At 44.8% G+C, this 144,179-nt stretch overlaps 4 protein-coding genes across 8 annotated transcripts in view; all 4 read right to left on the bottom strand.

Moving 5' to 3' along the window:
- LOC112241148 (glycogen synthase kinase-3 beta) overlaps positions 1 to 3,581 on the bottom strand; it is a 65,151-nt gene extending 61,570 nt beyond the window's left edge. For 2 of the 4 annotated variants that reach the window (XM_042319817.1, XM_042319818.1), the window contains exon 1: positions 2,650 to 3,581. In XM_042319817.1, coding sequence (XP_042175751.1) covers positions 2,650 to 2,737 — 88 coding nt within the window. In that variant the 5' untranslated portion in view covers positions 2,738 to 3,581. The remainder of the gene's footprint in view (positions 1 to 2,649) is intronic. The other 2 variants (XM_042319815.1, XM_042319816.1) reach the window with 1 other exon arrangement.
- Positions 3,582 to 16,613: 13,032 nt separating this feature from the next.
- LOC112262757 (probable G-protein coupled receptor 156) lies at positions 16,614 to 53,996 on the bottom strand. 2 transcript variants are annotated; one of them, XM_042319814.1, is made up of 9 exons: positions 53,284 to 53,996; positions 37,372 to 37,524; positions 23,924 to 24,051; positions 23,662 to 23,797; positions 23,321 to 23,431; positions 21,493 to 21,714; positions 21,105 to 21,341; positions 19,230 to 19,391; positions 16,614 to 18,898 (listed from the first exon to the last, which is right to left on the bottom strand). In XM_042319814.1, the coding sequence occupies exons 2-9, from the start codon at positions 37,486 to 37,488 to the stop codon at positions 17,408 to 17,410; spliced, it is 2,604 nt and encodes an 867-aa protein (XP_042175748.1). In that variant the 5' UTR covers positions 37,489 to 37,524; positions 53,284 to 53,996; the 3' UTR covers positions 16,614 to 17,407. The 2 variants fall into 2 exon arrangements, with proteins under 2 accessions (XP_042175748.1, XP_024294271.1); XM_024438503.2 differs by having other exon boundaries at positions 19,233 to 19,391; positions 53,284 to 53,994.
- A 14,169-nt stretch (positions 53,997 to 68,165) lies between these two features.
- On the bottom strand, positions 68,166 to 75,624 carry lrrc58b (leucine rich repeat containing 58b). Its single transcript, XM_024405634.2, has 4 exons — positions 74,886 to 75,624; positions 70,072 to 70,200; positions 69,549 to 69,826; positions 68,166 to 69,411 (listed from the first exon to the last, which is right to left on the bottom strand). The coding sequence occupies exons 1-4, from the start codon at positions 75,344 to 75,346 to the stop codon at positions 69,218 to 69,220; spliced, it is 1,062 nt and encodes a 353-aa protein (XP_024261402.1). The 5' UTR covers positions 75,347 to 75,624; the 3' UTR covers positions 68,166 to 69,217.
- Positions 75,625 to 79,061: 3,437 nt separating this feature from the next.
- Positions 79,062 to 120,063, bottom strand: LOC112237012 (follistatin-related protein 1). Its single transcript, XM_042319813.1, has 11 exons — positions 119,910 to 120,063; positions 119,712 to 119,768; positions 96,212 to 96,313; positions 94,999 to 95,128; positions 94,412 to 94,444; positions 93,474 to 93,604; positions 87,147 to 87,265; positions 82,142 to 82,254; positions 81,303 to 81,413; positions 81,059 to 81,153; positions 79,062 to 80,473 (listed from the first exon to the last, which is right to left on the bottom strand). The coding sequence occupies exons 2-11, from the start codon at positions 119,766 to 119,768 to the stop codon at positions 80,432 to 80,434; spliced, it is 933 nt and encodes a 310-aa protein (XP_042175747.1). The 5' UTR covers positions 119,910 to 120,063; the 3' UTR covers positions 79,062 to 80,431.
- Between the last annotated feature and the right edge of the window lie 24,116 nt (positions 120,064 to 144,179).

Below are 144,179 nucleotides of genomic sequence, written 5' to 3'. Positions count from 1 at the left end.
AAGGTGGCGCTACAAAGTATTAACTGAATAACTGGGGCTGAATAATTTTGCACACCCAATTTTTCAGTTTTTGATTTGTTAAAAAAGTTTGAAATATCCAATAAATGTCGTTCCACTTCATGATTGTGTCCCACTTGTTGTTGATTCTTCACAAAAAAATACAGTTTTATATCTTTATGTTTGAAGCCTGAAATGTGGCAAAAGGTCACAAAGTTCAAGGGGGCCGAATACTTTCGCAAGGCACTGTATATTACTTCCCAAAATTCACAATGAAAATGTCTACACATTTTCCAAAACAATCAAACAAAGATAAAATTTGTATATTTTTGGTGGGAAAGGTATGTTGTGATAGATTTGGCCTCATAATAAGTCACAGCTTGTTAAAAGTTAAGGGAGGAAACATAAAATGTTTAAAAAGTTCTATTGTAGAAAAATATATATATATATAATTATATTGTACTATTTTATTATAATGATTGCATATAGACAATATAAATACCACCAATATAATATTTTTGTATTTATGGATTAGATTCTGAACGTTGACCATTATTACATTTTTGTATTAGATATTTATTTGTTTTATATACAGTACCAGTCAAAAGTTAGGACACACCTATTCATTCAAAGGTTTTTCTTGGTTATTACTGTTTTCTACATTGTAGAATAATAGTGAAGACATCAAAACTATGAAATAACACATATGGAATCATGTAATAACCAAAAAAGTGTTAAACAAATTTCAATATATTTGAGATTTGAGATTTTTCAAAGTAGCCACCCTTTGTCTTGATGACAGCTTTTGAATGAGTAGGTGTGTCCAAACCTTTGACTGGTACTGTATATATATATGAATTGTTGTTGTATTATAGCTACTAGAGAGATGAGGGTGTGGGAGAGAAAGGCATTCTACTGCAATGTTCGAAGCACTAAATGCACCATTGCCATACTGCTTCCTACTCCTAACTCCCATCTGCACACACATACCACACAGACACACACACTCAACTATACAATCTCCATACACTGTTTAGTGTCCATTTCAGTATGCTTAGGTCTAGTCAGTGAAAGGGACAATTGCATTGTGAAAGAGTATCTGAGATTCCTTACCACAACTCTCTCTCTCTCTTGCTCTCTGTAGCCCACACACAGAGACTTACAGTAAAGCAGAAGGTGATAGGCCTAATGGTACTGTATGTAAAGCAAGGCTGGGGTTGAAGTATGTCAACATCTGAACTCTGAGGAGCAGGTGTGTAAATGTCTGATGCATGTGTATGTGCAGGGATGCAACTTTCACTGAGGACTGTTTATCCGGCTGGATTTTAAAAAAATATATACAAAAGAAAATGTATATTCACCCCTACTTCTAAAACCAAAGTTGCACCACTGTCTATGTGTAATAGGAATAGGCTAAATACAATTACAGGCTATTTATATACTATAGGCTGAGCAATCAGAAGGATAGGCTTTTTTATTTTATTTTCACAACAGTTTAAAACACCATTAAAGTTGTCAGGAGCATATATCCTGGCCCAGGAGCACCTTGAGGATGGCAATACTGTAGCAACTTCAGTCACATACAGGTGTTTAGCAGATGTTATTGCAGGTGTAGTGAAGTGCTTGTGCTTCTAGTTGTGGCACATAGATGTCTTGACAGTGGAGTAGGCGATCTGGCTTGTGTGCTGGTGCTCGTTTTTACATTTTGGAGCATTCAGTTGAACAGAAACGTTGCTGTATTGAACGATACGTTGAAAAACTGGGAGGGGTTGGGTTGTGTGTTCAAAATGCACCGATGCACTTTAAATACGTCACTCATTGCTTCAAGCCACATCCTGGCACACCCACCCAAATGGAACAAACCTATCTCAAAGTCTGTTCAATAACGTTTAAGGAAAACATGTCATTCAGTACAAACCGTTCCGCAATGTAGCAAACGTTCACGCGAACTGAACGCACCTCAAATTCCACGACAACTCAGTTTACACTAACGAGAAACCCGCCCCTTTATCCTGAAAGATCAAGTCCCCCCCAGTCAAATTCTGCACGGGCGCACCTTCTTGTTGACAGTTGTGTAATAGACCGATCCTGTCACTTGCTGCATCTGGCTGGTAAGAAATTAATACTATCTGAGAAAACTGCTCGCAAAGAAAGCAAAATTACATATAGATAAGTAATATATACAAAATATCCCCATGAAATAATAATATAACAGTGTATGCCTAGTCATGACCCTAAACCAGGCGCTCCATTCGACTAGAGATCAGTAATCGGTTGAAATACATGTTGTGATCTAATGGAATGGACACCTAGAAGAATCTGTAAATGATGAGGCACATCAGATCGTGGCACTCGGCACGATGTTGGTTTGGGTGGCTGCCAGCCCTGCCCCTCTCTCCCCCGGCGCGGCCCTCTACCTCTGTCCGCTGACCAGCCTAGAGTCGGACGTCACAGCGGTCCCTCCCGCAGAAACCAGGGTGACACTACGCCTGAGAATCTCAGCCAGTGACACAGAATGACAAGCATGCCTGTGCTATCAGACCTGGCGTCGAGTCAACGTGCTTAACAAGGACAAAACTAGTTTCATTGATTTCATTCGCAAGGCAGGTAATTGGGCAAACTTTGTTTGATTATAAAAAATGGTAGACTTACTGCTGACTTTCATAGAGCCAAAAGCCGAGGGCTGCGGCACTGGTTTGCAGCTCTCCGCGAAGGAGGTGGTTCTGGGCCGCCCCGACATGATCCAATCCTCGAATCAAATACTATATGCTACGTGACTGGCTTGGTAGATTTCTTTCTAAACCTTTGCATTCAAAGAATGACAGTTCCTTAATCTGAATGTTAGATTATTTACAATATGATTTTTTTCTATCAACTCCTCTCCACGAGCCTTCACAGTCGATATTTTGACCTAATCAATCTACCCTTTCTCGTCCCCCAATAGTCGTTCAAAGCATCCTTTCTTCCTTTGGTTCCTCGTTTTCCTTCAGTTGATAATAGGCCTTGGAGACGTGTCTTCGACTAAATAGTCATGAATCTGGCCCTGTGGCCCCCAAATGAACCCACTGCTGGTTTGATTTCCTTAATTTGGTCACAGTTGAGCACAAAATTACACAAGTGAAACTATCAGATAATGCGTTAATGGGGAATGGTTGCTGTGTATTCCTATAGATCCAGGACCATGCAGATCCTCTTCATATTCCGATGGAGACTCAACGATCCGTCCGCCATGCCGGCTCCCTCGCTCTTCTACCCTACCGACGATTCAAACGGAAAAATCTGTCAGTTGCCCAATTTTTACATTAACGATTTCCACGGCCCTGCAAACTCGTCCCAACTCCACACACGGCGACCGTCAAATCCGGTTATTCCAGTTGGCTATCGGGTCTTGTACACTTCGTTCCTCTGGAAAGGGCAGTTCCAGTCAGACCCGACGATTCTTGAATTATTTTTTATTCCTTCACAATCGGTTTCGGGCTCGCTGTTTTATTCACTACGAACCTTTGTAACGCTATTTGCGTAAATGTTGAGGCTTGGTTCTATGGGCAGATGCGCGTGGAGACGGGGTTACGCCAATAAACCACTGTCGAGAATCGGAGAAAAGTGCACGCGCAATGGTATATGGGGGGGTAGCCGATTCAACCAATCCGAAGCGTATCCCTTGGCGATGGGCCGAGAGCCCCGTACTGTAGACCAATAAGGACGCTGTTCTTGTAGAACACATGGCATAGTTTGCTTGACACCGCCCCTGGTGTTCGGAAGCTCGTGTCCGTGCGTTATTGCGACTGGGGTAATGGGCGTTAACGGGGGGGGGGGTTCGTCAGAAAGATTGATAGCAGTCTCAGCCAATCCAACTGAGAAAAGTGGTACTTGCACCAATGGCTGAAAAGCTGCAACCGGTAATCTACCCAATAGCATTAGGCACGCAATTAATGCTACTTTTTACTGGCGATCCGTGACAGTCAAATTAACAGATCAATGGGCTTGTTTGAGTAGTAAGGCTGAAGCAACCGACTGCAGACGAAAATCGAGGAGTGAAGTTGGGGGAGGTGCAATCTGGGACAGCTGAAATTCGTACATTTATGTTGTTTTCCAACAGCAAAGCTCAGTGCAACATGGCAGTGTTGCCATGTTTGTATTTTTTTATTCTTTGTAATGTCGAAATGAACATATCTCCAACCCCTTTATCACACACTCTCAAATTGTAGCCTAAATACTACTGAACAAAAATATAAACGCAACATGCAACAATTTCTAAGATTTTACAGAGTTAGCATTCATATAAGAAATCAGTCAGTTGAAATAAAATAGGTCCTAATGACTGGGCAGTGGTGCAGCCATGGGGGGAATAGGCCCATGTGCGTTTATATATTTGTTCAGTATATATACACACTGAGTGTACAAAACATTAAGAACACCAGCTCTTACCATGACATAGACTGATCAAGTGAATCCAGGTGAAAGCTATGATCCCTTATTGATGTCACTTGTTAAATCCACTTAAATCAGTGTAGATGAAGGGGAGGAGACAGGTTAAAGTAGGATTTTTAAGCCCTGAGACAATTGAGACATGGGTTGTGTATGTGTGCCAGATGCACCATTTTCTGTCAAGAACTGCAACACTGTTGGGCTTTTCACACTCAACAGTTTTGCGTGTGTATCAAGAATGGTCCACCACCCAAAGAACATCCAGCCAACTTTACACAACTGTGGGAAGCATTGGAGTCAACATGGGCCAGCATCCCCGTGCAACGCTTTCAACACCTTGTAGAGTCCGTGCCCGACAAATTAAAGCTGTTCTGAGGGCAAAATGGAGAAGGTGTTCTTAATGTTTTGTACACTCGTTGTATATTCCTCCTAATAGTGTACAATCTGTGTCTCTCTTCATAGCCTGGGCTATTGTTTGCATTCAAGACCAAGTTGTTTTTATTGCTTTCAGTTTGTCAGAGTAACAACTCATTTCGGTCATTTGTGTGGTATTAAATAAATATTCTGTTAATATCTTCACTCCTTGGAAATGAGACACTTGGTAGATTTCATTAAAAGTCTGAGTACAAATTGGATCCCTATTATTTAAAAATAAAAATAAAAATAATAATGTTTTGCATAGAATTGCATGAAATGTGTTTATAATATAAAAGGCACATTTTAGGCCTCCCGTGTGGCGCAGCAGTCTAAGACACTGCATCACAGTGCTTTAGGTGTCACTACAGAACTGGGTTCAAACCCAGGAGGCGGTACACATGGAGACCCATGAGGTGGTGCACAATTGGCCCAGCGTCGTCTGGGTTAGGGGAGGCTCTGGCCGGCTGGGATTTCCTTGTCCCATTGCACTCTAGCCTTGTGGCAGGCCTACAAGCTGACTTTGGTCACCAACTGATCAGACACATTGGTGCTTCTGGGTTAAGCGAGCAGTGTGGTTTGGCAGTTTCGTGGGACACATGGCTCTTGACCTTCCCCTTTCCTGAGTCTGTTGGGGAGTTGCAGCGATGGGACGAGATATCACAAAATTGGGGTGAAAATAAATGTAAAAATTAATAAAAGGCTAATTTCCTGCAAAATGTTTTTCCCCATGTGTAGAAATCCTGAAAACACCCCTGCTCAACTGTATGCAAATACAATTATGGATGCAGGGCCCCCCATTGCTTTTGTTTGTCACTCTCACTCTCAACAGCAGTGGCAGTCGGTGCCATTTAAAATGAGGGAGGACAATGTATTTATTTATTAGCATGGCTTTACTTCTATTACAGCATATTGGATGACTGTCATTCATATTCCATTCACCCGGCTCAATGTAACATTGATAGGCGTAGGCTACTTACTACATGATACTCACATTTTTCTTATACACATCATGAATTAAAATGTACAAAGTAGGTGCACAGGTCGAGATACATTTTTGTTATCAAAGTGACAGACATTGACACATTCAATACTCCTTGCACAATTCCTTCTCACATCTACGCACTCTCCTCCTCTCACCTTTTCCCTTCGCTTGCGGACTTCAGTGCACAACACATCAGCTGTCTGCGACCAGGCAAAAAAACCTTTCTAAGCCAAACCTTCATATCATAACCACTAACCGCTACACACAGCCTACATTGTTGTTACCCAATTAGCTAACGTCAAGTCAACAAAATAGCTACTAGAACTAACATGTTAGTAAGCCCACTACAATCATACAGTACAGTGTACAGTTAGCAAGAAGTTTAGCAGTTACACCGGCGGGCCCGGGTGCCAATAAATTAATAAAACCAAACGCTTACCTTGACTTGGAAGAGTTCCAGTGTTGGATAGCCAAAGCCAGCTAGGTCACACAGCTTCCCTCTCTGTTTGAGCTGATTGTTTGAGTAGGCTAAACTAGCTAGCTGCATTCGCTAGCTAATTAAGTGAAAAGGAAAGTGAAGAAAAATATGAAATATAGCTAGCTCTCTCTCTCTCTTGCTTTTCCTTCATTTTTGAAGAAATTCATTTGTTAAAAGTTATTCAACTATTGTCTGTCTCTCTCCTTGAGTCTACTCACCACATTTGATCTACTCACTTCAACTGCTCACCACATTTTATGCACTGCAGTGCTAGCTAGCTGTAGCTCATGCCTTCATTACTAGATCCATTCTCGGATTCCTTTGATTGGGTGGATACAATATGTTCATGCTGCAAAAGCTCTTATGGGTTGGAGGACGTCCTCCAGAAGATGTCATAATTACTGTGTAAGTCTATAGAAGTGGGTGAGAACCACGAGCCTCCAAGGTTTTGTATTGAAGTCAATGTACCCAGAGGAGGATGGAAACATAGCTGTCCTAATAGCTGTCCTTCAGCTACTCCATGGTGCTACCCTACAGAGCGCTGTTGAGGCTACTGTAGATCTTCATTGCAAAACAGTGTGTTTCAATCAATTATTTGGTGAGGTGGATATATTTAGTATAGTTTTATAAAAAATATATATACATTTCTGAGGAGGATGGTCCTCCCCTTCCTCCTCTGAGGAGTTTCCACTGATGGCATAAGCCATGGCAAATGTGTAGAATTGCAGGAAATTAGCTGTAAAACTTAAAAACATTTCTCCCTGCACATGGCAAAATTAGTAGAATTGCATGACATTTGTTACAACATTGCTAAATGTTCTCTCTGCCCCATGGCAAAAGGTGTAGAATTGCAGTAAATTAACTTAAAAATGTACATTTCTCTCTCAACAGTCAAGAGGGGGGCCATTAAAATGTTTTGCCCACGATGACCCCCCCAACCAAATCTCACTCAGGCTGTGGTTGGAGGGTAGGCCTAATGATCATTGCCTATTCTTATGTCACTTACAATGACATTACATTTGTAGGCCTACAGTATGAGAAGCCACAACCTCACATACACACACACACCCAAGTCATTATGCTTATGCTCATTACTAAGGCAGCAGAGCCCAGTTCACCGTGATTAGTTGGTACACTATTATAGGCCTACACAATAGACTCAAATGCTCTCCAAAACTTCTGTTTGAAGCCACATCATGCTTATTGTGTTCAAACACTCTGAATGCATTGGTATTAACATTACATTTCCTACACAGATTTGTAAGGGTAAATTGAGGACAAAAGTTATGTTTTTATGTTTTTTGATGATGGTAGAAGTTGGGTAAAATGGGTAATTTCACAAATTATCCAGATGTCAGAAATGTGAATTTGTAATAGCCTGACTTGAACTGATTTTAAAGATTTCCTTTCTCCACCACTTTTCCACCTCTCTTTCTTTTACCTCTCCCTCTCCCCTCCCTGCCGCCAGCTCTGTAATAATCAGCCTCTCTCTGGTCTGAGTTGGTCACATTGGAGATTATTGATTGGGGAGGATGCAGACACTGACACTTTCACTGCCAAAATGGCAGCCTGGCAGAAGGATGAGTAAAGATTCCAGAATGTAGTGTGTGTGTGTGTGTGTGTGTGTGTGTGTGTGTGTGTGTGTGTGTGTGTGTGTGTGTGTGTGTGTGTGTGTGTGTGTGTGTGTGTGTGTGTGTGTGTGTGTGTGTGTGTGTGCATACAAAACAATATTAACACATTCGTGCCAGGTGAATAAACACAATGTTATTCATACTGTATATGTGGGGAAAAGACTGACACCACTAAAGACTGACACCACTATCACACACAATGTACATTAATGATCTTGAAAATAAAACCATCTTAAAGAATAGAAATGAGTCAACCTTGCTGGTTGCTCTACTCAAGTCATCTGCAGTCTAAGAAGTTAATGGTTCTTTTATGCTGTTTATTTGGACTCTTATGTATTTTATGTTGATCTGAGGATGCCGTATCAAAGTGGTCTTTCAGTGGTGATGACGGATGCAGGATAAAAAGGAGTTGCTGTTTTCTCTTTAAGCACTTAACACTTCCCACTGTACACACACACACACACACACACACACACACACACACACACACACACACACACACACACACACACACACACACACACACACAGAGGGTTCAGTGTATTCTTAGCAAGAAAAACTGTGGGTAGAAAGAGCCTTGAGGAGAGATGAGTGCATACGAGAGAAAGAGAACGTAACATTATGAATATAACTACCGTTTTCTGAAGGAGGCAAACGAGGCACAACATACTATGGGGAGTCGCACTCTCGTGACTTTGGTTGAAGGATCCAATATCATGCCTCACAAGGCCAATAAGATCCACGACTTGATGGAAGCCCCGCCTTCCACAGGGGATAAGCGTGAGGCTCGGATTCATTACTTCAATGGAAAACTGCTCTTCACCAAGCCCAGGAATGGGTGGTGCAGGGCCAAACAGGTGTTGTACCTTGTTTCCCTCCATAGAACAGTAGTTATAGTCATAACGTTAAATTCCCTTCAATCAGTCAACTTCTGTACAACATACTATGGGGAAATATAATCACGCTCAAACCAACCCCAACAGATACGAAATGAAACAGCATGTTGCAGACCACCCAGACCTGGCCCTGCCAGATGCAGCAGTCTGGGTATTACATTGTGTGCTGTACTGGGAGCAGTGACATCCAAGTGATAAAACCTCACAAAAATGTGTTGTGATTCCCAACTCTCCGCAGCACAAATATCTCCTATAGTCAACCCATTAAACAAAGGCCAAGATGCTGCCAGACTCCTGGTGGAGTGGGCGCATACACCTCTATGTAACCCTTGCCCTTTGCTGCTATATGCCAGTGAGATAAAGCCATGTCCAGGAAGGTTTTGTAGGAGAGGATCTTCAGATCCACCAACTCCAGAGGCTCAAAGGGGGCCACACACAATGGTCCCAAAACCAACGCCGAGTCCCATGTGGGCGCAATGGGTTTAGAGACTGGTATGTGACGACGTACACCTTTCAGGAACCGCACCACCAGGGGGTGAGCCCCGGGTGAGGTTCCGTCAATTCCCACACCATGAGAGCGGCCATCATGTACACTTTTAAGGTGGATAATGCTTTAAAAGCTCCTGTAGGAACATAATCTTGGCATCAGAGCTCAAACGCTTGCCACTGATACGCATACAGCCCTCTCGTGGAGGGCACCCTTGCAGACTGAATGGTAGTAATAACACTTGTAGGTAAACCTCTATCCATCAGATTAGCCCTCTTAGGGGCCAGGTCCATCAAATCAAATCAAATTCTATTGGTCACATACACATGGTTAGCAGGTGTTAATGTGAGTGTAGCGAAATGCTTGTGCTTCTAGTTCCGACAGTGCAGTAATATCTAATAAGTAATCTAACAATTTCCCAACAACTACCTAATACACACAAAACTAAAAGGGGTGAATGAGAATATATACATATAAATACATGGATGAGCGATGGCCGAGCGGCATAGGCAAGGTGCAATAGATGGTATAGAATACAGTATGTACATATGATATGAGTAATGTAAGATATGTAAATATTATTAAATTGGCATTATTTACCAAATCTCTGGCCTTGTTCCCAAACCTACACCTGAGCCTGAGATAACAGGTCCCTGTGCAACAGCAGTTTCCATGGGTCCTGGCGTAAAGGCAAATGATCTCGGTGAACCAAGGCTGCCTGGGCCAACGAGGAGCCACAAGAATCAATGGTAAGCCCTCGCGCCGCACCCACTCCAATGTGGGCTGAATAAGAACCGCTGGCAGGAAACACGTAAAGGAGGATCCGAGAACACTGGTGTGCCAGAGCAGCACTTGGGTCCATCATCAAGGGAAATAGACGACACTGCACGTTTTCTTATAATGCGTAAAGATCTACATCAGCCCTGCCGAAGTAACATTGAGAGAGTGTCCCACCTGGATAAAAGAGTCTCTCCCCATCTATTGATGCATGCCACCAATGACATATTGTTGTTTCTGTCCAGTACAAGCCGGCCCAATAAAAACAGGGAAAAGCGCCTGAGTGCCAGATACTCTGGCTAATTGACATGCAGTGCGCTCTGCACCACATTCCATACTTTCCGAATTGAGTTGCCTTCATACAGCACACCCCACCCTTGGAGGGATACATCTGTCGTGATCACCTTGCGGGACACAACTCAGCCCATGGGAGCCCCCTGATAATAGCAGAGGGTCCTTACACTGGACCAAGGCCCATAGGCCTGACAGGGACACCCGAAGCAACCGGATTTGGTTGCGAGATGTGTCCAGGTGAGTGGCTAGCCCCACGGGATAGACTTCCATCACAGAAGCCATCATCCCAGGTACGAATAGGCATGGGTAAAAAAGCAATGTGTGACACAATCCGAAATGTGGCTAAGCAGAGCCGGAACCTGGACACCTACGTGGGGATAGAAAATCATGATACAGGAGTCTAGCGTGAGACCCAGAAACAGATTGTGCTGAGATGGAGTCAGTCAGCTCATTTTCTGGTTTCTTATGAAGCCTAGAGACTGAATACGGGACAGTAGCATGGATGTGTGTAATAGTGCATGCCCCCTCGACTCCATTAGCATGGATGTGTGTAATAGTGCATGCCCCCTCGACTCCATTAGCATGGATGTGTGTAATAGTGCATGCCCCCTCGCATGCCCCCTCGACTCCATTAGCATGGATGTGTGTAATAGTGCATGCCCCCTCGACTCCATTAGCATGGATGTGTGTAATAGTGCATGCCCCCTCGACTCCATTAGCATGGATGTGTGTAATAGTGCATGCCCCCTCGACTCCATTAGCATGGATGTGTGTAATAGTGCATGCCCCCTCGACTCCATTAGCATGGATGTGTGTAATAGTGCATGCCCCCTCGACTCCATTAGCATGGATGTGTGTAATAGTGCATGCCCCCTCGACTCCATTAGCATGGATGTGTGTAATAGTGCATGCCCCCTCGACTCCATTAGCATGGATGTGTGTAATAGTGCATGCCCCCTCGACTCCATTAGCATGGATGTGTGTAACAGTGCATGCCCCCTCGACTCCATTAGCATGGATGTGTGTAATAGTGCATGCCCCCTCGACTCCATTAGCATGGATGTGTGTAACAGTGCTTGCCCCCTCGACTCCATTAGCATGGATGTGTGTAATAGTGCATGCCCCCTCGACTCCATTAGCATGGATGTGTGTAACAGTGCATGCCCCCTCGACTCCATTAGCATGGATGTGTGTAACAGTGCTTGCCCCCTCGACTCCATTAGCATGGATGTGTGTAACAGTGCTTGCCCCCTCGACTCCATTAGCATGGATGTGTGTAATAGTGCATGCCCCCTCGACTCCATTAGAATGGATGTGTGTAATAGTGCATGCCCCCTCGACTCCATTAGAATGGATGTGTGTAACAGTGCTTGCCCCCTCGACTCCATTAGAATGGATGTGTGTAACAGTGCATGCCCCTCGACTCCATTCCATTAGACTCCATTAATGGATGTGTGTAACAGTGCATGCCCCCTCGACTCCATTAGAATGGATGTGTGTAACAGTGCATGCCCCCTCGACTCCATTAGAATGGATGTGTGTAACAGTGCATGCCCCCTCAACTCCATTAGCATGGAATGTGTGTAACAGTGCTTGCCCCCTCGACTCCATTAGAATGGATGTGTGTAACAGTGCATGCCCCCTCGACTCCATTAGCATTGAATGTGTGTAATAGTGCATGCCCCCTCGACTCCATTAGCATGGAATGTGTGTAACAGTGCTTGTGTAACAGTGCCCCTCGACTCCATTAGAATGGATGTGTGTAATAGTGCATGCCCCCTCGACTCCATTAGCATGGATGTGTGTAATAGTGCTTGCCCCCTCGACTCCATTAGCATGGATGTGTGTAACAGTGCATGCCCCCTCGACTCCATTAGCATGGATGTGTGTAACAGTGCTTGCCCCCTCGACTCCATTAGCATGGATGTGTGTAACAGTGCTTGCCCCCTCGACTTCATTAGCATGGATGTGTGTAATAGTGCATGCCCCCTCGACTCCATTAGAATGGATGTGTGTAATAGTGCATGCCCCTCGACTCCATTAGAATGGATGTGTGTAACAGTGCTTGCCCCCTCGACTCCATTAGAATGGATGTGTGTAACAGTGCATGCCCCCTCGACTCCATTAGAATGGATGTGTGTAACAGTGCATGCCCCCTCGACTCCATTAGAATGGATGTGTGTAACAGTGCATGCATGCCCCCTCGACTCCATTAGCATGGAATGTGTGTAACAGTGCTTGCCCCCTTGACTCCATTAGAATGGATGTGTCCACAGTGTAACAGTGCATGCCCCCTCGACTCCATTAGCATGGAATGTGTGTAACAGTGCTTGCCCCCTCGACTCCATTAGAATGGATGTGTGTAACAGTGCTTGCCCCCTCGACTCCATTAGAATGGATGTGTGTAACAGTGCTTGCCCCCTCGACTCCATTAGCATGGAATGTGTGTAACAGTGCATGCCCCTCGACTCCATTAGCATGGATGTGTGTAACAGTGCTTGCCCCTCGACTCCATTAGCATGGATGTGTGTATCAGAGCTTCAATTGACACAGGGTATGTTGAACAGTATAAAAAGCAGTTTGCATGTTCTGGAAAGCTTTTGTAAGAGATGAGGCACAACAGTAAATAACAGTATCATCAGCATAAAAAAATGAAGTGGTGCATTTTGGACATTTTTGTCTAAATAATTTATATATATATATATATAAAAATATATATATATATATATATATATATATATATATATATATATATATATATATATATATATAGTGAATAAGAGAGGACCAACTACAGAGCCTTGGGGCACACCATTCAAGACAGACAATTTAACAGACATAAGCCCATAAAATTGAGTGCACTGAGTTCTAATCAGACAGATAGTTAGCAAACCATGCAACTGCATGCTCCGAAAGACCTATACTTGACAATCTCTGCCTTAGTGTAGCATAATCAACTGTATCAAAGCCTTAGAGAGATCAATAAAAAGTGAGACACAGTGCTGTTTTTTGTCAAGGGCTTCAGTGATATCATTTAAAACAGTTGTGGCTGCTGTAATTGTGCTATGCTTCTTCCTGAAGCCCGATTGGTACATTGATAAAATAGAGTTAGTAAATAAAAACTCTTTTAGTTGTTCACTTACAAGGGTTTCAAGAATTTTCACCAGGGGTGACAGCTTTGAGATTGGCCTATAATTATTTAAAAGAGTTGGATCTCCCCCTTTTAAAAGTGGTAGGACAAATGCTGATTTCCAGATCTTTGGAATTTCATTACATTCCAGGGTTAGATTAAACAGAGATGTAAGTGGTTCAGCTATGAACTTGGGGGTACAGTTGTCACAACTACACTCGGTTTAGGCGGTAAGATGCGTTCCGGTAACTGGCTAGCACCCAGCATTGGACTGCACACATTAAAAATAAAAACTTTATCATGGAGGATACCCTATCGACCAGTCATAGTTACTGGTGACAAAGTGCCTTGAAACCCAGCTGGGAATGGGACAGCTATGAAAAACAGACTGCTCATTTGGGGGCTCAAATGAACCACAGAGACTGAGTGTGGGATAGTAGCGTGGTCGTGTCCAACCATGCCCGTTTCCTCGACTCCGTTAGCAACAACTAATCGCCTACAAAGCATATCATCTGTATCACTAGAAATCTCATTGGGACTAGTGAGCTACAGGCAGGAATCAGTAATGAATCCCAGTAATGAGCCATCTTTGGGGGAGGGGTGCCCTTTTGTGGACAGTGACCCAACTTGTCACTCTCACCCTGGGGAGATTGATATACCCCTTGAACCCTGTGAACACTGTGGAACGCGGGGTAGCAGAGGCAGCAGGATTAAACATAGATAAGCTTCCAACATATGTTGTACTTACGTGAGACTTTATAGCCTGCATGAAGCCCGGCCCCTTTACGGGAACAGGGGGCTCTGGCAATGGCTGACGTAATACCAAATTTGCCAAACATGGGGGCACTGTTGTCACAGTAATGCTTTTGGGGAGGTGCGCACTGGTCACTCAGACCCATTTAAAGTCCCCTTGCTCCAGGGGGCTACTTCTTCATTGGAGGTGCACGCAAAACCTGTAACCTTCTCCCTCCAAATCCAGGAACTGAAAATACAAATGGGGTTGCCATAACGCCGAGGGAACGTAAGTAAGTTTTACCCACCGGAAGTTAATTATGCTAGCCAACGTTAGCCAGGAAGCTTTTTTAGCATAAGCTAGGCTAGCAGCCTCTTTGACCGCAGGACAGTCCATTTAGAATAACCAAGAGACTTAACACTACGTATACTAAACAAGAGAGCTACCCCAGCAACTCTACAGTGGGGAGGCAGGAATAGCTAGTAATAGCTAGCACGCCTCAGTGAGTTAGCCAACCTGGCTAGCACACTATGCAGCGCTCGTTTAGCTAGTCCGGTCTTGAAAATCCACATAGGACCGGATCACCGAAGTGGGACTGGACCCTTTATCAACAAGTCTGGGAAGAGAGGCAAGCAGTGCTTGACTGAGGCGTTCACATGCAGCAGGGGGTACCTGGCTGTTGTCCAGTAACAGGTGACAGAGCACACAGGAGCCGGGTTGGGCGCAGGCAGACACCGCATACCCCATACCCAGACAAACAAGATATTTGACCACCCAATCCATCGCTGCTTCCTGCACCCCGGTCCCAGCCGAGGTACCGGCATCCAAGAAAGGAAAATCGCCATCGCAATTCCAAGATTCCTCAAACATGCTACACGTCATTCCAGGGAGTTTGTACGCAGTACATGGTTTGAGAGCCTCCAATTAAAATGCAATACATTCAGTACATTGTGCACTTGCACGCATGCACACAAACAGTCAAATCAATAAAAATACCAACATTCATTGAGGGATTTTTATGTTTGAAAAGGTAAACAAATGCGTAAAAGTCATTACAACTCAGTCAAAATGGTTACAATGGGCCTACATATAATTTACCATATGTATTGACAGGAGGCTTCTGAGGGGAGAATGGCTCATAATAATGTCTGGAATGGAGTTAATGGAAACCATGTGTTTAATGTGTTCAATACCATTCCATGAATTCTGTTCCAGCCATTACTATGGTCCCCTCCTCCCCAATTAATGTGACACAGGCCACCTGTCGTATGTACAATGAGCTCCAAAAGTATTGGGGCCGTGACAATTTTTGTTGTTGTTTTGGCTCTGTACTCCAGCACTTTGGATTTGAAATGATACAATGAGTGTATTTTCATCCATATTGGGTGAACCGTTGGGAAATTACAGCACTTGTTGTACATAGACCCCCCCATTTTAGGACACCAAATGTACTGGGACAAATTCACTTATGCGTATTAAAGTACTCAAAAGTTTAGTGTTTGGTCCCACATTCCTAGCACGCAATGATTACATCAAGGTTGTGACTCGACAAACTTGGTGGATGCATTTGCTGTTTATTTTTGTTGTGTTTCAGATTATTTAGTTCCCAATATAAATAAGTGGTAAATAATATATTGTATCATTTTGGAGTCACTTTTATTGTAAATAAGAATAGAATAGGTTCCTAAACACTTCCACATTAATGTGGATACTACCATGATTACAGACAGTCCTGAATGTGTCGTGACGAATGATGAATGAGAACGTTACAGTTGCATGAATATCATACCCCACAAAAAATGCTACCCTACCATGTCATTGTAATGGTGAGAGGTTAGAATGTCTTGGGGGTATGATATGTGTGTGTCTGTAACTTTCTCACTCATCATTATTCATGATTTATTCAGGACTATCCACAATCATGGTAGCATCCACATTAATGTAGAGGTGTTTAGAAGCATTCTACTCATATATAGTGACTCCAAAATGACACAATACATTATTTACCATTCATTTCTATTGGGCACAAAATAATCTGAAACACAAGAAAAACAAAAAGCAAAAGTTTGTAGAGTCACAAGCTTGCTGTAGTCATTGGACTACTTTAATACATACAGTACCAGTCAAAAGTTTGGACACACCTACTAATTCAAGGGTATTTCTTTATTTTTACTATTTTCTACATTGTAGAATAATAGTGAAGATATAAAATCTATGACATAACACATATGGAATCATGTAGTAACCAAAAAGAGTGTTATTAAACAAATCAAAATATATTTTATATTTGAGATTCTTCAAAGCAGCCACCCTTTGCCTTGATGACAGGGTTGCATACTCTTGGCATTCTCTCAACCAGCTTCACCTGGAATGTCTCTATACCTTTGGTCCCCTAAAATACGGGGACTATGTACAAAAATTGCTGTAATTTCTAAATGGTTTACTCGATATGGATGAAAATCCCCTGAAATTAAAACTGACATTCTGCACTTTAACATCCTAGTCATTATATAATTTCAATTTAAAAGTGCTGGAGTACATATCCAAAAGAACTAAACATGTGTCTCTGTCCCAATACTTTTGGAGTTCACTGTATGTGGTAACAGATAAATAAAAGTAATTTTTTGTAACATGTAACAATCTATATGATCTACTGTAAATACTGTATCATATTTAGCTACAAATATACATTTTATATAACATAACCTAGAGACATTGGCAGTTAGAGCAATAAATGAAAGACAAAGTCAATCAATTAAAAGCAGATCCCAGACATCATACAGCAATCTCAATCCATTGAACAACACACCCCAACTTGGTCCCATTTCTAAAACACTTGCAACCAAATGAAAGAGTTTCTAAGGTGATTGTTGTGAGGTAATGTGTTGCAAGGATACTCCTCATGTAGATAAGGAAGAACATTACCATGAATGCAAAGTCAGATGTTTTGCCTTCTAAATAGCCATGTTGGATGGGTAGGCCTACAAGGAAAGCATTTACATCAGTTCACACTCAATTTACTACTTCTCAATAGCGTTACAACAGTGCGTAAACTCAATTGTTCTGCCGTGAACTGGCCATTGAAAGTAAATTACAACACAATTTGACTTGAATGATTTCTTCCGCAGCACCCATTCAAATGAGGCTCCAGACAGGCTCATACGAAGGTGGGATTGAGGTCTTCCTTGAAGTTGACCACAGGGTGTGTGCAGCGGCAGAGGCCAGCGACGCCACCGTACTCACTGTCCGAGGAGTATGAGGAGGAGCTGTCGCTGGAGGGGTGGTAGCCGTGTGGCAGGCAGGCATCGCAGTAGGGTCGGTGGTAGTAGCAGTAGTCAGCTGAGCTGCTGGAGTCTGAGTCCCAGTAACCATAAGAGTCCCTGCCACGGTCTCGGTCTAGCCCTCCCTCACCGCCCCCCTCCCCGTTTGAAGGGCCTGGGTGGGTGTGTCCTGAGAAGGGGGTGATGGAGCATTTTCGAGGGGGTGGTAGCCGGTGCTCCCACCTCGAGCCATGCCTCCCACACCTATTTGTTGCTCTATGCCCTGCCTCTTCCCATTCTTCTGAATCACTGTCTTCAGGGCGGAAGGGACTGGTCTCTGTGCCAACAGGCTCGAGCTGGGGTTGTGTTTTTGTTGGGTGCTTATCTAGATGTAAGGATCCAGCATCCCTCCTCCTTCCCCAGCGAGGAGTCTCTGACCCTGGGTAGTAACAGGGCGGAGGCCCCCCTCTGGGTTGATGGAATGGAGGTCTGCGTTTCCTCATCACGTAGGGGGATATACTGGGGTAGCGGAAGAAGGGAGGGGGATGATGGGTGCGAGGGGCATGGAGGGAGAGAGGAGAGCGGACTGAGGGGTCGGTCGGGGAGGGCAGAGTGGGTCTCCTGATCCCCCTCCTGTGATTGGGTGAGCGGAGGGCCGTTTCCATGACAGGGACCACACTCAGTTCCTGGAGGATCTCCTGCAGATGCTCACTGCTCACAAACCCTGCCGGCCTGACGCTTGTAACCCTTGGCAACACGGGATGGCCATGGCAACCTGAGGGTTCTGACTTTCCCACCGGAAAGAGATGGGAAGAAGTAGTGACATAGTTTGACTGACAGGAGGGTGTGGTTTTTGTCCCTGCCCTCTTCCCTGGTGTCCTGACTCCTGTCCTGGAGAAGACAGAGGGCTTAGGGGAGACTGGGAGGTTAGACCTCACCCCTCCACACGGCTGCTGGGACCCAGCCCCCTCAACCTTACACCACCCTGTCTCAGTCTCCATCCCTGCACCCTGGATGTCTTGACCAAATTCTACACTCCACTGTTTAACATTCACACCATCCCCTGGGGGAGGATAGAGGGCAGGTGAAGGAGTAGAGGGAGAATCAGAAGAAGGTGTATAGACAGTAGAAGTAGTGGGAGGAGCAGACATAGGAGGTGCAGAAAAGGTAGGAGAAGAGAGGGGAGGTTCTGCTATGTCCCTGTGTGGCAGGGGAGTTGGAAGGCAGTCAGACTGCACAACTATGGTCTGGGTGAATGAGGAGTGGAGGTTGGTGGTGGAAGAGTCAATTTCCTGGTCCTCGTGGGGGTGGCTACTGGACATGAGGCACAGTAGCTTGTCTTTGGCATTGTTCACCTGCTCCTGCAGACTGTCAATCACAGCATTCTTCTGCAAAATGACAACAACAAGCTTTAAAATCCCCTTCAATACAAAAAACATTATCAACAACAATCTGGGACCTAAAGAGTTGGGTGAAAGGTTAAAGATGCGTGTAGGGTTAAAGGTTATATGGGAAGTTAGTGATGAATAGAAGAGTACTCAGAATACAAAGCAAATTAGTTTAGGTAGGTATGTATTCTAGTGTTGAGGAGTCACAGAGATTATGTTGAATACAGGACCATGTAGGGACCATTTTATTCAGTAAGGGGGAGATTCACCACCTTGTATAACCATTAGAGGGCAAGTGAGGGATAAAATACTACATTGCCTACACACTGACTACCTCATTGAGGAGCCTCTTCATGGAGTTGTTCTCCCCCAGGAGGTAGTAGATCTCATCCTGGCTGTAGACAGACTGGACACTCTTACTGGGGCTGCTGAAGTACTTTGCCATTTGACTAGGGTTGTTGTGCTCCTCCTCAAACCGACGCCACTGGGTCAACTGGAAAGAGGGGAGAAAGAGGGGGGGGAAGAAAGGGAGGCCAAGGTAGAGAAAGAGGGGGATTATGATAGATAGTCGGATAACTGTCAGACAAGTGTGCCACACCCTTGGAATCTCCAGGGGTGTGGCACTTCCTTTCCGTCCAGGATGCATTCCTGTATCATTGCATCAGCTGACCACCAGCTACTTATGGGGAGTCATTAATGTGTTGGGGCAGGCTGCACCATGTTGACTCATGGAGATCCAATGTGTGTTTGTATGAGTCACACTCCAGTGTTAACACACACACACACACACACACACAATGGCAAGGTATGGGAAACACTCACGTAGCCACTCAAATCTCAAATTGGGCCTGGGGGTTTCTGTCTGTCTGTCTGTGATGTGTAGGGGCACATCGATCGCATCATACTCGTATTTGTAATATTAACTGTTTTTATCACACTTGATACTCGTAATTTGATTTACTCATGATTGTAAAACCACAGGTCACCTGTGATACAAGTCAGAATTCAACGTCCATCCATGTCTGAGGACGTTGGGAGATGACGTGGAAACTGACCACTAGGGGCAACCGTGAGCACTGTTACCTTCAAGTAGGTTTCAGGGTATTGTGGACAGGAATGGTGGATGGGCATAAGCATCTGCCTCTGATGCCAAAGGTTGCAAGTTCAAATCCAGTGATAGAAAGTTGTGTTTTTTGAATTGTTGTTTTAAGACTATCCCTTACCTTAACCATTCAGAGTTAATGCCTAAACTTAACCTTGAACATTTCGAAATGTGACATTTGAGAAACATGGATGTCTACTTCTTTAGTGAGACTGAGAGCTAGTTGTTTAAATGCCGGTAAAGCCTATACATCAAGTGCACATTACTGTGCTATCACTCAGAGTACATTGTTATGTTCCTTCATTACTGTGCTATCACTCAGAGTACATTGTTATGTTCCTTCATTACTGTGCTATCACTCAGAGTACATTGTTATGTTCCTTCATTACTGTGCTATCACTCAGAGTACATTGTTATGTTCCTTCATTACTCTGCTATCACTCAGAGTACATTGTTATGTTCCTTCATTACTCTGCTATCACTCAGAGTACATTGTTATGTTCCTTCACTCATTCACACACATTGTTATACGACCCCGATAGATGAACATGCACGATTTTCTTACTTAGTCTTATTGAATTAACAACAAAATAGGCAAAAAAACATGCCTAATACATGGCTGGCTACTACTGCCTGCATTTATTCTAAGATAGGCTAATTCACTTGCCCCATGTACTGTTTAACTTTACAGAGGAGCAAAACTTCTCCCCTGACACTTATGCCACAACATTTGTACAATCAAAATAAACAATCTACACTTGTCATTTTATTTTCTAATAATCCGTCACTCTGTAAACATGTCTGGTCCAGAATAAATAATAATAGCAAGAAAGCATGGGCTTGTTATACGGCTTGTTCTAATCCAATTGTTGTCGCAGGCTCAACCGGTACTTTACAGACAGAAAAAATAGACAATAGTTGTTTAGAGCACACAGCGCTTCACACTATTTTAGTGAAAGAGAAATGCGTGCTGGCAGCTGAAAATAACTTTTTTCCGATCACGGATCATTAGATATTCGGAATATTCTCCATATCCGTTACAATACTCGTTTTGTCAGAGTACTCGGCATACCCCTAGTGATGTGCGCTAACTGTCTCTCTCACCTGAGGTACAAACAGCATACAGTTGGTGGCGAGGGTACAGATGAAGATGGCCCCAGCCACCATACTATAGACCACGTTGGGCCAGGCATGCAGGAACCGTGACACCGGGACCCCTACTGCCGTGGACAGGGTGACCAGGCTGACCGCGGTCATGATGGTGGGGGACTGGTTGACCGGAGGGAGGCTGACGTTGCTGGTGAGACCAGCCAGGTAGGTCCCATATAGGAGCAGGCCACCCTGGAGAGACCGCAACACAACCACACAACCACACAACCACATTAACGTTCATGACATGTTTACCATGACAACCCCACACAAACTCAGGGGAAACAGCAACTATTTGCTCTCTTATGTGTATCTGAGTATTTCTCCCAGTTATATGCTTTACCTTCATCACGGCGAGGAGGATATGCCACAGGTCTGAGTAGAGAGAGGAGCAGGAGTCCAGCTGAGACAGAGAGTAGGACATGTCCCTCTCCACCACCTTGACCACAGCCCCAATGGACCGAGCACATTTGACTGGGTCGGTTAGACTCCAGGCGGTCAGAACCAGCAGGTCCAGCAGAATCAACAGAGATACCAAGCCCATCAACTGGATGTCTCTGATGATCTGAAACACATAGTTCAGTAATACACCATGCAACACATACACTCTGTGACACACAGATCATTTAACTTCTTATGGCTGCAGGGGCAGTATTGAGTAGCTTGGATGAAAGGTGCCCAGAGTCAACAGGCCTGCTCCTCAGTCCCGGTTACTAATATATGCATATTATTATTAGTATTGGATAGAAAACATTCTGAAGTTTCTAAAACTGTTTGAGTGATGTCTTGGAGTATAACAGAACTCATATGGCAGGCAAAAACCTGAGAAGAAATCCAAACAGGAAGTGGGATATCTGAGGTTGGTCGATTTTCAACCCAGCCCCTATTGAATACACAGTGGGATATGGATGAAGTTGCTACTTCCTAGGGCTTCCACTAGATGGCAACCGTCTTTAGAAACTTGAATGAGGCTTCTACTGTGTTGTGGAGCCAGATGGGAGCTCTTTGAGTCAGTTGTCTGGCAGAGAGCCAGGTCCTGGTCACACGCATTTCACATGATAGCAACCTGCGTTCCATGGCTTCTCTACAGACATAGGAATTCTCCGGTTGGAACTTTATTGAAGATTTATGATAACATCCTAAAGATTGATTCTATACTTAGTTTGACAAGTTTCTTCGACCTGTAATATAACTTTTTGAAGTTTTCGTCCGACATTCGGGTGGACCTGCACGAGCGTTTGGATTTCTGTACTAAACGCGCTAACAAAAGTAGCTACTTGGACATAAATAATGGACAAATCAAGCATTTATTGTGGAACTAGGAACTGGGAGTGCATTTTGATGAAGATCGTCAAAGGTAAGGGAAAATCTATAATGTGATTTCTGATTTCTGTTGACTCCAACATGGCGGATAATTTTATTTATTTTCTGAGTGCCGTCTCAGATTATTGCATGGTTTGCTTTTTCCGTCAAGTTATAACAAAAAAATCTGACAAAGCGGTTGCATTAAGGAGAGGTATGTCTATATTTCCATGTCTAAGAATTGTATTTATCGACATTTATAATGAGTATTTCTGTAAAATGATGTGGCTCTTTGCAATATCACCGGATGTTTTTGTAACTAGTGAACTTAACGCGCCAATCTATACTGAGATTTTTTATATATAAATTTGAACTTTATCAAAACATACATGTATTGTGTAACATGAAGTCCTATGAGTGTCATCTGATGAAGATCATCAAAGGTTAGTGATTCATTTTATCTCTATTTGTGCTTTTTGTGACTCTCTTTGGCTGGAAAAATGGCTGTTTTTCTGTGAATTGGTGGTCACCTAACATAATCATTTGTGGTGCTTTCACTGTAAAGCCTATTTGAAATCGGACACCGTGGTGGGATTAACAACAAGATTACCTTTAAAACGGTATAAGATAAATGTATGTTTGAGGAATTTTAATTATGAGATTTCTGTTGTTTTGAATTTGGCGCCCTGCACTTTCACTGGCTGTTGTCATATCGATCCCGTTAACGGGATTGCAGCCCTAAGAAGTACAAGCATTTACCCTCCACCCTCCCCCTCTAAACACACGCACACAAAGGAGGAGTGACGAGTTACAACACCACAACACACACCTCGACCAGAGAGACAGAGTGAGAGGAGCAGACGGCTTACCACTCTCTTGTCAGGAACACGTTGGGTGAATACTCTGTAGAGCCGCCATGTTTTCCCCAGGATGGGCACAAATACCAGAGTGCTGCCAATACACAATGTCCAGATCCTGGCCTAGGATACAACACAGGTACACCCCATAATATCACCCAATATGGCATCATCAGAACAACGTGTATGTCTGTGTGTGTCTGTGTGATACTTCAGCTCCACTATAAGCGTTGTGTTGCTTTGCCATCAGCGTTGCGTCAATGTGACGTTCTACCCGCTACACAGAATGTGTCGTTTTGAGAGTGGAGAGGGGCGGAGGGGAAGAGTGTAGCAGGGTAGTGGGTGTGTCTTACCTGGAGTATTGCTCTGGCTCCTCCCCCTTGTAGGTGGGTGCGTTCCTCAAAAGCAAATAGGAAGCCACTGCTGTAGGTGAGGATACTTCCACACAGAGTCAACACATTAAGGTTAGGACTGGACATCTTCACTATCCTGGGACAGAGAGAAATACACACACATATCAACAAAATAAAGGTAAAACTGTTCACGCCTGTCTATCGATTTGAGCAAGTGCATATGCTTTTAAACGTGGGTTTGTGTATGTGTGTGTGCATGTACCTGTTGTTCTTGAAGCGCAGGGTGAAGAGCAGGAAGCAGAAAGCCAGCAAAATGCCACAGGAGAGCATGGTCCAGACAACTGCACAGAGCACTGGGGAGAGAGACCGCCTCTGCAGCTCCCCTTCCATCTACAGTAGATATCAATCACATTTCAATGAGGAGTTCGTCGCAAGGACAGAGGAGAGAGAGGACAGAGGAGAGAGGATAGAGGAGAGAGAGTACAGAGGAGAGAGATGACAGATGAGAGAGAGTACAGAGGAGAGAGAGGACAGAGGAGAGAGAGTACAGAGGAGAGAGTACAGAGGGGAGAGAGAGTACAGAGGAGAGAGTACAGAGGGGAGAGAGGAGAGAGAGGACAGATGAGAGAGAGGACAGAGGAGAGAGGACAGAGGAGAGAGAGGACAGAGGAGAGAGGACAGAGGAGAGAGGACAGAGGAGAGAGGACAGAGGAGAGAGAGTACAGAGGAGAGAGAGTACAGAGGAGAGAGAGTACAGAGGAGAGAGTACAGAGGGAGAGGAGAGAGGACAGAGGGAGAGAGGACAGAGGAGAGAGAGGACAGAGGAGAGGAGGACAGAGGAGAGAGAGGACAGAGGAGAGAGAGGACAGAGGACAGAGGAGAGAGGACAGAGGACAGAGGACAGAGGACAGAGGAGAGAGGACGGAGGAGAGAGAGGACAGAGGAGAGAGGACGGAGGAGAGAGAGGACAGAGGACAGAGGAGAGAGGACGGAGGAGAGAGAGTACAGAGGAGAGAGAGTACAGAGGAGAGAGAGGACAGAGGAGAGAAAGGACAGAGGAGAGAGGACAGAGGAGAGAGGACAGAGGAGAGAGTACAGAGGAGAGAGAGTACAGAGGAGAGAGTACAGAGGAGAGAGAGTACAGAGGAGAGAGTACAGAGGAGAGAGAGTACAGAGGAGAGAACAGAGGAGAGAGGACAGAGGATAGAGAGTACAGAGGAGAGAGAGGACAGAGGAGAGAGGACAGAGGAGAGAGGACAGAGGAGAGAGGACAGAGGAGAGAGAGTACAGAGGAGAGAGAGTACAGAGGAGAGAGAGTACAGAGGAGAGAGTACAGAGGAGGAGAGAGGACAGAGGAGCGAGAGGACCCTCGGAGAGAGGACAGACGAGAGAGAGTACAGAGGAGAGAGAGTACAGAGGAGAGAGGACAGAGGAGAGAGAGTACAGAGGAGAGAGAGGACAGAGGAGAGAGAGGACAGAGGAGAGAGAGGACAGAGGAGAGAGAGGACAGAGGAGAGAGAGGACAGAGAAGAGAGAGGACAGAGGAGAGAGAGAGGACAGAGGAGAGAGAGTACAGAGGAGAGAGAGTACCGAGGAGAGAGAGTACCGAGGAGAGAGAGGACAGATGACAGAGAGTACAGAGAAGAGAGAGTACAGAGGAGAGAGTACAGAGGAGAGAGAGTACAGAGGAGAGAACAGAGGAGAGAGGACAGAGGATAGAGAGTACAGAGGAGAGAGAGGACAGAGGAGAGAGGACAGAGGAGAGAGGACAGAGGAGAGAGGACAGAGGAGAGAGAGTACAGAGGAGAGAGAGTACAGAGGAGAGAGAGTACAGAGGAGAGAGTACAGAGGAGAGAGGAGAGAGGACAGAGGAGCGAGAGGACCCTCGGAGAGAGGACAGACGAGAGAGAGTACAGAGGAGAGAGAGTACAGAGGAGAGAGGACAGAGGAGAGAGAGTACAGAGGAGAGAGAGGACAGAGGAGAGAGAGGACAGAGGAGAGAGAGGACAGAGGAGAGAGAGGACAGAGAAGAGAGAGGACAGAGGAGAGAGAGGACAGAGGAGAGAGAGTACAGAGGAGAGAGAGTACCGAGGAGAGAGAGTACCGAGGAGAGAGAGGACAGATGACAGAGAGTACAGAGAAGAGAGAGTACAGAGGAGAGAGGACAGAGGGGAGAGAGGACAGAGGAGAGAGAGTACAGAGGAGAGAGGACAGAGGGGAGAGAGGACAGAGGAGAGAGAGGACAGAGGAGAGAGAGGACAGAGGAGAGAGAGGACAGAGGAGAGAGAGGACAGAGGAGAGAGAGGACAGAGGAGAGAGAGGACAGAGGAGAGAGAGTACAGAGGAGAGAGAGGACAGAGGAGAGAGAGGACAGAGGAGAGTACAGAGGAGAGAGGACAGAGGAGAGAGAGTACAGAGGAGAGAGAGTACAGAGGAGAGAGAGTACAGAGGAGAGAGGACAGAGGAGAGAGGACAGAGGAGAGAGAGTACAGAGGAGAGAGGACAGAGAAGAGAGGACAGAGGAGAGGAGAGAGGAGAGAGAGGACAGAGGAGAGAGAGGACAGAGGAGAGAGAGGACAGAGGAGAGAGAGGACAGAGGAGAGAGAGGACAGAGGAGAGAGGACAGAGGAGAGAGGATAGAGGAGAGAGAGTACAGAGGAGAGAGAGGACAGAGGAGAGAGAGGACAGAGAAGAGGACAGAGGAGAGAGGACAGAGGAGAGAGAGTACAGAGGAGAGAGTGGACAGAGGAGAGAGGACAGAGGAGAGAGAGTACAGAGGAGAGAGTACAGAGGAGAGAGAGGACAGAGGAGAGAGTACAGAGGAGAGAGAGTACAGAGGAGAGAGTACAGGGGAGACTGAGGACAGAGGAGAGTACACAGGAGAGAGGACAGAGGAGAGAGAGTACAGAGGAGAGAGAGGACAGAGAGTACCGAGGAGAGAGAGGACAGAGGAGAGAGAGGACAGAGGAGAGAGGACAGAGGAGAGAGAGGACAGAGGAGAGAGGACAGAGGAGAGAGGACAGAGGAGCGAGAGGACCCTCAGAGAGAGAGGACAGAGGAGAGAGAGTACAGAGGAGAGAGAGTACAGAGCAGAGAGGACAGAGGAGAGAGAGTACAGATGAGAGAGAGGACAGAGGAGAGAGTGCAGAGGAGAGAGAGGACAGAGGAGAGAGAGGACAGAGGAGAGAGAGGTACAGAGGAGAGAGAGTACAGAGGAGAGAGGACAGAGGAGAGAGAGGACAGAGGAGAGAGAGGACAGAGGGAGAGAGGACAGAGGAGAGAGAGGACAGAGGAGAGAGAGGACAGAGGAGAGAGGACAGAGGAGAGAGAGGACAGAGGAGAGAGAAGACAGGGGAGAGAAAGGACAGAGGAGAGAAAGGACAGAGGAGAGAAAGGACAGAGGAGAGAAAGGACAGAGGAGAGAGAGGACAGAGGAGAGAAAGGACAGAAGAGAGAGAGGACAGAGGAGAGAGAGTACATAGGAGAGAGAGTACAGAGAAGAGAGAGTACAGAGGAGAGAGAGTACAGAGAAGAGAGAGTACAGAGGAGAGAGAGGACAGAGGAGAGAGAGGACAGAGGAGAGAGAGTACAGAGGATGCAGGAGTTGCGCAAATGCAAATGAGAAAAGGCCTCAGTGTCCTCTTCTAAGTAGAGGTGGAAGTTTAAGGTGAGGAGATGAGGTCACTGACGGGAGAGATCACCAATGGCGCTGACCCCACCATTACTCTTTCAGGGGTTGTGAAGTATGGACAGAGTCTCTCTGCGAAGATGTAACTTTGAATGAGTAGATATGAGACCTGGACTCCACATCATGCCCCCCTTCCCAGTCTACATACACGCCCACCCTCTGGTGCTTCTCGACCAGTGGCAGTGGGACAGGGGGGTCTGCAGAGCCCAGTACTTAGTCCTGTTCCTCAGGCCGACTGTCCAGTAGCCACGCTCAGGGTTTAGGCTATTCCCTCCTTTCTTGTTGACAGACTCTCTCCCTACTCCTATGTCCCACTCGGTCTTCCCCTTCACCAGCACCTCGTAGTAGAACCTCCCTGAGGAAAAGCCCTCCTTCCTCAAGACACTGAGACAAGGGTAAAACCTCTCAGGGTTGTCAGGGAGGTTCAGCGCTGTTTTGCCGTGGGCCACTTGTTTACCGTTGTCAGAGAGGATGACTTTGGGGGAGCTGTATCAGGGTCAAGGGTCACATCCACGGCACATGCTTAATTCTTGTAAGTTCTGTGTCACACAATCTTTTCACTTCATCTTCAGTGACTTCTCAAACTGGGACCGAGCTCTACTCACAGCTCTCCTTACTGTTCTTACGTACACAACACTTTGACCAATGATCTCAGACCAGTTCTTGGTGAGAGGAGGTGGTGCACAGGGATGGGAAGCTATGGATGAGGTGAAGGTGGTCCTCAGTGTGTGAGAGCTGCTCCGGCTCAGTGTCTCTCCTTCAGCCTGCCTCTCTGCTCCTTTCTGCTCCTCCCCAATCACCTCAATGAGCTCAGCCTGGCTTCTCTGAATGGAGCGCACCAGAGCAGTAAAGACCTCCAAGCTCTCCCTAATATCTCTCTCTGAATTTATTCTGCCTGATTGTACTGTGTCTTTGATGTCCTTCACTTTCTGCAGTCGACCTTGAATCATCTGCTGCATGACATCTTCCATGTTCGCTAGATGAAGCCTCCTTTTTTTTCTCCAATGGGACAGTGTTGTGTTTCTTCTGTCTTTTCTCAGTGCATACCTGACACATGTATGCCTGGTTACTTCTACAGAACAGCTCAAGAAGCTTCTGCTACCTCTTACACACTCTGTGCTCCATGTTCATCACAGGCTTGATCAGGTTGTGTTTCTTGAAGGTGGTCAGTACGTGGTGAGTACGAAGTGAATCTCACAGTAAGAGGCCCGACACTCCAGGCAGGACTTCAAGGCCTTGCATTTCCTCCCAGTGCAGACGTCACAGGGTACTTCTCCACATTGGGCAGCTTGGGGTTGGTCTTGGTCCAGCGGTTGGTCCTGGGTAAAAAGTAGCAGTCGCACTCGTTTCAACTGACCTCCTGACCTGATTGGCCATCTCAGATATGAAAGTATTGACTTTGAGATCAGGTCTTCTGCTGAATTTCTGCTTACACATGGGACACTGACACGGGCTGGTGGTATGCCAGGACCCATGTATGCAGTCCTTGTTGTGTCCACATGGGGTTGGGCTAGTGAACATGTATAGACAGATGGGGCACAGGAACTGTTCCCGAGACAGCAGGCTGCTGGTGGAAGCCATGTCTGGGTCTGGGAAGACATCCAACAAAAAACCACATGGGACTTTATGAAATCTCTTGGCTCTTGACACCAGGATTTTTTACTGTCATTTTTTCTCTAGTGTACGGTTGTAGACAACCACACTACGCAGTTATGCCCAACTAGCTTTCGCAATACATGTAAACAGTGGTACTAACGTATCATTATGGTTTTAGATTTTATTCAGAAATATGGTGTTTAGGAACAAATATTTATTCAGAGATAAAAACAAGAAAGGGCACTGTGAGGACATTCCCACTTGTTCAATGTGTCAATCAGCATAACACAGTGAAGTGTAATGTAATACAAAAACTCAATTGAACTGTATTTCTCCCCTTCACGATATTTAGAACTGGGCTGTGACAGGTGTTGAAGCTTGATTAAACCTCAACATAACTAAGGCCCTGTGTTCTGAGCAATCATGTGACATAACAAGCTTTTATCCTGCATTTAAAAGCGTTATCCATAAATGAGAATTACAACAAATATTTAAGCAATTCTCTGAGGATGGTGCTTGACCATCTGATATAAAAAGAAATAGGGACAGTTTGATGAAAAATCTTTGAACATTGGTTCAAATCCAGGCATGTCACATGATTGTGCAAGACACAAGGCCCTAAACATAACGTACAACAGACGCAATGCAGCACAAATGAAATAACCTGTAAGAAAGGCCATGCATATGACGGTGACTTTCCCCACAGACTCATTAGGGTGATTTCTCCCCTTCTCAGCTGTCTATCACAACCTCCTGGTTTCCACTAATCAGAGTGCCCAAATGCACATTTGGACTGTGACCCCTCCCAATCCAGGTCAGAGTGGCCATCGCTGTCGGCAGATGAAGACGCAAGTTCCCAAGGGTCGGCATTTATATGCCCTCCAAAGAAAGATCGGTGGACCAAGATTGAGAGGTTAGATTAAGAAGGAAGAGGGGGTGTTTGCTCGATTGTGCTTGGGACATTTTTTTGTTTGTTTGTACCTTTACCCCTTTTTTCTCCCCAATTTCGTGATATCCAATTAGTAGTTACAGTCTTGTCCCATCGCTGCAACTCCCCTACGGACTCATAAGAGGCGAAGGTCGAGAGCCCTGCATCCCCCGAAACACGACCCTGCCAAGCCGCACTGCTTCTAGACACGCCAATGTGTCAGAGGAAACACCGTCCAGCTGGCGACCAGAGTCAGCTTGCATGTGCCCGCCCTGCCACAAGGAGTCACTACAGCGTGATGGGACAAGGAAATTGATAAGAGAATTTTGTTCTTTGGGTTCATAACCCAATTTAATTGTGATTACTCAGTCTGCTATGTCAGGATTTGTAAGATACTGATAGAAATGAAAACAGACAGAGGCCCAGTCTCCCACAGTCAAATGCTTATTCACGGGAACGTTCTGAAGTCAAGAATACAAATCAATTCATTTTATACTGACTTCTCACGCCCACACATTCACACAAACATACGCACGCACACACACACACACACACACGCACACACATACACACAAACATACGCACACATTGTCTGTCTCACTACCCAGCCGACAGAGATAGTGACCTTGTCCTTGAGACGTACTCCCCGTTCTCTCCCAAATCTCTAGTCAGATCGGCACCAAGCTCAGACAGTCTGTGTTTATAATACCATAAAGACATATTGTTTTACCCTAATTCTGACTAGGACTATTAATTGATTATGTTTTTATACATTCTAATCAATTCCATAAAATTATATGTTTCAGGGCGGACTATTCTAATCATTCAATCACTCTGCTTTCTGCTTCTCCTCAACCGCCCCAATAAGCTCAGCCTGGCTCTCCTCTGCTTTCTGCTTCTTCTCAACCACCCCAATAAGCTCAGCCTGCCTCTCCTCTGCTTCTCCTCAACCACCCCAATAAGCTCAGCCTGCCTCTCCTCTGCTTTCTGCTTCTCCTCAACCACCCCAATAAGCTCAGCCTGCCTCTCCTCTGCTTTCTGCTTCTTCTCAACCGCCCCAATAAGCTCAGCCTGCCTCTCCCTGCTTTCTGCTTCTCCTCAACCACCCCAATAAGCTCAGCCTGCCTCTCCTCTGCTTTCTGCTTCTTCTCAACCGCCCCAATAAGCTCAGCCTGCCTCTCCTCTGCTTCTCCTCAACCACCCCAATAAGCTCAGCCTGCCTCTCCTCTGCTTCTCCTCAACCGCCCCAATAAGCTCAGCCTGCCTCTCCTCTGCTTCTCCTCAACCACCCCAATAAGCTCAGCCTGCCTCTCCTCTGCTTCTCCTCAACCACCCCAATAAGCTCAGCCTGCCTCTCCTCTGCTTCTCCTCAACCACCCCAATAAGCTCAGCCTGCCTCTCCTCTGCTTCTCCTCAACCACCCCAATAAGCTCAGCCTGCCTCTCCTCTGCTTCTCCTCAACCGCCCCAATAAGCTCAGCCTGCCTCTCCTCTGCTTTCTGCTTCTCCTCAACCACCCCAATAAGCTCAGCCTGCCTCTCCTCTGCTTTCTGCTTCTCCTCAACCACCCCAATAAGCTCAGCCTGCCTGCCTCTCCTCTGCTTCTTCTCAACCGCCCCAATAAGCTCAGCCTGCCTCTCCTCTGCTTCTCCTCAACCACCCCAATAAGCTCAGCCTGCCTCTCCTCTGCTTCTCCTCAACCGCCCCAATAAGCTCAGCCTGCCTCTCCTCTGCTTCTCCTCAACCGCCCCAATAAGCTCAGCCTGCCTCTCCTCTGCTTCTCCTCAACCGCCCCAATAAGCTCAGCCTGCCTCTCCTCTGCTTCTCCTCAACCGCCCCAATAAGCTCAGCCTGCCTCTCCTCTGCTTTCTGCTTCTCCTCAACCACCCCAATAAGCTCAGCCTGCCTCTCCTCTGCTTCTCCTCAACCGCCCCAATAAGCTCAGCCTGCCTCTCCTCTGCTTCTCCTCAACCACCCCAATAAGCTCAGCCTGCCTCTCCTCTGCTTCTCCTCAACCGCCCCAATAAGCTCAGCCTGCCTCTCCTCTGCTTCTCCTCAACCGCCCCAATAAGCTCAGCCTGCCTCTCCTCTGCTTTCTGCTTCTCCTCAACCGCCCCAATAAGCTCAGCCTGCCTCTCCTCTGCTTCTCCTCAACCGCCCCAATAAGCTCAGCCTGCCTCTCCTCTGCTTCTCCTCAACCGCCCCAATAAGCTCAGCCTGCCTCTCCTCTGCTTTCTGCTTCTCCTCAACCGCCCCAATAAGCTCAGCCTGCCTCTCCTCTGCTTCTCCTCAACCGCCCCAATAAGCTCAGCCTGCCTCTCCTCTGCTTCTCCTCAACCGCCCCAATAAGCTCAGCCTGCCTCTCCTCTGCTTCTCCTCAACCACCCCAATAAGCTCAGCCTGCCTCTCCTCTGCTTTCTGCTTCTCCTCAACCGCTTCCTCAACCCCCAATAAGCTCAGCCTGCCTCTCCTCTGCTTCTCCTCAACCGCCCCAATAAGCTCAGCCTGCCTCTCCTCTGCTTCTCCTCAACCGCCCCAATAAGCTCAGCCTGCCTCTCCTCTGCTTCTCCTCAACCGCCCCAATAAGCTCAGCCTGCCTCTCCTCTGCTTCTCCTCAACCGCCCCAATAAGCTCAGCCTGCCTCTCCTCTGCTTTCTGCTTCTCCTCAACCACCCCAATAAGCTCAGCCTGCCTCTCCTCTGCTTCTCCTCAACCACCCCAATAAGCTCTGCCTGGCTCTCCTCTGCTTTCTGCTTCTCCTCAACCGCCCCAATAAGCTCAGCCTGCCTCTCCTCTGCTTCTCCTCAACCGCCCCAATAAGCTCAGCCTGCCTCTCCTCTGCTTCTCCTCAACCGCCCCAATAAGCTCAGCCTGCCTCTCCTCTGCTTCTCCTCAACCACCCCAATAAGCTCAGCCTGCCTCTCCTCTGCTTTCTGCTTCTCCTCAACCGCCCCAATAAGCTCAGCCTGCCTCTCCTCTGCTTCTCCTCAACCACCCCAATAAGCTCAGCCTGCCTCTCCTCTGCTTCTCCTCAACCGCCCCAATAAGCTCTGCCTGGCTCTCCTCTGCTTTCTGCTTCTCCTCAACCGCCCCAATAAGCTCAGCCTGGCTCTCCTCTGCCTCTCCTCTGCCTCTCCTCTGCCTCTCCTCTGCTTCTCCTCAACCGCCCCAATAAGCTCTGCCTGGCTCTCCTCTGCTTTCTGCTTCTTCTCAACCGCCCCAATAAGCTCAGCCTGCCTCTCCTCTGCTTTCTGCTTCTTCTCAACCGCCCCAATAAGCTCAGCCTGGCTCTCCTCTGCTTCCTGCTTCTTCTCAACCACCCCAATAAGCTCAGCCTGCCTCTCCTCTGCTTTCTGCTTCTCCTCAACCGCCCCAATAAGCTCAGCCTGGCTCTCCTCTGCCTCTCCTCTGCCTCTCCTCTGCTTCTCCTCAACCGCCCCAATAAGCTCAGCCTGGCTCTCCTCTGCCTCTCCTCTGCCTCTCCTCTGCTTCTCCTCAACCGCCCCAATAAGCTCTGCCTGGCTCTCCTCTGCTTTCTGCTTCTTCTCAACCGCCCCAATAAGCTCAGCCTGCCTCTCCTCTGCTTTCTGCTCCTCAACCGCCCCAATAAGCTTCTTGCTTCTTCTCAACCGCCCCAATAAGCTCAGCCTGGCTCTCCTCTGCTTTCTGCTTCTTCTCAACCACCCCAATAAGCTCAGCCTGCCTCTCCTCTGCTTTCTGCTTCTCCTCAACCGCCCCAATAAGCTCTGCCTGGCTCTCCTCTGCTTTCTGCTTCTTCTCAACCACCCCAATAAGCTCAGCCTGCCTCTCCTCTGCCTCTCCTCTGCCTCTCCTCTGCCTCTCCTCTGCTTTCTGCTTCTCCTCAACCGCCCCAATAAGCTCAGCCTGCCTCTCCTCTGCCTCTCCTCTGCCTCTCCTCTGCTTCTCCTCAACCGCCCCAATAAGCTCAGCCTGGCTCTCCTCTGCCTCTCCTCTGCCTCTCCTCTGCTTCTCCTCAACCGCCCCAATAAGCTCTGCCTGGCTCTCCTCTGCTTTCTGCTTCTTCTCAACCGCCCCAATAAGCTCAGCCTGCCTCTCCTCTGCTTCTCCTCAACCACCCCAATAAGCTCAGCCTGCCTCTCCTCTGCTTTCTGCCTCTCCTCAACCACCCCAATAAGCTCAGCCTGCCTCTCCTCTGCTTCTCCTCAACCGCCCCAATAAGCTCAGCCTGCCTCTCCTCTGCTTCTCCTCAACCACCCCAATAAGCTCAGCCTGCCTCTCCTCTGCTTCTCCTCAACCACCCCAATAAGCTCAGCCTGCCTCTCCTCTGCTTCTCCTCAACTGCCCCAATAAGCTCAGCCTGCCTCTCCTCTGCTTTCTGCTTCTCCTCAACTGCCCCAATAAGCTCAGCCTGCCTCTCCTCTGCTTCTCCTCAACCACCCCAATAAGCTCAGCCTGCCTCTCCTCTGCTTTCTGCCTCTCCTCAACCACCCCAATAAGCTCAGCCTGCCTCTCCTCTGCTTCTCTCAACCACCCCAATTCTCCTCTCTGCCCTCAACTGCCCCAATAAGCTCAGCCTGCCTCTCCTCTGCTTTCTGCTTCTCCTCAACCACCCCAATAAGCTCAGCCTGCCTCTCCTCTGCTTTCTGCCTCTCCTCAACCACCCCAATAAGCTCAGCCTGCCTCTCCTCTGCTTTCTGCTTCTCCTCAACCACCCCAATAAGCTCAGCCTGCCTCTCCTCTGCTTCTCCTCAACCACCCCAATAAGCTCAGCCTGCCTCTCCTCTGCTTCTCCTCAACTGCCCCAATAAGCTCTGCCTGGCTCTCCTCTGCTTTCTGCTTCTCCCCCAATAAGCTCAGCCTGCCTCCTCTGCTCTGCCCCAATAAGCTCAGCCTGGCTCTCCTCTGCCTCTCCTCTGCCTCTCCTCTGCTTCTCCTCAACCGCCCCAATAAGCTCTGCCTGGCTCTCCTCTGCTTTCTGCTTCTTCTCAACCGCCCCAATAAGCTCAGCCTGCCTCTCCTCTGCTTTCTGCTTCTTCTCAACCGCCCCAATAAGCTCAGCCTGGCTCTCCTCTGCTTTCTGCTTCTTCTCAACCACCCCAATAAGCTCAGCCTGCCTCTCCTCTGCTTTCTGCTTCTCCTCAACCGCCCCAATAAGCTCTGCCTGGCTCTCCTCTGCTTTCTGCTTCTTCTCAACCACCCCAATAAGCTCAGCCTGCCTCTCCTCTGCTTTCTGCTTCTTCTCAACCGCCCCAATAAGCTCTGCCTGGCTCTCCTCTGCTTTCTGCTTCTTCTCAACCACCCAATAAGCTCAGCCTGCCTCTCCTCTGCTTTCTGCTTCTTCTCAACCGCCCCAATAAGCTCTGCCTGGCTCTCCTCTGCTTTCTGCTTCTTCTCAACCACCCCAATAAGCTCAGCCTGCCTCTCCTCTGCTTTCTGCTTCTTCTCAACCGCCCCAATAAGCTCTGCCTGGCTCTCCTCTGCTTTCTGCTTCTTCTCAACCACCCCAATAAGCTCAGCCTGCCTCTCCTCTGCTTTCTGCTTCTTCTCAACCGCCCACCCATTTCACCTACCTCATCCCCAATAAGCTCTGCCTGGCTCTCCTCTGCTTTCTGCTTCTTCTCAACCACCCCAATAAGCTCAGCCTGCCTCTCCTCTGCTTTCTGCTTCTTCTCAACCGCCCCAATGGTAAACCTCCTCTGCTTTCTGCTTCTTCTAAATAGCTCTCCTCTGCTTTCTGCTTCTTCTCAACCACCCAATAAGCTCAGCCTGCCTCTCCTCTGCTTTCTGCTTCTCCTCAACCGCCCCAATAAGCTCAGCCTGGCTCTCCTCTACTTCTCCTCAACCGCCCCAATAAGCTCAGCCTGCCTCTCCTCTGCTTCTCCTCAACCGCCCCAATAAGCTCAGCCTGGCTACTCTCAATAGAGCACATTCATTCTGTAAAGATCTTCAAGCTTTCCTTTCTCTCTTTCTCTGCATTTATTTTGTTGGACTGTGTTGTTCCTTTAATCTCCTTAACTTTCTGCAGTCGACCCTGAATTATTTGCTTCACATCAACGTCCATCTTTTCCAGCTGAGGTTTCATGTCCCTGCTTTTGTCCACTAGAGAGACGATGTTGTGGGCATTGTGGTCAAGTCTCTGTGCAGAACTGACACACATATGTCTGGTCAGTCTTACAAAACTGCTCCAGAGGTCTATCATGCCTCTTACACAATCATTCTTCAAGATTCCCCACAGGGTTGATCAGCTTGTGTTTCTTTAAAGCTGGGACATTCTTATGAGTCTCCAGGTGAGTCTCACAGTGTGAAGCCTGACAATTTAGACAAGACTTCATGGTCTTGACCTTCCCTCCAATGCAGAAGTCGCAGTTCAGTTCTCCAGCTCCAGGTTTGGCTGCCGCTTGCTCCAAGTGGTTGGTGTCATTCCCTTGACCTCGTGCCCAGAAGCGATCAACCAGTTCAGAAATGAAAGTATTGACCTTTGGCTCAGGTCTTTTGGGGAATGTTTGCTTACACAGTGGACACTGGCACATGACATTGGTTCTCCAGTACTCGTTGATACAAGCCACGCAGAAGTTGTGATCGGATGGGGTTGTGACTGGATTCTTAAACATTCCGACAGACAGAATGGAACTGGTCTTCAGACAGTACAGTGCTAAATGATGCCATGCCTGCGAATAAACAGAAAGTGAAATCAATTTTCCTGAACGAGTCAGCAATCTGTGTTATTTTGCCATTTACAAAATAAGTACACTTACTGTATGTTTTTCCTTCTCACTTATTTCATTTATTAAATAAACAATAAAGCTGGAATTTTAAACAGAGCAGACAAGAGAAGCTATGATACAGAAGATTTGTTCTTTCTCTTCCCAATGGACACACACTGGTTAGGTTGAACCAACGTGGAAGAGACGTTGAATTGAAGTCAGTGCCCAGTGGGTTCTTACCTGAGACGATGGGTGTTGTTGGCGGATCTTTTTTTTCTCTTGAATCCTGAGGACTCCACGTGCAGGAGACTTAGTGCAAGTGCTCAAAGAGATGTATAAGGAGAAAGTGTGTTCGGGTACTCAACATTCATCTCTGCTGTTCAGTTTCATTTCAGCACCAGGCTCCTCCTGACACATTGCAATACATTGAGCTTCCTTTTCCATCTCTTAAAGGAGCAGATAACTTTTTATATGGGTGAACTCTCTACATACATACTTTTTCACTGTTGTAATACAATTATTCCAGAAAAATATCACAATGTTCACATGATATGTTATTAGTTTAGCTCATTAAATTGAAAAGAGATGATTTAGAAGGGTGTAACACCAACCTTACACCTGACCCTCCCACTGGGCACGGATGTCAATTCAACGTCTATTCCACGTTGGCACAATGTCATTTTATTGAAACAACGTGGAAACAACGTTGATCCAACCACTGTGTGCCCAGTGGGCGGACACTTTGGGCAATGGGCACAGAGGTCAATACAAAAGCAAGTGTTTGTGTGTGTGTGTACATGTGCGTGTGTTTACCGTGCTGAGGGTACATAGTCTCTGCAGTATCTCCAGGCCCTTTTGTGTATTGACTCCAGGGTGGATGAGGCAGAGTCTGGAGTCACAGTAAGAGCTGCAGTTCTGCTCTGATTCCATGGCTGGACCCAGTCTGTCAGCCCTCACACACACATCCTGAAGAACAACACACAGCTGTCATTAACTGTTTCAACACACTACAATACTACACACAGACACAGGTAAACTGAGAGGAGAGACACAAACACATATTTAATACCATTCTTACATGTGTTTAATAACACACAAACTCCTATTCTCTCTTCCCGGTCTCCCACCAGGGTAGAAATATTGAGTTTCACAAAACACAAGAGTGCAGAAGTAATGCTAGATTTAAAAACTATTCCCAAGTCTACTACGATTTATTTTGTTTATTTACATTTTTAATCCCAGCCCCCGTCCCTGCAGGAGACCTTTTGCCTTTCGGTAGGCCGTCATAGTAAATAAGAATTTGTCTTAACTGACTTGCCTAGTTAAAAAAAGGTTAAATAAATACATAAATAAATTAACTCAGCACACTGCTCAATGCTCACCACAGGGTGGAGCCATTACAAAGGTCCCAATCTAACAGGACAGGAATGGAGCCATTACAAAGGCCATTACAAAGGTCCCAATCTAACAGGACAGGAATGGAGCCATTACAAAGGTCCCAATCTAACAGGATAGGAATGGAGCCATTACAAAGGTCCCTATCTAACAAGACAGGAATGGAGCCATTACAAAGGTCCCAATCTAACAGGACAGGAATGGAGCCATTACAAAGGTCCCAATCTAACAGGACAGGAATGGTGTTAGCAGCAGCCAGTCACACTGCTCATGGGAAGTGTAGTGTAGTCTAAGGGGAAACACACTGACAGTGAACTTTGAAACACTAGATTCATATAGGAGTGTGTGGTAGGTAGGCAGAATGGAGTGTGCGGAAGGTAGCCTAGCGGTTAAGGGCATTGGGCCAGTAACTGAAAGGTCGCTGGTTGAATCCCTGGGCCGACTAGATTAAAGATCTGCATCTGCCCCTTGAGCAAGGCACTTAACCCTAATTGCTCCTGTAAGTCGCTCTGGATAAGAGTGTCTACTAAATTACTCAAATGTAAATGTTAAATTAATGTGACAGTAAAAATTACACAGCTTTGTGAATAAGGGTAGATTGGACAGACAATTACCACAGAAACTTCAGGAAAGCTACTCGGAAAGGCAATGCTTAAAAGGCCACAGCGAGGTCTGACCAAACCCAACTAAGAGCACAGGATTTGGCCAATTGGAGAGGAAGATTGCATGCTTCTGCTTGTCCTCAGTCTCCACAAAACAACCCAGAGCTGAATGACATAATATATGACCACAGTTAGATGTATGTATGTGAGAGTGTATTTATTGTGCACTAGTTTCACTGTAATATCATACTGTTCTATGTGACTTACCCAAAAACCACAGATGTTATTGAGCTTGACAGGTAACTTACAATGCAAAGACAGTGGTCCCGCATATAAGTGAGTGGTCTGGTCCATGACAAATAAACAACAGATACATCCATAAACCAGAACAAGCAGCAGCTAGAAGAACCATAGGATTATCTTAGGTGTTTTATGAGGTTACACCTGGGTTACACTGACATGTCGCTGATATAATTATGTACAATGGAACATGACATCATACAATGTTTCGATCTGTCTTCTACAGTACCCCTTTAACAACCACACTGACTCATGGGCCACATGTCGTTTGTGTACATCTATCTTTATGTTTATAGTTGTGTGTATGTGCATATATGCGTGAGTGTGTGTGTGTGTATCTGTCTGTAACTGGGTCTAGATGAGTGTGTCCTAACTGACAATTGTGTGTGTGTGCTTTATGTGTCACTGTCTGTGTGCTGACTAAGACATCCCCAGGGCTGTGACTGTCTCTCAGTATCGATAGAGTCGCAGGCTGATGACAGGGTAGGCTACTCTCACTATACTGTGTGACTTGTTTTACTCACAGGTCTAGTGCAGTCAAAAAATGAGATTTTCCTGTGTTTTATATACACTCAGTGGCCCGTTGTTTTAGGTACACCCATCTAGTACCGGGTCAGATCCCCTTGTAGACTTGAAGGGATGCACCTGGTCAGCAACAATGTTTAGAGATGCTGTAGCGTTCAAATGTTGCTCAATTGGTATCAAGGGACCTAACGTGTGACAGGAAAGCATTCCCCACACCATTACACCACCGCCACCAGCCTGTACCGTTGACACCAGGCAGGATGGGATCATTGACTCATGCTGCATATGCCAAATTCTGCCTGCTATCAGCATGACGCAACAGGAAAAGTGATTTGTCGGACCAGGCAATGTTTTTCCACTCATCAATTGTTCAGTGTTGGTGATCATGTGCCCACTGGAGCCGTTTCTTCTTGTTTTAGCTGAAACCCGGTGTGGTCGTCTGCTGCAATAGCCCATTTGTGACAAGGACTGACGAATTGTGCTTTCCGAGATGCCTTTCTGCACACCACTGTTGTACTGCGCTGTTATATGCCTGTTTGTGGCAGCCTGTTAACTTGTACGATTCTTGCCCTTCTCCTTCGACCTCTCTCATCAACGAGTTGTTTCACCCACAGGACTGCCGCTGACTGGATGTTTTTTGTTTTTGGCACCAATTTTGGTAAATCCTAGAGACTGTTGTGCGTGAAAAGCCCAGGGGGCTGGCTGTTTCTGAGATAATGGAACCGGCGCGCCTGGCACCGACGATCATACCATGCGCAAAGCCGAGTAGGTCACTCGTTTTGCCTATTCTAATGTTCAGTCGAAGAGTAATAATGCCTTTTTATACAGCAAGCTGTAAGGATCGACGCTGGAGACAAGAAGTAAGTACAGGGAGTGAACATTTACTGGGAAAACGGACATCAAACCAAAACAAGAACAGCGTCTGGACGGGGAATATAACGACAATATGAAAATAATTCTGACACGGGGGAACCAACTGAGGAACAGACAGATAAAGAAGGGCAATTAACAAAGTAATCGAGTCCCGGTGAGACCAATATTAAGCAGCTGTGCGTAATGACGGTGACAGGTGTGCGTAATGAAGGGCAGCCTGGCACCCTCGAGCGCCAGAGAGGGGGAGCGGGAGCAGGCGTGATAGTACCACACCCTATAGGGGCGCCACCTGGCATACCACCTGGGCAAGCCTGACGTGCCGGCCGAGGCATGGGCGCAGGACAAGCTAGCTGAGTCATGGGCGCTGGACAAGCTAGCTGAGTCATGGGCGCTGGACAAGCTAGCTGAGGCATGGGCGCTGGACAAGCTAGCTGAGGCATGGGCGCTAGACAAGCTAGCTGAGGCATGGGCGCTAGACAAGCTAGCTGAGGCATGGACGCTGGACCAGCTAGCTGATGCATGGACGCTGGACAACTAGCTGAGGCATGGGCGCAGGACAAGCTAGCTGAGGCATGGGCGCAGGACAAGCTAGCTGAGGCATGGGCGCAGAACAAGCTAGCTGAGGCATGGGCGCAGGACAAGCTAGCTGAGGCATGGGCGCAGAACAAGCTAGCTGAGGCATGGGCGCAGGACAAGCTAGCTGAGGCATGAGCGCTGGACAAGCTAGCTGAGGCATGGGCGCTGGACAAGCTAGCTGAGGCATGGGCGCTGGACAAGCTAGCTGAGGCATGGGCGGTAGACAAGCTAGCTGAGGCATGGGCGCTGGACCAGCTAGCTGAGGCATGGGCGCAGGACAAGCTAGCTGAGGCATGGGCGCAGGACAAGCTAGCTGAGGCATGGGCGCTGGACAAGCTAGCTGAGGCATGGGCGCTGGACAAGCTAGCTGAGGCGTAGAAGTCCGACGAACCGGCAGAGACGTGGGAGCCTGGCTAACCAGCTGAGGCATGGGAGCCTGGCTAACCAGCTGAGGCATGGGAGCCTGGCTAACCAGCTGAGACATGGGAGCCTGGCTAACCTAGTGAGGCATGGGAGCCTGACGAACCGGGTGAGGCATGAAAGCCTGACGATCCCGCTAAGGTGTGGGAGCCTGATGAACCGGCTGAGGCGTGGGAGCCTGACGAACCGGCTGAGGCGAGGGAGCCTGACGATCCCGCTAAGGTGTGGGAGCCTGACGATCCCGCTAAGGTGTGGGAGCCTGACGAACCGGCTGAGGCGTGGGAGCCTGATGGGCCGGCTGAAGCTTGACATGGGGTGGGAGCCCGATGAGCCGGCTGAGGCGTAGGAGCCCGACGAGCCAGCTGAGCAGACAGTGAGTTATGTGTCACGGCCACGTGACTCACTGTCTGTAGAAGCAAACCATTTTCGTGAACAGGATGGTGTAACTAATAAACTGGCGACTGAGTGTACATTTCCACATTATGAGGTTGCAATAATACTGTGAAATTGTGAAAATGATGATAATGTCCTTCAAGTTTAAAGCTGTTTGAAAAGATGCATGACATTTCTGCCTGTCTAGGTGTGATGGAGTTTGCGCTTCACAGCTCTGTATGGGTTTTGACCGACAGCCGTTCTGAACTTGAGCATTGCGTGTGACAAGAAGTTGTCCCCATCACTCCTGCTAATTGGGCAACTTTTACTAGATGTTTGTTGTCTGAGTGAGGGAAATGCTGTAAATTACGAGCACTCTATGTATTTTGAAAGACAAGCCATTGAGGATTATAATAAAAACTGCTTTGATCTCATACAAGCAAGCCAAACACCTGTGAGTCCAAATGTGCACTTCAGATTCCCATATCATATGCCCGCCGCATGTGGCAGGGGCTACAGTCCATTACGGATTACAAAGGAAAACCAGACAGGCGGAGGTAGGCCTGAACACCGGCGACTATGAGACAGCCTACAGGGAGGACGGCAGTGTGGTGCCGGAACAACAACCTCTCCCGCAATGTCAGTGAGACCAAGTAGCTGTTCGTGGACTACAGGAAATGGGGGGGCGGGCCCGTCCCCCATCCACATCAACGGTGTTGCAGTAGAGCAGGGTCGAGAGCTTCAAGTTCCTCGGTGTCCAAATAACAAAGGACTTCAAATGGTCCACACACATCAACAGTCATGAAGAAGGTACAACTTCACCTCTTCCCCCTCAGGAGGTTGAGAAGATTTGACATGAGCCCTGAAATCCTCTAAAGGTTCTACAGCTGTACCAAAGAGAGCATCTTGACTGGCTGCATGGTATGACTGCTTGGTATGGCAATAGCACCGCCCTCTATCGCATGGTGCTACAGAGGGTGGTGCAAGCAGCCCAGTATATCAGGCGGTGTGAAAGGACGGCCCGGAAAAATCATTAAAGACTCCAGCCACCCAAGACATAGACTGTTCTCTCTCGTTCTGCATGGAAAGCGGTACCGGTGCATCAAGTCTGACACCAACAGGCTCATGAACAGCTTCTACCCCCAAGCCATAAGACTGCTAAATAGATAACAAAATGGCTACACAGACTATCTGAGTTGACCCTTGTAATACATGTTTGCACGGTCTCTATGCACACTCAGAGGGCTGTACACACTCAAGCACACTGACACTCCAACACACACACACAAACACTCACTCACATAATTTCCTTACACACATAATATACACATACATTTATACGCCCACTCACATACAATCATCATATACGCTGCTGCTACTCTGTTTATTATATATCCTGATGCCTAGTCACCTTTCCCTATACATATCTACCTCTACCACTCCAGTATCCCTGACCATTGTAAATACTGAAACTGACTGACCCTGTATATAGTATGTTTACTTACTTTATCATGTTCTTCTTATTTTTATTTCTCGTGTTTTTGTTCTGCCTTGTTATTTTTAGTATTACATTGTTATTGATTACTGCATGGTTGGGTTTTGAGTTTACAAGAAAGGCATTTCACTGTACTTTGTGCATGTGACATTAAAAGCGTGAAACTAGACCTCTTACTCAAACCTTTGTTATTTGTTTGTCTTATGTTGCACCTACCCCACATTCTCCAGGAATATTCTTATCATGTTAGTGAATGTATCCAGAGTATTTTCAGACTGCGTTATCGACAAATGTGGCAAAAAGTACAGTAAATGTAAAATGCACATAAAATGAACAGTGTAACGTTTGGATTCAGTCGTGTGTCAGGTGAACTGTTGTGTCCTCACCTTTAGTTTAAAAACATTCCCATAATCTCAAAACTGTTCCCTTTAATTGCTTCCATGGTTATGCATACTGTATGCTTTCCATATTTCTTCTGTAAGAAACATTTCAACTTATCCCGATCCACATAGCCCAATTCCCATGAGTATAGGGGTTACTAGACGAATACGAAAGAGAGTTCCAAACCTCTCTGCCAATAACAGCTACTTTTCAGTTCCCCCCACTCAAACCACTCCCAGACAGTACTAGCAAAATTCTTGATTGAGAAATTGCTCTTCACTAAGAAGCTATTTTTGTTCATTTTTGACCATTTTAATTCTAAACAATCACAATAAGGTACTTAATTGTTACTCAGAAATGATTTGATATTGATATTTTAAAAAGTGCCTGCATTGGATCTATAATCAGAGGTCTAGTGCCAGGATTGTTTTTCAATTTCAGTGGGAAAATAAGTTATCGACTAAAACAAGGATCATCAGAATGTACATGCTTCCTCTCTGGCCAACAACCCTCAACAACTACCAGTTAAAAGACACAAGTTACTATAATGCCACCAAAGCCTGTAAGCATACAAACAACCATGCCTTATATCAGACAGCATATGGTATAAGTCGTAATTAGGCCGATTAAGATGACATGAATTTTAGTTGTCTTGTCCAATGAATAATGACTTCTTCCATCTCTTTTCTGGGGGTCTGGGAATTGCCTGTAGTTTCCTTCCTCGTATTCTTTCATAATTTTCCCAGTTTAGATCACAGCGTTGGACATTCCTGCAGACACAACCGGGCCAAAGAGGCTTTCCACCGGTTTTTCAAAATCCTCTCCATCAGTTTCAACCATGTTGAAAAGTATGCCACCTTGACGAGGTCAACAAAGGTCAGTTAACACCTAACACGGAGTGCAGCATGAGCAACGCACATGAAAGCCGATTCCAGCTCCGGCTGCAAGGTGACGGACATGTTTTGACAGTACACAGCATAATGGTTATAAGGTGTGTCTCTGTCTACATTTGTCCTGGTCTCGGGCGGAGAAGACAACTTTACTGTCAGAGCTTATAGTTAGCCTCGTGACAACTTTCACTAGTCACCTCACTCGGCTACATCCATTATGTTCACCTGTTAGATGATGTAGAGTCAGAGATCAATGGCCAGTAGGACTGTCAGTGATAGGTGGCTATGTTTCTACTATTGTCCACCCTTTAAATAGAGAAATGATGTTTCATCCATGTATTGTCCCTGTCAGTTTGCCTGACCCAATCCCCTCTCTCCATTTAAGAAGGGTGGCGCGGGAGCAATGGGTGAACTGCATGCGGTCAGCATGGCTGGACAAAGCGCGGCCAGTGTTCTGCAGGGGCAATATTGAAACATTCCACCTCACGCTGTAATCCATTTAGCAATTTGTTCTAAAGATGATCAAGTGTAAGAATGCAGTTATTGGCATTGCTTGCCCTTGCTTAAAGCCAACGGGGAGAAAATGTATAGATTCGATTATTTTTATTTAGGTTTTCTGCTTTTCCTCTTCGAAAACACATTTTTGCTAATAAAATCATCCTACTTTGGTTTAGCACCTTCTCTACATGATGTGGGCTTAGATCATAGCTGGTGCAGAGTTAGTCTAGCTTATCTCTGCTTGTAGATATTGAAAGTGTTAACTTCATCCCTGTTCTCCCATACCCATAAACATTAAATAAATTCCAGAATGTGTTTTACTTTAAACAGCCTGAAAATAAGCATGTTTCAAACAGTCTGCTTTGTCTTAGAATCCCCGGATAAAAAATATTTGAGAGAATAAAATGAGTGAAAAATATTAAAATCTCAAATTAAAACAATTAAATGTTCAATGCAGCCTTTTTTATCTCAATATAAAAATAAAAAAAATAAACAAAAATGGCTTCTTAATAAAGAGCAATTTCACAAGCAAAAATGTTGGCAGAACTCTCTGGGAGTGGTCTGAGTTGGGAGGGGGAAAATGAAAAATAGCTGTTATTGGCAGAGAGGTTTGGAACTCTCTTATTGGTTTATTAACTAATTTACTGCCTGGTGATGTCACCAAAACAGGCTGAAATTACAGGCAGTCTTTTCAAACAGCTCTTACATGCTGATCGAACTGTCTCCGCGCATGAATCTGCCATTGTGCGCATTTAGATTTTGTTTATCCCCACCAGACGCGCTCATGACACACAGGTTAAAATACCAAAACCAACTATATTCATTTGGGGACAGGTCGAAACACACATGAAGCATTCTTGGACATTTAGCTAGCTTGCTGTTGCTAGCTAATTTGTCCTGTGAGATAAACATGATAAACTTGATGAATCCCTCCTCAATCATCTTTCTTTCTTCTTCTTCTCTTCTGTGGATTTTTTATGGTGGTTGGCAACCAACTTTAACCTCGCTCAGCTCTCACATCTTGTAATCACCCAGGTGGGTATATGCTTGTAAAAATCAATGAGTAGAAGGGAGGATCAGACTTTCAGCAAGTTAAGTATCTAAACTAGAACCAAGTTCTATTTTAGCGCCTGGCTGTTGTAAGGATCGACGCTGGAGACGAGAAGCAGGTACAGGGAGTGAACATTTAATCACCACGGACAGGAACAGAATATAGACAGCGTCTGGACAGGGGAAACAGAAACGACAATAATGCTGACACGGGGAGGAAACAGAGGAAGCAGACAGATAGGGAAGGCAATTAAAACGTGAAGGAGTCCAGCTGAGTCCAATGAGCGCTGATGAGCGTAATGATGGTGACATGTGTGTGTAATGAAAGGTAGCCTGAGAGGGAGAGCGAGAGCAGGTGTGACAGTACCCCCTCCTCCCCCTAGGGGCGCCACCCGGCATCCCCCCTGGGAGAGCCTGACGGGCCGACCAAGGCATGGGAGCCTGGCGAGCGGGCTGAGGCATGGGAGCCTGAAGATCCGGCTGAAGCATGAAAGCCTGACGATCCTGTTGAGGCGTGAGAGCCTGATGGGTCGGCTGAGGCATGATGTGGGATGGGAGCCCGATGAGCCGGCTGAGGCGTAGGAGCCCGACGAGCCAGCTGAGCTATGACGTGGGATGGGAGCCCGATGAGCCGGCTGAGGCGTAGGAGCCCGACGAGCCAGCTGAGCTATGACGTGGGATGGGAGCCTGCCAACCCAACCGGGACAAGGAAACTTCTCTAGCCAGCTAAGGCGTGGAAGCCCGAGGAGCCAACTGAGACAGCCCCGGTTCCATTGGCCACATCACCTGGACCCAATGTCACCAACAAAACAAAAAACAAAAACCTCCCTGATGCTTCGTATATTCGTATAGTGGTGTCAGCATTCTGTAAGGATCGATGCTGGAGACGAGAAGCAGGTACAGGGAGTGAACATTTAATCACCATGGACAGGAACAGAATATAGACAGCGTCTGGTAAGGGAAACAGAAATTACAATAATGCTGACACAGGGATGAAACAGAGGAAACAGACAGATAGAGAAGGCAATTAAAACGTGAAGGAGTCCAGCTGAGTCCAATGAGCGCAGAAGTGCGTAATGATGGTGACAGGTGTGCGTAATGAAAGGCAACCTGGCGCCCTCAAGCACCTGAGAGGGAGAGCGGCAGCAGGCGTGACAGCTATGCAGACCCCGTGAGCAGTTTGGATGAAAATATTGAATAATATGTGCAGTACCAGTCAAAAGTTAGGACACACCTACTCATTCATGGGTATTTTTTATTTTTACTATTTTCTACATTATAAAATAATAGTGAAGACTTTAAAACTATGAAATAACACATATGGAATCATGTAGTAACCAAAAAAATAATAATTATATTTGAGATTCTTCAAAGTAGACAACCTTTGCCTTGATGACAGCTTTGCACACTCATGGCAATCTCTCAATCAGCTTCATGAGGAATGCTTTTCAAACAGTATTGAAGGAGTTCCCACATATGATGAGCACTTGTTGGCTGCTTTTCCTTTACTCTGCGGTCCAACTCATCCCAAACCATCTCAATTGGGTTGAGGTCAAGTGATTATGGAAGCCAGGTCATCTGATGCAGCACTCCATCACTCTCTTTGGTCAAATAGCCCTTACACAGCCTGGAGGTGTGTTTTGGGTCATTGTCCTGTTGAAAAACAAAAGATAGTCCCATATAGCGCAGACCAGATGGGGTGGCATATCGCTGCAGAATGCTGTGGTAGCCATGCTGGTTAAGTGTGCCTTGAATAAATAAATCACTGACAGTGTCACCAGCAAAGCACCCCCACACATCACACCTCCTCCTCCATGCTTCACAGTGGAAACCACACATTCAAAAATCATCTGTTCACCTACTCTGCGTCTCACAAAGACATGGGTGGTGTGAACCAAAAATCTCAAATTTGGACTCATCAGACAAAAGGACATATTTCCACCAGTCTAATGTCTATTGCTCATGTTTCTTGGCCAAAGCAATTTTTTCTTATTATTGGTGTCCTTTAGTAGTGGTTTCCTTGCAGCAATTTAACCATGAAGGTCTCCTCTGAACAGTTGATGTTGAGATGTGTCTGTTACTTGAACTCTGTGAAGGATTTGTTTTGGTTGAAATTTCTGAGGCTGGTAACTCTAATTAACGTATCGTTTGCAGCAGATAATTGTATCATTGTATCATTTTTGTATTTATAAAAGTTAAATCAGAGTCCATATCATTTGGTTCAAAATAAAACAGAATATCAGAGTCTCTCAGATTAACATTAATATTTGTTTCTTTTAAGATAAAATATTTTAACTCACTCCAAAATCTTATGACATAACAATCCCAAAATAAATAGTCAAGAGTTTCTGGGTCACAACCACAAAATACACATTTATTATCAAAAGCTATTTTGAATCTGTGTATAATAAAGGTCTTTACAGGGTGGATTCTATGAATGAGTTTGTATGAGACTTCTTTCACCTTATTAGATGTACAATATTTGCTAGACAACAACGAGACTTTGTTCCAGTTCACTTGTCCTAGGGCTGCATTCCAGTATATTCTAGCAGAGGGAATAGTAAAATCTTGACATAGTTTCTTATATACATGTTATTACATTTATAGTTTAAAATGTCAATTCCTTCTAATTGTATTGAGGCTACAAAATCCTCAACAGTTGCACTTGGAGTACTGTTATATTCTCCTAAAAGAAGAATAGCACCTTTAGGGACAGCTCTAACAACAATTTGATACTCCTCAGGAGTGAATGTAACATTGTGTGTTCTCCTGGATTCTGGATAATCATATAGTTGTCCATCATTATTCAATAATTGTTTAACCGAGATAATGCTGTTGTCAAACCAGTTCTGGAAAAAAATATGTGTTTTTATATTTTATGTCTTTATTATTCCAAATTGTATATCTATGTGGATAAAAATTATGTTTGTACATGAGGTTCCAAGTTAGAAGTACTTGTTTATGAAAGTTAGCAAGATTAATAGGGATTTTACCCACATCAAAGTTGCATTTAAGTAAGAATTCTAGACCCCAAAACTGTTGTAATATTAAATTAGGGATTAGATGCCAAATGTAATCCTTATTTCTTAAATAGTGTTTTATCCATTTGATCCTAAAGATTATATTAGAGGTTTTAAAATCCAGAGCATTCAACCCTCCCTCACTTTGGGTGCTACATATTAACGCTTTTATTAAATAATGAGGTTTGGTATCAACCATTTTAGTTACTGACAGAGGAACATCCAAGGCAAGGGAGGTATAAACTCATCTGGACCTTCAGATTGTGATAAAAGTACACGTCCAGATGAAGATCTCTTAATAACCAGGAGTTAAATCTCTTTACAATCTTCTCTACAATAGGAGAGACATTTAAATTGGCCTTTTCTTTCTGATCTTTGCGTACATTAATAGCAAGATATGTGATCACATCTTTTACAGGGATATTACATACTGAGTTTAAGTCACATTTTCTAATATACAGAGATAAACAAGACTCATGTGAAAAGGCATTACAGTTTTTCTCAGTCGCTTTGGTGCATTTCTTAGATCAAAAGTGCAATTCTTGATACTAGTTGTACAAATTCCAAATCATCTCGTCACTTGTGCACATCATTAAAGCAATTTCTTATTCCTTTGAACAAATTGCAATTGATAATGTACAAGTGTCAGCTTTTTTCCACATGATCAATTGCTCATGTCATGTTGATCAAAATATAGTAGATGGTTCTCTGTTGAATAGTCTTACCCCTCAAAACATCTAGGCATTAGTTCCTTGCATAAGCCATTACATGCAAAATTGTTGAACTATTTGTCATAAACTGTCAAGCATAGTTTTACACATTTCTATTAGACCTTTTGTACAAAAACGTGAATTGATGAATCGTGCAGGTGAAATTGACCCTCACTCATGAAGGAATGTAAAGTGTTAGTTCAACCAACAATCAACCAGTTGTCTAAATTACTCAAAGGTGCATCTCATGAATAATCAATTGGCAAGCATATATAGACAGACCACAACACAGAGATGCAATTTTCCAATAATGGATGGACCAGGAAACTAACAGGGTCAACAGCCAAGAGGAGGAAGAAGAGGAGCAAGGATGCGTGGTGGAAGGCAAAACCGAGGAAGAGGCAGATGAGGACATTGGCGCATATCTGATGACATAAGGGCCACTATTGTAGACCATGTTGTCAATCATGGCCTTACAATGGCTGAGACAGGTCGAAGGGTGCAGCCGAATATTGGGAGATCAACCGTGTCCTCAATAGTTCAAACGTTTCGAAGAGAGAACAGGTATGTCCACCAATGTACAGTGCACTGTTACTGTATATAAGCAGTATACTTCCTACAATGCTTCATATTACAGTAGTCCACTTGTATTTCACAGCATACAGAAATATACTCTATACATATACATACTGCACCTTACATGCACCCACCTGTATGTTTTACAGTAAAATGTGTGTTCACCTAGTTTTTGTCTATGTGAAAGTGTGCGATGCATCACTGCATTTTTCCCCACATAGGACTGCAAGATTACCTCAAACCGGTGGCAGAGGATGCCTTTTCACACCTCAACAGGAGGAGGCTATTTGCACCATGGTCCGAGCAAACAATGCCCTGAGACTCAGGGAAATACAAAGGATCATTATAGAAGACAACGATGTCTTTGAAAACATCCATACGGTTAGCATCTCAACCATCGACAGGGTGCTGCATAGAAACCAGATGAGTATGAAACAGCTGTACCGTGTACCATTCCAAAGGAATGAGGACAGAGTTAAGGAGCTACGGTACCAGTATGTACAGGTAAAACATATATCTATGTAACTACTTTACAGCAACATTTTATAGTGATACATAGTACAGTAAGCATAAACTGCACACATTTCCATTGCTGTGGAAGGAACATGCAATATATGTACATTTTATGTCACTCTTCCTTACCAAAACAAATTCAACTGTGTGTTCTGGGATATAGCGTATAATGGAGTTGGAATCAAGTTAACCCTCTCACAACTTTGTATACGTGGATGAGGCTGGCTTCAACCTGACCAAATGCAGAAGGCGGGGTCGGAATATCATCGGTCACAGAGCTACTGTGGATTTGCCAGGCCAACGGGGAGGAAATATCATCATGTGTGCTGCTATTTCGGAGCATGGTGTCCTAACCCATATCCCCCTTATAGGGCCATACAACACCCAGCATCTACTCAACTTTTTAGAGACTCTCATCCCTGATGATGAAAGGGGTCTGTTTAGAGAGGATTTGCCAAAGTATGTGGTCATTTGTGATAATGTGAGTTTCCATTGATCAAACATCATAAGGCAATGGTTTGTGACCCACCCGAGGATGCTCATAGAATTCCTCCCACCTTATTCACCATTCCTTAACCCAATTGAGGAGTTATTTTCAGCATGGAGGTGGAAGGTGTACGATCGTCAGCCACACACACAGATGACCCTGCTGGCTGCAATGGATGCAGCATGTAGACGCCTGCAGAGGATGGATAAGGCATTCCAAAAGATTCTTTCCACGTTGCATTGGAAGGGAAAATATCCGGTGTGATGTGGATGAGAATATGTGGGCCGACAGACAGGAACGTCTGGATGTGTAGAGACAGCACAACAGTGCTGCGGGCAAAGTTGTGCCTTAGGGGTGGTTTCCTGTGTTTCTTTCTAATTTCATTTTTTTTCCTTTGTGTCCCTTGGGTTGTCCAGTCTCTTTCAATCAATAACCCACATACAGTAATATGTAAATAGTACTGTTGAAATTGATATATGCCATAGAAGTGCAGCCGTGTGCATTTTCAATACAGTAGCTGTCATCCAAACTGTAGCCTAAGTTTACATCAGGTAATACTGTCAAAGTACACAGTTACTTTGACAACATGCCTGAACATTTTGGCGACCTTGTTCGTGAACAATGACTCAATGACGTATCATTCTGATGACACTGACATGATCATTGGCATGAATATTTACTTTTGAGAGATGTACTAAGGATTTTTAGTGACTGACTAGCTTTAGAAACATATCTATTGTATATTGCAGTTTGTACAAATTGTTCTGAGAAATGCACTTATTATTTTGCACATGTTAGTGATGATGTGAAATATGTACCAAAGCGACTGAGAAAAACTGTAATACCCTCAACAGCTTTCCTGACTTCATTATGATCTTTCAAAAACAATTGTGAACATTTTATCTCTTTATCTTGTATCTGATTACCCATAAAACAATCCTTATTTATATGAAGTGCCATAACTTGTGTAAACAATACAAATAAGAAAGGAGAAATTGGGCATCCTTCTTTAATTCTGCGTCTAATGCGAAGTTCCATGGGATAATTTAACAGAGCTGTTGCTATTATTGTAAAATGTCTTAATTACACTTTGAAAATATTGACCAAAACCAAAAAAATTGAAGAGTCTCAAAAATAAAATAATGTTCAACTGTATCAAATGCCTTGTAAAAGTCTACAAATAAAATAAAGCTATCTTCCATTGTAGTTTATCAAGTCCTGTACTAGTCGAATATTATTACATATATGTCTCACCTTCATAAAACCAGACTGGGTATCATCAATGATTTGGCCTTTTTAAGTCTTTCTGCAAAGATGGATGCAAGTAGCTTTCCATCATTGTTCATTAATGTGATTGGTCTCCAATTTTCTATTATAGGATCTTTGTTTGGTTTGGGTATTACAGAAATGAGTCCTTGTGTCATAAAAACAGACAGGACCCCTAAATCAATTGCCTCCTTAAAAACATTCAATACAAATTCAACAATATCCTCCTGAAAATATTTACTAACAAGGCCATCATTCCCTGGATATTTGTTCTCTTTTAGTTTGCTGATACATTTTTTAAATTGAATTAATATAAATGAATGAATCTAGTAGGACAGGCATTACTGGAATTTCACAGTATTATTCCAACCGCATAGAGTGGAAATATATATAAAACACAGAAATTTCACGTTTTTATTGCACTGGGCCTTTAATTTTAAAAAACGTACAGGGTTCAAATCCTAATTTTCAATCTCAAAAGTCTACCACCAACTCAATGAATGGCATACTTTCCTGCACTGGTTTATCATATAGGTTTTCATGAAAATCTCATTTAAAATCACATTCCATTTCAAAAGCTATGATTCTAACGCACATCTTCAAACTTTATTTGATTAAAAAATAGATACATCGGCTGGGTATTTTTGCAATAGCACAATCACACATATTAGCAACTAGTTTCGGTGTTATGGTCTATGATTCCGTCTCTCGATAATAAAGGATCAATTTATTAACAGAGAGAAGACGAAACAGAAAGATAACGTATGCAGACGAACCTGACGGAGTAGCTAACTTCCCGGTAATAATGTCCGTATGGTGCGTAGAGTGTCCCGGCGCCTCGCCGCTGTCCTCGCTCCATCGCTGGCGTCTCACCAAGTGAAACAAACTGTCCAGTGAAGTTTAGCTCCAACTCCACTGCGACCCATTGTGAAACACTCCCAAGAATCCAATTCGAAGACTTCTTTGATAATCTATTTTATGACAAATGAGAACTCTCCTAAATCCTATCCCAAAATTTGCCCTGGTGTCAGTGAGAAAAAGCACATTCAGAATTGCAACAAGTTTTCATGAGCAGGGGGGGAGTGAGATATTGAGGAAGGGAGTGTGTGTGTCGCTGTAATTAACGTTAGTGGGTAGCGCGGAAGCTGTATTCAACTCGCGGGCACATATTGTTTGCAAATAGAGAACATGGGAGCACAGGGGGTATTTGACAAGGGGGTATTTGACAATGCAGTTTCACCAAACACACTACCGTTTGTTTCTTTTTGACTGAGTTCCCCAGCCGAGAAACCCACGGAAATAGAAATTGCCTGTGTCGCCTGCCAGTGGGCAACAAGTGGTTACGTCAGCGTTGTTTCCGCGTCATTTAAACAACAAATATATATCTGATGACATGTTGACACGTTGAATTCACGTCAGTTGACATCTCAACCAAATGTTACTCAAAACTAACCGTTGAAGTGAAGTATTAACATGATCAAACCCCCCACAACCCCCCCAGAGTCCCCCACAACACAGCGTTCGCGTCCATACAGTGCTGCGGCGCCTAGGACGATGCGTCGAGGGGAGGGATATCCTCTGGGCCCCGAAAGACGGGACATTGATTGATTCGGAAGAGCAGGAGGAGGCGAGTTTGATAAGGACTCACCCTGTTACGTTACAAAGGACCGAAGACAGCTTTTTAACAAAGTAAACCATTTTTAGATGTTTTCGTGTCTTAAAAATGTTTTACTTTTGCTAAATCATTTGTACACATTTTAAATGGCTTTTACAGATTTGATGTATTTACAAAGAAAAGTATTTTTATTTACGGTTGTTTCTATTGGTTTAAACATGTACTTTTTAAACAAATTTAAATGTAAAATTTGTATGCTGTGTTTTATGCTTTTATGACGTTTTTATGTGTATAAAATTATGTAAAAAAAAATATATGAGCTGTTTTAAAGAAACGTAATAATACAACTTTTCCAAAATGAAAAAAATGTAACATGATCAAAGGGAGTGGTTATGAATGGTTATGTAAGAAAAGTAATGGTTAGGCCCATGGCTGTGTTGCTTATAGGCTACAGTTTGCTTTCATGTCTCAAATTACATGACTTCTGTACCATCTGAATGGGAGTTCCATGCTAAAAATCGCACCATGTACATGCTATGTCCAAATGGTTGATACCAGGCTGCCAAATAATACATGTATTCACCATTGTTTCACTTTGATGGGCAGCAGGTGACACTGAACAGTCACATGGGACTGAGTGGTGCGTGGGACAGGCTTGGGCATCCCCTTACTGTACCAATACATATTATTGGAATACCCCACAATACAGTGGAAAGAAACACAGATGTATTTAAAACAATATCACTCCATTACTATGGAGAGGACAGATGGCGATTAGGTTTGTAGGCCTACTGCAAAGGGATGAACAATTTACAAATTAAAGTAAAATATATATATATAAAGAGAGAGAACAAAGTTCCAGAAAAAAACCCGTCTCCTTCCAGCTCGCTCTGCAGCCGAACCCCATGTAAATAATTCAGCGCTTGTTACATCAACCAACCTAGGCATAAAGGTGTTATTAGAACATCATAGGGATTTACGGTGTGAGCCTGCATGCGGGGTCATTCCTGACAAGGGACTGTCACATGTAGACTACTGACAGCTATGTTTTGGGGGAGAGAGAGAGTTGAGAGAAACACAAAGCAAGAGAGAGACACAAGATAAGGGCAACCAGTGAAGAACAAACACCATTGTAAATACAACCGATATGTAACGGTTTTCTTCCTCTTCTGATGAGGAATAGGATGGATCGGACCAATGCGCAGCGTGGTAAGTGTTCATGTTATATTTATTAGAACAGAAACACTAAACAAAATAACAAAGAGAGTAAACTAAAACTAAACAGTCCTGTAAGATGCAGCAACTCAAAACAGAAAACAACTACCCACAAATCAAAGTGGGAAAACAGGCTGCCTAAGTATGGTTCTCAATCAGAGACAGCGATAAACAGCTGCCTCTGATTGGGAACCATACCAGGCCAAACACAGAAATACAAAAACATAGAACAACACATAGAATGCCCACCCCAACTCACACCCTGACCAAACTAAAATAGAGACATAAAAAAGGAACTAAGGTCAGGATGTGACACCATATTTATGTTTATTTATTTTCCCTTTTGTACTTTAACTATTTCTACATCTTTACAACACTGTATATAGACATAATACGATGGCGCCGGGGGGGGCTGCCGTCTTATCGGCTCTCAACCAACCATGCTATTTTGTTTGTTTGTTCGCGTTGTTCATAACTTGGTTTGTACATAATGATGCTGCTACAGTCTCTTATGACTGAAAAGAGCTTCTGGACATCATAACTGCGATTGCTCACCTCAAACTGGACAAAGAGTTCTTCTTCAATGAGTCGGACGGGAGGGATATACAACTACAGACACCCAACCAGGCCCAGATCTCTGTGATTTGCTGGAGAAGGAAACTGAGATTGAGTGGGAAAAGATCTGGGTGCCTTGTGAGGTCAGGTGACGAGTGGCTAATCTGTCCTTGCCTTCAGTCCTGCTAGCTAATGTTCAATCACTGGAAAATAAATGGGACGAGCTGAAAGCACGTATATCTTACCAATGGGACCTTAAAAACTGTAATATCTTATGTGGCTGAACAACGACATTAAGAACATACAGCTGGAGGGTTATACACTCCATCGGCAGGACAGAACAGCCGTCTCTGGTAAGATACGGGGCGGGGGCCTATGCATATATGTAAACAACAGCTGGTGCACGATATCTAAGGAAGTCTCAAAATTTTGCTCACCTGAGGTAGAGTATCTCATGATAAGCTGTAGACCACACTATCTACCTAGAGAGTTTTTATCTGTATTTGTCTACATACCACCGCAGACCGATGCTGGAACTAAAACCACGCTCAATGAGCTGTATACCGCCATAAGCAAACAGGAAAATGTTCATCCAGAGACGGCGCTCCTAGTGGCCGGGAACTTTAATACAGGGAAACTTAAATCAGTTTTACCTCATTTCTATCAGCATGTTTTTATTTTTTTATTTAACTTTTATTTAACTAGGCAAGTCAGTTAATAACAAATTCTTATTTACAATGATGACCTACCAAAAGGCAAAAGGCCTCCTGTGGGGATGGGGATAAAAATAAATAAATAAATACAATATAAATGTAGGACAAAACACACATCAATGTTGTGTTGCTACAATGCTGTGTTGTTATGTGTTGCTGCCTTGCTATGTTGTTGTCTTAGGTCTCTCTTTATGTAGTGTTGTGTTGGTAGCAACACAATATGGTAGCAGCACAAAACATGGTACAAATATTATTGGGCACAGACAACAGCACAAAGGGCAAGAAGGTGGAGACAACAATACATCACACAAAGTAGCCACAACTGTCAGTAAGAGTGCCCATGATTGAGTCTTTGAATGAAGAGATTGAGATAAAGCTGTCCAGTTTGAGTGTTTGTTGCAGCTCGTTCCAGCCACAAGCTGCAGCAAACTGAAAAGAGCGACCCAGGGATGTGTGTGCTTTGGAGACCTTCAACAGAATGTGACTGGCAGAACAGGTGTTGTATGTGGAGGATGAGGGCTGCAGTAGATATCTCAGATAGGGGGGAGTGAGGCCAAAGAGGGTTTTATAAATAAGCATCAAAAAGTGGGTTTTGCGACGGGTGTACAGAGATGACCAGTTTACAGTGCAGTGATATGTCCTATAAGGAGCATTGGTGGCAAATCTGATGGCCAAATGGTAACGAACATCTAGCCGCTCAAGAGCACCCTTACCTGCTGATCGATAAATTATGTCTCCGTGATCTAGCATGGATGGTCATCTGAATCATGGTTAGTTTGGCAGCTGGGGCAAAAGAGGAACGTTAGAGAAAACCAAGTCTAGATTTAACTTTAGCCTGCAGCTTTGATATGTGCTGAGAGAAGGACAGTGCCTAGCCATACTCCCAAGTACTTGTATGAGGTGACTACCTCTAAACCCTCAGAGGCAGTAATAACACCTGTGGGAAGAGGGGCATTCTTCTTTCCAAACCACATGACCTTTGTTTTGGGGATGATCAGAACGAGGTTAAGGGTAGAGAAAGCTTGTTGGACACTAAGAAAGCTTTGTTGTAGAGCATTTAACACAAAATCTGGGGAGGGTCCAGCGGAGTATAAGAGTGTATCATCTGCATATAAATGGATGAGAGAGCTTCCTAAATTCTAGACCACCTGTACTCCACACACAGAGATGCGTGCAGAGCTCTCCCTCGCCCTCCATTTGGCAAATCTGACAATAATTCTATCCTCGTGATTCCTGCTTACAAGCAAAAATGAAAGCAGGGTGCATCTATAAAAAAGTGGCCAGGTGAAGCAGATGCTAGACTACAGGACTGCTTTGCTGGAACAGACTGGAATATGTTCCGGGATTCTTGAGGAGTACACCACATCAGTCACTCGCTTTATCAATAAGTTCATCGAGGACGTCATCCCCACAGTGACTGTACGTACATACCCCAATCAGAAGCCATGGATTACAGGCAACATTCGCACTGAGCTAAAAGGTAGAGCTGCTGCTTTCAAGGAGCGGGACTCTAACCCAGAAGCTTATAAGAAATCCCGCTATGCCCTCCGATGAACCATCAAACAGGCAAAACATCAATACAGGACTAAGATTGAATCGTACTACACCGGCTCCGACGCTCATCGGATGTGGCAGGGCTTGCAAACTATTACAGACTACAAAGGGAAGCACAGTTGAGAGCTGCCCAGCGACACAAGCCTACCAGATGAGCTATATGACTTCTATGCTCGCTTCGAGGCAAGTAACACTGAAACATGCATGAGAGCATCAGCTGTTCCAGGTGACTGTGTGATCACACTCTCTGCAGCCGATGTGAGTAAGACCTTCAAACAGGTCAACATTCACAAGGTCGCAGGGCCAGACATAATACCAGGACGTGTACTCCGAGCATGCGCTGACCAACTGGCTCCCTGTCTGAGTCGGTAATACCAAGCAGACCATCATAGACCCTGTGCCCAAGAACACTAAGGTAACCTGCCTAAATGACAACCGACCCGTAACACTCATGTCTGTATCCATGAAATGATTTGAAAGGCTGGTCACGGCTCACATCAACACCATTATCCCAGAGACCCACTCCAATTTGCATACCGCTCCAACAGACCCACAGATGTGTGTGTGTGACAGAAAGCAGTTAGAGTGATATTGTGAGATCCCAGCTTTAAGAGGAACCGGTGACATCTGGTCAGATCAGAACATCCTGTGTTCCTGTTATCCTGTGTTCCTGTTATCCAGTGTTCCTGTTATCCAGTGTTCCTGTTATCCTGTGTTCCTGTTATCCTGTGTTCTTGTTATCCTGTGTTCCTGTTATCCAGTGTTCCAGTGTTCCTGTTATCCAGTGTTCTTGTTATCCTGTGTTCCTGTTATCCTGTGTTCCTGTTATCCAGTGTTCCTGTTATCCTGTGTTCCTGTTATCCTGTGTTCCTGTTATCCAGTGTTCCTGTTATCCTGTGTTCCTGTTATCCTGTGTTCTTGTTATCCTGTGTTCCTGTTATCCAACGTTCCTGTTATCCAACGTTCCTGTTATCCTGTGTTCCTGTTATCCTGTGTTCCTGTTATCCTGTGTTTCTGTTATCCTGTGTTCCTGTTATCCAGTGTTCCTGTTATCCTGTGTTCCTGTTATCCTGTGTTCCTGTCATCCTGTGTTGCTCAAATAACACATCTATTGTGTCTGTCCAGTAGGACAGTAGGTGGAGCTGTTCACTGACATACTGACATACTGCCGCCCTGTTTTCAGGGAAATGTCTTTACACTGTACATGCTGACCTGACCATCGGGCATATAACATGGGACTGCTGACACTGGTGGACCATCTAATAGTGACACCTCTACTAATGGAGGGTCACGTGGTTGCTGGTTACCATGTACTTAACAGACAAGCTGCAACAAGATCTCATCAACTCTGCATGACTGTAATTCCTGGCCAAGTTATTCAACAAATTCCTGAGGGTGGATCCTTCATCAACTCTGCATTGCTGTGATGCATGGCCAAGTTATCCAACAAATTCCTGAGGGTGGATCCTTCATCAACTCTGCATTACTCAAATCAAATCAAATCAAAGTTAATTTGTCACGTGCGCCGTATAGGTGTAGACCTTACAGTGAAATGCTTACTTACAGGCTCTAACCAATAGTGCAAAAAAGGTATTAGGTGAACAATAGGTAAGTCAATAAATAAAACAACAGTAAAAAGACAGGCTATATACAGTAGTGAGGCTATAAAAGTAGCAAGGCTACATACAGACACCGGTTAGTCAGGATGGTTGAGGTAGTATGTACATGTAGATATGGTTAAAGTGACTATGCATATATGATGAACAGAGAGTAGCAGTAGCGTAAAAGAGGGGTTGGCGGGTGGGGGACGGGGGACGGGACTCAATGCAGATAGCCCGGTTAGCTGATGTGCGGAAGCACTGGTTGGTCGGCCCAATTGAGGTAGTATGTACATGAATGTACAGTTAAAGTGACTATGCTTATATGATAAACAGAGAGTAGCAGCAGCTTAAAAAGAGGGGTTGGGGGGTTGGGTGGGCAGTAATCTGTGATGCATGGCCAAGTTATCCAACAAATTCCTGAGGGTGGACCATTCATCAACTGGACACTTAATGATGAAATGCAGACGTGCGGTAGGCGAATCCTAACACAAACAGACAAAAACCTCTGAGATCAATGGCTTGACCTCAACACTCAGATCAACTATCGCAACGTCAGTCCCCCCCATTGAAGCTCACTAGTGATGAAGTCATCTCTGTTTCAGTCATTGTTTAGAGATCACTATCGGAGATCCAAGATCAGGTTGATGGTGGGTTGTTGCATAAAAGCAGGTTGATTGCACCAATACTCGGGTTACCAGGAGTTTAAATATTTTATAGAGAAACAGCACCAGAGCAGTTTGGGACAGCTTGAGTTAAAGGAAAACTCCACCTAAAAACTCCACTACATGGCCAAATGTATGTGGACACCTGCTTGTCGAACATGTCATTCCAAAATCATGGGCATTAATATGGAGTTGGTCCACTATTTGCTGCTATAACAGCCTCCACTCTTCTGGGAAGGTTTTCAACTAGATGTCGGAACATAGCTGCACGGACTTGCTTCCATTCAGCCACAAGAGCATTAGTGAGGTTGGGCACTGATGTTGGGCGATTAGGCTTGGCTCGCAGTTGGCGTTCCAATTCACCAAAGGTGTTCGATGGGGTTGAGGTCAGGGCTCTGTGCAGGCCAATCAAGTTCTTCCACAACGATCTCGACAAATCATTTCTATATGGACCTCGCTTTGTGCACAGGGGCATTGTCATGCTGAAACAGGAAAGGGCCTTCCCCAAACTGTTGCCACAAAGTTGGAAGCACAGAGTTATCTAGAATGTGATTGTATGCTGTAGCATTAAGATTTCCCTTCGGCCTCCTGAGTGGCACTGCATCGCAATGCTAGCTGTGCGACTAGAAAACCTGTTTCAAGTCCAGGCTCTGTTGCAGCCGGCTGCAACCGGGAGAACCATGTGGCGGCGCACAATTGGTCTAGCGTCGTCTGGGTTAGAGGAGGGTTTGGCAGCAGGGATGTTCTTGTCGCATCGCGCTCTCGACCTTCGCCTCTCCCGAGTCCGTACGGGAGTTGCAGTGATGGGACAGGACTGTAACTAGCAATTGGATACCATGAAATTGGGGAGAAAAAGGGGTAAAAAAATAGAAATAAATGTCTCTTCACTGGAGCGAAGAGGCCTAGCACAAACTATGAAAAACAGCCCCAGACTATTATTCCTCCTCCACCACTATGCATTCGGGCAGGTAGGGTTCACCTGACATCCGCCAAACCCAGATTCGGCTGTCATTCTGTGATCTTGTGTGGACTACCACTTCATGGCTGAGCCGTTGTTACTCCTAGACGTTTCCACTTCACAATAACAGCACTTACAGTTGAACGGGGCAGCTCTAGCAGGGCAGAAATTTTACAAACTGACTTGTTGGAAAGGTGGCATCCTATGACGGTGCCATGTTGAAAGTCACTGAGCTCTTCAGTACGGGCCATTCTACTGCCAAAGTTTGACTATGGCTGTGTGCTCAATTTTATACACCTGTCAGCAACGGGTGTGGCTGAAATAGGCAAATCCACTCATTTGAAGGGGTGTCCACATACTTTTATATATATAGTGTATTTTTTGGTATTTGTTTCAATATATTTCCTTTACTTCAAAATACAGAAACCTTTCCCGTATGATGCATTTTGGATCAGATGATGCTTCGTTTTCTATCATATAATGCAAAATGCAACATGATGATGATTTCTATATTTTGAAAACTTGATTTTCTTTTAAGGAGGAGCAGGTGGATGGCAGGAGTATGAGAGGGAGGGTTGATGGGTATGAGAGGGAGGGGAGGGTGGGTGGGGGAGGAGAGAATAATGTTATTGGAGAGCAGTGAGAGATTGAACTTGACTAAAGAGATCATGAGAAAATTAGAAACACTGTCCTTGGAGAAACTCCCTGTGCTTGGAGAAACTCCCTGTGCTTGGAGAAACTCCCTGTGCTTGGAGAAACTCCCTGTGCTTGGAGAAACTCCCTGTGCTTGGAGAATCTCCCTGTCCTTGAAGAAACTCCCTGTGCTTGGAGAAACTCCCTGTCCTTGGAGAAACTCCCTGTGCTTGGAGAAACTCCCTGTGCTTGGAGAAACTCCCTGTCCTTGGAGAAACTCCCTGTCTTTGGAGAAACTCCCTGTCCTTGGAGAAACTCCCTGTGCTTGGAGAAACTCCCTGTGCTTGGAGAAACTCCCTGTGCTTGGAGAAACTCCCTGTCCTTGGGCAGTCTCTGTGCTTGGAGAAACTCCCTGTCCTTGGAGAAACTCCCTGTCCTTGGAGAAACTCCCTGTGCTTGGAGAAACTCCCTGTCCTTGGAGAAACTCCCTGTCCTTGGAGAAACTCCCTGTTCTTTGGAGAAACTCCCTGTCCTTGGAGAAACTCCCTGTCCTTGGAGAAACTCCCTGTGCTTGGAGAAACTCCCTGTCCTTGGAGAAACTCCCTGTCCTTGGAGAAACTCCCTGTCCTTGGAGAAACTCCCTGTGCTTGGAGAAACTCCCTGTCCTTGGAGAAACTCCCTGTGCTTGGAGAAACTCCCTGTCCTTGGAGAAACTCCCTGTGCTTGGAGAAACTCCCTGTCCTTGGGCAGTCTCTGTTCTTGGAGAAACTCCCTGTCCTTGGAGAAACTCCCTGTCCTTGAGAAACTCCCTGTGCTTGGAGAAACTCCCTGTGCTTGGAGAAACTCCCTGTGCTTGGAGAAACTCCCTGTCCTTGGAGAAACTCCCTGTGCTTGGAGAAACTCCCTGTCCTTGGAGAAACTCCTGACCTTGGGCAGTCTCTGTGCTTGGAGAAACTCCCTGTGCTTGGAGAAACTCCCTGTGCTTGGAGAAACTCCCTGTCCACAGACGATGCAATCTCAACCACACTGCACACTGCCCTAACCCATCTGGACAAGAGGAATACCTATGTGAGAATGCTGTTCATCGACTACAGCTCGGCATTCAACACCATAGTACCCTCCAAGCTCGTCATCAAGCTCGAGACCCTGGGTCTCGACCCCGCCCTGTGCAACTGGGTACTGGACTTCCTGACGGGCCGCCCCAGGTGGTGAGGGTAGGCAACAACATCTCCTCCCCGCTGATCCTCAACACTGGGGCCCCACAAGGGTGCGTTCTGAGCCCCCTCCTGTACTCCCTGTTCACCCACGACTGCGTGGCCATGCACGCCTCCAACTCAATCATCAAGTTTGCGGACGACACAACAGTGGTAGGCTTGATCACCAACAACGACGAGACGGCCTACAGGGAGGAGGTGAGGGCCCTCGGAGTGTGGTGTCAGGAAAATAACCTCACACTCAACGTCAACAAAACTAAGGAGATGATTGTGGACTTCAGGAAACAGCAGAGGGAACACCCCCATCCACATCGATGGAACAGTAGTGGAGAGGGTAGCAAGTTTTAAGTTCCTCGGCATACACATCACAGACAAACTGAATTGGTCCACTCACACAGACAGCATCGTGAGGAAGGCGCAGCAGCGCCTCTTCAACCTCAGGAGGCTGAAGAAATTCGGCTTGTCACCAAAAGCACTCACAAACTTCTACAGATGCACAATCGAGAGCATCCTGGCGGGCTGTATCACCGCCTGGTATGGCAACTGCACCGCCCTCAACCGTAAGGCTCTCCAGAGGGTAGTGAGGTCTGCACAACGCATCACCGGGGGCAAACTACCTGCCCTCCAGGACACCTACACCACCCGATGCTACAGGAAGGCCATAAAGATCATCAAGGACATCAACCACCCGAGCCACTGCCTGTTCACCCCGCTGTCATCCAGAAGGCGAGGTCAGTACAGGTGCATCAAAGCTGGGACCGAGAGACTGAAAAACAGCTTCTATCTCAAGGCCATCAGACTGTTAAACAGCCACCACTAACATTGAGTGGCTACTGCCAACACACTGTCAATGACACTGACTCTACTCCAGCCACTTTAATCATGGGAATTGATGGGAAATTATGTAAATATATCACTAGCCACTTTAAACAATGCTACCTTATATAATGTTACTTACCCTACATTGTTCATCTCATATGCATACGTTGATACTGTACTCTATATCATCGACTGCATCCTTATGTAATACATGTATCACTAGCCACTTTAACTATGCCACTTGGTTTACATACTTATCTCATATGTATATACTGTACTCGATATCATCTACTGTATCTTGCCTATGCTGCTCTGTACCATCACTCATTCATATATCCTGATGTACATATTCTTTATCCCCTTACACTGTGTATAAGACAGTAGTTTTTTTTTTTTTTTTGGAATTGTTAGTTAGATTACTTGCTCGTTATTACTGCATTGTCGGAACTAGAAGCACAAGCATTTCGCTACACTCGCATTAACATCTGCTAACCATGTGTATGTGACAAATAACATTTGATTTGATTTGATTTGATCCTTGGAGAAACTCCCTGTGCTTAGAGAAACTCCCTGTCCTTGGAGAAACTCCCTGTCCTTGGGCAGTCTCTGTGCTTGGAGAAACTCCCTGTGCTTGGAGAAACTCCCTGTGCTTGGAGAAACTCCCTGTCCTTGGAGAAACTCCCTGTGCTTGGAGAAACTCCCTGTGCTTGGAGAAACTCCCTGTGCTTGGAGAAACTCCCTGTCCTTGGAGAAACTCCCTGTGCTTGGAGAAACTCCCTGTGCTTGGAGAAACTCCCTGTGCTTGGAGAAACTCCCTGTCCTTGGAGAAACTCCATGTGCTTGGAGAAACTCCCTGTGCTTGGAGAAACTCCCTGTCCTTGGAGAAACTCCCTGTGCTTGGAGAAACTCCCTGTGCTTGGAGAAACTCCCTGTGCTTGGAGAAACTCCTGTGCTTGGAGAAACTCCCTGTCCTTGGAGAAACTCCTGTCCTTGGAGAAACTCCCTGTCCTTTGGAGAAACTCCCTGTCCTTGGAGAAACTCCCTGTCCTTGGAGAAACTCCCTGTGCTTGGAGAAACTCCCTGTGCTTGGAGAAACTCCCTGTCCTTGGAGAAACTCCCTGTGCTTGGAGAAACTCCCTGTCCTTGGAGAAACTCCCTGTCCTTGGAGAAACTCCCTGTCCTTGGAGAAACTCCCTGTGCTTGGAGAAACTCCCTGTCCTTGGAGAAACTCCCTGTGCTTGGAGAAACTCCCTGTCCTTGGGCAGTCTCTGTTCTTGGAGAAACTCCCTGTCCTTGGAGAAACTCCCTGTCCTTGGAGAAACTCCCTGTGCTTGGAGAAACTCCCTGTGCTTGGAGAAACTCCTGTCCTTGGAGAAACTCCCTGTGCTTGGAGAAACTCCCTGTCCTTGGAGAAACTCCCTGTCCTTGGAGAAACTCCCTGTCCTTGGGCAGTCTCTGTGCTTGGAGAAACTCCCTGTGCTTGGAGAAACTCCCTGTGCTTGGAGAAACTCCCTGTCCTTGGAGAAACTCCCTGTGCTTAGAGAAACTCCCTGTCCTTGGAGAAACTCCCTGTCCTTGGGCAGTCTCTGTGCTTGGAGAAACTCCCTGTGCTTGGAGAAACTCCCTGTGCTTGGAGAAACTCCCTGTCCTTGGAGAAACTCCCTGTGCTTGGAGAAACTCCTGTGCTTGGAGAAACTCCCTGTCCTTGGAGAAACTCCCTGTCCTTGGAGAAACTCCCTGTGCTTGGAGAAACTCCCTGTGCTTGGAGAAACTCCCTGTGCTTGGAGAAACTCCCTGTCCTTGGAGAAACTCCCTGTCCTTGGAGAAACTCCCTGTGCTTGGAGAAACTCCCTGTGCTTGGAGAAACTCCCTGTCCTTGGAGAAACTCCATGTGCTTGGAGAAACTCCCTGTGCTTGGAGAAACTCCCTGTCCTTGGAGAAACTCCCTGTGCTTGGAGAAACTCACACACCTTCTCATTACATTGAATGTAAACCAGAACTTAACTACTGTATATGAATGGGCCAAAGACAAAATAAAGTGAGGAAACATAGTGCTAAACTCTTTGTTTTTGTGATTTGAAATCCTGAGGCCCATTTCCCGCCATATCATAAACCCTTTCCTGTGCTGCATTGATTCCAGAGTGTGCCAGGTTTCCACTGAGTTCCACTCTCTATTCCTAATCCACCGCCTTTGATAGGCGGAAATGGATTGTTCTTCAGAATGTGGCATCACATACTTCCACCAACCCCCTCTCCACTCCAGCCCCGCCCTGACCTTCCCCAAACAGGGATCATGACCATTCCCTGTGGCATGTCCAGATCTGCCTGATAATGTACGCTTCCTGTTTGCAACCCAGATCCCAAATCCGGCTCTGGAACACTGAAACCCTTCCATGCTTTGCCAGGTTCCTAGATGACCTGCACTCTGTTGTGTATATTATTCCTTGATGCTGCAACTGAATTGCCTCCACTAAAGGGGAAATTAAGGCCTCTCTCGCAGTGGGCTTCTGGCCACATGAAGGGGATTGACACACAGATCCAGAATGCCCAACGTGACCCATATCAAACAGAGGGGCAGATAGAGCCAGAGGTGATTGGAGAGAGGTTATAATAAATTAGAACAGCATGGAGAGGTTTCAGATGTGCTGGAAAAAACATAAGGAGAGAGAAAAGATGGATTAGGAGAGAGGAGTAGAACAAGAAGTTTGCAGGCAGAAGCAACAAGAGAGAAAGGTGGGAGGATAAAGGAGTGCAGACAGAAGTGAGATGAGGGGTGTGATCTTCAATGTTTTTCTATGATTTATTCATCACCATGGTGATCTAACATGGTTACATAACAGTGGACAATCACGCCCCTCCCTCCTCGTGCCTCCATCACCACCTCCCCTCCCCCAGGAAACCCGGAGGCGGCAGATTAGCAGTCCCCTGCTAATCCCAGGACAATTGTCCAATTGTCAGGGTCTGGAGTGTGTGGCGTCGTGTGTTGAGTAGAGTGTGCGCGTGTGTGTGTTTGTGAGTGGGCATGCGTGTGTTTGTGCGTACGCACAGAAATGAAGTTCATCACGTGTGAGGTCAGGAATGTTCGTCAGTTGAGGCACACGCTGCCAAGTCACAGTCAAACCACTGTTCTTTAATCCACAGATAACCTTTACTATCCTCCTAAGGGCAGAGCAAAAACCCTAATGTCAGACAGAATTAGCCTGCATACAGTACATACTATATGGACACACACAATCTGTCTTTACCTTCAGCAGGCAGTTCAGTTGTCCAGAGTATTGGTACTCTGTGGAGCTTGGGTCTTTCTCTTCCATTTACTGCTGACAGACAAGAGTCGTCGCAGCTGTGCTGATGGAAGAGATCCAACTCGTCCCAAGCTCTTAGTTATGCTCTGAATTCTGAGTTCAAGATTTAGACTACCCTGTTTTGTATTCAAAGTATCAGAGTTGTGACTTGTGATCTGTGAGTGTCCACTCCTGACCTGTGTTGGCTGGTGACAGAGTGCTCATCTCCTCTCCTTTTTTAATTCACTCTGGCTGTTTCGTCATGGCCGCTTCAGCGTCTCTGTCTCGGATTGCAGCTGACACACATACAAGCGCACACACACTCTGACATAGGAAATAGATGTAACAGCTCCACACACACACCTGGCTGATGTAACATACAGTAAGTAAGCTGCTCTGAAATACCTGCTGTTGGGAGAAGGAATCATTGGGGTGGATAACATCTCAAATACATATCACACTCATATCCAGCAGATACTGAGAGCACTCGGAGCACAACCCTGTCAGCACATCAGCTTCTCACAGTGAAATGAGTGTGTCAGAGAGAACAGATAAAGGGGTCAGAGTTAAAGCGATCCCAGGCCTGAATGAGGAGGGCAGGACAGACAGACACAGAACTTTGAGCTCTCTGAACACTTGTGGTCAAACAATGACAGGCTCACTGATTCTTCTTCCACACAGTTTAGTCTTACATAGCAAACAATGACGTCAGAAGCTAAGGAGAAGTCATTATTGCTTCAGCAGATACGGGATGTGGACTATAAGCTAAGTAGACAGATCAGCTGATGTTGCACGTTATACCTCACCACAGCAGGTGACCATTCAGATATCCCACACATTTTACATATGCAAATCAAACTTTATTAGTGATATTATATACTGTACAGTCTATATTAAAGGGGAAAAGTGCACATACTTTAGTACAGATCGTCGACCTGTATGAGTACTATATTATATTCCATAAGTCATCTTCAATAAAAGCACTGTATTAGTCTGAGCCAATGTGTGTAAGAGAGTAGAACGATGGATTTGTATAAGCGCAGTACAGGCTACAAAAAAAATGATTTTTTCACATTGGTTTAGGATCACAAATAGAAAATCACTTCCAGGAAGCAAAAGACAAACTCAAATGGTGAATTGTCACATATTTCAGGGTGCAAAAAGTCGTTTTTTTTGTTGCTGTTCCTTCCATTTCATTTCACTTCTTCATGGTATTGTAACAATAGACCAGCATTTTTAGTCTTAATAAAGTTTTAAAGGCCAAATACTGTAGTACCTGTTCACCTTGAACATGTACCTTCTGGGGATATTGTGTAAATGTTCCCACACAGATCAAAATACATCTACAACTGTCTATATTTAGAGAAAACCCAGGGCTGGAAATACCAACTTTCATTGCATCTTGTCAGATTAGTTAGGTCTTCTCCTTTCACAGTAAATGTGTGTATTGTGCTGTGAGGTGTCCATACACACTCTGCCAACCTAGATCGACTTCCTGTGTGTGAGAGAAGACAAAGCTTTCACAGAGTACTGGGTCACACACTTTTCCGGCACTTGGATATCTCACATTGTTCATATCCTGATTCTTAGGAAAGGCGTGATGGTGTTTGAAAATCATGAAAACCCCTTTCAATGGCTAACATAGCGAGTTGGCAATAGTTATGTTTTCTACTGCCCTCCTATCCTTATCCAGGAGTTCCCTCACAATTTGTCCCCCAATTTTAGATTGCTACTGACAGTCAATAGGTTCCCGGGGACACACACCTCTAAAGACATCTCTCATATGTGTGTTTGTGTCTACGAGTCTAGCGTCACACACACACGAGAGACCAGAGGGGTCAGATTTCATTCCTTTATCATGGTTACGACCAGAGGACTCTCCACTTCCTGCTATCCCAGCAGCACCTTCTGCAGGCGGTCAGCGGGCACGCTGATCTCATCCTCTGACTCTGCGTCACTCTGGGGGTTGGAGCTGCAGGGTGAGGTGCATTCCGGGGAGCACAGGTAGTGCATGAGGGGCAGCCGGTACTTCCCACAGAAGTCCACAAACTTGATGTGGCGCACGCATGAGTCAAAGTACACACCTGTGGAGAGAGAAAGCAGAAAGATAGAATAAGCACACTAAAATAGGACACATAATACATTATATACAGACAAGACAAAGGCAGGTACAGAAATACAGACACACAGTCCAATGAGAAGCTAGTTGTAGTAAACGTACCGGCACACTTAGGATTGGGGCACTTGCTGGCCAGGTCTAGGTAGTGCAGCAGGTGGCAGGGCATGTCGCAGGGCGAGTATGGAACGTTCCGGCTCTTGATGGTACGTCCCGCCAGCTCCAGCAGCGACGGAGGGTCATACGTCATTTCCTTGACGAAGCGCACAACTAGGGGGTTGCCACGGAGACTGAGCTCCTGCAGGTGGACCAGGCTGAGAATCTCCCGGGGAAGGTAGGTCAGCAGGTTGTTATGGAGACTGAGGGAACGCAGGGAGTGGAGCCTGAGGGGAGAGAGGGGGCATGGTCATTGTTATGAGTATTATAGGCAAAAATCTAGACTTTGTTTAGGTTATGATAGTCCACGATGGATGTGGTTCTGTTAACCAGTTGTGGAGGTATGCTTTGAATATGGTTGGGTTATCACAGTCTTGTGGCAGTATTATTGTGTTAGTTATATTACAGTTGTGTTGTGGTTAACTGGTGAGCTGTGGCAGTATGCGCCAGATAGGGTTAGTGTTATGGTTACCTGGTGAGCTGCGGGGGTATACCCTGGATGCGGTTGTCACACAGGACCAGGTAGCTGAGGTAGGGCAGGTTGGCCAGCTCAGGAGGAATAGACGTGATCAGGTTACCACCCAAATACAGAAGCTCCAGACTGACAGAGAGGTTTAAATATGTTTAGCATCATATCAAGTGACAATTAACATGACAGTAACAAGTACAGCATGAACCCAGATGGTCTTTGGGACATCAAAAACACCATAACATACTGTTTACTGGGCAGTTCCAAGTGCATATGTGGCTAGCCATGTTTTGACACATCAGTACTACATTGGAGTTCCCACATGTTGACATAGATGCTGTATGTGACAGTGATGTGTTAACAGAGTGAGTGAAAGGCATCAAAGGGCTCGAGCAGTGGAGCTGCTGAACAAACAGTTTGAAAGGGAAGACACTAGAGACACACACTGTACACATACCACAGAGAAGTGCCAGAATTTCTAGCTCTGTCTTTAGCCTGCATGGGTTTACTCTGACTTGCGTAGGGGCCGCCAGAGGTAGAGAGTCCAAAACATTCTCTCATGGCTAGAGTGAAGTTTAGGTCGAGTATAATCAAATGTCTGCTGCTTAGCCTACACCACAACCATGTGGGGTAGTCCCATTCAAAACAGATGACTGACTGAGGCAGTTCGAAAAAGATCAGATAATACATTTATCCACAAATCTCAAAACGGAAATGTACACATTCAAGTGTTTCATCACATTCCCTCTGAAAGGAAGAACGAGTGAAAGGACAGCTGGACACTGGGAAAATGGAGAGAGAGAGAGGAACAGAGGGAGCAGCAGGCAAAGAGAAACAGGGAGTGAAAGGGAGATGCAGGGAGTGATCCGTCAGCAGAAATGATGACAGCAGCAACTGGGACAGAGGAGGCCATTCTGTGTCCTTGGCGCATAATGGCCTCCTCTGTACAGTTAACCCACACGGGCGGGTGGGGCCCCTGGAAGTCAAGTCCTGGGGCCCCTGGAGTTCTGTTTCTGGGTAACAATTAAATAACTGATTATTTTCAATTAAAATGATCAGAAAGGGGCCTACCGAGTGGCATAGAGGTCTAAGGCACTGCATCACTAGAGACCTGGGGTTACAGCAGAGACATTCAATCCCATCCTGGATCAAGATCCCTGTTGCCTAAATTGTTATGCGCACCCCTCCAAAAAAATATGAATTAGTATTTTTATAGTGCCCCCTGTGTGCACTTCTGGTAATACAGTATTCCCCAGCACGGTACAGAAACGGTATGAAAATCTGGATACTGTCCACCCTGATTTGAAACTCTTTCTTATTGGTCTATTAACAAAATATACCACATGGTGACGTCACCATGGAAGGCCAAAACTCCACCCCACCAAAATTGGCCGACATTTCAGGCAGTCCTTTCAAAAAGCTCTTAACATCATTTTCACAAGTTTACAGTAGTATTCCAACCTCAGTGTCAAATTGCATTTTAACTTTTTTTCTTCTTTTAAATATACATTTTGTATGTACTGGGCCTTTTTCTTCTCAAGTGGGGTTATAATATACCATTTTGAAGCTATGAGTCCACTTTTTCCTTTGTAGGATAAAAAAAACAATACACCTACAATATGACATCACACAAACAGCAACTACATCACATCTGCCAAGACCCTCATGCTCACACCCCACTCTCCGCCACATGGCCTCAAACTGCACCATTTTGTTTTTCTCCATCGCCCAAGCACTTTCAGCATTTAGATAATGATGCATGACCTTTCCATTGTGTTAACGGAGGATTGGTCGAGTTCCAGTGTTAAAGTAAACAAATCTTTCAAGATGATTAACAAGAAGAAGTATCTTACTGCATCGTCATATGCCGTGGCTTGAAATTTGCAGACTAATAGTTCTGACAGCCACATTTAACTCCACCCATACCTTTTGGACTTTAGACCATTCCCAGAAGGCACAGAGTCATTGTATACGTTGTGCTGTGGAATTTGGGAATTTTGGCAATTTTATAATAAATTCTAGTTTATACTGGAATAAGCATACATTTTCATTAATTAATTTAGTTAATTATGTTCCAACATTCTCTCCATCTTGTGCCAATATCTTATTTTTAAAAGTCTTGGTTCCAATAGTTTATTTTTCCTCTAAGAGACTGTGAATAAATGAGGCTCTCTGCAAGGTTTTGTATAGCTTACCAATTATTGGAATATACTTCTGACTCAAATAAGATTCCCTCAAGTTTGCTCTAATGTCCAAAATATTTCAAATTGAAATGATATAAAACCCGTCATTTAATTCCATATTGTTATAGTGTTCATAACTATGAAGTTGTTAATGTTCTTTGCTTTATCCTTCGAAAATAGACACAAAGGATCCTGGGTATGAACATGCTCATCTTCAATATGTACCCATTGTTCCTCTTCAGTGTATTTAACTATATGTCCCAAGTAACAGCCCTGGGTGGTGAGTTGATACAAGTCCAAGTCTGGAAGGTTAAAACCACCTTCAGGCGTGGAATAAAAAGGAAAGTTTTACATCTTCCTATTAGTTTTATTTGCCCATATAAAAAGTATGTTATGTCACTAAAAAGCAATGTTCAAATCAGTTGATGACAGTCAGCCAATAGGGTCAGGGTTAGTGAACTATTAAAGCCAATCAGGATCTATTGCAGCTGAAGTCAAAGTACTTACACACTTATCTTTGGTTAGTCTATAAATAGGCTACTGTTTAATACCGCTTGGCATGACCCACATCCCAGTTCCACTGATCTGACTTTACAATGCCTTCTCTTTTATAATGTTAGTTGGCTATATAGTCAGATCCTAAACTGTGCTCACTGATATCAGAAGAATGTGACCTGTATGGGGGCTGGGGTAGAGGGAAGAATGAATTGATCTTCAGTAGGTCACTGTGACCTGTGCTAAGATACCACTGGCAGACTTGTCTCAGGGTAAACACATGACATGAGAAATACAGACTGTTTCCAGATAATTGTTTTTTACTATCCTGGGAACGCACTGTCCTTGCAGTTTATACAAACTTGGCATTTTTTCACAGATTGAACCTCTGAGCAACTTAGGCAGTCAGTCATGCCCCAACCCTAGCCAGAATAGATCCTGACCCTACGCTTGATAACAGTTGCACTGGGGTCGGACAGGCTTCCTGTTTAGTCTAAGACACTGCGGAGCTGGTGTGAGATATGGTTTGGAAAACGTACCACAATCCAGGGATAAGAAATGTGTTGTATTCCAAGTTCCCATTAGGAGAGAGAAGAATTGACGGCTTGTTTTCTTTAAATAGATGTTCTCGATGTAACAGTTGGGATAATGGGACAATTCAGAGTTAGTTCAATGCATTTCTCATCCATGGATTGAGGTACATTTTCTGAGCCTGATCTGGCACCGCTGTGTCTTAATCTACACAGGAAGCCTGTCTGACCCCAGTGCAGCTGTAAGCAAGCATAGGGTCAAAATCTATTCTGGCTAACCCAGGCCCAGTGTTGGTCAAGGCCTGATTGCATGGTAATTGTGATTATCTGCATGTTGTGATAGTATACGGTTTTCATTTCCTAAAAAAACCTACAGGTTAGGATTTAAAGTCTGCTTCAGTGTACTGATACAGTAGCCTACTGGAGGAGTGAGGATGTTTTAAAATCCATTTAACCATAGTCCTGGCAATCAAGGGGGTGCATTGTTTTTGTAATGGTAAGCATCCATGGAATTAGGCTACTAGACAGCACAGCACAGCTTGCTCCCACCTCTATGCATTGATGTAACGGCATCACTTAAGCCTTCACAACAACCCAAACTCCCAGCAGCAATGGCAGTTGAAATGGCCTGTACCCACTGAACTCACCCTTCGCCAGTAAACCTTATCACACTAGGCCTAAGCTGGTGCTGGTGATAGTTAGCAAAAGTGTCAACCGCCTGATACTATGTGAAAGGTTGTGATGCAATCACTGTGGAACGATAGTAACTTGTTACTACAGCCACAAAATCTTAAACCCAGCCTATTTTAAAATGTTTGAATTTAAACCTAACCCTAAACTTAGCCACACTGCTAACTTTATGCATAACCCAAACCTTAAATTAAGCAACAAAAAAAGCAGCAAAGTTTGGTTTTCCTGAACTTTTATGATCGCACAGTCACAATTGGCTATGGGCCTATCTAGTGGAAACCACAGTGAACTGCAACATTGTAACAAGCTAATGCGACAACGCTGTAGCTATATAGTGATGGGCATTCAACGGGTTCCGTGAGCCGGCTCATTTGGCTCCATTCACGTAGAAGAGCCGGTTCATTTGGCCCCGTTCACGTAAAAGAGCCGGTTCATTTGGCTGCGTTCACGTAAAAGAGCCGGTTCATTTGGCTCCCAGACGGCTCTTTGTTCAAAATGCTTAAATCGACCTGGAATCACGAAACAAATGCAAATCGCCAATGTAAAGCCAAGTAGGCTACCATTATGTCAGATTGTGAAATTCGCGTTGAAATTACATGTTTAACTGGCCACTGTTAGATCGCCTGAAAAGGAAGTTGCCCCCTAAAAATGCACTGGAAAAAAAACATCTGCGTGGACCAGACTCACGCGCTCTCCCCACTATTTGTTTCACCCTCTAGATACTTCTTTTGAAACTTTGCAGAACAACGTTTTGACCTCAAAACGGAGTATGCAACTCGGCGAGTCAAATGGACAGCTCTTTCACTAATACGATTCGGTCCTCGACGTTCAACAAGATGATCCGTTCGTTTGCGAACGACCCATCACTTCCTTTAGCAGCTGGGGAGGCCGTGCACGTCAAGTTATGTAGTCTACATACCTGGTTAAGTTTTCTATTTCTGCAGGAATACTTTGTAATCGGTTTCCCCCCAGGGAAAGTGATTGTAGCCGCTGCAACTTCAGGAACTGCGCTGGCATCTCCTCAAATCGATTGCCACTTAGATTCAACACCTCCAACGGCAAAGATCCAAACTCCTTAGGCAGCGAGAATTCGTCCAGACGGTTGTTCTTGGATATTAGTGTTCTGAGCTTGGTTAACCGAGTAATATCTTCACAGATGACCGATAGTCCGTTGTTGCTAATGTCCAGAAACTCGAGGTTGGAGAACATGCAAACTGATCCGGACAGCGTGGCCAATCGATTGAAGCTTAGATACAACTGCTTGGTGTCCCTCTTTTGCTCCTCGCTGATATTGACCAAGCTCAAACTGTTCAAATTCCGACGCGACAGGTCTAAAACACCCTCACAATGACCGTTTGCGGCTCCTTCATGCAAATCCATTTCGCAGTGTAGGCTACTGTTCAATATTCTGAACAACGTGGGGTTGCAAACTCTTTATGGGAGTCCAATGGCCCCGAGTTTCCGTCTGTTTCAAATCAATATTCCTTGAAGTAGCCGAACGGTGGCGACCCACATTGTCGCTAAGAATGTATTCCCAAGCAGTGGGTTACAACTGCATCTGACAGAAAATAAATAAACCTGTGTCGGGAAAAGATGATTGTGTAGAATAGCTCACTGTGATTTGTCAGAACCTGGCTGGTACAACAAAGCAACTGTTTAGTATATATATAGTACATGTTTCGGGGTTGGCCAGTAGTAGTTCCGCCCTAATTTAACCCTTTCATTGGTTTGCATGCATTATCTAAGTTGGATCTGATCTAGTTATAGAGTAACATCACGACGTTTGTCACCGTTTACTAGTAAACAGAATAATCGTGGTGCATAAATGTTGTAATTGGTGCATAACTGTGTAAAACTGGGAGAAAGTTGACGGTGGTAATTCACTCAATTTGCAGTCTTCTCCCTGGTCCCCTTGCCCTTGGATATTATGCAATCATCCAGTAGTATTACATTGTGCAAGAACGCCCACGAGTGTGTAGATTTAAAAAAAAATGTGACCTGCACAACTTGGTTATAAAAGCAATCTCAAGTCACCCATATCCACCATAAAACACAATGCTGCCTAGCAGAATACAAACATATGCACTGTTTGCAATGTTAAGTGTCTTAAAAGCTATGTTCATATTACAGCCACTGTATGGACCAGATGACTGAATGGAAGAATGAATTGATCTTCAGTAGGTCACTGTGACCTGTGCTAAGATACCACTGGCAGACTTGTCTCAGGGTAAACAGATGACATGCGAAATTATCAGACTTTTTACAGATAATTGTTTTTTTTACTATCCTGGGAACACACAGTCCTTGCACTTTATACAAACTTGGCATTTGTTCACATATTAAACCACAAGAGGCTTGAATGTTAAGGGACTTAAAAGGTGTTCTCAAATTACAGCCACTGTATGGACCAGATGACATTGGAACACTGCCTCTTGGAGCAATATCAATGGAATGTAGGCTAGAGTTTCTGTAGAAAACCACAACAGCAACACTTCTCGTATAGACTGAGCTCTGACGCATGAATGTCATTAATTGAAGTGTCTGGATATGAAGGATCACAGACAGACAGACACACAAGCACAGGCACGCATTCACACAACACTGACAGAGACCTCACTATACGATATTATCACGATACTTAGGTACCGATACGATATGTCCCTCCAGTCTCACAATACTTGGGAATTGATGGGAAATGATGTAAAATATATCACTAGCCACTTTAAACAATGCTACCTAATATATTGTTTACATACCCTACATTATTCATCTCATATGTATATACTGTACTCTATATCATCTACTGCATCTTTATGTAATACATGTATCACTAGCCACTAACTATGCCACTTTGTTTACATACATCTCATATGTATACAGTGCCTTGCGAAAGTATTCGGCCCCCTTGAACTTTGCGACCTTTTGCCACATTTCAGGCTTCAAACATAAAGATGTAACACTGTATTTTTTTGTGAAGAATCAACAACAAGTGGGACACAATCATGAAGTGGAACGACATTTATTGGATATTTCAAACTTTTTTAACAAATCAAAAACTGAAAAATTGGGCGTGCAAAATTATTCAGCCCCCTTAAGTTAATACTTTGTAACGCCACCTTTTGCTGCGATTACAGCTGTAAGTCGCTTGGGGTATGTCTCTATCAGTTTTGCACATCGAGAGACTGACATTTTTTCCCATTCCTCCTTGCAAAACAGCTCGAGCTCAGTGAGGTTGGATGGAGAGCATTTGTGAACAGCAGTTTTCAGTTCTTTCCACAGATTCTTGATTGGATTCAGGTCTGGACTTTGACTTGGCCATTCTAACACCTGGATATGTTTATTTTTGAACCATTCCATTGTAGATTTTGCTTTATGTTTTGGATCATTGTCTTGTTTGAAGACAAATCTCCGTCCCAGTCTCAGGTCTTTTGCAGACTCCATCAGGTTTTCTTCCAGAATGGTCCTGTATTTGGCTCCAGCCATCTTCCCATCAATTTTAACCATCTTCCCTGTCCCTGTTGAAGAAAAGCAGGCCCAAACCATGATGCTGCCACCACCATGTTTGACAGTGGGGATAGTGTGTTCAGGGTGATGAGCTGTGTTGCTTTTACGCCAAACATAACGTTTTGCATTGTTGCCAAAAAGTTACATTTTGGTTTCATCTGACCAGAGCACCTTCTTCCACATGTTTGGTGTGTCTCCCAGGTGGCTTGTGGCAAACTTTAAACAACACTTTTTATGGATATCTTTAAGAAATGGCTTTCTTCTTGCCACTCTTCCATAAAGGCCAGATTTGTGCAATATATGACTGATTGTTGTCCTATGGACAGAGTCTCCCACCTCAGCTGTAGATCTCTGCAGTTCATCCAGAGTGATCATGGGCCTCTTGGCTGCATCTCTGATCAGTCTTCTCCTTGTATGAGCTGAAAGTTTAGAGGGACGGCCAGGTCTTGGTAGATTTGCAGTGGTCTGATACTCCTTCCATTTCAATATTATCGCTTGCACAGTGCTCCTTGGGATGTTTAAAGCTTGGGAAATCTGTTTGTATCCAAATCCGGCTTTAAACTTCTTCACAACAGTATCTCGGACCTGCCTGGTGTGTTCCTTGTTCTTCATGATGCTCTCTGCGCTTTTAACGGACCTCTGAGACTATCACAGTGCAGGTGCATTTATACGGAGACTTGATTACACACAGGTGGATTGTATTTATCATCATTAGTCATTTAGGTCAACATTGGATCATTCAGAGATCCTCACTGAACTTCTGGAGAGAGTTTGCTGCACTGAAAGTAAAGGGGCTGAATAATTTTGCACGCCCAATTTTTCAGTTTTTGATTTGTTAAAAAAGTTTGAAATATCCAATAAATGTCGTTCCACTTCATGATTGTGTCCCACTTGTTGATGATTCTTCACAAAAAAATACAGTTTTATATCTTTATGTTTGAAGCCTGAAATGTGGCAAAAGGTCGCAAAGTTCAGGGGGGCAAATACTTTCGCAAGGCACTGTATACTGCACTCAATACCATCTACTGTATCTTGCCTATGCCGCTCTGTACCATCACTCACTCATATATCTTTATGTACATATTCTTTTTCACCTTACACTTGTGTCTATAAGGTAGTAGTTTTGGAATTGTTAGCTAGATTACTTGTTGGTTATTACTGCATTGTCGGAACTAGAAGCACAAGCATTTCGCTACACTCGCATTAACATCTGCTAACCATGTGTATGTGACAAATAAAATTTGATTTGATTTTGATTTTACTTTAGATTCTATATGTACTGTGATTCTATACTGAGAGCCACGACAAAACATGTTTTGATCAGTCATGGAAATAAAACTGGTGAAATCAAATAGGCTCCTTATTGAACAAAAGATGATGGAGAACAAAACTATGAAGGAGAAATACTGGAGTTTTTGTGCAGGTACAGCAAACTAGCTAAAAATAATAATATTGTGAAATTGTATTGCGAAATTGTCAAATTTATATGATATATCGCCAAAAATATCCCAATATGTATGTAACATACATTTCCTCCCCATCACTAAGCACATACACACACACACACATTTACGAGAGGTTGAGACATTTGTAGTACTGTATGGGTTTTATTTTATTGACATACATATTCATTATAGACTCTGCATTCATTTTAGAATATAAACCTAGTTTTAACCTAGCTATTCAACTTTTACACAAACATTTAACAAGGACTAAACCACATAGCTCCAAAATCTATACCAAAATTCTGCCAAGAATAGTCTTGCCCATTCCAATTGTGGTTTAAAGGTTGCAGGACACGAGACCTCTACAGTGTGTCTGCAGGCCTATGTTTGGGTTTTAAGGCACTGATATAACCAGAAACGATTTCTCAAGATAAGTGGGACTTTTGACAAATAAAACATAACAAAACAAATATGACACACCACCACACAATTGTAGGCAGTACACACTCTCTCAAAAACACTCCTTCATTACAGACACACATTATATCATATAAGCATGCACTCTTGAGTTAGAGATGCATCTAAGCTACATTAGCTGACAGCGAGGCTAATCCTTATGACTGATCTTTGACAAGCACAGGTATAGTGTTGTTGCTGGGTCCAGAGAAATGCTTTGCCTGGGGGGGTTCGTACATCAACATCCTAGTCATCGTCAGGCTTTGGTTTTTAGTTCTCTCCATGCTGTACTCAGCTCTGTGCTCGGTGCTAGTTGCTTTCATTCTACAATCTAGGCTTTAATGTTTCTAAAACAAGCACCAGAGAGAGCCGACAGAATACAGCACAGGAGCCATTGCAATCACATATGATCTCCAAATCAAGCACATAACAAAGTGTACATAGAAGCAAACACATTTGCCAAAAAGCAAAGGATTCTAACTAAACGGGACAATCCACTAAGGCCTGAAACTATGCTGCTAGTCATGGAGGGAGAAGTGCATTTGTCAGGTAGTATCAAGTAGTAGTGAGACATCCCCTTCCCCTACAATGAGACACTATCATGGTCTTGCTCAACATTTCTCTAACACATCTGGAAGGACTTTAAAGGTGATTTTATTTCCTTGATGGAGAAAGGTGTCCCAACAATTCACTCCAAATATCTCAAATGTTTCTCATCGCCAACTATTTACCGCTTGCTATTTTACAAAAAAACACATAACAACAAATACTGTGTTTATAATGTATAGATAGAAAAACAATATTTTAAAAGTCAGCAGTAAAAATGGCCCCATTCCTAGTGCAGGGGTGCAGTAAAACAATAGAACATGAAGACAGTACTTAACTCAAGAAACTCCCCAAATAATACTCTTGACTGCCCTGCATCTAACACACATAAACAAAAAGCTCTAATAATTAACATATGAGTAAATTCAGGAACAGCACAGGGCCTTATCAATGGAAGAAGAGTGAAGTCTTTTCTCTCTCTGTCTTTCCTTCTCACCCTCCTTCTTTAGGCATCTTAAGCCTCCTTTGTGCTGACCTTCATCTTCTCCACTGTTTCCTGTTTTTGTAAGAGAGAGAGAGAGAGAGAGAGAGAGAAAGAAAGCATATGTGGGAGGAGAGTTAAATATTGTAATAATAATAATAATTGTATGCCATGTAGCCCTAGTTAGATAGTTACAAATAAATAGCCACACTCAATACCCCATTTTACTCTACACAGTGTGGAGAATGACTGTCCCCTAGTTCCTCTTGTCTAGGGATCTCTACCGGTTCTTAACTGCAATATTGGATAACTTTTTTGTATTAATACATTCAGCCCACAGGGCTGTAAGTTGTTGTTGGAAGATATTCTGTTTGAGGACAGAGTACATGAACTCGCTGACTCTGCTATTGTGGAGAGCCAGAACTGCTCCCTCGTGAATTTAACTAAAGCAACACACACACACACACACACACACACACACACACACACACACACACACACACACACACACACACACACACACACACACACAAGGATAGTCATCAATAAAGCACAACTCGCCCAACTGTTTAAAGACAGATTCCAGAGCTACCCCATATGTCTGGGGAGATTGGAGGGCGGCCCGGTCTGTCCCTTGAACTTTGACATCCCGTTGCTGACCTGGTGCTTGTTGAGCTCAGCCACACGGAGGCTCCATTCCTCCTCGGTCATCTCCTGCCCTGCCTCTCCAGTCTCCTCGACGACCGCTGTCTTATCTAAGAAAGAGATGCAAAGGAAGAAAGAATTACAGGATCAATTGGAGAGAGAGAAAGACAGGTGTTGAGTTCTTATTTGTAAGCCCAGTATGTGGTTCAGGTGACTTGTAGATGAGCCAGTGTGTCTATACTGGTGTGCCTATCCTCACCATTGCAGGTCATGGCGGTGCAGACCCAGTTGCCGCAGGCACACACACAGCGGTTACACTCCACCTGTGTCTCAGCCCCATCCTTATAGGTCTCATCCTCCAGGGCACACTCTGCAGAAGAGGGGGGCACATAGAATTTTATGCCTCGCATACACACCGGATCTAACAATAATGTCTGTTCAAGTGACCAGAAATGATTAAATATCCTCTGTTTTACTTGAATCGGTTTGTTCTAGATGTCTAAATGAAACATTTAGCGCAGTTGAGTAGTGCTGTAGTCCGCAGCAGAAAGAGAGCACTAGAGGGATATAGACTGTGTGTACAGTATGTTAAAGCACTCTATTATCTATGACTTTGGCTCTGGTGAGGCCCCAGGGTAGGTTCTGTGTTCCGGACTGGACTGTGTGTGCTGCAGCTGTGAGGGATGTCATAGGGCTCTCTTCCAGAACCGCTCTTCCTATCACACTGAACTTTCCCCTACATCATTAATGCACAACTTCTGATCAACTCAGTACAGTACAAAAGACCAAGAAAAAATAAAGTTGTCTGTAAATAAATCACATTGAGATGTTTTTGTTGCAGTGAATTTCAAGTATGTTAGGGTGAGTTACAGTGGATTTGCCTATGGTTGTGGTGAATGAATTTGCTATTTTGATTAACATATGTACATCCCATGCACTGTAAACACATACTGCATGCTGACTGCATGTGTCTAAGAGGTTGATATAGAGGTATTTGTGTAATGAACTGAGAAAAAAAACATGTGTGGTGTCAGCAGTGGTGTGCAGTGTTGTCATCATGGAGTCATTGAGTCAACGGTCATGTGTCTGGGAGCTCACTCTTCTCAGGTGGGTTGAAGCCGGGCTTCAGGCAGTTGAGGAACTCATCGAAGCTCAGCTTCCAGTCAGTGTTCTCATCGGACATCTCGATCAGGGCGTCCACACATAGGCTCCTGGGAAGAGCAGAGAGAAACACACACACAGGTTCACATTCACTGCCTGTACTCATAGCTAAGTACAGTGCATTCGGAAATTATTCAGACCCCTTGACTTTTTCCACATTTTGTTACGTTACAGCCATATTCTAAAATGGATTAAATACATTTTCCCCCTCATCAATCTACATACAATACCCCATAATATCAAAGGCAAATAAATAAATAGAAATACCTTATTTACATAAGTATTCAGACCCTTTGCTGTGAGACTCAAAATTGAGCTCAGGTGCATTCTGTTTCTATTGATCATGAGATCTTCCTACACCTTGATTGGAGTCTACCTGTGGTAAATTCAATTGATTGGGCATGATTTGGAAAGGCACACACCTGTCTATATAAGGTCCCACAGTTGACAATACATTTCAGAGCAAAAACCAAGCCATCGGGTCATAGGAATTGTCCGTAGAGCTCCGAGACTGGATTGTGTCGAGGCACAGATCTGGGGAAGGGTATCAATCAAAAATATTCTGCAGTATTGAAGATCCCCAAGAACACAGTGGCCTCCATCATTCTTAAATGGAAGAAGTTTAGAATTACTAAGACTCTTCCTAGAGCTGGCCGCCCGGCCAAACTAAGAAATCAGGGGAGAAGGGCCTTGGTCAGGGAGGTGACCAAGAGCCCGATGGTCACTCTGACAGAGCTCCAGAGTTCCTCTGTGGAGATGGGATAACCTTCCAGAAGGACAACCATCTCTGCATTACTCCACCAATCAGGCATTTATGGTAGATTGGCCAGACGGAAGCCCCTCCTCAGTAAAAGGCACATAACAGCCTGCTTGGAGTTTGCCAAAAGGCATCTAAAGGACTCTCAGACCATGAGAAACAAGATTTTCTGGTCTGATGAAACTAAGATTGAACTCTTTGGCCTGAATGCCAGGCGTCACATCTGGAGGAAACCTGGCACCATCCCTATGGTGAATCATGGTGGTGGCAGTATAATGAGACTAATCAGGATCGAGGGAAACATGAACGGAGCAAAGTTCAGTGAGATCCTTGATGAAAACCCACTCCAGAGTGTACATGACTTCAGACTGGGGCGAAGGTTCTGAATACTTATAGTATGTAAATGTGATATTTCAGTGTTTTTTATTATATAAATGAGCTAAAAAACATTTTTTTAATCAACATTTTCTTTGTCATTCTGGGTTACTGTGTGTAGATTGATGAGGGGAAAAAAACAATTTAATCAATTTTAAAATAAGGCTTTAACCTAACAAAATGTGGAAAAATTCAAGGGGTCTGAATATGTTGCGAATGCTCTGTATAGCTGTTGAGATGGTTATTGGGCCTATAGTGTCTGACTGTGCTGGGTGTCTGACAAAGTGAAGTTAATGGAATGTTTTGCCCACAGAATATTATTTTCAATGCTTCATTTGTAGGACCAAGAGTTTTTCCCGGTCAAGTCACATGGCCTGTAAAAACTCAGGGCCCTACTCATGTGTGGGCAATAGAAGTGGCTGATTACATCAGCTTCTTACATCAGCTTCTTACATCAGCTTCTTACATCAGCTTCTTACATCAGCTTCTTATCTCCAAACCTGCAGAAGCATTGCAACACTTCTCACGTGAGCAGCACAGTGGAAACCCAGGCTCTGATCATGTACAGAACAGGTGAGGTTAAGATCACCCACAGGAGGCCTGGGTCACACAGGGTTCAAGGCAGAGAGAGGGACAGTAGGGCTTAATATAGCACCAGCTCCTCAGAAACCCTCTACTGTACAGCTGAGAATATGATATCGATACTGTATATGATATAGATACTTTATAGATATACACATATACATTTACAGTATGTTATGTAAATGGCTCAAATTTACACCACACGTAGACAGGCTGCAAACATTATATGATGATCTATGAGAATGTGTGAATTACCTGTTTTGTAAAGTGTCATATTTTTCTGTCTACTGAGCTAAAATATATACATATAAATAATATAAACAGCACCAGTCAAAAGTTTGGACACACCTACTCATTTAAGGGTTTTTCTTTATTTTTTAAAAATGTTCTACATTGTAGAATAACAGTGAAGACATTCAAACTATGGAATTATGTAGTAATCAAAAAAGTGTTCAACAAATCAAACATCTTTTATATTTGAGATTCTTCAAAATAGATACCCTTTGCCTTGATGACAGCTTTGCACACCCTTGGCATTCTCTCAACCAGCTTCACCTGAAATGCTTTTCCAACAGTCTTGAAGGAGTTGCCACATATGCTGAGCACTTGTTGGCGACCTTTCCTTCACTCTGCAATCCAACTCATCCCAAACCATCTCAACTGGGTTGAGGTCGGGTGATTATGGAGATGAGGTCATCTGATGCAGCACTCCATCACTCTCTTTCTTGGTCAAATAGCCTTTACACAGCCTGGAGGTGTGTTGGGTCATTGTCCTGTTGAAAAATAAATGATAGTCCCACTAAGCGTAAACCAGATAGGATGGTGTATCGCTGCAGAATACTGTGGTAGCCATGCTGATTAAGTGTGCCTTGAATTCTAAATAAATCACTGACAGTGTCACCAGCAAAGCAACCCCACACCATCACACCTCCTCCTCCATGCTTCACGGTGGGAACCACAAATGCGAAGATCATCCGTTCACCTACTCTACATCTCACAAAGACACCAAAAATCTCAAGGGACAGATTTACATCGGTCTAATGTCCATTGCTCGTGTTTCTTGGCCAAGCAAGTCTCTTCTTCTTACTGGTGTCCTTTAGTAGTGATTTCTTTGCAGCAATTCAACCATGAAGGCCTGATTCACGCAGTCTCCTCTAAACAGCTGATGTTGAGATATGTCTGTTACTTGAACTCTATGAAGCATTTATTTTGCTTGATGGTTTTTGTGACTGCACTTGAATGAAGGACTGTCGTTTCACTTTGTTTATTTGAGCTGTTCTTGCCATAATATGGACTTGGACTTCGGTATCCCACACCTACCTTGTCACAACACAACTGATTGGCTCAAACGCATTAAGAAGGAACATTTTTCCACAAGGCACACCTGTTAATTGAGATGCATCCCAGGTGACTTCCTCATGAAGCTGGTTGAGAGAATGGCAAGAATGTGCAAAGCTATCATCAAGACAAAGAGTGGCTACTTTGAAGAATCTCAAATATAAAATGCATTTTTTTGGTTGCTACATGATTCCATATGTGTTATTTCATAGTTTTGATGTCTTCACTATTATTCTACAATGTGGAAAATAGTAAAAATAAAGAAAAACCCTTGAATGAGTAGGTGTGTCCAAACCTTTGACTAACCCATCTGGACAAGAGGAATACCTATGTGAGAATGCTGTTCATCGACTACAGCTCAGCATTTAACACCACAGTACCCTCCAAACTCGTCATTAAGCTCGAGACCCTGGGTTTCGACCCCGCCCTGTGCAACTGGGTACTGGACTTCCTGACGGGCCACCCCCAGGTGGTGAGGGTAGGTAACAACATCTCCACCCCGCTGATCCTCAACACTGGGGCCCCACAAGGGTGCGTTCTGAGCCCTCTCCTGTACTCCCTGTTCACCCACGACTGCGTGGCCATGCGCGCCTCCAACTCAATCATCAAGTTTGCGGACGACAACAGTGGTAGGCTTGATTACAAACAACGACGAGACGGCCTACAGGGAGGAGGTGAGGGCCCTCGGAGTGTGGTGTCAGGAAAATAACCTCACACTCAACGTCAACAAAACTAAGGAGATGATTGTGGACTTCAGGAAACAGCAGAGGGAGCACCCCCCTATCCACATTGATGGGACAGTAGTGGAGAGGGTAGTAAGTTTTAAGTTCCTCGGCGTACACATCACAGACAAACTGAATTGGTCCACCCACACAGACAACATTGTGAAGAAGGCGCAGCAGCGCCAACCTCAGGAGGCTGAAGAAATTCGGCTTGTCACCAAAAGCACTCACAAACTTCTACAGATGCACAATCGAGAGCATCCTGTCGGGCTGTATCACCGCCTGGTACGGCAACTGCTCCGCCCACAACCGTAAGGCTCTCCAGAGGGTAGTGAGGTCTGCACAACGCATCACCGGGGGCAAACTACCTGCTCTCCAGGACACCTACACCACCCAATGTCACAGGCAGGCCATAAAGATCATCAAGGACAACAACCACCCGAGCCACTGCCTGTTCACCCCGCTATCATCCAGAAGGCGAGGTCAGTACAGGTGCATCAAAGCTGGGACCGAGAGACTGAAAAACAGCTTCTATCTCAAGGCCATCAAACTGTTAAACAGCCACCACTAACATTGAGTGGCTGCTGCCAACACACTGACTCAACTCCAGCCACTTTAATAATGGGAATTGATGTAAAATATATCACTAGCCACTTTAAACAATGCTACTTAATATAATGTTTACATACCCTACATTACTCATCTCATATGTCTACGTATATACTGTACTCTATATCATCTACTCCATCTTTATGTAATACATGTATCACTAGCCCCTTTGAACTATGCCACTTTGTTTACATACTCATCTCATATGTATATACTGTACTCGATACCATCTACTGCATCTTGCCTATGCCGCTCTGTACCATCACTCATTCACATATCTTTATGTACATATTCTTTATCCCTTTACACTTGTGTGTAAGGTAGTAGTTTTGGAATTGTTAGTTAGATTACTCGTTGGTTATTACTGCATTGTCGGAACTAGAAGCACAAGCATTTCGCTACACTCGCATTAACATCTGCTAACCATGTGTATGTGACAACAAAAATTTGATTTGATTTAATGTATATATATATATACACACACACACAAATAAAGGTGAAATAGCATGCACACAAGTACACACACACAGCATGCACACAAGTACACACACACACTGACCTGAGCAGCTTGTTGCTCTCCTGGTCTGCATATGACTGCATGTCCACGTTGGAGTCATTATGTTGGATGAACTTAAGGAGCTCTGAGGAGTCCAGCTGGGAGTCACCATTGTCGTAGTTCTGTACACACACACATGCACACAGAAACTAGCAGAGTTAGTAGGAGTAGAGAATAGAAGAGTGTCATGGGCCTCTGTAGGCCAATATAAAATCATAAAAGTGAATAATAACCAGAAAACCTAATAACTGATATGACCAGAAGAAAAGTGAGAGTGTGGGGGGGATTGGGTATAATAATAAATATATTTTAGCCTTTAAGCATAATCCCCCCCACACTCTCACTTTTCTTCTGGTCATATCAGTTCCTCTCTCAATCATTTTCTAAATATCTCCCTCTACCTGATAAAAACTCTCCTTCCAAGACTGCTAATCCACAGTGAACTTTGCACTTTGAGACTGTCTGTGGCGGTCATCACCAGTGGTCATCGGTCACCTGACAACCCTACACTGTAAAGGGGTTGAAGTGAATTTGACAGTAACTTACAGGCAGCTATCGGTAAGTAAGACACTGTATTTCATAGTGCAGTATACCTACTGTAATCTAAATACAATGGTAAAGCAAGTACTGTGTAATGACATAGTTGAATACATCCAATGTACTGTATTGCAATGTAAAAAAGTAAATGCTAATGTAATCATAATGAATAAATTAATGAACTTATGAATGAAAGTAATTGTGGGGGAGATTTCACAGTATTTTACTGGAATTACATGGAATTGGTGAAAGGTTGGCTGCAAGGTAATGTATTTACACAGTACAGCATATAATTTATTATTTGGTGATTTATATCACTTCCACAAGAGGCCGTAACAAAGGCTTCCAAACTGGCAGCAATTACTTGGCAAAACAGACCAAAGGTTTAAGACTTGCCACTGCACTGTATCCCTTCTACATTTTAAGTTGATGGGGCACTATAAACACATGAGTTAAAATGGTACAGCACCCACATTAACGGGTTCAACAAATAAGGCATCTTGCAAAGGGCACCTCAAAAAACAACAATACCCATTAGTGATCAAAATGTTCTTGGCGCTCCAAAATTAAGGTACAGTACTGTTTTCTGTGGGGTGGAACTACAGTACTATTTGAAATACAGAAACTATTTCCCGCCCACTACATTTTCCCACAATGCATCATCATTTACAGTATGCTGCAGTATAATGCTTTCACGGTATTTTACAGTTGGATAATACCCAGAATTACAGTATAAATTAGTTTTCCATTACAGTGTAGAGCCGTCCTCGAATTAAAGCTTCTTGAAGGGATACATCTTTAACAGTCAGAGTTATGTTCTATAGAGAGATTGACAGACAAAAATATGAGAGAGGCCTGTAATTTTCATCATAGATACACTTCAACTATGACAGACAAAATGTGAGAAAACAAATCCAGAAAATCACATTGTAGGATTTTTAATGAATTTATTTGCAAATTATGTTGGAAAATAAGTATTTGGTCAATAACAAAAGTTTCTCAATACTTTGTTATATACCCTTTGTTGGCAATGACAGAGGTCAAACATTTTCTGTAAGTCTTCACGAGGTTTTCACACACTGTTGCTGGTATTTTGGCCCATTCCATGCAGATCTTCTCTAGAGCAGTGATGTTTTAGGGCTGTTGCTGGGCAACACGGACTTTCAACTCCCTCCAAAGATTTTCTATGGGGTTGAGATCTGGAGACTGGCTAGGCCACTCATGGACCTTGAAATGCTTCTTACGAAGCCACTCCTTTGTTGCCCGGGCGGTGTGTTTGGGATCATTGTCATGCTGAAAGACCCAGCCACGTTTCATCTTCAATGCCCTTGCTGATGGAAGGAGGTTTTCACTCAAAATCTCACGATACATGGCCCCATTCATTGTTTCCTTTACACGGATCATTCGTCCTGGTCCCTTTGCAGAAAAACAGCCCCAAAGCATGATATTTCCACCCCCATGCTTCACAGTAGGTATGGTGTTCTTTGGATGCAACTCAGCATTCTTTGTCCTCCAAACACGACGAGTTGAGTTTTTACCAAAAAGTTCTATTTTGGTTTCATCTGACCATATGACATTCTCCCAATCTTCTTCTGGATCATCCAAATGCTCTCTAGCAAACTTCAGACGGGCCTGGACATGTCCTGGCTTAAGCAGGGGGACACGTCTGGCACTGCAGGATTTGAGTCCCTGGCGGTGTAGTGTGTTATTGATGGTAGGCTTTGTTACTTTGGTCCCAGCTCTCTGCAGGTCATTCACTAGGTCCCCCCGTGTGGTTCTGGGATTTTTGCTCACCGTTCTTGTGATCATTTTGACCCCACGGGGTGAGATCTTGCGTGGAGCCCCAGATCGAGGGAGATTATCAGTGCTCTTGTATGTCTTCCACTTCCTAATTATTGCTCCCACAGTTGATTTCTTCAAACCAAGCTGCTTACCTATTGCAGATTCAGTCTTCCCAGCCTGGTGCAGGTCTACAATTTTGTTTCTGGTGTCCTTTGACAGCTCTTTGGTCTTGGCCATAGTGGAGTTTGGAGTGTGACTGTTTGAGGTTGTGGACAGGTGTCTTTTATACTGATAACAAGTTCAAACAGGTGCCATTAATACAGGTAACGAGTGGAGCACAGAGGAGCCTCTTAAAGAGGAAGTTACAGGTCTGTGAGAGCCAGAAATCTTGCTTGTTTGGAGGTGACCAAATACTTATTTTCCACCATAATTTGCAAATAAATTCATAAAAAATCCTATAATGTGATTTTCTGGATTTGTTTTCTCATTTTGTCTGTCATAGTTGAAGTGTACCTATGATGAAAATTACAGGCCTCTCTCATCTTTTTAAGTGGGAGAACTTGCACAATTGGTGGCTGACTAAATACTTTTTTGCCCCACTGTATGTATATATATATATACACATTTTGTTACATTACAGCCTTATTCTAAAATGTATAGTTTTCCCCCCCTCTGATCAATCTACACACAATGTTCAAGTCCGGGCTCTGGCTGGGCCAATCAAGGACATTCAGAGACTTTTCCCGAAGCCACTCCTGCGTTGTCTTGGCTGTGTGCTTAGGGTCGTTGTCCTGTTGGAAGGTCAAACTTCGCCCCTGTCAGAGGTCCTGAACGCTCTGGGGCAGGTTTTCATCAAGGATCTCTCTGTACTTTGCTCTGTTCATCTTTGCCTCGATTCTGACTAATCTCCCAGTCCCTGCCGCTGAAAAACATCCCCATAGCATGATGCTGCCACCACCATGCTTCATCGTACGGATGGTGCCAGGTGCCCTCCAGACGTGACGCTTGGCATTCAGGCCAAAGAGTTCAATCTTGGTTTCATCAGACCAGAGAATCTTGTTTATCATGGTCTAAGAGTCTTAAGGTGCCTTTTGGCAAACTCCAAGAGGGCTGTCATGTGCCTTTTACTGAGGAGTGGCTTCCGTCCGGCCACTCTACCATAATAAATGCCTGATTGGTGGAGTGCTGCAGAGATGGGAGAAACTTCCAGAAGAACAACCATCTCCACAGAGGAACTCTGGAGCTCTGTCAGAGTGAACAATGGTCACATCCCTGACCAAGGCCCTTCTCCCCCGATCGCTCAGTTTGGCCGGGCGGCCAGCTCTAGGAAGAGTCTTGGTGGTTCCAAACTTCTTCCATTTAAGAATGATGGAGGCCACTGTGTTCTTGGGAACCTTCTATGCTGCAGAAATGTTTTGGTACCCTTCCCCATATCCGTGCCTCGACACAATCCTGTTTCGGAGCTCTACGGACAATTAATTTGACATCATGGCTTGGTTTTTGCTCTGACATGCACTGTCAACTGTGGGACCTTATATAGACAGGTTTTATTTACCACAGGTGGACTCCAATCAAGTTGTAGAAGCATCTCAAGGATGATCAAAGGAAACAGGATGCACCTGAGCTCAATTTCGAGGCTCATAGCAAAGGGTCTGAATACTTGTGTAAATAAGGTACTTCTGTTTTTTATTTTTAATACATTTAATACATTTCAAAAAAGCTGTATTCACTTTGTCATTCTAAGGTATTGTGTGTAGATTGCTGAGGAATTTATTTTATTCAATCCATTTTAGAATAAGGCTGTAATGTAACAAAATGTGGAAAAAATCAAGGGGTCTGAATACATTCCGAACGCACTGTATACTAAAAGCTCCATTATATCACTGTGCTCTGTCTCTGTGGAGAGTTAATGGAACTCTCAGACAAATGAGGAGACCGGAGGAGACAGGAGAACAATGGTGTTTTGATATCACATGAATCTTTCTCATGTTTCCATGTGTGTAGAAGAAACAGTAACCAGTGGAGACAAATTCAACTTTTCTGAACATTGACCGCAATTCCTCTTTAAGGCCCTCTCTGAGCCAATGGGAGAGTGGCAGGGCCAGGGGTCCTTCACCACAGGATGAGGATGGTCATTAAGGAGAGTTACGGGCTGTCCACTAACATGACTGAGATGGCTGTCACAGAAATGATCAGGCAGGGTCTGAGGTAGCTTTGATGATTTAGGGTGGAAAGGAAGAGAGGGTGGATGAAGGGATGGATGACGGGATAGAGGTTATCCTCTGAGTGTTTAGATCAGCACACTGCCAGTCTGAGAGTGTAAGGGAATGAAGATGGGGGTATGTGATTAGTGGTATGGGGTGGTGGGTACAGGAGACCATAGACTGGCCAGTGTGAGAGAGGGGCTGAAGGTTAAGGGGTGTCCCTCCTGTGAAGACCCAATAGTTTCCAGTAGAGGTCTACCGATTAATCAGAATGGCTGATTAATTAGGGCCGATTTCAAGTTTTCATAACAATCGGAAATCGGTATTTTTGGGCGCCGATTTAAAAAAATATTTTTTTTATACCTTTATTTAACTAGGCAAGTCAGTTAAAAACACATTCTTATTTTCAATGACGGCCTAGGAATGGTGGGTTAACTGCCTCGTTCAGGGGCAGAACGACAGATTTTCACCTTGTCAGCTCGGGGGATCACAGGGGATCACCTTACAGTTAACTAGTCCAACGCAATAACGACCTGCCTCTCTCTAGTTGCACTCCACAAGGAGACTGCCTGTTACGCGAATGCAGTAAGCCAAGGTAAGTTGCTAGCTAGCATTAAACTTTTCTTATAAAAAACAATCAATCATAATCACTAGTTATAACTACACATGGTTGATGATATTACTAGATATTATCTAGCGTGTCCCGCGTTGCATTTAATCTGACTGAGCATACAAGCATACAAGTATCTAAGTATCTGACTGAGCGGTGGTAGGCAGAAGCAGGCGCGTAAACATTCATTCAAACAGCACTTTCGTGCGTTTTGCCAGCAACTCTTCGTTGTGCGTCAAGCATTGCGCTGTTTATGAATTCAAGCCTATCAACTCCCGAGATGAGGCTGGTGTAACCGAAGTGAAATGGCTAGCTAGTTAGCGCGCGCTAATAGCGTTTCAAACGTCACAAGCTCTGAGCCTTCTGGTAGTTGTTCCCCTTGCTCTGCATGGGTAACGCTGCTTCGATGGTGGCTGTTGTCATTGTGTTGCTGGTTCGAGCCCAGGGAGGAGCGAGGAGAGGGACGGAAGCTATACTGTTACACTGGCAATACTAAAGTGCCCATAAGAACATCTAAGAGTCAAAGGTTAATGAGATACAAATGGTATAGAGGGAAATAGTCCTATAATTCCTATAATAACTCCAACCTAAAACTTCTTACCTGGGAATATTGAAGACTCATGTTAAAAGGAACCAGCAGCTTTCATATGTTCTCATGTTCTGAGCAAGGAACTGAAACGTTAGCTTCCTTACATAGCACATATTGCACTTTTACTTTCTTCTCCAACACTTTGTTTTTGCATTATATAAACCAAATTGAACATGTTTCATTATTTACTTGAGGCTAAATTGATTTTATTAATGTATTATATTAAGCTAAAATAAGTGTTCATTCAGTATTGTTGTAATTGTCATTATTACAAAATAAAAATCGTCCGATTAATCGGTATCGGCTTTCTTGGTCCCCCAATAATCGGTATCGGTGTTGAAAAATCATAATCGGTCGACCTCTAGTTTCCAGTCACCTCTCCTAGTTGTAACAGCTGATGACAAATGCTATGTGCTATGTGAAGACAATGTTTATCAGTATGACTAATTCATTTTCCATATGGTCCAAAACATATGTGTGTCTACAAAACATGTCTCAAGTTCATAGTTTCGGACTTCATAGAACAGATATCACAACTGAAACGCTTGTTTGACACACACACACACACACACACACACACACACACACACACACACACACACACACACCTTGAAGTATTTCACCAGGATTTCAGTGAAGTTGGAGCCTTTGACAAACCAGCCATCTGGGACCACCTCAGTCTGCAGCCACTGGATCACACGGTGCCTCAACTCATTACGATCTGCTACATAACACACCACTGGAGAGACAGAGAGAGAGAGAAAAGGAAAGAGGGGGTTTGAGAGAGAGGGGGTTGAGTGTGTGTGTGAGAGAGAGAGAGAGAGAGAGAGAGAGAGAGAGAGAGAGAGAGAAGGAAAGAGAGGGTGTGAGAGAGAGAGAGAGAGAGAGAGAAAAGGAAAGAGGGGGTTGAGAGAGAGGGGGTTGAGTGTGTGTGTGAGAGAGAGAGAGAGAGAGAGAGAGAGAGAGAGATAGAAAGAAAGAAAGAAGGAAAGAGAGGGTGTGAGAGAGAGAGAGAGAGAGAGAGAGAGAGAGAGAGAGAGAGAAAAGGAAAGAGGGGGTTGAGAGAGAGGGGGTTGAGTGTGTGTGAGAGAGAGAGAGAGAGAAGGAAAGAGAGGGTGTGAGAGAGAGAGAGAGAGAAGGGGTGTGCGAGTGAGAGAGAGGGGGGGGGGCAGAGCCAGAGAGAGAGAGAGAGAGAGATGTGACAGTCAAAATCCACAATCTAACAGGTACTCTAGCCATTTTGACACTCTCTAGTATGGTAAAGGGAATGCACACAATCCCTGTTCTGTCCAGAGCACACCAGTACCTCCCAGCTCATTATGTGCCCAAATGTACAGTCCTGAGCCCTAACCCTGCACACTCCCTATCAGTTAACTGAAGAGTGCTTATCACAAGTGCAATAAGAGATCAGTAGAGCACTGATATAGCTATGAGAGAGGTGTACTATGTCTGATAAAGCTCCGTAAGGACTAGAGGAAATAAGAGCTGAGATACAGAGCTCTTATTGGCTCAGAGCACACAGATCTCCCAAGTCACACTCACTCACCCGGGCTGGCGGCTGCATGCTCTGCTTTCTTCTCTGCAGACGACAAAGACAGAGAGCGAGAGCGAGAGATCGAGAGAGAGAGTGAGATACAAAATAGAGGAACACACAGAGAGAAAGAGAACAGCTTTATTTCATTGTTTTACAATATCTAGTGTTTGTTTCCCATCTAGTGTTTTTCATCATGTCATTGTCACATTGCCACAATAACCAATAATGCCCATGGACATCATGACATGATGGCCTCTCTGTGACACTAGGAGAGGAGAGTAACTGATTCATCTTCAACCTGATCAATGTCCAGGCCAACAGACAGACAAGAGGTCATTGGGCGTATAGGTTCAAAGTTCAACACTAGCTAAATCGAAGATGAGCCTGGGACCATATATGTTGCCTGTCTGTCGGATGATGATAGGATAGCCTTATATGGCCAACAGCTGACCTGACAGCTCACATGTATTACTGACTGTGTCATGACAACCAGAGATTATGCCCCTGAGTACATAGGCATCAGATAGCAATAGTCATGTGCTATACACACACAAAGTTAACAAGAAAGTGTGTGTGTGTATGTGCATGTTTTTCCCCACCCTGGCAGTTTCTGTCGTGGGCCACCTGGATCTTGAGGCCGGTGAGACATGCGTCTCGGTGGAGCTCACAGTGGTTGCGGTATGTCTTACCGTTACTGCCACACACTGAACGCTTGTGTGGCTTACAGCTCTAGAGAGAGAGAGAAGGGAAGAGAGGGAGACAGAGAGAGATGGAGAAGGTGGGTGGGAGGAGAGAGGGAGAGATAGAGTCTTAATGACCCTGAATAAAAAGATCAGGCATCTTAATGACCCTAAATAAAAAGATCATCCATTTCTTAATGACCCCGAATAAAAAAAATCATGCCAAAAGTGGCATACCTGGACACACAACACCCTCACATGCTGATAAACTCTGTTATTCACACACACGCAGGCACACACATGCATAGTCACACACACGCACGCACGCACAAGCTCACTATCAAGTACTGTATATTCATAGTACAGTCAGTATGTTCTGTATTTCTCTTCAATATATCACGTCCTGTTGTTTTATACAATATTTGAGTGATATACACTACCGTTCAAAAGTTTGGGGTCACTTAGAAATTTCCACATTTTTTTGTCCATTAAAATAACATCAAGCACATCAAGACAGTCGTGAAGAGGGCACGACAAAGCCTATTCCCTCTCAGGAGACTGAAAGATTTGGCATGGGTCCTCAGATCCTCGCAAGGTTCTTCAGCTGCACCGTCGACAACATCCTGACTGGTTGCACCACTGCCTGGTATGGCAACTGCTCGGCCTCCGACCGCAAGGCACTACAGAGGGTAGTGCGACTAGCCCAGTACAACACTGGGGCCAAGCTTCCTGCCATCAAGGACCTCTATACCAGGCGGTGTCAGAGGAAAGCCCTAAAAACTGTCCAGCCACCCAATCATAGACTGTTCTCTATGCTACTGCACGGCAGGCAAGCGGTACCGTAGAGCCAAGTCTTTGTCCAAGAGGCTTCTAAACAGCTTCTACCCCCATCTTGAATATATTTCCTATTAATTTTGCAACTCATTCTATGTATGTTTTCATGGGAAACAAGGAAATGTCTAAGTGACCCCAAACCTTTGAACAGTAGTGTAGTATTTGTGTTGACTATTTACCTACTATTGCTCTAGTCTTGTAATTGTTGTTAACATTGCATGGTGAGGAAGTTTTCCAGTAAGCATTTCATAGCACCGGTTACACTGTATACTGTGCATATGACCATGATTGGACTCACCTCTATACACAAGCAGCTGGGTTCTCCCTTCTCAGTGACTGCGCACTCTCTTCCTGCGCCACAGAACACATTGGCACAAACCTTACTCTTAGTCTGCACCTCCTGACGAAAGAGAAAACACACACTGTTAGTGTTGAAAACACACACACACACAGCTTTGGCATTTAAAACTCACACGTAAGCACACTGTCAGCACTAAGGACACACGCCCTGGATAAAATACTGTGATAACATATATCAGACACAAGGTGGAACTGTTACACTATTCTCAGAGCCAGTGGTTTCAAACAGAAGGGTGAGGTTTAGTGTGCTACTAAAATACTCTCCATCACAATACTGTCAGTTTCACTACAAAACCACATGAAAATGACACCATCACTCTCAACCCCTCAGAAATCACACTAATACAACCAGCAAACGCACACACGTGCATAGTCGTGCGCATGCGAATATAAGCTCAAATCAAATGTTTTATCAAATCAAATGTTATTTGTCACATGCGCCGAAAACAGGTATTACAGTGAAATGCTTACTTACAGGCCCTTAACCAACAATGCATTTTCAAGAAAAATACCTAAAAAATAATAAATAAAAGTAACAAATAATTAAAGAGTTACTTCTCTTGAAACTGCGTTGTTGGTCATATTCACATTGTGGCAGCAGGTAGCCTTGTAGTTAAGAGCATTGAGCCAGTAACTGAAAGGTCACTGGTTCGAATCCCTGAGTTGGCAAGGTAAAAATCTGCTCCTGAACAAGGCAGTTAACCCACTGTTCCTAAGCTATCATTGTTTATAAGAATTTGTTCTTAACTGACTTGCCTACAGGGGGTACTGGTACAGAATCAATGTGCAGGGGCACTGGTTAGTCCATGTAATTTAGGTAATATATTCATGTAGGTAGAGTTATTAAAGTGACTATGCATAGATAATAACTGAGAGAAGCAGCAGTGTAAAACGGGGGGCAATGCAAATAGTCTGGGTAGCCATTTGATTAGATGTTCAGGAGTCTTATGGCTTGGGGGTAGAAGCTGTTTAGAAGCCTCTTGGAACTAGACTTGGAACTCTGGTACCGCTTGTCGTGCGGTATAACAGTCTGTGGCTAATGTCTTTGACAATGCCTGGTATAGAGTTCCTGGATGGCAGGAAGCTGGGCCGTACGCACTACCATCTGTAGTGCTTTGCAGTCGGAGGCCGAGCAGTTGCCATACCAGGCAGTGATGCAACCAGTCAGGATGCTTTCGATGGTGCAGCTGTAGAACCTTTTGAGGATCTGAGGACCCATGCCAAATCTTTTCAGTCTCCTGAGGGTGAATAGGTTTTGTTGTGCCCTTTTCACGACTGATATATATATATAAATAATGGAATGAGGTATAGACAGCATGGACAGTATATGAATAGAAAAGGTGTATCGCAGTATTTTTTTTAACTATTTTTTTTTAACCTTTATTTAACTAGGCAGTCAAGAACAAATTCTTATTTTACAATGACGGCCTACCCCGGCCAAACCCTCCCCTAACCTGGATGACGCTGGGCCAATTGTGCCCCGCCCTATGGCGTTACAGTATATAGGATGAGCCATGGCTAGAATCCAACGCATATGAAGTGGATGAAACAGTATGTAACATTATTTAAGTGACCAGTGTTCAATGACTATGTACATACGACAGCAGTCTTGAAGGTGCAGGGTAGAGTACCCGTTGGTAGCTGGCTAGTAACAGTGACTAAGGTTCAGGGTAGGGTTGTGTGTGGAGGCCGGCTAGTAGTTACTATTTAACTGATGTCCTGGAGATAGAAGCTTTTTTTCAGTCTCTCGGTCTAAGCTTTGATGCATCTGTACTGTCTCTGCCTTCTAGATGGTAGCGGGGTGAACAGGCCGTGGCTCAGGTGGCAGAGGTCCTTGATGATCTTCTTGGCCTTCCTGTGACACTGGGTGCTGCAGACGACCTGGAGGGCAGGCAGAGTGCTCCCGGTGATGTGTTGGGCTGATGGCACCACCCACTGGAGAGCCCTGCAGTTGCAGACGGTGCAGTTGTTGTACCAGGTGGTGATAAAGCCCAAAAGGTGCATCTGTAGAACTTTATGAGGGGCAAAGACACATTTTTTCAGCCTCCAAATTTCTTCACCACACTGTCTGTGTGAAGGGACCATTTCAGGTTGTCAGTGATGGACACGCCGAGGAACTTCACTGTGGTAGATGAAGGAACCAATCTAGATTTTCAGACTGTCATATTTATGAGTATTTATCTGGTCAATATGGCAGTGTATTATCTCTGTTGTTTGTAACAGTGTGTTGTTTATTTATTTATTTATTTATTTCACCTTTATTTAACCAGGTAGGCCAGTTGAGAACAAGTTCTCATTTGCAACTGCGACCTGGCCAAGATAAAGCATAGCAGTGTGAGCAGACAACACAGAGTTACACATGGAATAAACAATTAACAAGTCAATAACACAGTAGAAAACAAAGGGGGGAGTCTATATACAATGTGTGCAAAAGGCATGAGGAGGTAGGCGAATAATTACAATTTTGCAGATTAACACTGGAGTGATAAATGATCAGATGGTCATGTACAGGTAGAGATATTGGTATGCAAAAGAGCAAGTAAATAAATAAAAACAGTATGGGGATGAGGTAGGTGAAAATGGGTGGGCTATTTACCAATAGACTATGTACAGCAGCAGCGATCGGTTAGCTGCTCAGATAGCTGATGTTTGAAGTTGGTGAGGGAGATAAGTCTCCAACTTCAGCGATTTTTGCAATTCGTTCCAGTCACAGGCAGCAGAGTACTGGAACGAAAGGCGGCCAAATGAGGTGTTGGCTTTAGGGATGATCAGTGAGATACACCTGCTGGAGCGCGTGCTACGGATGGGTGTTGCCATCGTGACCAGTGAACTGAGATAAGGCGGAGCTTTACCTAGCATGGACTTGTAGATGACCTGGAGCCAGTGGGTCTGGCGACGAATATGTAATGAGGGCCAGCCGACTAGTTTAAGGACTCTTGGAAGATGAGAGGACTAAAAGAGGACTAAAAGAGATCCTAATAAAAATCATTCCATCGTGGCTCTGTCAATGTTGATGTGGGCGTGCTTTCTCTGCTGTCTCCAGTAGTCCACAATCAGTTACTTTGTTTGGTTGACGTTGAGGGAGAAGTTATTTTCCTGGCACCACTGCGTGGCCACGCAGTCATGCGTGAACAGGGAGTACAGGAGGGGGCTGAACACGTACCCCTGTGGGGCCCCCCTGTTGAGAATCAGCGTGGCAAAGGTGTTGTTGCCTACCTTCCCCACTTGGGGGCAGCCCGTCTGAAAGTCTGAGATCCAGTTGCACAGGGAAGGGTTCAGACCCAGGGCCCTGAGCTTAGTGATCAGCTCAGAGGGCACTGTGGTGTTGAAGGCTGAGCTATAGTTGATGAACATCATGCTTATATAGGTATTTCTCTTGTCCAGGTGGGATAGGCTGGTGAGATTAAATGACTTACATCGGCCATGGAGTCGAGAGCTGATGTCTGTCTTACTGGAGCAGCACAACTTTCGCCACAAACTCCCAGAAGACACTCTCATTGCCATGACAATGGGTAATTTCCCTTTATATAGAGTACTGACAAGTTCTCTCTCTCTCTACTTAAGTGAAGGTCTCTCACATTCACTGCTGTATGTGGCAGCCGTTAGTTACCATGACAGCCATGCTTAAGCTCACCTCAAGAGAGGACACGCGGGGGTGTAAACAGGAAGTGGCCAGTAGTAAAGCTCAACTTCTGGGTGTAACATGACTTCTCATCAGTGGAAGAACCCGGCCAACATAATGTGGTTATAGAGGCAGTTTTGGATGGCATGAGCAAAAGTGAGTGTGTGTGAACAGTAGAACTCTACCAACTGTATTGTGTAGAAAATATATGGTGTCATGCAGAACACACAGTAACGGTCTAAAATTCCTAAAGGATTTTGATGTAATTTTATTGGTTTCATTCAATCTCTCCATACTTTTCTATTTTTATGTTGCTCTTTATTTTCTTTGTTTCTTTAAATCTCTGCCTCCTCTCCCCTAAAACAAGGGCAGTACACTTGCCAAGTAGTTCACATGAGCAACAGGCCAGCCAATTACTAGCTGCCAAGCATAGCTCTGAGAGTAGCTTCACAGCCCTCCCAACTACCCCTTCTCGTTCTGTGTGTGTGTGTGTGTGTGTGTGTGTGTGTGTGTGTGTGTGTGTATGTTTTACTTGTCCACCAAACACACCACCAAACAGGGTTGTTTGTTAGTGTGTATTTGCTTGTGTAGGAGTGTCTTACATGCTGACCAGACCAGACACGACACATCACGTGCGCGAGTGTCGCAAAATAAATGTAGAAATCCATGTTATTCAATTATTGTACCCACACTGCCCACGCTCCAACGAGCGTCTGCGATGCTAAGGGCTAAAATAGAACTCCTTTCTATTTCTGACGCAGATCACGCTGCAAGTCCTGCATCTCCCATCTCCTCATTGGTTTATAGAAGCAGGTACCCTCGTGGCATCTCCTCATTGGTTATACCCACATGGGTGATTGAAAGATGACATGTTTTGCCAGTTGTTGTGGTAAAAGTGTAGATGCCTAGCACCATATAAGTTCAATGCCTGGAAGGAGGAGAGATTACTAGAAACAATTCGGTTGGCCGTTTTATGTGTGGATTAATTCTTGGAGTAGAGGACCTTGTGCATTTCAGGTAAAATAACAACTCAATGTTTATTTCCCAGGACAAATTAGCTAGCAACAGCAAGCTAGCTAAATAGGACAAATTAATGTTAGCTAGCAAGTGCAAGCTAACTAGCTAAATTTCCATACATCTTTAATGCTTTTCGACCTGTCCCCAAATTAATGTCATTGGCTCAGAGTTTGTTTTGATATTTTAACCTGCATGTCGTGATCGCGTTTGGTGTAGGAAGATAAATGTATGCACGATGGCGCATGCGCGCAGCCGGTTTGGGTTCCGTGTTAGCTTTTCCACCGAACAGGTACCACCACATTCCATGACTCACAGATGTACGCACACACAAGCGAGGAAAGCGGAGCAGAGTGAAGGCAAGCAAAGGAAGGAGCAGGGAATGAGAATCACACAGACCATGGGAATAGGCCCAAAGGAAAATACAGCTCAGACTCCAGATGTGGATACACCCTGTTTTAAACACACACACACAGAATGTCTTCCAACATTGATTATAACTAAATAATCTCTCTCCTTTGTGTGTTCTCTGGTGTATAGTCAGATTGCTAGATGTAGTAAAACTCTTCCCCACATTGATCACAACTGGAACTCCCTGGAGGCTCCTGTGACCTGCCCTCTGTCCAATCAGTTTTCAGGAATCTAATGCCAGGCTACCATGGAGATCATGGTTACACAGCCTATTGTACTGTACTAACTAGAGAGATAGAGGAGGAAGGGGACATAGAGCAAGAAACCTGGGTGAATGTCATTGCCAACCAGACTACAAGTTTGTTCTTTTGGTTGAAAAGCAAACACACACAAATATACACAAACACAACCCTGCTTGGTGGAAAAACTAAAATGCACTCTACACACAAACTAACAAACCCTGTTTGGTGGAAGAAAAACAAAGACAAGCACAAACAAACACACACTAACACCCCCCAACCCCACACACCATTGCTTGAGTCATACTGTAATCCATCTTCAAAGCCCCCCCGAGGGCTAGTAGAGTGGTATGGTCCATTCAGACAGTTAGCTACAGATGGCCAGAGGAGCTTGTTTAAACCTGCAGTTCCTCTCTGATAACCCCAGCAGAGTAATAGATGGGTTCCTGCTGCTAAGCTTAGTTTAGTTTAGCTTAGATATCCTTAGTTTAGCTTAGCTCCAGCGCCACTGCACCATCTCTCCAATTAAAGCCTGCAGAACCACCCTGACATTTAGCTAATGAGTGCTCAGAGTGAGAGAGCAGTTTATGTTCCACCCGCTCCAAATGGAGAGTTGCTATGGTGACAGGAGATGCAAGGCTCAGAGTGAGAGACATGTGGGGGGGATTGCTCAGACCTAGCAAGGGTCCTGGTTAAATGGCAGTATGCCACTGCACACACGCGCACACACACAACACACAGAGGCTCTTCAAATCTTGGGTAAAGTAATGAACTTTGTTCATTTGAATCAAAAAGGTAAAACACATTCTGTCCCATCTGAGCCAATAGCGATTCAGAGTTGTCTGGGTGTGATTAATGATTGGCTTATGAATGGGTATCAATCAGCTTAGATCCTATTTCCACTACGAGACATGAAGGGGAGCATGAGGAGTGGAGTGGTGAAAGAGATTTCTACTTTTCAATTCACATTACATCCTTCCCTTTCATTGTGGCTGGCAACGCGATGTTCTTGGCAGCTCAAATTGACCGTAAATATCCCAGTAGCCACTAGCTAGTAAGCACAAACTATTTAACAATCCTAGCAACTTTTCTTCCAAAACATATTACAGTATTGAATAAAGCAACCAAACTATATTACACTCACGTGCAGACAATTAAAGGGTTTATTTTCTTGCTAGCTAGCTAACAATATGCTTCATGATCAAGTAGCGGGCTGCCTTCTGAGGAGTCGGAGGCGATCAAATAAACCGCCACTCCCTTCAATTCTGCTAGCAAACATGAAATCTTTGGACAATAAAATGGCCGAGTTATTGTGAAGATTAAACTACCAACGGGACATTAAAAACTGGAACATCTTATGCTTCACGGAGTCGTGGCTGAACGACGACAATATCAACATACAGCTGGCTGGTAATACGGCAGGATAGAATAGTGGCGTTTGGTAAGACAAGGGGCGGAGGATGATGTATTTTTGTAAACAACAGCTGGTGCACGAAATCTAATGAAGTCTCGAGCTATCTAAAGACGTCTCGAGCTATTGCTCGCCTGAGGTAGAGTTTCTCATGATAAGATGCAGACCACGTTACCTACAGAGAGAGTTCTCATCTATATTCTTTGTAGATGTTTACATACCACCACAGTCAGAGGCTGGCACTAAGATAGCATTGAATGAGCTGTATTCCGCCAAAAGCAAACAAGAAAACGCTTTAATGCAGGGAAACTTAAATCGGTTTTACCAAATTACTACCAGCATGTTAAATGTGCAAGCAGAGGGAAAATAACTCTGGACCACCAATACTCCACACACAGAGATGCATACAAAGCTCTCCCTCGCCCTCCATTTGGCAAATCTGACCATAATTCCATCCTCCTGATTCCTGCTTATGAGCAAAAATTAAAGCAGGAAGCACCAGTGACCAAATAAATTAAAAACTGGTCAGATGAAGCAGATGCTAAGCTACAGGACTGTTTTGCTAGCACAGATTGGAATATGTTCCGGGATTCCTCAAATGACATTGAGGAGTATACCACATCTGTCACTGGCTTCATCAATAAGTGCATCGATGACGTCGTCCCCACAGTGACCGTACGTACATACCCCAACCAGAATCCATGGATCACTGGCAACATCCGCACTGAGTTAAAGGATAGAGCTGCTGCTTTCAAGGAGCAGGAGTCTAACCTGCAAGCTTATAAGAAATCCCGCTATGCCCTCTGACGGACCATCAAACAGGCAAAAGCATCAATACAGGACTAAGATCAAGTCGTACTAAACCAGCTCTGACGCTTGTCGTATGTGGCAAGCCCTGCAAAACATTACAGACTACAAAGGGAAGCACAGCCGAGAGCTGCCCAGTGACACGAGCCTACCGGACGAGCTAAACTACTTCTATGCTCGCTTCGAGGCAAATAACACTGAAACATACATGACTGCACCAGCTGTACCGGAAGACTGTGTGATCACGCTCTCTGCAGCCAATGTGAGTAAGACCTTAAGACAAGTCAACATTCACAAGGCCGCAGGGCCAGACGGATTACCAAGAAGTGTACTGCAAGCATGCGCTGACCAACTAGCAAGTGTCTTCACTGACATTTTCAACCTCTCCCTGTCCGGGTCTGTAATAACATGTTTTAAGCAGATCACCATAGTGCCTGTGCCCAAGAACACTAAGGTAACCTGCCTAAATGACTACCTACCCATAGCACTCATCATGTCTGTAGCCATGAAGTGCTTTGAAAGGCTGGTCATGGCTCACATCAACACCATTATCCCAGAAACCCTAGACCCACTCCAATTTTCATACTACCCCAAAAGAACCACAGATGATGCCGTTTCTATTGCACTCCCCACTGCCATTTCACACCTGGACAAAAGGAACACCTATGTGAGAATGCTATTCATTAACAACAGCTCAGCGTTCAACATCATAGTGACCTCAAAGCTTATCAATAAGTTAAGGACCCTGGGACTAAACACCTCCTTCTGCAACTGATTCCTGGACTTCCTGACGGGCCGACCCCAGCTGGTAAGGGTAGGTAACAACACATCCGCCACGCTGATCCTCAACACAGGGGCCCCTGATGGGTGCGTGCTCAGCCCCCTCCTGTACTCCCTGTTCACTCATGACTGCACGGCCAGGCACGACCCCAACACCATCATTAAATTTGCCGACAACAATGAGACTATAGGGAGGTCAGAGACCTGGCAGTGTGGTGCCAGGACAACAACATCTCCCTCAACGTGATCAAGACAAAGGAGATGTCCTCAATTAGATACAACACATTACTGAGTACCACTATGGGGTAGCTTAGTGGTTAGAGCATAGGGCGAGTAACTGAAAGGTTGCTGGATCGAATCACCAAGCTGACAAGGTAAAAATAAGTCATTCTGCCTCTTAGCAAGGTGGTTAACCAACCCACTGTTCCCAGGCGATGTGGATGTCGATTAAGGCAGCTCCCGCACCTCTCTGATTCAGAGTTCAGAGACTGCAGAGTTTTTCAGGATGAAAATAAACTAAATGGAGCTAAGCTAAGCACAGGCAAAATCCTAGCGGAAATCCTGGTTCAGTCTGCTTTCCACCAGACACTGGAAGATTAATTCACCTTTCAGCAGGACAATAACCTAAAACACAAGGCCAAATATAAACTGGAATTGGATACCAAGAACACAGTGAATGTTCCAGAGTGGCTTAGTTACAGTTTTGACTTAAATCTATTGAAAATATATGGCAATACCTGAAAATGGTTGTCTAGCAATGGTCAACAACCAATTTGACAGAGCTTGAAGAATTTTGAAAATAATAAAATGGGCAAATGTTGCAGAATCCAGGTGTGGAAAGCTTTTAGAGACTTACCAAGAAAGACTCACAGCTGTAATCACTGCCAAATGTGCTTCTACAAAGTATTGACTCTTATGAATACTTATGTAAATTAGAATAATATTGAAGAGATCAAAACTATGAAATAACACATATGGAATCATGTAGTAACCAAAAAAGTGTTGGATTTCCCACCTATGATGAGCACTTGTTGGCTGCTTTTCCTTCACTCTGCGGTCCAACTCATCACAAACCATCTCAACTGGGTTGAGGTCGGGTGATTGTGGAGGCCAGGTCATCTGATGCATCACTCCATCTCCCTCCTTCTTGGTCAAATAGCCCTTACACAGCCTGGAGGTGTGTTGTGTCATTGTCCTGTTGAAAACAAATGATTTTCCCACCAAGCTTAAACAAGATGGGATGGCGTATCGCTGCAGAATGCTGTGGTAGACATGCTGGTTAAGTGTGCCTTGAATTCTAAATAAATCCCTGACAGTGTCGCTAGCAAAGCACCCCCACACCATCACAGTCCTCCTCCACGGTGGGAACCACACATGCGGAGATAATCCACCTACTCTGCATCTCACAAAGACACGGCGGTTGGAACCAAAAATCTCAAATTGGGACTCATCAGATCAAAAGGACAGATTTCCAAGGTCTAATGTCCATTGCTCGTGTTTCTTGGCCCAAGCAAGTCTCTTCTTCTTATTGGTGTCCTTTAGTAGTGATTTCTTTGCAGCAATTCAAACATGAAGGCCTGATTGATGCAGTCTCCTCTCAACAGTTGATGTTGAGATGTGTCTGTTACATGAACTCTGTGAAGCATTTATTTGGGCTGCAATTTCTGAGGCTGGTAACTCTTATGAACTTATCCTCTGCAGCAGAGGTAACTCTGGTCTTCCTTTCCTGTGGTAGTCCTCATGAGAGTCAGTTTTATCATAGCGCTTGATGGTTTTTGCAGATGCACTTGAAGAAACTTTCAAAGTTCTTGAAATTTTCCAGAGTGAATGACCTTTATGTCTTAAAGTAATGATGGACTGCCATTTCTCTTTGCTTATTTGAGCTGTTCTTTCCATAATATGGACTTGGTATTTTACCAAATATTCTGTATACCACCCCTACCTTGTCACAACACAACTGATTGGCTCAAACGAATTAAGGAAAGAAATTCCACAAATGAACTTTTAACAAGGCACACCTGTTAATTGAAATGCATTCCAGGTGACTACCTCATGAGGCTGGTTGAGAGAATGCCAAGAGTGTGCAAAGCTGTCATCAAGGCAAAGGGCGGCTACTTCGAAGAATCTCAAATTTAAAAGCTAGCTAGAGAAACTGTTTAGCTGAACCATAGCTAGATAGGAGCTCCTATAGGCTTACACTAACTACTGTATTAAAGTGACCTTATAACAAACCAGGCTTAATTGTATTAATATGATGGAAGTCATTATATGAGGTATAAATGAAAATTGTGACTGGAGAGTTGCTTCTTGCCTGGAACTTGGTGAGTCAGTGATCTCATACTCTCTCCATCCTTCTCTCTCTCCCTTTACATGTGGTAGAGTTGTATTATGGGAAAATAACAGGTGTTCCAAGAAAGACAGACATCACAGCTTATCTAAAAAAAAGTATCTGTCACTCATTTATACCTCCCTTTCCCATGTCTTTCTCTCACGTCTTATTTCTCTGTCCTCAACAACTCGCTTTCTGTCTCTATCCTTCTTCTCCTTGTTTAAATGTAGGGCTGGGTAAGATGTCCCTGTGAATTGAGGCCAGCCATGCAATGCTGCCTGGAGGAGAGAGAGAGAAGGGAAGAGAGTCACTGAGTGATAGAGAAAGAAGAGAAGGAGAGTGGAGAAGAGGGAAAAGGGGTAGTGAGAGTCAGAGATAACAAGAAAAGGGGGGATGGCAGGAGAAGACAGAGACCGAGAGAGGGAGAAGTGATAGGAATTGAGATGCAGAAAATGAGTCAGAGACTGGAAGAAAAGGGGTGGGGGGGGTGGGTGGAGGGAGGTCTGAACTCAATTTTACTCCTGCCGCAGGTTTATTGACCCCATGCTGAAGCAGATAGATTGGAGTTAAAAGGTGCTCTGTTCTTTCCTGCCTTTCTCTGAAAATCCCTCATTCATTTTCCACTGCCGATAAGAGTCCTTCACATCCTTAGCACCGGGCTGAATCTGTCAAATGAGAACTGTGTGTGTGTGTGATGATCCACTGAGTCAGCAGCTGGATCAATGCTTCCTGCTGTGGGGTCACTTTACAACCACCATTAGTCCCTTCCCAGAGTGTACCACTGAACTCATTAGCATATAGAACATTGATTTAGAGTAAACAAACACGCTAACATGGCGACGCAACGCATTGACTGATAATGCCCCACAAGGTAGCCAATTAAAGGCAAGGATGAAACCCATCCCTCACTCCTATCACTTAATCTGCCTCCTCTCTTTTCACCTGCAGCAGAATCTGTAGCTACCTTTGTGACCACAGTATTTCTAACAAAAACCATAATGAAAGGTCAGTGAGATTAGTGTTAATCCATGCTACTATGAATGAACAGACCAATGCCCATACACATACACCCCTCTGTAGAAGTGTGTAAGGGGAGTTTTAAACGAATGACTCACAGATGCTCTGCATCTCACCATTGATGACATCATGCCTATACTCCCCCTCCCAATTAAACAGTCAGAGAGAAGATGGTCCCCTCGTAGCTCTCAGACACACATTTCTTATTAAGCTCCAACAGGGGAGGGAGGAAAGAAGGGGAGGGAGGACAAGAGGGGAGGCAAAGTGAAAAAGAGAGGGAAATAAAAGTACGTACAGTATATTGACCAATCGAAGCTCACTATAGTTTCCAGCCCCTGCTGGATTGGCTGTTGATACCTAGCACTACCTAGCCTGCTTGCTAGCACCAACATGAGGGTGAAGCTAGCGTGGCTATCTGTATAGTGAATCATTGCTGTTAACCAGAGAACGTTTTAGAGTTTTACAATTTCTGTTGCCAGCACCACCATTTCTAAATTCCTACTTTTAAATATCCACCGAAACGGGTCTGTATCCTACAGTTTATGTATCCTCACACTTTCGAGACAGTGCAATCTGAACTTTCAAGATAAAGACTCCACTCCACTGAGTTACAGTTAAAGGAGTTAGGGAGGGAGTCCCTGCTGAGCATTAGACACCACACTATAAGGTCTACAGACTAGAACATAACATTGTTGAAATGCCTGGATCATGTCCCAAGCATTTCTATTGGAGGGAGATTGAGATAGGAGTGAACGTAGCTGTAAGTCTGGAGGAAGTGTCAGGGGGATATGAGAGTTACAGAGAAATATAATATCCATATATACAAACTCTGGTGGTATATGCTCTGGTATCTGTCACGTGTGCTCGCTCTCCGGCCTCTAGGTCACCAGGCTGCTCGTTATGGCGCACACATCAAATCAAATTTTATTTGTCAAATCAAATCAAATTTTATTTGTCACATACACATGGTTAGCAGATGTTAATGCGAGTGTAGCGAAATGCTTGTGATGTCAGCCATCACCATCGTTACACGCACCTGTGTGTCATCAGACTCACCTGGACTCCATCACTTCCCTGATTGCCTTACCTATCTCTCACTCCCTTTGGATCTTTCCCCAGGTGTTATTGTTTCTTGTCTGTGTGCTGTTAGTGTTTCTATAAAACGTTTATCCTACTCAAAAAGCCTACTATTTAAAACGTAAGTATGGGTATTTGGACCCAGACTTTGTTTTCTTATACGTGTATGGAATGGAAGACAGTTAGTGTGATGTCATTGCCACATTTTATATTCCATAAACCCTTGAGATTCAAGAACGTGTCAAAATGCAACAGAGATGGAGAGACAAAGAAAGGTATTCGTCAGGAAGTTAGCTTCTAAGTTAAAATGTCACTGAGAAAATAAAGTCCCTAAAACAGAGTGTCACTGCCATCCTTTCTACTCCTGTGGGCACACGGCACAGTCTCACAGGCAGGACAATGACACCCCTGTCCCTGTCCCCCCACTTCCATTGTTTAATCTGAGGAGGCTTCCCTCTCTCTCTCTCTCCCTCGTGCTGTCCCACTTTCAATATCCATATCCTCCCCTTTATTGTCTCCTGTATTGTGCCTAAATCTTTTCATTCTGTTGTAAATGATACATTTTCTCAACTCCAAACCCTGTCCCTCTCTCCCTTAATCTCCCTTCTCAATCCCTCTCTTCCTATTTTCTCACTCCTTTCTATCCTCTCTCTCTCTCCCTCACTTCTCTTCCAGCCTGTTCGGGGCAGTGCTTCAGTCTCTCTGGGTAGGAGGGCCCAGGCTAGGGAATGGGTAGCTTCCCTGCCCCAGACACTACTCCCTCCATGGGGCCATAGTCAGGGCTAATGGCTGGAAGTGTGTTTGGAGAAGGAAGTGTGCCTGTTTGCAGACCTCTACAATATATGATGGAATGTTTAGAATGGACAGCCATTTTAGGGAGTGGAATGTTCAGATGATTGTTGGAGAACACATTTATCATCAAGGTGTCAATTCAAGTATTCTGCTGAGTTAGATATGTCCGTGACATTTCATATGGCATAAACAACCATGTCCTATTGTCCACATTCAATTACTGTGAGTCATAAACCGTTTCGTATTGAAGCTGCACTGAAATTAGGCTGTGTCTGTGTGTGTGTGTGTGTCTGCTTGGTATTAACTGCCTGCCATTTTTGGCCTGATGTTTGGGCATGTTGCCAAGTGCTATCTCTGTGCCTGGTCCATTCCCCTGACACACACACACAAATAAACACACACAAGATGACAAGAGATGGAGCTAACGTTGTTAGCTACAGAAAATAGAGGAGAGAGAGAGGATGGTGTTATAAAACAACCCTAGAAGACAGTGACGCATGACATCTATGCTATCTCTCCTGCGTGTCTAGAGCTAGAAAAATTAGAACAGTCCTGACTAATAGAGATGGGACAGGCTGTTCAATCCCCCATGGTCCTGCTCTATTCACTCCACCTGGGCTTGGTATTTATAGCCAGGCAGCACCTACCAATGAGAGAACAGTCATCAACAGCTACAGAGCATGGTTCCTGGGAGACAGCAACTCTGTCACTGTCAGCTCTAGTCAGCTAATATACCTCAGCCTGGGAGGCAGCTCCTCTACAAGGACTCTAAAGTAGTCTGCTAAATGTAGTTTTGTACATTGCTAAAAATGTTACTCGCTAACATTAGGATTTGTGATTCTACAAACAATAGATAAACGTGTAGACGCAAGAATTCGTATTTGGCTACACTGTAGAACAAGTGTAAAACTAATTGCAAACAGTCAGGATTCTAACATTTTAATCCTACGTCCTCATCGTCATCTCCTTCAGCACAGAGGGCATCTATCCACTGTGTGTGAGTAGAGGGCATCTATCCACTGTGTGTGAGTAGAGGGCATCTATCCACTGTGTGTGAGTAGAGGGCATCTATCCACTGTGTGTGAGTAGAGGGCATCTATCCACTGTGTGTGAGTAGAGGGCATCTATCCACTGTGTGTGAGTAGAGGGCATCTATCCACTGTGTGTGAGTAGAGGGCATCTATCCACTGTGTGTGAGTAGAGGGCATCTATCCACTGTGTGTGAGTAGGGGGCATCTATCCACTGTGTGTGAGTAGAGGGCATCTATCCACTGTGTGTGAGTAGAGGGCATCTATCCACTGTGTGAGTAGAGGGCATCTATCCACTGTGTGTGAGAGGGGGCATCTATCCACTGTGTGTGAGTAGGGGGCATCTATCCACTGTGTGTGAGTAGGGGGCATCTATCCACTGTGTGTGTAGGGGGCATCTATCCACTGTGTGTGAGTAGAGGGCATCTATCCACTGTGTGTGAGTAGAGGGCATCTATCCACTGTGTGTGAGTAGGGGGCATCTATCCACTGTGTGTGAGTGGGGGCATCTATCCACTGTGTGTGAGAGGGCATCTATCCACTGTGTGTGAGTAGAGGGCATCTATCCACTGTGTGTGAGTAGAGGGCATCTATCCACTGTGTGGGTAGAGGGCATCTATCCACTGCATCTATCCACTGTGTGTGAGTAGGGGGCATCTATCCACTGTGTGTGAGTAGGGGGCATCTATCCACTGTGTGTGAGTGGGGGGGGTTGTACACTGTGTCCTTGAGGGCCATTATTCTGTTTCTCTCCTGAAGCCTGATATTTTCAAAGCCAGATCCAGCCGTGGTTGTGATGACTGAATTATCTATTGTGTCATTACACCGGCCACCATGGTTAACGCAATAACACAGGATGCCTGGAGAAGAGAAAGGTGAAGTGTGTGGGTGTTATGGATCTGGCTTTGAAAATGTGTGTGCGTGCCAGTGTGTTTCCACACAGAGTTGTCATCTCACTGTCAACGTTTGGGGGGATTTTTTTACCAGATGCATATCTCTCCTCAGTCTCCACACAGATGCGGAGAATCGCCGTGAGCTCAGAAGTACTGTCTCTGAGCCTTTTATCTGCAAACACAGCAATATCTCGCCACAGAAAGCACCCGGGCATTCTCTCCTTCATAATAAATCTAAAGTCCGCATCTACATTTTAATAACTTAGCATTCTCATGCCAGCAATATAAAAAGCCATCAAAGTCACAGTCCCCTGCCACACACACAGTCCCCTGCCACACACATGCAGACACACACAAACATACATACGCACACATACACCCTGAGGTAGTGTATCTGCTGCTACACTAAGTACACAATAGGGACTGAGACTTGAAATGATCACTGAAGACCACCATACCAATACACTGTATAACTAAACAATCCCCTAGACCGCCTTAAAACAGTGTACTAGCGGCCCACCTTAACATTCCCCACCGAGGTCTGTCAACAGGCTGCATATTACCAGGGCAACTACCTTTAAACAATAGATGTCTTTATAATGCCTCCCCCGCATACTCCACAGCCACATTCTACACACTCTGGCTTGTACTCAGTCTTCTCAATGCCAGAGCACACCAATGAGAGAGCGCACCAATGAGAGAGCGCACCAATGAGAGAGCGCACCAATGAGAGAGCGCACCAATGAGAGAGCGCACCAATGAGAGAGGTCACGGATCCAATAAAGACTCACACAAAAGGACATATGACAGGGGCAGCACTAGGAGGTCAGCAGAGGGCCTGGAGGTAGAGTTTCCACTGTGAGTAATGTGGCAGACAGTGGTACTGATAGTGATGATGACTGTCTGGACATGTAAGGACAATGTAGAGTAGAGGCTCACTTAACCCTGCAGTATACCTCCAAGGTCTAGACAGAGTGCTACAACCCTGAAAAACGTCACCTCCAAAACAAACCCCTTCTAAACCATGACCCATAATCTCACTCCAAACACTATGGTAATCCTGAAAAGCAAATAAATTACAAAGTAGCCTAACTCCTGAAAATCTGTGTTTTCCACAATCTAACCCCATAATCTGCAATGACATGCAACCTAATCCTAGCCCTACTTTACACAGCAATTGACAAATACATTACTGACACGTGACATCTAGACCCACTTAAAACAGGTCAACATGAGAACGTCCCAAATACATGACATCAAACCAGGTGCTCAACAGCTGGTGCTCAACAGCCAAACGAGGTACGGTGCTGACCCATACACCTGGTGTGTGTTTGTGGCGTGTGTGCGCGAATGCCTGTGTGTGACAGTACTAACAGTGTGCAGTTTCAAGACACCTCATCTCCCATCACTTTAGTTCAGTGTTTACTTAGCACCAGTGTGTGAGACCCACCCGGGAGAGCGTTATTACACACACACACACACCCCAGCTGTCTATTAACTCTGCTTGTTACCCATGGCGACAAGGAAAACAATGAGCATCCTCATCTACATGCAACACTATCATTTCATCAATTTAACAAACACTGAGAGGGGAAATTCATGGGATATAGAAGACACGAACATAGCAAACGACATCAAAGATAAATATCTCTGCTTGTTTTAGTTGGCCTACAAATCATGATGATAAAATAATGTGCTGTGTGGGCATCATAATCTACAAACGGATTTGGAAGACGCACTTGCAATTAAAATGTAATGGTCCCTGTTGTAGTTTAATTGAACTGGCTAGGACTAATTGTCTCCCTAATTAAGTCTCATAATGCGAAATGTGCCCTGGATAATGCCACGTTTAATTCTCCCATTAAAAAAAACAACCTTTGAACCATCATGAAGAATATACACTACATGACCAAAAGTATGGACACCGCTTGTCGAACATCTGCTTCCAAAATCAATGGAATTAATATGGAGTTGGTCCCCCCTTTGCTGCTATATTAGCCTCCACTCTTCTGGGAAGGTTTTATATTAGATGTTGGAACATTGATGCGGGGACTTGCTTCCATTCAGCCACAAGAGCATTAGTGAGGTTCGGCGTTCATCCCAAAGGTGTTCGACGTTCATCCCAAAGGTGTTCGAAGGGGTTGAGGTCAGGGCTATGTGCAGGCCAGGCAAATTCTTCCACACTGATCTCGACAAACCATTTCTTTATAGTCCTTGCTTTGTGCACAGGGGCATTGTCATACTGAAACAGGAAAGGGCCTTCCCCAAACTGTTGCAACAAAGTTGGAAGCACAGAATTGTCTAGAATGTAATTGTATGCTGTAGAGTTAAGATTTCCTTTCACTGGAACTAATGGGCCTAGTCCCAGACCATTGTTCCTCCTCCACCAAACTTTACAGTTGGCACTATACATTAGTTCTCAAACCCAGATTTGTCTGTCGGACTACCAGATGATGAAGCGTGATTCATCACTCCAGAGAACTTGTTTCCACTGCTCCAGAGTCCAATGGTGGCGAGCTTTACAGCACTCCAGCCGGCGCTTGGCATTGCGCATGGTGATCTTAGGCTCCATTTCATTTTTATTTATTTTTATTTTATTTTACCTTTATTTAACCAGGTAGGCAAGTTGAGAACAAGTTCTCATTTACAATTGCGACCTGGCCAAGATAAAGCAAAGCAGTTTGACAGATACAACGACAGAGTTACACATGGAGTAAAACAAACATACAGTCAATAATACAGTATAAACAAGTCTATATACAATGTGAGCAAATGAGGTGAGAAGGGAGGTAAAGGCAAAAAAGGCCATGGTGGCAAAGTAAATACAATATAGCAAGTAAAACACTGGAATGGTAGATTTGCAGTGGAAGAATGTGCAAAGTAGAAATAAAAATAATGGGGTGCAAAGGAGCAAAATAAATAAATAAATAAAAATTAAATACAGTTGGGAAAGAGGTAGTTGTTTGGGCTAAATTATAGGTGGGCTATGTACAGGTGCAGTAATCTGTGAGCTGCTCTGACAGTTGGTGCTTAAAGCTAGTGAGGGAGATAAGTGTTTCCAGTTTCAGAGATTTTTGTAGTTCGTTCCAGTCATTGGCAGCAGAGAACTGGAAGGAGAGGCGGCCAAAGAAAGAATTGGTTTTGGGGGTGACTAGAGAGATATACCTGCTGGAGCGTGTGCTACAGGTGGGAGATGCTATGGTGACCAGCGAGCTGAGATAAGGGGGACTTTACCTAGCAGGGTCTTGTAGATGACATGGAGCCAGTGGGTTTGGCGACGAGTATGAAGCGAGGGCCAGCCAACGAGAGCGTACAGGTCGCAATGGTGGGTAGTATATGGGGCTTTGGTGATAAAACGGATTGCACTGTGATAGACTGCATCCAATTTGTTGAGTAGGGTATTGGAGGCTATTTTGTAAATGACATCGCCAAAGTCAAGGACTGGTAGGATGGTCAGTTTTACAAGGGTATGTTTGGCAGCATGAGTGAAGGATGCTTTGTTGCGAAATAGGAAGCCAATTCTAGATTTAACTTTGGATTGGAGATGTTTGATATGGGTCTGGAAGGAGAGTTTACAGTCTAACCAGACACCTAAGTATTTGTAGTTGTCCACGTATTCTAAGTCAGAGCCGTCCAGAGTAGTGATGTTGGACGGGCTGGTAGGTGCAGGTAGCGATCGGTTGAAGAGCATGCATTTAGTTTTACTTGTATTTAAGAGCAATTGGAGGCCACGGAAGGAGAGTTGTATGGCATTGAAGCTTGCCTGGAGGGTTGTTAACACAGTGTCCAAAGAAGGGCCGGAAGTATACAGAATGGTGTCGTCTGCGTAGAGGTGGATCAGGGACTCACCAGCAGCAAGAGCAACCTCATTGATGTATACAGAGAAGAGAGTCGGTCCAAGAATTGAACCCTGTGGCACCCCCATAGAGACTGCCAGAGGTCCAGACAGCAGACCCTCCGATTTGACACACTGAACTCTATCAGAGAAGTAGTTGGTGAACCAGGCGAGGCAATTATTTGAGAAACCAAGGCTGTCGAGTCTGCCGATGAGGATGTGGTGATTGACAGAGTAGAAAGCCTTGGCCAGATCAATGAATACGGCTGCACAGTAATGTTTCTTATCGATGGCGGTTAAGATATCGTTTAGGACCTTGAGCGTGGCTGAGGTGCACCCATGACCAGCTCTGAAACCAGATTGCATAGCAGAGAAGGTATGGTGAGATTCGAAATGGTCTGTAATCTGTTTGTTGACTTGGCTTTCGAAGACCTTAGAAAGGCACGGTAGGATAGATATAGGTCTGTAGCAGTTTGGGTCAAGAGTGTCCCCCTTTGAAGAGGGGGATGACCGCAGCTGCTTTCCAATCTTTGGGAATCTCAGACGACACGAAAGAGAGGTTGAACAGGCTAGTAATAGGGGTGGCAACAATTTCGGCAGATAATTTTAGAAAGAAAGGGTCCAGATTGTCTAGCCCGGCTGATTTGTAGGGGTCCAGATTTTGCAGCTCTTTCAGAACATCAGCTGAATGGATTTGGGAGAAGGAGAAATGGGGAAGGCTTGGGCGAGTTGCTGTTGGGGGTGCAGTGCTGTTGTCCGGGGTAGGAGTAGCCAGGTGGAAAGCATGGCCAGCCGTAGAAAAATGCTTATTGAAATTCTCAATTATGGTGGATTTATCATTGGTGACAGTGTTTCCTATCTTCAGTGCAGTGGGCAGCTGGGAGGAGGTGTTCTTATTCTCCATGGACTTTACAGTGTCCCAGAACTTTTTGAGTTAGTGTTGCAGGAAGCAAATTTCTGCTTGAAAAAGCTAGCCTTGGCTTTTCTAACTGCCTGTGTATAATGGTTTCTAGCTTCCCTGAACAGCTGCATATCACGGGGCTGTTCGATGCTAATGCAGAACGCCATAGGATGTTTTTGTGTTGGTTAAGGGCAGTCAGGTCTGGGGAGAACCAAGGGCTATATCTGTTCCTGGTTCTAAATTTCTTGAATGGGGCATGTTTATTTAAGATGGTTAGGAAGGCATTTAAAAAAAATATCCAGGCATCCTCTACTGACGGGATGAGATCAATATCCTTCCAGGATACCCCGGCCAGGTCGATTAGAAAGGCCTGCTCGCAGAAGTGTTTCAGGGAGCGTTTTACAGTGATGAGTGGAGGTCGTTTGACCGCTGACCCATTACGGATGCAGGCAATGAGGCAGTGATCGCTGAGATCTTGGTTGAAGACAGCAGAGGTGTATTTAGAGGGGAAGTTGGTTAGGATGATATCTATGAGGGTGCCCATGTTTAAGGCTTTGGGGAGGTACCTGGTAGGTTCATTGATAATTTGTGTGAGATTGAGGGCATCAAGTTTAGATTGTAGGATGGCTGGGGTGTTAAGCATGTTCCAGTTTAGGTCACCTAGCAGCACGAACTCTGAAGATAGATGGGGGGCAATCAGTTCACATATGGTGTCCAGAGCACAGCTGGGGGCAGAGGGTGGTCTATAGCAGGTGGCAATGGTGAGAGACTTGTTTTTAGAGAGGTGGATTTTTAAAAGTAGAAGTTCAAATTGTTTGGGTACAGACCTGGATAGTAGGACAGAACTCTGCAGGCTATCTTTGCAGTAGATTGCAACACCGCCCCCTTTGGCAGTTCTATCTTGTCTGAAAATGTTGTAGTTTGGAATTAAAATTTCTGAATTTTTGGTGGTCTTCCTAAGCCAGGATTCAGACACAGCTAGAACATCCGGGTTGGCTGAGTATGCTAAAGCAGTGAATAGAACAAACTTAGGGAGGAGGCTTCTAATGTTAACATGCATGAAACCAAGGCTATTACGGTCACAGAAGTCATCAAAAGAGAGCGCCTGGGGAATAGGAGTGGAGCTAGGCACTGCAGGGCCTGGATTCACCTCTACATCGCCAGAGGAACATAGGAGGAGTAGAATAAGGGTACGGCTAAAAGCTATGAGAATTGGTCGTCTAGAACGTCTGGAACATAGAGTAAAAGGAGGTTTCTGGGGGCGATAAAATAGCATCAAGGTATAATGTACAGACAAATGTATGGTAGGATGTGAATACAGTGGAGGTAAACCTAGGTATTGAGTGATGAAGAGAGAGATATTGTCTCTAGAAACATCATTGAAACCAGGAGATGTCATTGCATGTGTGGGTGGTGGAACTAATAGGTTGGATAAGGTATAGTGAGCAGGACTAGAGGCTCTACAGTGAAATAAGCCAATAAACACTAACCAGAACAGCAATGGACAAGACATATTGACATTAAGGAGAGGCATGCTTAGTCGAGTGATCAAAAGGGTCCAGTGAGTGGAGAGGTTGGTTGGTGATTTAGACAGCTAGCCAGGCCATCGGTAGCAAGCTAGCATAGGATGGAGGTCTGTTGTTAGCCACCTCTTGCGTTCCGTCAGTAGATTAGTGGGGTTCCGTGTGGTAGAGGGGATTAATCCAAATCACACAACAACAACAAAAATAAAAACAATAGATATAGTTATAGAGGCCCAAGAAGAAAACATAATAATAATAAAAATAAATAAATTGTCCGATTGTCTATTCAGATAGCAGCCGGTAAGACAGCTAACGGTTAGCAGGCCGCAGATGGGCGTTCAGGTAACGTCGCGACGGAGGAGCCAGCCGGATCTCCTTCGGGTAGATAACGTCGGCAGTCCAGTTGTGAAGGCCCGGTGGGGCTCCGCGTAGGCAGTAAAACGGGTCCGGATAGGTGACTGCAGCCCAGGAGTGATTGATGGAACTCAGGAGTGATTGACGGAGCTGGCTAGCTCCGGAATAATTGATGTTTGCTCCGGAATCGACGAAGGCCGATAGTCACACGGATAGCAGCTAGCTAGCTGTGAGATCCGGGTATGAATGTCCAGAGAGCAGTCGAAATCCAGGGACATGGAGAGAGAAAAATTGATCCGGTATGTTCCGTTCCGAGCCGCGCTGCGCCGTACAGAACTGGCGATAGATTTTCGAGCTAAAGGATAGCTGATGACCACAAACCGTGGTTAGCTGAATACTAACGATTTGCCAGTAAAGGAGCTAACTAGCTTCTGAACTAGCTTCTGGATTAGCTCTGGCTAGCTGTTTCAGGCTAGCTTCTGGCTAGTTTCAGGCTAGCTTCTTGGAGTTTCTGGCTAGCTTCTTGGAGGATTACAGATTTGAGGTAAATAATACTTTTTTATAAATATAAATTGGTGAGGCGGGTTGCAGGAGAGTGTTTTGAAGATGAGTTGATGGAAAATAAAATTTATGTGAAAAAAAGTTGTAAATATATATATATATATATATACAGGACACGACAAGACGAGGACAAAAGACATCTGAACTGCTATGCCACCTTGGAGCGAATGAAGATCCATGAAGATCCCGACAAACAGTTCTTGTGCTGACTTTGCTTCAGAGGCAGTTTGGAACTCCATAGTGAGTATCACAACCTAGGACAAATTATTTGTACACACTACAGCACTCTGCGGTCCCATTCTGTGATCTTGTGTGGACTACCACTTCGCAGCTGAGCTACCACTTCACAATAACAGCACTTACAGTTGACCAGGGCAGCTATAGCAGGGTGGAAATTTGACAAACTGACTTGTTGGAAAGGTGGCATCCTATGACAGTGCCACTTTGAAAGTTACTGAGATCTTCAGTAAGGCCATTCTACTGCCAATGTTTGTCTATAGAGAGATCGCATGGCAATGTGCGCGATTTCATAAACCTGTCAGCAACGGGTGTAGATGAAATAGCAGAATCCACTCATTTGAAGGGGTGTCCACATACTTTTGGTGCTGTAGTGCATCTAAAATACATCTACAAAGACTACAATTATTGCGTTTATCACAAACACAACTAGACTAGCCTACATTTCAAGTGCTTCAGCTGTGCCGTCATGTGACTGAATAGCATAAACGCCCCAAACCATAAAGCCCGTAATATAGGAGTAGCCTAACCTATGACAATCGTAATATTACATTAAGTTTTGCATTGGTCACAAGTTAACAAAACAATCTGGAGTCCAACTTTTACCTCGGTTTGACAGAGCGCTACGGCCAGCAGTACAAGGAAGGGGACACTTCGCAACATCTGGAAAGAGAAAAAGGAAAGGAAGAGAGAAAGGAGAAAGGAAAATGAAATACTGTTATAGGTTAATGCCAGGTAAAATGGTTAAATAATCAAGGAATAAAGAGCCATATTGAATCTATTGTTATGCCAATTATGCTATACCCTTCTGGAAAGCGGCTTCGTTCAAACGTCTGCTGCGAGGAGGAGTTCGATGAATGTGTGCCGGTAACAGAGGCGAGAGAGAGGTCTGTGATTTCAGGAGCGCTGAGGAATTCGTGGTCTACAGTCTCCCCCCGCTATGACGTGGCCAATGAAAATAAATGTCCTGAGCCCTGGAATGTTTACCGACAGAACATTCCTAATCCAAGGGGGACAAGCACATTTTGCGGTCCCGAATAATTCACCCCTGTTGGCAGTAATGGCAATAGAGAATATGGCAGTTTGTTCATATGTTCTAAAACCTGGATTCACATCATTATACTGTACATTACTTTTTTCGAGAACAGGAGAGAACTTGCTCACATTTAGACCTATCTAGTTTAAGGTTGCGGGTTATTGTCCGTTTGTCGGTGAGCAAATAGCTGTGCAGACATTACAAAGTGTTTGCAGCATGTATAATTGCAGCCTGGTCTCATAGACTAGACATAACATAGTAAACGATTTTTTTTACATCCTCAAATTACTATGATATGTTATGTTTGGTATGGTTACCTAAAACAGTTTACTTAACTGCAATATGTAACTTTTTTGGCATCCTGACCAAATTCACATAGTTCTAGTAAGTTATACATCTGTCATTCTCAGTGAACAGTACAACCCTAAATCTGTAAACATGGACACCCTCAGAGATATCATCCTGACCAATTTGCCCTCTAACTACACCTCTGCTGTCTTCAACCAGGATCTCAGTGATCACTGCCTCATTGCCTGCGTCCGTAATGGGTCCGCGTACAAACGACCACCCCTCATCACGGTCAAACACTCCCTAAAACATTTCGGCAAGCAGGCTTTTCTAATCAACCTGGCCCGGGTATCCTGGAAGGATATTGACCGCATACCGTCAGTAAAGGATGCCTGGATGCTCTTTAAACGTGCTTTCCTCACCATCTTAAATAAGCATGCCCCATTCAAAAAATATAGAACTAAGAACAGATATAGCCCTTGGTTCACCCCAGACTTGACTGCCCTTGACCAGCACAAAAACATCCTGTTGAGTACTGCATCAGCATCGAATAGCCCCCCAATATGCAACTTTTCAGGGAAGTCAGGAACCAATATACACAGTCAGTTAGGAAAGCAAAGGCTAGCTTTTTCAAACAGAAATTTGCATCCTGTAGCACTAATTCCAAAAAGTTTTGGGACACTAAAGTCCATGGAGAATAAGAGCACCTCCTCCCAGCAGCCCACTGCACTGAGGATAGGAAACACTGTCACCACCGATCTACAATAATTGACCATTTCAATAAGCATTTTTCTACGGCTGGCCATGCATTCCACCTGGCTACCCCTACCAACAGCTCTGCACCACCCGCAGAAACTTGCACAAGTCCCCCCCGATTCTCCTTCAAACAAATCCAGACAGTTGATGTTCTGAAAGAGCTGCAAAATCTGGATCCCTACAAATCAGCTGGACTAGACAATCTGGACCCTCTCTTTCTAAAATTATCCTCCGAAATTGTTGCAACCACTATTACTAGCCTGTTCAACCTCTCATATCGTCTGAGATCCCAAAGATTGGAAAGCTGCCGTGGTCATCCCCCTCTTCAAAGTGGGAGACACTCTAGACCCAACCTGTTATAGACCTAGATCCATCCTGCCCTGCCTTTCTAAAATCTTCGAAAGCCAAGTTAACAAAACAGATCACCAACCATTTTGAATCCCACCGCACCTTCTCCACTATGCAATATGGTTTCCGAGCTGGTCATGGGTGCACCTCAGCCACGCTCAAGGTCCTAAACGATATCATAACCGCTATCGATAAAAGACAGTACTGTGCAGCCGTCTTCATCGACCTGGCCAAGGCTTTTGACTCTGTCATAACAACACCCACCTTGTAGCACGCGCTCCAGCAGGTATATTTCACTGGTCATCCACAAAGCCAACACCCCATTTGGCCGCCTTTCCTTCCAGTTCTCTGCTGCCAATGACTGGAACAAATTCCCAAAATCCCTGAAGCTGGAGACTTTTATCTCCCTCTCTAATGTTAAGCATCAGCTGTCAAAGCAGCTTGCCGATCACTGTACCTGTACACATCCCATCTGTAAATAGCACACCCAACTACCTCATCCCCATATTGTTATAGATTTTTTTGCTATTTTGCACCTGTCATGGTCGCTGTCGTGGAAATGACCGGACCAAGGTGCAGCGTGGTGAGCGTACATTTTCCTTTATTTATGTAAATGTAGCCAACAAAACAAGAACCACAGCCACGACCGTGAAGCTTACTAGGGCTATAGTGCCACTAACAAAGATAACTACCCACAAAATACAAAGGAAAAAAGGCTGCCTAAGTATGATTCCCAATCAGAGACAACGATAGACAGCTGTCCCTGATTGAGAACCATACCCGGGCCAAAACATAGAAACAGAAAACATAGAAATAAAGAAATGAGAATGCCCACCCTAGTCACACCCTGGCCTACCTAAAATAGAGAATAAAAGCCTCTCTATGGCCAGGGCATGACAGTACCCCCCCCCCAAACGTGTGTACTCCAGCCACAAAACATGACTGTAAAGGGGAGGGTCCGGGTGGGCATCTCTTATGGCGGCGGCTCTGGTGCGGGACGTAGACGACCCCTCCGCCTCTGGCTCCCCCCACTTTGGTGGGCCCCGGACTGGAGGCCCTCGCTGCCGGCCCCGGACTGGAGACCCTGGTTGCGGGCCCCGGACTGGAGGCCCTAGCTGCCGGCCCCGGACTGGGGACCCTGGTTGCGGGCCCGGACTGATCCGTGGAGCAGGCATAGAAACAGAAAACATAGAAATAAAGAAACTAGAATGCCCACCCTAGTCACACCCTGGCCTACCCAAAATAGAGAATAAAAGCCTCTCTATGGCCAGGGTGTGTCAGCACCCCAGTATCTCTACTTGCACATCATCATCTGCACATCTATCACTCCAGTGTAAATGCTAAATTGTAGTTATTTCACTGTGGCCTATTTATTGCCTTACCTCCCTAATCTTACTACATTTACACACACTGTACATATATTTTTCTATTGTGTTATTGACTGTACGTTTGTTTATGTGTAACTCTGTGTTGTTGTTTTTGTCGCACTGCTTTGCTTTATCTTGGCCAGGTTGTAGTTGTAAATGAGAACTTGTTCTCAACTGGCCTACCTGGTTAAATAAAGGGGAAATTAAAATAAAATAAAAAAGCAAATCTAAGAAGCGGTAGATCTGTTCAATATGTGCTATTTCAATGCTTCTCAGTCTTAAGTTTCATTTTTACTTTCAGTTTTGTACACCAACTTCAAACAGCTGAAATACAATAATTTTGCTTATGTAAAATATATTTCACAGCGGTTTAGATGTTACAATGATTCTCTACGCTATACTTGCTTGTTTTTCCAACTATTCACATTTTTGCACCCAGGAAATGGCGGAGCGATTTCTGCATAGTGTATCTCTACCAGAAGTGTGTCCAGAAGTGTGTCTTTACCAGAAGAAGCTACAAACAGCTACAAACATCACTTTCATAACCAGTGATTTTCAAAAAAGTGGTTTTATCTGTGGCATTCTTTCTAATCTTCTCTCTCGCTTTCCATCCTTCCTCCACCCTTAGGATGAGATTGGACCCCTTGCTGAAATGGAAGTGTTCAGAAATGTATGCCTACATGTTTTTAAAATAATCCAAGATAACGAAGCCTCAGTGCGTCCTTCAAGCTTAAACAAATTAAATAGTGATTAGAAAGGACGGTCTTCTCCGTCTGGTTTAGCAACAAAAGATTACACACCCTTAAAATCAGAGTTTAAATATGATGAAGGATGAATCTGTCATAAATTTTAGATGATCCTATCCCTCTAAGGATATACACTGAGTATACAAAACATTAAGAACACCTACTCTTTCCATGACATAGGCTATGATCCCTTATTGATATCACTTGTTAAATCCACTTCAATCAGTATAGATGAAGGGGAGGAGCCGGTAAAGAAGGATTTTTAAAATTTGACCCACTTTTCTCCCCAATTCTGTGGTATGCAATTGTTAGTAGTTACTATCTTGTCTCATCGCTACAACTCCCGTATGGGCTCGGGAGAGACGAAGGACGAAAGCCATGCGTCCTCCGAAACACAACCCAACCTTAACACAGCGCGCATCCAACCCGGAAGCCAGCCGCACCAATGTGTCGGATGAAACACCATGCACCTGGTGACCTGGTTAGCGTGCACTGCGTTAGGCCAATTGTGCGTCGCCCCATGGACCTCCTGGTCGCGGCCTGCTGCAACAGAGCCTGGGCTCGAACCCAGAGTCTCTGGTGGCACTGCAATGCAGTGCCTTAGACCACTGCGCCACCCGGGAGGACGAAGAAGGATTTTTAAGCCTTGAGACAATTGAGACATGGACTATATGTGTGCCATTCAGAGGGTGAATGGGCAATACAAGAAATGTAAATGCATTTGAACAAGGTATGGTAGAAGGTGCCAGGCGCTAAGGTTTATGTCAAAGAAGCCCCTTGTGCACATCCTCATGACAACAAGCACCTTCATATGATCAGACAAAATCACATTTCCATGTGTTTCCATTACTAATGGAAATCTCTCCCCCAAAGGGATGTCTGTATTTGTTTTTCATTTTCCTCCCATCTCCTGTATTCAGAGAGTGACCTTTCACTGGCATGCAGGAATATGAAACCAAAACAAGGGAGGGCTTTTCACTCCAAATGGATGTGAGATCAGAAACCGTTGTAGACCTACAGCACATAAGGGCTTAGAAGGTCTTGGTATCCAACGGGGATAGACAAACAGTGACAAAGCATTGGAAAATGTAACTAAAATGAAGCCACAATGTACACTGCTAGCTTGCCTACAACAAGGCTTGTTTTGTTGGATAGGTCTAAGTGACTGGCTTGTAGTAATAAACACTGACCTTGCCTTTCTGTAAGCCTTTTATTCATCAGGGGCTGAGGGTGAGATATCATCTTAATGAACAGTGTGAAAAGGAACAACTGTAAAATGGTGGCAAACAGAACAGATCCAGAATGCAATTCAGCAATTAATCGTTGCTCCACTCCATTGAGCCTGACACAATGTGAAGCCCCCGCTCGAGCTACAGTGGGGGAGAGAGCAGTAATGATACACACACACACACACACACACACACACACACACACACACACACACACACACACACACACACACACACACACACACACACACACACACACATGCATGCACAGTCCCTTACACACACACACACACACACACACACACACACACACACACACACACACACACACATACACACACACGCATGCATGCACAGTCCCTTACACACACATACACACACACACACACATGCATGCACAGTCCCTTACACACACAAAAAGGATCCTACATTCATATTCACCATAGGGAAGGTGGTCCTCTCCCTACCCCATAAGGGGTGAGGGACCAGAGGTAGAGGAGCAGGACAAATGGGCAGAAGTCATCTCATTCCCCTTCATCATTGTTTACACAGTACCTGAACCAAACACTTATCAGCCATGGACAGAAATTGGTAAAACTTTATTTGGGTGGTCCGTCTGTGTATGTGCTACAGACTATCTATACACTATGCAGACTATCTACATCAGTAACATTTCAACTAACTGCTGTATCTCCTAGCCCTGACCTTAGCCCTAACCTTAACCCTTATCCTAGCCCTAAACTGAACCCTAAGCCTAACAGTAACCTTAGCAAGCAGTTGCTTATCAACAGATAGTTTGTTGATAGTATGACCATGTACAGATGGACTATCCAGACAATAAAAATAAAAGGGCACCCAGAAATGTTAAACAAACATGCCTGTTTGTTTTTATGCCCTTGAGAAATGTAGAAACAGAGAGAGCGTGAGTGAGTGTGTGTGTGTGTTTGTGTGTACAAGAGGGAGAGAGAGAAAAGAGAAAGGTAGGGGACAGAAAATGCATTCCTCTCTACCTTGTAGCCCTACCCAGTATCGAGGGCTTGGCTTGACAATCTCAGAATTAAATTAAACTTTTTGGTGTTTTGTAACAGATGTCTCTTTCCATTCATCAAAAGACAGATGTACAGATTGGATTGATTTATTGGTTTTATTTGTCAGAAGAAGTAAAATCCACGTAAACACTCATTTTTTTAAAAGCACAACAAAGTCGAGGACTTAATTCCATTGTGGTCCCTGTTTTCTGACATAAATAGATATACAATTACATAGATACATACAGACAGATTCCAGATATATAGACAAAAAAAAGGCTTAACTTCCAGATGAGCATGAGAGGGGAGTCCAATTGTTCCAAGCTTGTTTTGGCTGGTCTGTAGCTTATTCTTTAGATGTTTGTGGCTGCTGGTGAACCATGACGAGCAGACATAATCAAAGTGACACTGGCCTAGCACACTGCCAGAGTCTTCATGTCTCTGGCTACTGTGTTCTTAGGGACCTTCAATGCAGCAGAAATTTTGGGGCACCCTTCCCCAGATCTGTGCCTCGACACAGTCCTGTATCGGAGCTCTACGGACAATTCCTTCAACCTCATGGCTTGGTTCTTTCTCTGACATGCACTGTCAACTGTGGGACCTTATATAGACAGGTGTGTGCCTTTCCAATATGTCCAATGAATTGAATTTGACACATGTGGACTCCAATTAACATGTAGAAACATCTCAAGGATGATCAATGGAAACAGGATGCACCTGAGCTGTATTTCGAGTCTCATAGCAAAGGGTCTGAATATTTATGTAAATAAGGTATTTATTTTTTCTTTTTTGTTGACAGTGCATGTTAGAGCAAAAACCAAGCCATGAGGTCGAAGGAATTGCCCGTAAGAACTCAGAGACAGGATTGTGTTGAGGCACAGATCTGTGGAAGGGTGCCCAAAAATGTTCTGCGGCATTGAAGGTCCCCAGGAACACCGTAGTCGCCATCATTCTTAAATGGAAGAAGTTTGGAACCAACAAAACTCTTTCTAGAGCTGGCTGCCAGGCCAAACTGAGCAATTGGGGGAGAAGGGCCTTGATCACGGAGGTGATCACTCTGTGGTCACTCTGACAGAGCTCCAGAGTTCCTCTGCGGAGATGGGAGAACCTTCTAGAAGGACAACCATCTCTGCAGCACACCCCCAATCAGGCCTTTATGGTAGAGTGGCCAGACGGAAGCCACTCCTCATTAAAAGGCACATGACAGCCCGCTTGGAGTTTGCCAAAAGGAAACTAAAGGACTCTCAGACCATGAGAAACAAGATTCTCTGTTCTGATGAAACCAAGATTGAACTCTTTGGCCTGAATGCCAAGTGTCACGCCTGAAGGACATGGTGGTTGCAGCATCATGCTGTGGGGAAGATTTTCAGCGGCAGGGACTGGGAGACTAGTCAGGATTGAGGCAAAGAGGACAACAACCCTAAGCACATAGTCAAGACAACACAGGAGTGGCTTCGGGACAAGTCTCTAAATGTCCTTGAGTGGCCCAGCCAGGGCCCAGACTTGAACCTGATCCAACTTCTCTGGAGAGACCTGAAAATAGCTGTGCAGCGATGCTCCCCATCCAACCTGACAGAGCTTGAGAGGATATGCAGAGAAGAATGGAAGAAACTCCCCAAATACAGGTGTGCTAAGTTTGTAGCGTCACACCCAAGAAGACTTGAGTCTGTAATCGCTGCCAAAGGTGACTCAACAAAGTACTGAGAAAAGGGTCTGAATACTTTTTTTAATGTGATATTTCAGTTTTTTACTTTTCATAAATTTGCAAAAATGTCTAAAAACCTGTTTTTATTTTGTCATTATGGGTATTGTGTGTAGATTTATGATGGAAAACAACTATTTAATCAGATTTAGATTAAGGCTCTAGCGTAACAAAGTCTGGAAAAGTCAAGGGGTCTGAATACTGCCCGAATGCACTGTATAGCGAATGTACCCATTCCAGTCCTGGCACAAGTGCTCTAGCCAATGGCTCACAGATAGAGTGCGAGTATAGACTACATGAGATTATTATGGACAAAAGAGCAATATTATTTGTACTTGTCAAACTGCATCCAAGCATCGATCAAAACATCAAGACCCTCGATATTTATTGAAAAAGAGAATCAAGCTCATCACCCTGAACTTCCACCACCCTGTGAAGTTCATCATAATTTATTTATTTAAAAAATATATATTTCACCTTTATTTAACCAGGTAGGCTAGTTGAGAACAAGTTCTCATTTGCAACTGCGACCTGATCAAGATAAAGCAACGCAGTTCGACACAAACAACAACACAGAGTTACACATGGAATAAACAAACATACAATCAATAATACAGTAGAAAGATCTATGTACAGCATGTGCAAATGAGGTAAGATAAGAGATTTAATCTGTAGCCTAATAAACTACATGCTTTCATGCATAAAACTACATGCATAATAGCATTTCCACCGCCGATTCTCGTATAATGAATTTTACAGTCACAAAAAGATCTCCCTTTGTATTTCATTTTGTCAACATTTGGAAAGTTTACAGACACAAATGCTGTTTCCATCAGGCCTGTCATTTTTCATCTGACATGTGCTTTACTTTCATAAAAAGGTTGAATGGGAACCTGGATGGTGTCAAGTGTTTTGAGGATGCTGGAATTAGATTTTGGACAAACTTGCACATACCTACAGGAGACTTTTGAAGTAGCCTAATCAGATTAAAACATTGTGACTGTTTGGCCACATATAAAATTAATAGATTTTAAAAGTTACTTTTTTTCTAAAAGAAAAACCTTGAATGATGGCTCTGACAGAGATGTTCACCTCGCTTCGCATTCTTAGGAAACTATGCAGTATTTTGTTTTTTAATGTATTATTTCTTACACTGTTACCCCAGGAAATCTTAAGTCTTATTACATACAGCCGGGAAGAACTATTGGGTATAAGAGCAACCTCAACTTACAACCTCAACATTACGACCAGGAATACGACTTTCCCGAAGCGGATCCTATGTTTGGACCACCACCCAGGACAATGGATCCGATCCCAGTAGGCGACCCAAAACAACGGCACAGAAGGAGTGGTCTTCTGGTCAGGCTCCGTAGATGGGCACATCGCTCACCATTCCCGAGTATACTACTCGCCAATGTCCAGTCTCTTGACAACAAGGAAGACGAAATTCGAGCAAGGGTTGCCTTCCAGCGAGACATCAGAGATTGTAACATTCTCTGTTTCACGGAAACATGGCTCACTTAGGACACCTTATCAGAGTCGGTTACAGCCACCCAGTTTCTTCACGTAAGAAGAAGGGCGGGGGTGTATGCCTTATGATTAACGAGTCGTGGTGTGATCATAACAATATAAAGGAACTCAAGTCCTTTTGTTTCCTTGACTTCCTTACAATCAAATGCCGACCACATTATCCACCAAGAGAATTCACAGCCATCTATACCCCCCTCAAGCAAACGGCCCTGAAAGGACTTCATTGGACTCTAATGTAAACTGGAAACCACATATTCTGAGGCTGTATTTATTGTAGCTGGGGATTTTAACCAGGCTAATCTGAAAACAAGGCTCCCTAAATTTTATCAGCATATCGAATGCTGATATGGCTCAGGCTGGAAAAATTCTGGATCATTGCGACTCTAACTTCCGCGATGCATACAAACCCCTCCCTCGCCCTCCTTTCGGCAAATCTGACCACGACTCCATTTTGTTGCTCCCAGTCTATAGACAGAAACTTAAACAGGAAACGCCCATGCTCAGGTCTGTTCAACGCTGGTCTGACCAATCTGATTCCACGCTTCAAGATTGCTCCGATCACGTGGACTGGGAGATGTTCCGGATAGCCTCTGCCAACAACATTGATTTATACACTGTTTCGGTGAGCGAGTTTATTAGCAAGTGCATAGGTGATGTTGTACCCGCAGTGACTATTAAAACCTTCCCCAACCAGAAACTGTGGACTGATGGCAGCATTCGCGCAACACTGAAAGCGTGAACCACTGCTTTTAATCATGGCAAGGCAACCGGAAACATGACCGAATACAAACAGTGTAGCTATTACCCCCGCCAGGCAATCAAACAAGCTAAGAGTCAGTAAAGAGACAAAGTAAAGTCGCAATTCAACAGCTCAGACACGAGACGTATGTGACAGGGTTTACAGTCAATCACGGATTATAAAAAGAAAACCAGCCCCATCGCGGACACCGACACCTTGCTCCCAGACAAACTAAACAACTTATTTGCTAACTTTGAGGACAATACAATGCCACTGACAAGGCACGCTACCAAAACCAGTGGGCTCTCCTTCACCACAGCCAATGTGAGTAAAACATTTAAACGTATTAACCCTTGCAAGGCTGCCGGCCCAGACTCCTCAAAGCATGCGCAGACCAACTAGCTGGTGTGTTTACTGACATATTCAATAAATCCCTATCCTAGTCTGCTGTTCTCACATGCTTCAAGAGGGCCAACATTGTTCCTGTTCCCAAGAAAGCTAAGCACTCACTTCTGTCCCTATAAAGTGCTTTGAGAGACTAGTCAGGGACCATATCACCTCCACCCTACCTGACAGTCTAGACCCACTCCAATTTGCTTACTGTCCCAAAAGGTCCACAGACGACGCAATCACAATAACACTGCCTTAACCCATCTGGACAAGAAGAATACCTATGCAAGAATGCTGTTCATCGATTACAGCTCAACATTTAACTCTATAGAACCCTCAAATCTCGTCATTAAGCTCAAGACCCTGGGTCTCGAACCCACCCTGTGCACCTGGGTTCTAGACTTTCTGACGGCCACCCCAGGTGATAAGGGTAGGAAACAACATCTCCACCCCACTGATCCTCAACACTGGGGCCCCACAAGGGTGCTTTCCCAGCCCTCTCCTGTAGAGAGGAAATAGGGCACTTAGAACAGATCTACTGCTTCGTAGACAGATTTTCTATGAGAATGACACATCTATAACTCACATTTCTATGTGAATTTGGTTAGGGTGCCCAAAAAGTTACATATTGCATCTTTAAGCTTTCATGAATAACTCTGCCTGCAGGGGGCATATGTGGCCACGTTATTTCAGGATGACTTGATAATCTGCAATAGGCAGCGCATTTCAGTACCAGAAGTAAAAATACAGCCAGACTGGCCTGCTACTTTGCCTTTCTAGACACTATATACTGTCCAGAGTAGACACACAACTTATCCAAATGTAAAGAAACATTCACATCACAGGGATTTCTGCACCGTTATTCAAATGACATTTTTACTGCAGCCTAGAGTTGAATTTTGTACTCACTTGAAAACAATAAACGCATATATTCATTGCATTGTGGTGTTGTAGGCTAGTCTACGTTATTAATAGGGAAGCTTTTTATGCTGTGTGTCTCATGTCTTCACTGTTCTTTCATTCAATTTTTCATGGACACACAATCGACCTACCACTATTGTCACTATGAATGGCGGATAGAGGTCAGGATAGACAGTTAGACTGGTAGTGTCACGCCCTTGCATTAGATAGGTTTTTATTCTCTATTTTGGTTAGGCAAGGGTTTGACTAGGATGGGCATTCTCGTTTCTTTATTTCTTTGTTTTGGCCGGGTATGGTTCTCAATCAGGGACAGCTGTCTATCGTTGACTCTGATTGGGAACCATACTTAGGTATCCTTTTCCCACCTGGGTTTTATGGGTAGTTTTTTTCCGTTTAGTGTTCTGCACCTGACAGGACTGTTTCGGTTTCGTTTCTCACTTTGTTATTTTATTCTAGTGTTCTGTTTTAAATAAAATCATGAACACTTACCACGCTGCGTTTTGGTCCGATCCTTCATGCAACGACGACCGTTACAGGTAGACTATATTGACCTGTGGTATAGTAAAAGTGTAGTGCAAAAGGGAAGTACCAAAACAGATGAGGAAATTTGGGTAGGATGGAAGAAATGATCTAGTAAACCTTGTGGTAGCAGGATTACAAGATTATGTTACAAATGGTTGTTTTATTTAATAAAGTAAGGTTCTTAGGACACTCTCTCTCTTTTCTGAGTTAACTTTTTGACTAAACACCTCCCTATGCAACTGGATCCTGGACTTCCTGACGGGCTGCCACAGGTGTTAAGAGTAGGCAACAATACGTCTGGCACGCTGATCCTAAAAGGTATTTAAAGGTATTATTGTTGTTAATCCCACCACAGTGTCCAATTTTAAATAGGATTTACGGCGAAAGCACCACAAACGATTATGTTAGGTCACCAGCAAGCCACAGAAAAACACAGCCATTTTCCCAGCCAAAGAGAGGAGTCACAAAAATCACAAATAGAGATAAAATGAATCCCTAACCTTTGATGATCTTCATCAGATGACACTCATAGGACTTCATGTTACACAATACATGTATGTTTTGTTTGATAAAGTTCATATTTTTATGAAAATATCTGAGTTTACATTGTTGCGTTACATTCACTAGTTCCAAAAACATCCAGTGATTTTGCATAGCCACGTCGATTTAACAGAAATACTCATCATAAATGTAGATGATAATATGTAGATGTTTTTTTACGTGTTATTTCTTACACTAGTACCCCAGGTCATCTTAGGTTTCTTTACATACAGCCGACAAGAACTACTGAATATAAGATCAGCGTCAACTCACCATCAGTACGACAAGAATATGTTTTTCGCGACGCGGATCCTGTGTTCTGCCTTACAACCAGTGTAACCGAGTGGATCACATGCAGCGACCAAAATAAAAAACGACTCAGAAAAAGAGGGAAACGAAGCGGTCTTCTGGTCAGATTCCGGAGACGGGCACATCGTGCACCACTCCCTAGCATTCTTCTTGCCAATGTCCAGTCTCTTGACAACAAGGTTGATGAAATCCGAGCAAGGGTAGCATTCCAGAGGGACATCAGAGACTGTAACGTTCTCTGCTTCACGGAAACATGGCTAACTGGAGAGACGCAATCCGAAGCGGTGCAGCCAGCGGGTTTCTCCACGCATCGCGCCGACAGAAACAAACATCTTTCTGGTAAGAAGAGGGGCGGGGGCGTATGTCTTATGGCCAACGTGACATGGTGTGATGAAAGAAACATACAGGAACTCAAATCCTTCTGTTCACCTGATTTAGAATTCCTCACAATCAAATGTAGACCGCATTATCTACCAAGAGAATTCTCTTCGATTATAATCACAGCCGTATATATATCCCCCCCAAGCAGACACATCGATGGCTCTGAACGAACTTTATTTAACTCTCTGCAAACTGGAAACGATTTATCCGGAGGCTGCATTCATTGTAGCTGGGGATTTTAACAAGGCTAATCTGAAAACAAGACTCCCTAAATTTTATCAGCATATCGATTGCGCAACCAGGGGTGGAAAGACCCTGGATCATTGTTACTCTAACTTCCGCGACGCATATAAGGCCCTGCCCCGCCCCCTTTCGGAAAAGCTGACCACGACTCCATTTTGTTGATCCCTGCCTACAGACAGAAACTAAAACAAGAAGCTCCCACGCTGAGGTCTGTCCAACGCTGGTCCGACCAAGCTGACTCCACACTCCAAGACTGCTTCCATCACGTGGACTGGGAGATGTTTCGTATTGCGTCAGACAACAACATTGACGAATACGCTGATACGGTGTGCGAGTTCATTAGAACGTGCATTGAAGATGTCGTTCCCATAGCAACGATTAAAACATTCCCTAACCAGAAACCGTGGATTGATGGCAGCATTCGTGTGAAACTGAAGGCACGAACCACTGCTTTTAATCAGGGCAAGGTGTCTGGTAACATGGCTGAATACAAACAGTGCAGCTATTCCCTCCGCAAGGCTATCAAACAAGCTAAGCGCCAGTACAGAGACAAAGTAGAATCTCAATTCAACGGCTCAGACACAAGAGGTATGTGGCAGGGTCTACAGTCAATCACGGACTACAGGAAGAAACCCAGCCCAGTCACGGACCAGGATGTCTTGCTCCCAGGCAGACTAAATAACTTTTTGCCCGCTTTGAGGACAATACAGTGCCACTGACACGGCCTGCAACGGAAACATGCGGTCTCTCCTTCACTGCAGCCGAAGTGAGTAAGACATTTAAACGTGTTAACCCTCGCAAGGCTGCAGGCCCAGACGGCATCCCCAGCCGCGCCCTCAGAGCATGCGCAGACCAGCTGGCCGGTGTGTTTACGGACATATTCAATCAATCCCTATACCAGTCTGCTGTTCCCACATGCTTCAAGAGGGCCACCATTGTTCCTGTTCCCAAGAAAGCTAAGGTAACTGAGCTAAACGACTACCGCCCCGTAGCACTCACATCCGTCATCATGAAGTGCTTTGAGAGACTAGTCAAGGACCATATCACCTCCACCCTACCTGACACCCTTGACCCACTCCAATTTGCTTACCGCCCAAATAGGTCCACAGACGATGCAATCTCAACCACACTGCACACTGCCCTAACCCATCTGGACAAGAGGAATACCTATGTGAGAATGCTGTTCATCGACTACAGCTCGGCATTCAACACCATAGTACCCTCCAAGCTCGTCATCAAGCTCGAGACCCTGGGTCTCGACCCCGCCCTGTGCAACTGGGTACTGGACTTCCTGGCGGGCCGCCCCCAGGTGGTGAGGGTAGGCAACAACATCTCCTCCCCGCTGATCCTCAACACTGGGCCCCACAAGGGTGTGTTCTGAGCCCTCTCCTGTACTCCCTGTTCACCCACGACTGCGTGGCCATGCACGCCTCCAACTCAATCATCAAGTTTGCGGACGACACAACAGTGGTAGGCTTGATTACCAACAACGACGAGACGGCCTACAGGGAGGAGGTGAGGGCCCTCGGAGTGTGGTGTCAGGAAAATAACCTCACACTCAACGTCAACAAAACTAAGGAGATGATTGTGGACTTCAGAGGGGATGGAACAGTAGTGGAGAGGGTAGCAAGTTTTAAGTTCCTCGGCATACACATCACAGACAAACTGAATTGGTCCACTCACACAGACAGCATCGTGAGGAAGGCGCAGCAGCGCCTCTTCAACCTCAGGAGGCTGAAGAAATTCGGCTTGTCACCAAAAGCACTCACAAACTTCTACAGATGCACAATCGAGAGCATCCTGGCGGGCTGTATCACCGCCTGGTATGGCAACTGCACCGCCCTCAACCGTAAGGCTCTCCAGAGGGTAGTGAGGTCTGCACAACGCATCACCGGGGCAAACTACCTGCCCTCCAGGACACCTACACCACCCGATGCTACAGGAAGGCCATAAAGATCATCAAGGACATCAACCACCCGAGCCACTGCCTGTTCACCCCGCTGCCATCCAGAAGGCGAGGTCAGTACAGGTGCATCAAAGCTGGGACCGAGAGACTGAAAAACAGCTTCTATCTCAAGGCCATCAGACTGTTAAACAGCCACCACTAACATTGAGTGGCTACTGCCAACACACTGTCAATGTCACTGACTCTACTCCAGCCACTTTAATCATGGGAATCGATGGGAAATGATGTAAATATATCACTAGCCACTTTAAACAATGCTACCTTATATAATGTTACTTACCCTACATTGTTCATCTCATATGCATACGTTGATACTGTACTCTATATCATCGACTGCATCCTTATGTAATACATGTATCACTAGCCACTTTAACTATGCCACTTGGTTTACATACTTATCTCATATGTATATACTGTACCCGATATCATCTACTGTATCTTGCCTATGCTGCTCTGTACCATCACTCATTCATATATCCTTATGTACATATTCTTTATCCCCTTACACTGTGTATGACAGTAGTTTTTTTTTTGGAATTGTTAGTTAGATTACTTGCTCGTTATTACTGCATTGTCGGAACTAGAAGCACAAGCATTTCGCTACACTCGCATTAACATCTGCTAACCATGTGTATGTGACAAATAAAATTTGATTTGATTTGATTTGATTTAATACTAGTTATATGCATGGAATTATAGATATACCTGTCCTTAATGCAACCGCTGTGTCAGATTTCAATTTATTTTAACGGAAAAAGCAAACCATGCAATAATCTGAGACGGCACTCAGAACAATCAAGTCAAAATAGCCGCCATGTTGTAGTCAACATAAACCATAAATTACATGCTAAATATTCCCTTACCTTTGATGATCTTCATCAGAATGCACTCCAACGAATCCCAGGTCCACAATAAATGCTTGAGTTGTTCGATAATGTCCGTTATTTATGTCCAATTAGCTACTTTTGTTAGCGCGTTTGGTATACATATCCAAACGCTTGTTCTGGTCAGCGTTAATATAACTTCAAAAGGTTATATTACAGGTAGAAGAAACATTTCAAACTAAGTACAGAATCAATCATTAGGATGTTTTTAACATTAATCTTCAATAAAGTTCCAGCCGGAGTATTCCCTTGTGTCTTCAGGAGCCATGGAACGCAGGTCGCTATCATGTGGAATGCGTGTGACCAGAAAATGGCTAACTGCCAGACACCTGATTCATTCTGCTGCCATTCAGTCCCACAACAGAGTAGGAGCCTCATTCAAATTTCTATAGACGGTTGACATCTAGTGGAAGCCCTAGGAAGTGCAACATCCTTAATATATCAAGGGGATTTCAATAGGAACTGTGTTGAGTACATACCAACCTCAGATTTCTCACTTCCTGTTTTGATTTCTCCTCAGGTTTTTGCCTGCCATATGAGTTCTGTTATACTCACAGACATCATTCAAACAGTTTTAGAAACTTCAGAGTGTTTTCTATCCAATATATGCATATTATTATTATTATTATTATTAGTAACTGAGACTGAGGAGCAGGCCATTTACTTTGAGCACCTTATTCATCCAAGCTACTCAATACTGCCCCCCAGCCATAAGAAGTTAAATGTGAGCAAGACAAAGGAGCTGATCGTGGACTACAGGAAATGACGTGCCGAACAGGCCCCATTAACATCGACGGAGCTGTAATGGAGCGGTTTGAGAGTTTCAAGTTCCTTGGTGTCCACATCACCAACAAACTATCATGGTCCAAACATACCAGGACAGTTGTGAAGAGGGCGCGACAACACCTTTTCCATCAGGAGACTGAAAAGATTTGGCATCAGCCCCCAGATCCTCAAAAGGTTCTATAGCTGCACCATCGAGAGCATCCTGACCAGTTGCATCACCTCCTGGTATGGCAACTGCTCGGCATCTGACCGTAAGGCGCTACAGAGGGTAGTGCGAATGGCCCAGGACATCACTGGGGCCAAGCTCCAGCCATCCAGGACCTATATAATAGACGGTGTCAGAGGAAAGCTACCGCATGGCAAGTGGTACCGGAGCGCCAAGTCTAGAACCAAAAGGCTCCTCAACAGCTTCTACCCCCAAGCCATTAGACTGCTGAACAATTCATAAAAATCGCCACTGGACAATTTACCGGACACCCCCCCCCCGTGTACACTGCTGCTACTCACTGTTTGTTTGTTACCTATGCATAGTCACTTCACCCCACCTACATGTACAGATTACCTCAACTAGCCTGTACCCCCACACACTGACTCGGTACCGGTGCCCCCTGTATATAGCCTCGTTATTGTTATTCTTACTTTTTGTTAAGTGTTACTTTTTGTTTTAGTCTTTTTGGTAAATATTTTCTTCTTCTTGAACTGCATTGTTGGTTAAGGGTTTCGAGGACAGCTTTTTTCCATCTACGTAACATTGCAAAAATCAGAAACTTTCTGTCCAAAAATGATGCAGAAAAATTAATCCATGCTTTTGTCACTTCTAGGTTAGACTACTGCAATACTCTATTTTCCGGCTACCCGGATAAAGCACTAAATAAACTTCAGTTAGTGCTAAATACGGCTGCTAGAATCCTGACTAGAACCAAAAAATTTGATCATATTACTCCAGTGCTAGCCTCTCTACACTGGCTTCCTGTCAAAGCAGGGGCTGATTTCAAGGTTTTACTGCTAACCTACAAAGCATTACATGGGCTTGCTCCTACCTATCTCTCTGATTTGGTCCTGCCGTACATACCTACACGTACGCTACGGTCACAAGACGCAGGCCTCCTAATTGTCCCTAGAATTTCTGAGCAAACAGCTGGAGGCAGGGCTTTCTCCTATAGAGCTCCATTTTTATGGAACGGTCTGCCTACCCATGTCAGAGACGCAAACTCGGTCTCAACCTTTAAGTCTTTACTGAAGACTCATCTCTTCAGTGGGTCATATGATTGAGTGTAGTCTGGCCCAGGAGTGGGAAGGTGAACAGAAAGGCTCTGGAGCAACGAACCGCCCTTGCTGTCTCTGCCTGGCCGGTTCCCCTCTTTCCACTGGGATTCTCTGCCTCTAACCCTATTACAGGGGATGAGTCACTGGCTTACTGGGGCTCTCTCATGCCGTCCCTGGAGGGGGTGCGTCACCTGAGTGGGTTGATTCACTGTTGTGGTCATCTTGTCTGGGTTGGCGCCCCCCCCTTGGGTTGTGCCGTGGCAGAGATCTTTGTGGGCTATACTCAGCCTTGTCTCAGGATGGTAAGTTGGTGGTTGAAGATATCCCTCTAGTGGTGTGGGGGCTGTGCTTTGGCAAAGTGGGTGGGGTTATATCCTTCCTGTTTGGCCCTGTCCGGGGGTGTCCTCGGATGGGGCCACAGTGTCTCCTGACCCCTCCTGTCTCAGCCTCCAGTATTTATGCTGCAGTAGTTTATGTGTCGGGGGGCTGGGGTCAGTTTGTTATATCTGAAGTACTTCTCCTGTCCTCTTCGGTGTCCTGTGTGAATCTAAGTGTGCGTTCTCTAATTCTCTCCTTCTCTCTTTCTTTCTCTCTCTCGGAGGACCTGAGCCCTAGGACCATGCCCCAGGACTACCTGACATGATGACTCCTTGCTGTCCCCAGTCCACCTGGCCATGCTGCTGCTCCAGTTTCAACTGTTCTGCCTTATTATTATACGACCATGCTGGTCATTTATGAACATTTGAACATCTTGGCCATGTTCTGTTGTCATCTCTACCCGGCACAGCCAGAAGAGGACTGGCCACCCCACATAGCCTGGTTCCTCTCTAGGTTTCTTCCTAGGTTTTGGCCTTTCTAGGGAGTTTTTCCTAGCCACCTTGCTTCTACACCTGCATTGCTTGCTGTTTGGGGTTTTAGGCTGGGTTTCTGTACAGCACTTTGAGATATCAGCTGATGTACGAAGGGCTATATAAATACATTTGATTTGATTTGATTTGAAGGGTTTGTAAGTAAGCATTTCACGGTATAGTCTACACTTGTTATATTCGGTGCATGTGGAAAATAAAGTTTGATTTGGTAACTGAGAGGAGTGTTTATGGAGCTTGGGCTGGCAATTGATTAAGTGATGTCTCGGTGATAAAAAAACGAAACAAACCTGATGAAAGGAAAATTCCAATCTTAGAGAATTCAGAGATGTAATTGTGACTTAGCACAATGATATAGAATAACAATCATTAGCTCAATACGCCAGCGTATTGATGATAGCGGTCTATCAGGGTAATCTCACTAACCGTACTATTTGAAGTAATTTGAGTATGGACATTGTTAAATGGGGTATTTGGTAAATTTGCTAAGGCTATTTTGTTCGGATTTTAGAGCACTGGTTTGAATGTACCAGAGCGTAGAATAGCTGATGAATTCAGTAAATGTTAGGGAAATAACGTAATTTGATTTATTGCCAGCAGCACAGTTAGTCACCGATGTTTTGAATAAACATGTAAAAAGCCTAACCAGCTCTGCTAGGTGAGTAGAATGGAGAGTGAAGAGGTGTTTCCTGTTTGTGCCTGGAAGTAGCATTAGCTAGCAAGCTAGCCAACTTTAGCCAGGTAGCTTGGGTGTGAGGCAAGAAAAGTATTATAGTCTTGGGTGACCAGTGAGTGAAATTCTGCAGTGTAGTTAGTGTAAATGTATCTGGATTAGGTCGTCAACTACCAAATGAAATACGGCCTGGCAATTTTTGTTTGTTTTGCCACATGGTTTGCAGGTACCCCCACACATCACACTTGTAGAGAGTATTTGTTGGTGTTTTTAAAATGCTATGTCTGATTTATTGTGAGTGTTCTATTTCATATGGTTTTAGTAGGGTTTTCAGGGGTTGGAGATGTGTATTTTAAAGACGCAGACACATGGAATCTTCTGAAGTTTTTATTTTCTGAGTTTAAAACTTCTTTTGGATGAATAGCGTGCCCAGAGTGAACTGCCTCCTAGTCAGTCCGAGATGCTAATATAGGCATATTATTATTAGTATTGGATATAGAACACTCTGAAGTTTCTAAAACTGTTTGAATGATGTCTGTGAGTATAACATAAATCCTGAGAAAACCTGAGAAAAACCTGAGAAAAAATCCAAACAGGAACTGGGAAATCTTAGGTTTATAGTTTTTGAACTCACCCTTATCAAATACACAGTGGGATATGGGTAATTTTGCACTTCCTAAGGCTTCCACTAGATATCAACCGTCTTTAGAACTTTGTTTCAGGCTTCTCATGTGAAGGGGAGCCAGATGGGAGCTGTTTGACTAAGGGGTCTGCCTACAGCCTCGTTCTCAGTCACTCGCTTTCACATGAGAGCGACCTGCGTTCCATGGCTTTTCTACAGATAATGGAATTCTCTGGTTGGAACATTATTGAACTTTTATGATGAAAACATCCTAAAGATTGGTTCTATACTTAGTTTGACAAGTCTCTTCGACCTGTACTATAACTTTTTGAACGTTTGGTCCGAAAGAAGCTATTGGACATAAATGGACATAAATGATGGACATTATCGAATAAAACAAGCAATTATTGTGTACCAGCGATTCCTGGGAGTGCATTCTGATGAAGATCAAAGGTAAGTGAATATTTATAATGCTATTTATGAATAATGTTGACTACCCAACACAGCGGATATTTCTCTGGCTGATTTGAGCTCTGAGCGCCGTTCTCAGATGATGCTTTTTCTGTGAAGTTTTTAAAAAATCTGACACAGCGGTTGCATAAAGGAGAAGTGTATCTAAAGTTCGATGTAAAATAGTTGTATTTTCATCAACATTTATTATGAGTATTTCTGTGAATTCATGTGGCTCTCTGCAATATCACTGCATATTTTGGAACTACAGAACGTAACATGCCAATGTAAAATACGATTTTTGATATATAAATATGAACTTTACCGAACAAAACATACATGTATTGTGTAACATGAAGTCCTATGAGTGTCATCTGACGAAGATCATCAAAGGTTAGTGATTAATGTTTATTTATGCTTTTTGTGACTCCTCTCTTTGGCTGGAAAAATGGTTGTGTTTTTCTGTGAGTTGGTGGTGACCTAACATAATCGTTTGTGGAGATTTCTATGCATTTGGCCTGGTATGGTTCCCAATCAGAGGCAACTGTCAATCGTTGTCTCTGATTGAGAACCATACTTAAGCCGCCAGGTTTCGCCCTTGAGTGGTGGGTAGTTGTTTTCTGTCTCTGTCTCTGTACCAGACAGGACTGTTTTGTTTGTTCCGTTTTGTTATTTTTGTTCTAGTGTTCAGTGTAATTAAAAGATCATGAACACGTACCACGCTGCACCTTGGTCTTCTCCTTCTTCCACCTACGACAGCCGTTTCAGAACTACCCACCACAACCGGACCAAGCAGCGTGGTAACCAGGAGCAGAAGGTTCTGGACTCCTGGACATGGGAGGAGATTTTGGATGGTAAGGGACCCTGGGCACAGGCTGGGGAATATTGCCGCCCTAGGGAAGAGCTGGAGGCAGCTAAAGCCAAGTGGCGGCGATATGAGGAGTTAACACGGCAGCGCAACAGGGACGAGAGGCAGCCCCAAAAATGTATTGGGGGGAGGCACACGGGGAGTGTGGCTAAGTCACATAGGAGACCTGAGCCAACTCCACGTGCCTACCGTGGAGAGAGGTTGACCGGGTAGGCATCGTGTCATGCGGTGTGTCCCCAGTGCGCACGCATAGCCCGGTGCACTACATCGCAGCTCCTCGTATTGGCCAGGCTAGAATGGGCATTGAGCCAGGAGGAATGAAGCCGGCTCAGCGCATCTGGTCTCCAGTGCGTCTCCTCGGCCCGGGTTATATGGCACCAGCCCTACGCACGGTGTCCCCGGGTTCGCCAGCACAGCCCAGTGCGGGTTGTTCCACCCCACCGCACTTTCCGGGCTACAGGGGGTATCCAGCCAGGACGGGATGTGCAGGCTCGGTGCTCGAGACCTCCCGTGCGCCTCCACGGTCCGGTCAATCCGGTGCCTCCTCCACGCACCAGGCCTCCTGTGGCAGCCCCACGCACCAGTCTGTCTCTCCGTCTCCTCCCTCCAGGTGCTCCCGCCTGCCCAGCGCTTCCAGAGTCTCCCTCCTGTCCAGCGCTTCCAGAGCCTCTCTCCTGTCCGGAGCCACCAGAGCTGCCCATCATTCAGGAGCTGCCAGAGCCGCTAAGGTGGGCATGCAGCCAAAAGGAGAGGTGGACATTGTAAGCACCAGATCTCCAATGCTCCCCCATAGCCTGGTTCGACCTGTGCCTGCGCTCGGGAGGTGATGGGCTAAAGTGGGCATTCAGCCTGGAGAAGTTGTGCCAAGGCTACACACCAGATCTCCAGTGCTCCCCCACAGCCAGGTTCATCCTGTGCCTCCTCTAAGGACCTTAGATGTCTCCTCCCATCAGTGAGGGTCCCCTATCCGGAGTCTCCAGCGACGGTCCCTAGTCCGGAGCCTTCAGCAACAGTCTCCAGTCCGGAGCCTCCAGCGACGGGTTCCAGTCTGGGGCCCACAACGAGGGTGCCCAGTCCGGAGCCTGCAACGAGGGTGCCCAGTCCGGGGCCCGCAGCGAGGGTGCCCAGTCTGGGATAATTTGAGCAAACGGTGTGGACCTCAAAACCCCTCTAACTGGCTGAAGAAATGGTGTTCACTATGTGAGAAATAAGTCTCCGGTCTAACTGGGCCTGCATTCTATAGATGTTATTGTGTGCGTCACGGTCCCCAGTCCGGAGCCTTCAGCAACTGTCTCCAGTCCAGAGCCTTCAGCGACGGTCTCCAGTCCGGAGCCTTCAGCAACAGTCTCCAGTCCGGAGCCTTCAGCGACGGGCTCTAGTCCAGGGCCTGCAACGAGGGTGCCCAGTCCGGGGCCCGCAACGAGGGTGCCCAGTCCGGGGCCCGCAGCGAGGGTATTATGAGGAGTTAACACGGCAGCGCAACAGGGACGAGAGGCAGCCCCAAAAATGTATTGGGGGAGGCACACGGGGAGTGTGGCTAAGTCACATAGGAGACCTGAGCCAACTCCACGTGCCTACCGTGGAGAGAGGTTGACCGGGTAGGCATCGTGTCATGCGGTGTGTCCCCAGTGCGCACGCATAGCCCGGTGCACTACATCGCAGCTCCTCGTATTGGCCAGGCTAGAATGGGCATTGAGCCAGGAGGAATGAAGCCGGCTCAGCGCATCTGGTCTCCAGTGCGTCTCCTCGGCCCGGGTTATATGGCACCAGCCCTACGCACGGTGTCCCCGGGTTCGCCAGCACAGCCCAGTGCGGGTTGTTCCACCCCACCGCACTTTCCGGGCTACAGGGGGTATCCAGCCAGGACGGGATGTGCAGGCTCGGTGCTCGAGACCTCCCGTGCGCCCACGGTCCGGTCAATCCGGTGCCTCCTCCACGCACCAGGCCTCCTGTGGCAGCCCCACGCACCAGTCTGTCTCTCCGTCTCCTCCCTCCAGGTGCTCCCGCCTGCCCAGCGCTTCCAGAGTCTCCCTCCTGTCCAGCGCTTCCAGAGCCTCTCTCCTGTCCGGAGCCACCAGAGCTGCCCATCATTCAGGAGCTGCCAGAGCCGCTAAGGTGGGCATGCAGCCAAAAGGAGAGGTGGACATTGTAAGCACCAGATCTCCAATGCTCCCCCATAGCCTGGTTCGACCTGTGCCTGCGCTCGGGAGGTGATGGGCTAAAGTGGGCATTCAGCCTGGAGAAGTTGTGCCAAGGCTACACACCAGATCTCCAGTGCTCCCCCACAGCCAGGTTCATCCTGTGCCTCCTCTAAGGACCTTAGATGTCTCCTCCCATCAGTGAGGGTCCCCTATCCGGAGTCTCCAGCGACGGTCCCTAGTCCGGAGCCTTCAGCAACAGTCTCCAGTCCGGAGCCTCCAGCGACGGGTTCCAGTCTGGGGCCCACAACGAGGGTGCCCAGTCCGGAGCCTGCAACGAGGGTGCCCAGTCCGGGGCCCGCAGCGAGGGTGCCCAGTCTGGGATAATTTGAGCAAACGGTGTGGACCTCAAAACCCCTCTAACTGGCTGAAGAAATGGTGTTCACTATGTGAGAAATAAGTCTCCGGTCTAACTGGGCC

Source organism: Oncorhynchus tshawytscha, linkage group LG03 (assembly GCF_018296145.1).
Source record: "Oncorhynchus tshawytscha isolate Ot180627B linkage group LG03, Otsh_v2.0, whole genome shotgun sequence".
Classification (NCBI taxonomy): domain Eukaryota; kingdom Metazoa; phylum Chordata; class Actinopteri; order Salmoniformes; family Salmonidae; genus Oncorhynchus; species Oncorhynchus tshawytscha.
The sequence above is the reverse complement of the archived record's forward strand: the minus strand, read 5'-3'. Positions and strand labels throughout refer to the sequence as shown.

Bases quoted from the DNA above. Each gene is read 5' to 3' on its own strand.
- LOC112262757 (XM_042319814.1), bottom strand. From the start codon at position 37,488: ATGGAATCAGAGCAGAACTGCAGCTCTTACTGTGACTCCAGACTCTGC. The intron at 23,798-23,923 runs GTACATGCACAC...TCTCTGTCCCAG, and splicing joins CTGCGCTTCAAGAACAACAG to GATAGTGAAGATGTCCAGTC. The intron at 21,342-21,492 runs GTAAAGCATATA...CGGTCTCTCCAG, and splicing joins TCCTCCTCGCCGTGATGAAG to GGTGGCCTGCTCCTATATGG.
- lrrc58b (XM_024405634.2), bottom strand. From the start codon at position 75,346: ATGGATTTGCATGAAGGAGCCGCAAACGGTCATTGTGAGGGTGTTTTA. The intron at 70,201-74,885 runs GTATGTAGACTA...CCTCTCTGTCAG, and splicing joins GAAATAGAAAACTTAACCAG to TCTGGAGCTTCTGTATTTGG. The intron at 69,827-70,071 runs GTAACCATAACA...CTCTCCCCTCAG, and splicing joins ATACCCCCGCAGCTCACCAG to GCTCCACTCCCTGCGTTCCC.
- LOC112237012 (XM_042319813.1), bottom strand. From the start codon at position 119,768: ATGTTGCGAAGTGTCCCCTTCCTTGTACTGCTGGCCGTAGCGCTCTGT. The intron at 96,314-119,711 runs GTAAAAGTTGGA...CTCTTTCGTCAG, and splicing joins TAGCGCTCTGTCAAACCGAG to GAGGTGCAGACTAAGAGTAA. The intron at 80,474-81,058 runs GTCAGCAACGGG...TTACAAAAACAG, and splicing joins CTGAGCTCAACAAGCACCAG to GAAACAGTGGAGAAGATGAA.